At 36.9% G+C, this 144,179-nt stretch overlaps 1 protein-coding gene across 2 annotated transcripts; it reads left to right on the plus strand.

Annotated features, from left to right (window-relative positions):
* The first annotated feature begins 1,237 nt into the window (after positions 1-1,237).
* PLOD2 (procollagen-lysine,2-oxoglutarate 5-dioxygenase 2) lies at positions 1,238-99,045 on the plus strand. 2 transcript variants are annotated; one of them, XM_019716707.3, is made up of 20 exons: positions 1,238-1,502; positions 40,734-40,825; positions 43,593-43,729; positions 53,793-53,956; positions 57,684-57,796; positions 59,707-59,770; positions 60,983-61,080; positions 69,683-69,784; positions 73,202-73,327; positions 74,996-75,117; positions 76,083-76,187; positions 80,225-80,350; positions 82,646-82,787; positions 83,937-83,999; positions 84,979-85,092; positions 87,708-87,773; positions 88,863-88,967; positions 90,655-90,801; positions 90,911-91,036; positions 97,619-99,045. In XM_019716707.3, the coding sequence occupies exons 1-20, from the start codon at positions 1,394-1,396 to the stop codon at positions 97,772-97,774; spliced, it is 2,277 nt and encodes a 758-aa protein (XP_019572266.3). In that variant the 5' UTR covers positions 1,238-1,393; the 3' UTR covers positions 97,775-99,045. The 2 variants fall into 2 exon arrangements, with proteins under 2 accessions (XP_019572266.3, XP_019572265.3); XM_019716706.3 differs by lacking the exon at positions 83,937-83,999 and having other exon boundaries at positions 1,249-1,502.
* The last annotated feature ends 45,134 nt before the right edge of the window (positions 99,046-144,179 follow it).

Below are 144,179 nucleotides of genomic sequence, written 5' to 3' on the forward strand. Positions count from 1 at the left end.
CCTTCAAAACACAGTTAACAACTGGCTCAGTTCTGGGCACAGGAAATGATTCTTTGTCTAAAATGTCACATCCCAGGCAACATTTCTTTGCAGGTTTTTCCATCTGTTTTTAATGTGACCATTTAGTGCTCACCTTACCTAGATATCATGCTAATTTTAGACAAACTGTGACCATAATGGAACATATCTTTTTCAATAGTTTTCTGTTTTATCTTCAAAGGCTCTGAGTTGGAAAGGGTATTGGCTCAAATCAGGTTTTGTGTTTTTTTTTTTCCATTTTAGGAAGCTAGAGGTAGAAGATTACAGAATACCATCATACTGCCAATCTGATTATTTTTGTCCCCTAAAACAGCTCATGTCACGAAATACACGAGGCAACATTTTCACGCTTTTGCCTTAATTTGTGCTCATCCCAACAGATTAAACACTGGGGTAGCTAAAATGTGATGAGAAGTAACGCAGAAAAAAGAAATCTGCTTAGACATGAATCAAAACTGGAAGCAGCAGAGGGTGCGCCAAGGACGACATCTCGGAGTAATTTTCCATGTGGACTGAAGGACGGTCTTGTAAGGCACAGCCCCAGGTTACAAACGCTGGACTCCAATTCCGCAGGATTTACAAGCCATTACTGGAGAGAGTCAATGGCTCTCCTGGCACAGGAGGAGGAGGAAGAAATGTTCACTGGACAATAAAAACTTTCGGTTTACATAGTAAAATAAAAACAGCGCCTGTCTTTTACAGGGTGAAGAAACTTGACCCCTGAGTTTAATGGGGACAGGGGTGGGGGTCCATTTCCATGCTCAAGATTGCTGAGGATTTGCAGTCACTTTTGACAAGGGGTAGTATCCAAATCCAGAGAAGGGCAAAGTCTCACCCTTTGAGCCGAATGGAAAGAAAGCTTCTGGTGTGGGCAGCAGAGAGCGAAGTGCGGAGCACCGTCCGCCAGCCCGACTCCTGGCGGCTCCTCCCCGCTCTCCCAGGCCCACTCCCAAACTTAAGTACACGGTTCCCTGTTCCAGCCAGAAGCGCTGCGTGAGCCTCTACACGTAGCCGCAGACAGCTCCTTAAATGGGTCGGAGTTAAACAAACAATCCCAGACGTGGAGCAGAAGCCGAGCGGAGGCGACCGCACGGGCGCACGCAGCGGCGCGGCGGGTCAGCAGGCGGCCAATAGCCGGGGCGCGGCCCGCCCCGTCGCCTCCCCCTCGGGGAGTTTATAAATCGCTCGCGGCGCCTGACTCCCGCCGCAGGTCCGCTGTGCGCACTTGGCCCGCTCGCTCCCGCCCGCAATCGTCGGCCCGGGGCGGACCCGCCGTCCCACGCTCTCGCGAGAAGTTCGCCGCTGCAGGGCGGTTGGGGTGCCCGAGTCCTCTCCGGCCCTGGAGGGGCCGAAGATGGGGTGGTGCGCGGTGAAGCCGCAGCTCCTGCTGCTGGCCCTGGTCTTGCAGCCCTGGAATCCGTGCCTCGGTGCAGACTCCGAGAAGCCCTCCAGCATCCCCACAGGTGAGCACTCCCGCGCTCCTCCTCTGTCCCGTGGGGCTTGTCCCGGTGGAGAGTTCATTCATCTTTCAGCCCTTCTCGCGGGGTTTGCAAGGTGAGTAAGTGGGGGGCCCGTCTCTCCCCGGGACCGCAGAGGTGAGTGGAGACTTGACGCTCCCAGGCCCATCGAGGTGAGTGGGGGCCCCTCCTCCCCAGGACCGCCGCGGTCTTCTCCAGAGCTGCGCTCCGGCGGTGCTGGTCCCAGGGGAAGTGTGGGAGCACCCGCCCTCACGGGCTCTGGGAGCTCTCAGTAACCTGAGAGAGCAGGAATTTTTCTGCAGCACAAGTTGGGATTTCCTTTTGGTCTTTCAGGTCACTGGGCACCAACACTTTTCCTGCAACTAACTATAGTTTCTCCTTCTTTCCTGGAGTTGGCATGATTTGTCGGTGTTGGACCAGGCAGTACTCCCTCTGTGACCTAAACACGGGGCTCAGTGTACGTTCTGATTGATGGTGACACATTCCTTACAGCGCCCCAGGAAGCAGCCGGTAACACCTACTTTTTGCCAAAAACAACGCTGAAAACTTTGGTTGTTTTCAGTAAGGCTGCCTGGCTACTCCACACCTCCGGGCAGCAGCTTTCCTCCTTGGGGATTTATTTGGAGGGGGAAACTGTGGACACCCAGCTTCTCCCCTTAGTCACCCTTTCCCTAAGCCCGGGGCCGGTTCTTGTTTTCAGAAGCTGGAACTGCAGCGAATAGTCTAGTCAAGTTCATGTAAAACAAAACTTTTTACATTTAGCCACATTAAAGAGTCTCACCACATGTTTGTCTAAACATACTTTGCTGCTGTTTGTCGCCCATGAAGTTTCCTTGGAGTTTTCCACTTTGGTGCTTTAACTCTGTGCTCAATTCTATGAAATTAGATTGAAATTAGATCTTTCATTTACGTGTCCTGCTATCCTTTTTTTTTTTTTTTTTTAAATTAGGACCATTTTGGCACTTCCTTCCCCCCTTTTTTTGTACATAGGACACTTTTCTACTCGAATTTTGGTTAACAAAGACAGAAATTTCTATTTCAGATTTAGTTTCAGAAGTTGACATTTGGTGCAGCGCTCAGCTAATCCATATAGCAATAGTTTTGTCTTCACCCTCAGTGTTTCAGAAAACTTCAACAGGCTAAACTGCCCATCTTTCTACATTACTGCCAAACAGTACATGCTTTGTTAGCTTGAGAAACTTCGGTGTGCAGATGGATTTCTGTTAGTTACATGATGCTTTTCTTTCTCTCAGATATGTAATGGTTTTAAAATGGATTTCTGAACACTGTGTGGTTCCTTTAAATTGCACTGAATTTTTTCGTAACTTTGAAATTTTATTTTAGTGTAACACCTAGAAAATAGACAAGTAAACGCCTTCAGCAAACTTGGAAATGGAGACACTTAAAAGATATTTCCCAGAAAAATGACTTTCATTGTGAAACACCCAAGGAAACGTACTGAAAAATAAAATAACCACTAAGGCCTTTCCTATTTTTAGAGGGACTTCTTTAGCCTTTGTACACTTTATTTCACTTCATTACCAACTCCCCTTATTTTTTATAGAAGGCATTTCTTTGCTGTTGCCTTTAAGTTTACAGTCAAAATCATCTTCCTTTCCCACTCTGGCTTTTAAATTTCATGGAGTTGGACATTACAATTTTAATGGATTATAACATTCAGAGAAAGGGAATTTCAGATATGAATGTTTTCCTTGGAAAATGACCCCATAAAACCCACGGCTGAAATCTGAGGACTGGTTGCTTTTGGTGGGTAGGCATGATAAATTCACTTATCTCCTAAATGTAGGAAAATATTCATTTGTAAGAGGTAGAGCCAGTAGCGAGTTTGTGAACTTTTGTGTAGGTAGCTGTGGTAAGTAATATAGATGATACACTGCTTGATAACATGGCTAGAATCATGGACTATGTTCCGTTTTCTCCCTAAAATATTACAACTGAAAATTAATGAATTGAAAGCTTTTATTTATCTTTGTAAATATCAAGCAAACTTTAGAACTCTAAGTTGTCGTGCTTAATAGGAGGTCTGTAAGAAGAGTGCTTGTCATCTCTAACTCCTATATGTCCCAGCTAGCCATCAAGAGATAGATTAGACCGGAGTTTCTTGGTCCTATTGACATTTTGAGCCAGATAATCATTTATTGTGGGGGGCTGTCCTGTGCATTGTACGATGTTTAGCAGCACCCTGGACTCTGTCCACTAGATGCCAGGAGCAGACTCTCCTTCAGGTATGAGAATGAAAAATGTCTCAAAATGAAAGTTGGCCAAATGTCTCCTGAGGGGCTGAAAAACCACTGGATTAGAGACAAATCTATGTGTATTTGAGGCAATGTAGCATCACAGTGTTACTAGAATGATAATAGAAACTTTTTTTTTGAGAGCAAATATTTAGTGATATTGCTTTTTTCCACTGTAGTAGGAAATGTGCTAATTGAATCGCATTAATCAATTTTTGGAACACAGGTTTTCCTGGCTTTGATGCCGTGCGTTGACCAGAGTTGAGAACATTGCTTTTTGTGACTGAGTGTTCTGTTGTGTGCTGTTTTCATTCCTTTTTGGTTGCCATTTTGTTCTTATCATTGGAAAACATCTAAATAAGATTCTGGTTAAAAACAATCATTTTCTCCTAAAATCATTTATAGGAATTTTCCTTAAAATTATATCACCATGAGAGCTTTTGAGGCAAAACCTCCTAATGAGTGTCAAAAAATCAGGTTCGCACCCTGATTTATCTTTCTTACACTTTTCTAGATGAGACAAGGAGCGGAGTGGATGTATTCCTGCCAAGCATTTGCAACCAGGTCTCTAGACCTGGATTAGAATTGTTGTGTGTTTTCTAAGGCACCCAGACTACTTCATGATCTAAATTGGGCAGAACCAAGTTTTGGGCAAAAATGGAGGAAATGGTTTCAGATGTTTCTGTCAAGACCAGTATTTTTCAACCATGTTCATTTATAAACTCTTTAATTTACTCTGACGCATTCAAGAAGGAATGGAGAGGTTTGTCCCTATCTGCTGATGCAAACTGGCAATTTACGGAGTGAAGAGGGAAAAAGTAAGTTCCTGGAGAAACCTCTAGAAGAAAGAGAGAGAGGCTGTCCTCTGTGTACTTTCTGTGTCCTGGGCTCCAGCCACACACGACTCATTAACCTTAAACAAACTGTGCCTTATAGTTCATAGTGCAAAAACAGACATATGAAACAACTTTAGACAATGTGAGGCTAGGAAATAAAAATTAAGGTACCCTTTTCTACTCATCACACTGGCTAAAGCATTTTAAAATAAACTCTGATCATGCTAAACGTTGTAAGGATGAGAACTCTCAAACTGCTGATGAAAGAACAGCATTACTGGAGAGCAGTTTAGTAGAGTCTAGTGGCACTGAGAAGTCACATATCCTGCACTCCTAGATATGTACATGTGCAATGTAGTCGGCCCTCTGTATCTGTAGATTCCACATCACAGAATTAACCGACTGTGGATCAGAAACAGTACTTGTGATACACAGGTGGGAATCTATAGCTGCAGAGGGCCGACTGCATCTATTGTCCCATACCATTTTATATAAGGGATGTGAGCACCCACGGATTGGGGGATCTGGGGAGTCCTGGAACCAGTCCCCCATGGACACCGAGGGATGACTGTACTCTCAAATTTCTGTCTGCCTGTTCTTGAAAGTCTCTTCATTGTTTAATTCTGCCTCCTAGGAGTTTCTTACTGTCTTTTTTTCTTGGCTCTCTTTCCAACTTCTTAATGCAGTTGGTTTACTCAAATCATACTGGCTTTGTATGATAGATGTTTATGTTTCATAAATTATACATTTTTTGAACTAAGAATTGAGTCTTATTCATCCTTGTGCTCGTCACAGTACCTCCCTGTTTTTTTAACACACAGACAAGATTCTCAGTTTGTGTTTGATTTTGGCCCACTCAGGAAATTATGAAAAGTGCATGCAGTCAATGAGATTGCTAGCTGCTCCTTTCCCAGGATCTTAATTAAATTTACTGAGCTTCCTTGCTCTCCCCGCACGTGAGGTCATGCACTGCCATGACCTAGCAGATCAGGCAGGCCTTGTGTCTGAACTGTGCTTAGCAGCTCTTCTCCACACGGTGTATATTTTAGTCTACTGACCTTGCTCATTGCGGAATCACCTTCAGAAGTGTGTGCAGGTGGTGGGATACCATGATCCGCTTTTCAGATAGTGAAATGGAGATTTGGAATGGTTGTGTAACTTGCAGCAGATCACAGCTGGAGAGCAGCAGGAGAGGGGCGCGTGCCCGTTCCTCAGGCCGTGCTCATGACTTCCTTGACCTCTTCATTATCCTGTTGGATTTGGGGACCTATGGGAAAGAAATGGAGACTGGGAAAGAAATGAGAGACATAAAGAGGCAAGAGAGGAAGCACATACTTTGTAGGTTGACGTAGACAGAGAGGAAAAGTGTAGGTACACACCGAAGAAAAACTGGGCTGTCAGTGAGGGTGATAAAACTAGTTCACGGGCCCAGTCTCACGGGACAAATACAGCTGCCTGTTTTTCTATGGTTGGTGAGTTAATGATGGTTTTTACATTTTAAATGGTTGAAAAGTAGCTAAAGAAAAATAATACATTGTGACATGTGAAAATTATATGAAATTCAGTTTTCGGGGCCCATAAAATTTTATTGGCTCAACCACATTTATCCATTTACATATTGTCTGTGGTTGCTTTGGCGCTACAAGGCAGATTGAGCAGTTGCCACAGAGATTGTATGACCTTCAGAGTCTAAATTTTTTACTGTCTGGCCCTGTACAGAAAAACTTTGCCAACTCATGCCGGAGGAGATGACATTCCCACGTAAGCTGGGCTCATGCGGATCTGCTGCTCCACTGGAAAGAGCTGGTTTCTGGATAGTGGCAGCTGGCTCTGGGCGTTTGAGAGGGCTGTCATTCATTCATTCATTCATTCATTCATTCATTCATTCATTCATTCACAGCCTAAGGCATACAGCTGGATAGTTTAATTTACATACATTATGAAATGATGACCACATTAGATTCAGCTAACATCCACGTCCTCATATAGACACAACAAAAAGAAAAGAAAGAAAAAAGGAAAATAAAATCTTGTGATGAAAACTCTTAGCATTAACCCCTTACCAACTTTCCTGTGTATCATACAGCAGTATTAGTTGTCGTCATCCAGAGGACTTATTATCTGATAACTGGAGGTTCAAACCTTTGGAAGGGCCTGTTTTTCATTTTAGGCTTTTGAATTCAAACACAGAGCTTGTCTGTTACATCTTTTTAAATACGGTGCTTGGTGCTAACTAGGCTGTGTACTCCTGATCCAAAATGAATAAAACACTCTGATGCCTGGTTGGAAAGGAGATGCATATTTCTTCCTCAGAGCTTGTGTGTGTCCTAGAAATTTGGTCTAGAAGTTTGGCTATAAATTTGTGGTTTAGTTTCTGGGAGGAAATGATTAGCACATTTATCAATGAGTGTTTTTATTCTTCTTCAGCCATTGCTGTAAATTAGGCTAAGCTGAGAGCAACAGAATCTGCTACATCTGAACATCTTCTCCCTTTGAGCTGAGGGTTCATATTTCTGAAGAACTACTGTATTTATAATCAAAATTTTCAGTAGAAAGTAAAAAACATTTTAATTTCACTGTAATTCAAAGAATATACTTATTACTATAAATATACTACATAAAACTTTTAAACAAATGAGAGTTGGAGGACTGGGGCTCAATGGTTGGGAAAAGTGTAACAAATATGGTTGAGTTTCTAAAGTGGGCCAGACTTAAAATTAAATTTCATTTGTTCTATTGATTGTAATATTGCTTTTATTGTTTTGGGTGCATAAGACATCCTGATGTTTATTACATTAATTGCTCATCTGCTCATTTTTTTAGGGTTACCGTCTCAAAATTTTAAAAGGAATTTTCCTATTTATTTTCTTGTTACTTCTGATATGTTTTAAAGTTTCTTCCGAAGAGAAAGAGAGGATTTTCCTCTGGTTTAAATGGTGTGGTTCTCCTTTGTGTGGTGGACACCAACCATACGGTAAAGATTCTTAAGGCACGAAGGAACTTTGAAGCACAGGCAAGTTTTATTGTTCTCACCACCACCACCGGTCAGTCCCACACACAGAGTACTAAGCAGATATTGAATATGCATCATGCCACACAGCCTCACCCCCTGCAGGCACAGCGGCAAGTGGAAGACGCATGTGGAATCCTGGCGGTCATGGTTTCTGATTCTGGGACACAGTTCAGGAAAAGTCCCAGGAGCTGTACTTCTTAATTCCAGTGACAGGAGAGCCCCAGCACAGCCAGGGCCCCATCTGTGAGGCTGTCATTGACTAGCCTGTTTTGCTGGTTGGAAGCCACAACTTTTATGGGACCTTAGGGTGCTCATTACTTGTAGGTACAGCACACAGGGCTGAAAAGTAGAGGGAGCCAGTTACTTTTAGATATTTTAAAGGCATTCTCTTAACTGGTTCTTTAAACAGTTAACCATTTTCTTCTTGGTTTTAGCAGTATGCAGAACACCAGCAGCTATTTTAGCATCTCAAAAACAAAAACAAGCAAACAAACAAACAATCAAAATCAGCAAATAGGGAATTTAAATCATTTCTTAAAACGAAGAAGCTGGCTAACAGTTTGCAGGCAGTCTAAAATGACTTCCCTAATTCAGTAACCCGGGGAAGTCTTCCAGGGCTGGGAAGCCGAGGGCAAACTGGCTGTTTGATGGGATTTTCCAGTCGTGCCCACAGCGGCTCTGAGGCCACTTTCTTCAGAGGTCTCCCTCTGCTGCTCCAGCCTTGCTGGTTCTCTCCTGGCCCCCAGCTGGCACCACAGCTGACCAGAGTGCCCTGCTCCTCCAGACCCTCTGAAATGCCTGTCTGCCACGTCTAGGGAAGGACAATTCTCCTTTTCTTAGTTTAAACAGGGTTGGAATTTTTTAACACTGACTTTACTAGGTAACCACGGGCAAAACAAAAAACCCCAAACTGGAAAACTACCAAAGCAAAGAATGAACAGATTTACAGGGTAGAAAGAAACTCAGCATCCTTATTCTACTCTGACTTAGTGAGAGACCCATGTACCTGGCATCCTTGGAGGTCCATGGGTTTCTGTGTCGTTGGTCAGATTTTCTTTCTCCACTCTTCCATCCTACCGCTCATTTCTCAACACTTTATTTTACACAGACAGCTCTTTCTTTAGGGTTGGAGTCCATGCAGTCCATTGGTAGCTAAGTATCAATAGGTTTGAAATAACAAAAATAAATAAAAGCGTGTGTGTGTGTGTGTGTGTGTGTGTGTGTGTGTGTTTATATATATACAGAGGGAACCAAAAAATGTATATACATTTACGAAAGGAAACTTTAAAATTGTAATACTTAATATATACCAATAACGAAAGATGAATACAAGTCACATTTGACTTCTGCAATTACAAGAGGTGCTCAAAGTGGTTACCATCAGCGTCCAGATACTTCTGATTATGGTGAACTACTGCTTGAGCAACGTTGCCCAAAGTGTCCACTTGTATACATTTTTTGGCACCCGCAGTATATACGTATATATTGGTCTCTGCCTCTGGTTCCTGCTAATATTTGGTCTTTGACATTGGTTCCTGACACAGAGCTCCTAAAACCTTTGTAATTTTGTAATTTCTTAGGTGATGGGAGCATCTTTTGTTCTAATGAGACAACTCTTGGTAGACTCTTGGATGGGGGTGAGTTACTAGAAAGACCACGCCAAGATTAGACGCTTGCAGTTTCTGGCCCTACCCCTCATCTTCCAAAGAGGGAGCGAGATTAGGAAACAAGTTAATAATCATTCATGCCTACATGACGAAGCCTCTGTAAAAATCCTTGAGTATGGGGTTTGTAGAGCTTCTGGGTTGGTGAATACATTTATATGCCAGGAGGGTGACGTACCCAACTCCACAGGGACAGAAGCGCCTGCATTCAGGATCCTTCCAGACCTCAGCCTGTGTATCTCTTCATCTAGCTGGGCATTTGTACCTTTTAAAATGTTCTTTGTAATATATTTGCAATAGTGAGTAAACAGTTTTCCTGGGTTCAGTGAGCCTCTCCAGCCAATTACTGAACCTGACAGGGGGTCTTGGGAACATCTGATTTGTAACCAAGTCATTCAGAAGTTTTTGGCAACCTGGGGACCTACTCTTTGTGATTGGTATCTGAAGTGGTGGCAGTTTTGTGGGATGAGAACTTAATCTGTGGGGTCCATGCTAATTCTGGTTGAATTGGATTGAATTATAGGACATCTAACTGGTGTGGGAGAATCAGTTGGTGTGGGAAAAATACCCCACATCTGGTGTTAGAAGGAAGCTTTTCTTCATTTTTGCCTGTAAGTCTTTTTAGTATTGTTTTAATTCTTGGTTTTCAGTAATAATTTATATTTTCTTTTATGAATCTACATACTTTAATAAACCTACATTTCTTTAATTACCTAAACTTTAAAAATTCTCCCAGAAAATACATTTTCTCTAGACATAACTAATTATTCCTATTGTGTAATACACAATATTTCAAATTTAACTTAAGTGCAACAATATTTCAAGTTTAATTTAGTGACTGTTTACTGAATGACTAGTCTTTGTTCTGGGTTGCCTTATGAGGAGGAAAAATAGAAAAACAAAACAAGACAAACAAAAAGCACGTCAGGCTCAGTGCCTGCTCCACACTGAAGTTCTAAGATTCTTACAGGGAAAATAATACATCTGTAAAACCTTGCAAATCCAAGGAGCACTTAAGGTGAAGCAGCCTAAAGGGAAGAGCATAGACATATGGGCATCGGGAAACCTAGATCTGACTTCTAACCTTCCATTCACCCGCCTTGAGCCAGTTGCCCTGCCTCTCCCGACTTTCTTTGTAGTTGATGCTCTTATAACTCTGTTATTTGAGGTGTCTTGAATTCAGAGTGTCAGGATGTGTAGTAGAGACAAAATGCTGCAGGAATCAGAAAAGAGACCTCGAGTAAACTTACTATCAATACATTTGTTAGGCCAAAGGAAACAGTTACAAGGTTGTTTTATATTTTGTATATTCTAGTTGTTCTCTCAGGAGCTGGACTTGGACGGGCCTCTATATTATTTTCCCTAATTAACTTTTGATTTAGACGTAAGAAAGTAAGGCCAAAGATAACTAGAATTAAATTTGCATTTAAAAATATTCCAAGTGCTTTCATATGACAGGAGAAAACAGTCTGGTGTTTATATGAAGCTGTTTTCTGCCTTCTGAGAGGAATCATATACTCTTTAGTATATTTAAATATTGTCAGCTGTTTCAAAAAATAACTTTATATTTTTCTGTTTCAGTCCTGACTGTTTAAGTCATATTGGTTAATAAAAATGATGCTGGTTAACTCCTTAGGAGTTAAAAATATTTTTTTATATGAAATGTGCTATTTAAAAATTAGAGGCCCTCCTCCAAATTGTTCCTGAAGCAGTTATAAAACCAGAGATCTATTCTTTAGATGCATTCAATATCTTTAACATATGATTGCATTTAGTAAACTATGAACGTGGTAAATGAAAAGAAAATCAGTTTATGGGAGAAAAATCAGTATTAGTGTGCACATGTGTATGTGTATGTATAAGCATATGTGTTTCTAGCCATGGAGATTACTGCTAATCTTTAAGAATGGAACAGAAGTCTCTAACATTCCTTGTAATACTGGTTTGGTGGTGATGAACTCCTTGAGCTTTTCCTTGTCTGGGAAGCTCTTTATCTGTTCTTGGATTTAAATAATAGCCTTGCTGGGTAGAGTACCCTTGGTTGTAGGTCCGTCTTTTTCATCATGTTGCATATTTCATGCCAATCCCTTCTGGCCTGCAAAGTTTCTGTTGATAAATCAGCTGACAGTCTTATGGGTCTCCCTTACAAGTTACTAGTTGCCTTTCTCTTGCTGCTTTTAGAATTTTCTCTACCCCTTTAACCTTTGCCATTCTAATTATAATGTGTCTTGGTGGGCCTCTTTGAGTTCATCTTGTTTGGTATTCTGCACTTACTGGGCTTGTATGTGTATTCCCTTCACCAGGTTAGGAAAGTTTTCAGTCATTATTTCTTCAAAAGGTTCTCAATGCTTTGCTTTGTCTCTTCTCTTAGAGGAGGTACCCCTATGATGCGAAAGTTGGTACACTTGATGTTGCCCCAGAGGTCTCTTAAAGTAGCTTCATTTTTTTTTTTTAAATTCTTTTTTCATTTTGCTGTTCCTATTGGGTATTTTCTGCTATCTTATCTTCCAAATTGTTGATTCAATCCTCTGCTTCATCTACTCTGCCGGTGATTCCTTCTAGTACATTCTTCATTTCAGTTATTGTATTTTTCACTTCAGACTGGTTCTTTTTCATGCTTTCTCAGTCCTTTTTTATGCTTGCTATCTCTTTCTTGAAGTTCTTACTAAGTTCCTTGCGCGTACTTATAACCAGTGTTTTGAACTCTCTGGTAGGTTACTTGCCTCCATTTCGCTTAGTTCTTTTTCTGGAGTTTTCTCCTGCTATTTCATTTGGGATGTATTTCTTGTTTCCGCATTTTGGCTGCCTCTCTGTGTTTGTTTCTATGTATTAGGTAGATGGATATGTCTCCCCATCTTGGCCTGGTGGCCTTATGTAGTAGGTGCCCTGTGGGGCCCAGTGGCACAGTCTCCCTGGTCACCTGCTCTGGCTGCTCCGGGAGTGTCCTTTGTGTGTGTTGTGTGTTCCCTCCTGTTATATTTGAGCCTCGATTGCTATTGGAATGTCAGTGGGTGGGACTGACTCTCAGGCTGACTGGCTGTGGGGTTTGGCCACGTCTACAGCTTATGCGCTGCTGTATGAAGGCTTACCCCACAGAGCAGGATTCTCCCCAGTAGGCTCTGGTGCCTGTTGAGACCACCCTTTGGGTGTGCCACTTGTGGGGCTACTTGGGTGGTGCTCTGCTGTGGTCTGAAGCCAACCTCTAAGTATGGTGGTTCTGGGGCCTCTTGAGAGGGGCTCTGGTACAGGTCCAGGTCAGCCACTGTCTGTGACTGGCCTAGAACTACCTAGTAGGAGCTACAAAGTGATCCATGGTTGGTCACTGTCTGTGCTGAACCTGGAGGCGTGTGGGAGAGGCCACGCTGTAAGCCGAGGATGTCTGCCACCTGTACCCGGTCTGAGGTAGCTCTGCAAAAAATCAGGACACATGAAGGCCTGCTGCCAGCTCCTATAAGGTTCAGCTGCAGATAAAATCTTGTGTGGTATGGAGTTGGGTGTGGCAGAGGTCAGTGAGCTACCAGGGTGGAGCAGCATTGCTCACCAGACCAATTCAGATTCAGATTTAGCCATGGGCATGGGGGAGGGCTCAACACAGGAAAGATCGTTCCTGTCTTCTAGCTGCATTGGAAAAAGACCCCACATAGGGAAAATGGCAACTATCTTCCAGCCCTCTCTTGAAGCCACACACTCAGTCTGACCCTTCTCCCATATATGTCCAACGCCAGCCCCTCGCCCCCCCCACCTGTCACTGTCCTTTGCCTCAGCCCAGGGTGAGTGCCTGTGAGTGAGTCTGTGAAGGCCCTTTAAGAGGACATCTGTTTTCTCTGAAGCCTTCCATCCCACCTGAATGGTTGGAATCTCAACTGTTTTTCACAGCCCAATGTGGGGGCTTCCCTTCCCGGCAATAGTACTCTGGGCTGTGGAGCCTGGTGTGGGGGACTGGGGTCCCTGGATTCTCTGTGGGGAACGTCTGTGGCTGAGATATCCCTCTCAATTTTCATCTGCCACACAGAGGTTTGTTGCCAGCCTGTTTCGCATCTCAGCCCTCTTACCAGTCTCGACGTTGCTTCTTCTTTATATCCTTAGTTATAACTTCTGTTCAGCTAGACTTCGGATGGTTCTCCAGGTTGATTGTGCTATAATTTAGTTGTAATTTTGATGTGTTCCTGGGATGAGACAAGCACAGTGTTTATCCCACAACCTTGGATCTCTTCTAGTGAGGAATACAGCCTTAGAACCAGTTCTTGGAGGAGATGGTGGTACCCAATACTTTTTTGCTTTTCTTGGCATTTTTTTCATATTGTTGGCAGAGGGATTTTATGTAAATTGAAGGAAATGGTTCACATAAAACAATTGGAAGGGGAAAGAGGGTGACTTAATTTTCAAAGTGTATTCAGTGGTTACTTTTTCAAGTGAAAGATTACCAGAAATCACAGAACCATTCAGCCTGGGTGTTGTTTTTGGAGAATAATTGATTTACTGAATAAGCAAGTAAACATAGCATATGTGTCTCCTATAGAGTAAGTAAGGTTAAAGAAAAACCTGGTTTATTGAAATGATTAACTTTCGTATTATTATTTAATATACAGTAGTTGATATTTTTATGTCCCTCAAATGTGAGCATAGATTTTTTTTCCTCACAGGGTATAAAATCCTAAACAGCCAGGTCATTCTTCTCCATAGCAACTCATTGAATGGCGCCATTACACCAGCAGTACCACAGGGTTACAGTTTATGGCTGAGTAGATAGGTAAGATGTTCCAGGTTGAGGTAAAGATATACTAAGAAGCCTACTTCAAACCATACATGTAAACTTAAGAAATGATTACAATAGATAGTTATATCTCCTTTTCTACAACTGCATTTAAATTCTTGTAGATGGAAGGTATGAATTTTTCTTAATAAGTGTCAAAAAAGTCCACACTTGAATTACTTACAAACAGTATTTGAGTTGTAGAAAATCCTTTTGAAAATGAGTTTTATTCAGTATGAAGAGATGATGGAGTAGAAGACAAGTGGAGAAGGGGAGGTGGAATTGCTTGAAAGCATGTTAGAAAATTATAAAATGTGTGATTTGAATGGGTTCAGATGATTCAAACCAATCTGAACTAGAAGCCACTGCCCCAGATACTGGCAAAGCATTTTTTTGCTTGTGTAAAATTGGACGTGCCCTAAGCAGAAATATGGTTTGAATAGCTTCATGTTAGGCATTCATTTGACTGGATTATGCGAATTAATGGTACAGCATTTCATATTAACCGTAAGAAGCTGTATATCCCCGTCATCGTTGCCATACCATGACCCCAGCCTGCAGTCCAGTGTGCGTTGCCTCTGGCGGACAGGCACACTGAGGTAGTGGGCGGTAATGGATTTGTTTTCATCTGGTTGCGGGGATTAGCTGGTTGCCTTGGTAATCAGCAGAGGTTCCTAAATACAGACACTCTGAGTCTGTGATGCCAACCATGGATGTGTTCCATCACGGAAGAGGGCGTTTTACATCTCTTGGCATTTCTAAGTTGAAGTACAAGTCTATTGTGCTTTGAATTATCTGGAAAGCTGTGTTGGTCCTACTTTATTCCTGAATATATTACTAAGAATTTGAGGAAGATGCTGCTTTGCTTTTCAGACCTTTGGGCAACTGCAGAGACAGTACAGAAGAAAGTAGTTGCTTTTTAGATGTGTTCTGAGAGTGTTCTTTGTAAAGAAAGGGAGCTAGATACCTCTAACTATGAAGTAAAGGTATGTATGAGCTTGGCTGGCTTACTGGAATACATGACTTATTTTAAGTCCAGATGCTCGTAAACTGCTTGCATGTTAATTATGAAAAATGCCTCATGGGAGACAGTGTAGGGTAATGGTTAGGGGATCATGAGGATCAGACAGCCTGAATTTAAATCTCATCTCTGACACTTATTTGCTGATTGTCCTTGGAGAAAGTTACTTAACCTCTTTGAATCATAGTTTTTTTTTTTTATAATGGTAACTGACTCCTAGAGTTGATCTGGGAGTTAACTGTAATAATTCCAGTAAAAGGCTTAGCACAGGGTCTGCAAATAGAAATTGCTTAATAAGTGCTGTTAAGTATTGTTATTATTTTAAACAGTATACATCTAATTAGCATTATTCTAAAATGAAACCAAGAATATATGGAATTAAATCTTGTTTTTATTGATAATGGGGAGAGAAGTGTAGGCTGTCAATGAATTCTAGCAAATAAATTGGCCTTTCATGGCCCCCAATTTCGTATCTGTGAATTCAACCAGCCGCAGGTCGAAAATAGTATCTTCCATCTGCAGTTGGGAATTCATGGGTGTGGAGAGTGACTGTATGCATTATTCTACACCGTTTTATATAAAGTCTTGAGCATCCACGGATTTTGGTATCCTTGGGAATCCAGGAACTAGTCCCCTGCGGGTACTGAGGAATGTAGGGGAGTCAAAAGTTATATGTAGATTTTCGATTGGGTGGTGGTCGGCACTCCTACCCCCACGTTGTTCAAGGGTCAACTGTAATTGCTTCTTAAATAATTACCCTTGCCTCATTTTTCTCATACTAATCTTGTCTCGAGTCCAGCGGCTCCTACCCGTGGGTGATTTTGCCCTATTACAGGATATGTGTAGAGACATTTTTGATTGTCATGAGTGGTGGGTACTATTAGCATCCCGTTGGTGGAAGCCACGATGCTGCTAAAACATCCTACAATGCACAGCATGCCCCTCACAAGAAAGAATTATCTGGCCCCGAATGTCAGTAGAGCTGAAGTTGAGAAACTTTGCTCTAGTCTGACGACACATTTCAAATTTCACTGCCCCGTTCAGAAGCTTCTGTTGCCTTCCCTATTTCCAAATGTATTTATCATTATTTCCCAATTTTCAGTCTGTATGCATACTGGACTCCTCACTGTCCAGCCAAGATAACTGTGCTTTTACCTTTTTAAAGTCATATCTATTTTTTCAGTTCCCCCCCACTGTCAAAGTCTTATCATTTTTAAGGCCTCCATCTTGCCCATTCATTAAGCTGTTTTTGATGATTCCTTATCACGGTATTCTCCAAAAGTGATTTTTTTAGAACTGGAAACTCTCTTTAAAGATGATCGACAGAGGGTGTCTTAAAATGTATATGCATTTTTTGACACCCGCTTATTTTAATACTTCCCCTCATTACAGTCCCTGCTTCTTCAATCCAAGAAACTGAATCGATAGTCATGTTGTACATTACATCCCTAGTACTTATTTGTCTTATAACTGGAAGCTTGTACTTTAGACCATCTTCCTCCAATTCTCCCTCCCTCACCATCGAGCTCGGGTAACCACAAGTCTAATGTCTTTTTGATTTTTTTTTTTTTATTCCACATATAAGTGAGATCATACAGTATTTATTTTTCTCTGTCTGACGTATTTCACTTAGCATAATGCCTTCAAGGTCCATCCACATGATCTCAAATGGTAGGATTTCCTTGTTTTTCCAATGGCTGAATAATATTCTGTTGTGTGTGGTGTGTGTGTGTGTGTGTGTGTTACATATACAGAGGGTGTTTAAAAATAGTATACACATTTTAAGAAAGGAAAATACTGAATTAAAATTGTAATAGTATATACTGATAACAAAAGATGAATACAAGTCACGTTTGACTTCTGCAATTACAAGAGATGCTCAAAGTGGTTACCATCAGGGTAATTTTAATACAGTTGTTTTCCTTTCTTAAAATGTGTATACATTTTTTTTTGGCACCATCTGTATATATCATATATAGCAACTTTTTTATGCATTCATCTATCATGGATACTTGAGTAGTTTCCATGTCTTGGCTATTGTACATAATGCTGCTATGAAAATGGGGGTGCAGAGAGCTTTTAGAGTTAGTATTTTTGTTTCCTTTGGATATATTCCCAGAAGTGGAATTGCTGGATTATATGGTAATTCTGTTTTAATTTTTGAGGAGCCCCATACTGTTTCACATAGTGACTGTATTAATTTAATTTGATTTCCTAGCAATGATGAAACAAGGGTTTCATTTTCTCCATATCCTTGCCAGCATTTGCTATCTCTTGTCTTTTTCATCATGGACATTCTAGGAGGTGAGGAATGATATCTCATTGTGGTTTTAATTTGCATTTTCCTAATGACTAGTAATGTTGAGCATCTTTTTATGTTCCTGTTGGCCTTTTGTATATCTTCTTTGGAGAAATGTCTGTTCAGGCCCTTCCTCCTTCCTTCCCCTACCCTCCCTCCACTCTTCTCTTCCTCCCTACACAAAGTAGAAGGCTGGAACACTAATGTAGAGTCACCCCACATCTTTTGGACCATGCCTACAAAGAGAAACAGCCAAAAGTAGTGGGGAGAAGGCAGTCATGTCTTCCAGATCTTGTAGGAATTCATTTGAAAGAAGGCATAATTTTCATCTAGAAGCTTAGCTCAGAAGGAGTTGGGGAAATTCATAGCTTTAATATCTATTTTTTCCCATGACTTTATTCAGTAGTTGTTCTTGAAGCTTGACAAGTCTTCCAACAATTTTAGAATTTTAGGATACGTAAGACAGTAGGGAGGTGATTATGGGCTCGGCATTACATGACACATGATCTGCTTATTAACATGGGCTCTATTAGGTATGAAGTTCTAAGATCACTGAATGCTTTCTCAAGTTTCAAGAAGAACAACTACTGAAAAAAGTCATGAGGAAAATGCAATAAAACTACAAAATAGAAGCAACTAAGTAATAGGAATTTATCCCCTCTCCTCCTCCTTTTTTTTAGGCCAGTGGATCTTGTGTGGGGACAGTGTAGTACTGCTTACCTCTAATTACAATTTATAATGTTTGTTTGACTTTCAGCTACTTATTCTTTTTCTTAGTTTCTAGTGGTTTCATCTTATACAACATCCTATTAATTTTCAGTAACTACTTACCTGGCTCCAGGGGCTTTTAAGCATTCTGAAATTTTAGAAGGGCAAGAGATACGGAAACATTCTGGCTCATTTAGGAAGGAAGGATTTAATTTGACTCCACTTCTTATGTATTCATGAAAACACAAATACAAAGAAAACTTTGGATCATCATAACTATAATTCATAATTATAGATTTATTTTCAATGTTTTTTATTTGAAAGTTTGGTTTTCGTGTAATTTTTTTTTTTTTTTTTTTAAACTTTTGTAGTTTTTTTGCTCATAGCAGAAACTGTAAATAAGGTTGTGGCTGAAACTTGTGAGCACATCTATAGGGGAGTATTTTGCATTAAAATTAGAATGTTAGTCTTCCTCAAAATTATTTGGAGTTGAGACATGCAAATGTTGTTTCATTTGAATCTGGATTTATTTTGATGACATGTACCCAAAATAATATCACATGCCCAGTATGCAGTCAGTTTAGCCCTTTCTAATATTTTTCATCTGTAAATCATTCTGAATGCTCTAATAAGAAATTACAGATCTCTTGTAAAATGTAGAAGCACCAGTAAGAATCAGTTAAGAACTAGGATATAACAGACTTCATGAAGATTGTGTAACTTCATTTAAAAATTGTATTTTGGGCGGCCCGGTGGCTCAGGTGGTTGGAGCTCTGTGCTCCTAACTCCGAAGGCTGCTGGTTCGATTCCCACATGGGCCATTGGGCTCTCAACCACAAGGTTGCCAGTTCAATTCCTCGAGTCCCGCAAGGGATGGTGGGCTGCGCCCCCTGCAACTAAGATTGAACACGGCACCTTGAGCTGAGCTGCCGCTGAGCTCCCGGATGGCTCAGTTGGTTGGAGCGTGTCCTCTCAACCACAAGGTTGCCGGTTCGACTCCCGCAAGGGATGGTGGGCTGCGCCACCTGCTACTAGCAACTGCAACTGGACCTGGAGCTGAGCTGCGCCCTCCACAACTAGGACTGAAAGGACAGCAACTTGAAGCTGAGCGGCGCCCTCCACAACTAAGATTGAAAGGAAAACAACTTGACTTGGAAAAAAGTCCTGGAAGTAAACACTGTTCCCTAATAAAGTCCTGCACCCCTTCCCCAATAAATAAATAAATAAATAAATAAATAAATAAATAAATAAATAAATAAACGAAAACCTTTAAAAAAAAAAAAATTGTATTTTTGTTACAATGAAAATGTATGCTTATAACTCAAAATGAGGGCATTAAGAAGAATAAATTAAATTTGCCCGTGATTCCACTATCATTAGTAAATAATGTAAAATGTTGTGATAGTATTTTTTTATTTTTTTCCATTCATATAACTTCACATGTTTTCTTTATAAATACAGGATATATACACTTATTGATAAGCACATAGAGTTAATTTGTATTCTACCTTATGCATAAACACTGAAATTTTCAGTATCTTATAATGGCTTCAAATACTTCAAGTCATGAGTTGTAAGTAACATTTTAATATCTGTCCTGGGATTATACCATAATTTGTATAACTATTATCCTATTATTGGATATATAGTTTGCTATTTGTACTAACAAAGTAATATTGTAAGGATGGTCTTGAAAATGTATTTGGTTTCCATTTTTACAGGATAGGTCCAAGAAGCAATATTTAAATCAAAGGCTATGAACTCTTATTACTCTTGTTACATATTATCAAGTTGCTTTCCTGAAGGTTGCATGTATTATCATCTCCACCAGTAGGGTACTAAATGGTCTGTTGTATGGAATTCTCAGCAGCATTACTTTAAAAGAATCTCTTCCAGTTTTTAGAGGAAAATAAGGTTTGATTCTGTTTATCCTCTTTATTCCTTAACTTTGTAGTGATTTGTTTCTCTTGTTGCCAAAATAAAAGCATTTATTTTTTTTGTCACTGCTATTCTTTTGTGAGTTGTATATTCATATAAATGGAGCGTACATTCTAGTGGAGTGAGAGGGGACAATAAACAGATGTACTGGGTAGATGTAACTACTAAGAAGAAGAATAAAATGGGATTAGGGTAAGAGTTTGCAGGTCGAAGAGGCCGTTTTAGGTACTGTTTTCAGGGGAGGCTTTTCATACTGATGACATTTGAGCAGCGATTTGAAGGGAGGGGTTGTTGCTGGGAGAAGAGCGTTAGGGGCAGCAGCAGTCACAGGTGCTAACACCTGGAGCCCCGGATGTGCGTGATGTGTCCCAGGATGTTTCCCTGTATGCCTGCAGTAGGGACAGGGAGGGGCGGTGGGGAAAGGGGAGAGCAGAATGACGGACCAGATCTCTTGGAGACGATGGCACAGAACTGGAATTTGAGAACAAGAGAGAAGCCATTGGAATGTTCAGAGGCAAAAACAGAGAAGATCTGTGAATTGGAGTACGTTACCTCTTTGGAATGGAGGAGGTCTGGATTTCAGCCCCGTTCTTCCCTTTGGCTCCTTTGCTGGGTCGCTTCCAGTACAGCTGCTCAACTGTACATTGTAGCCCTCAACTGATAGAGTTACAGATGTGCCCTTGTGGTGGCAGTGTGGAGAATAGACTGAAGTGGGCAGGGATATGAAGGGAGGCCATTTCAGAAGTCCAGGGAGGACATGATGGTGCCCAGGTGTAGGCCAGTCACAGAAAGTGACCAGGTAAGATTGGATTCTGTGATGTGGATAGAATTTGCAGATGGATTGGATGGGGAATATGAGAGGAACAGAGGAGTTAACATTTTGCATGTTAAAAGTTTAAATTTGACTAAATTTGCCTCAGTTAGGCATATAGACTCTAGCTGCCATTTTTTATATTGTCATTCTTGTTTTGCCTGGATTGAAACTTCCTTGAGAGACTTTGGTCACTATTTTACAGTTACTTTAATAATTACTGCTATTAAAATGTAGTCTTTTTATGGGCCAGCCAGTTAGCTCACTTGGTTGGAGCATGGTGCTCTTAACAGGGTTGCGGGTTCGATCCCCACATGGGCTACTGTGAGCTGCGCCCTCTGCAACTAGATTGAAACAACTACTTGACTTGGAGCTGATGGGTCCTGGAAAAACACATTTAAAAAATTAAAATAAATAAATAAAATGTAGTCTTTTTTTTATGTCTATAATGTTGTTATTCAAGTGTTTATTCACTTGGTGCTGAAAAACAGGCCCCTGCAACAGAAATTTTGCAAGGGAAGTGCGAGTGTTAAACTTGAGGAAGAAAGCCAAAACAGCTGTTGTAATTCACTGAGCTATGTGTGGGGGAGAGAATACACTGAGAAGTGGTATAAAGTATTGGAACATAACAGAGCAGCTTGAAGCAGATTTTTAAGTTTACAGAAATTGTCATATAACCAAAACAAGGGAGACAGGAACAAGTTGGGGTGGGGGTGGGGAACCTGCACTCATGACTGTAAGACGAGGGCATCTGCCATGAGTGTGAGTCAGCCATGGTTTGTACCAGGCATCAGTCAATTTGATTTGACAGGAGGTCGGAATGTGTTGATGATGCCTTTCTCTTATGATCTGATGCAGTATATTAATTAAAAAGCTTTATTTTGAATTTAGCTTTTATTGTTTGTTACTTATTACGTTTAAAGGCAAGCACTGGGAGATTTATATGCCTGGAAAATACTCCCCTCTTCCCTGCTTTCCATTTAGTTTAATTGGAAAATTAATCTTGTAATATAAGGGGTTTAGGTTTTATAGTATTTCCATTGACCATCTTTGCATGTAAATTCAGCTACCCTGTAGTTGAAAAAAGGTTCCTGGCGATTCTTTTATGTGCCACTTGGTTTCCAGGAACAGATGGAGGAAGAAAAACTGGAAAAAGAGACTGAGAATGAATTGGCAAAGACAAGGACAAAATAGTAGAGAGAAACATTAGGAGGGTATAGCTTGATATAGCTGGACAGTGAATTGGGCACTAAATGTTTTGTTAATTGAATCAAACAAGGAAAATTGTTGGATTACATAGTTTTCTATTTACTGAAAAGATAAAATACTGTACACACATTGATTTAGGTGACGAAAATCTGTATAGAAAAATATTAGTTTTTTTAATAAAGGATATTAAATAACAGTAGATAATAACTTCAGTGGGGGCTTTTTTCGAGTTACTTTCAAAGGAATAAATATTTTCTTTATCTTTTTGAAAAGTAAGGAAGAAATTGTGTTAAATTGTAACTTGGTGATTGCTTTGTTGACAGAAACATTTGGTCGGTGGTACAGTAAGGGACATTGGAACCAATCCTCTAACCCCCTAGCTGGCATAGAGGGGCCGCTGAGACAGCAGTGTCACCGGATTGTATAGAGTTCCATCTCCTTATAAAAGCAGCACAATTCTTCACCTGAACTCATCTTTCCTGCAGGTCTCAGTTTTAGTGTGAATTCCTGACTTTTTCCCTAACCTTTCAATTTAAAACTTACTCTGTTAAAATTTCTCATCTCATTCTTGCTTTGAATACATTCTTAGTATTTATCACAATTTTCACTTGCACTTATTAATGCAATTATTTGCTTACTCTCTGCCACCCTCTCCCCCCCACACACACTATATTATTAGCCCATGAAGATAGTGATCAAGTCTTCCAAAAATATTTATTGAGTGCCTTTCTTCCTTCCAAAGATATTCATTGAATGCCTGCTATGTGTCAAGTAGGAGCTGAGGCTAACTCAGCTGCTGGAGTTTGCATTACCCTAAATTTTTACCATTGTATCTCTAACATGTCACACAGTACTTGGTTCACAGGGAAGGGTCAGTAAGTATTTATTAAGAAACGGAGAGGAAAGCCCCTGAGGCTTATTTTCTGGGTTCCAAGGTGGAGTGGAGGCAGGGTTTAAATCTGTAGCTCAGGAATATAAACTGCTCCTGAGGCTGGGGACTCCTTTCCGTTTTCATAGGCTGGATTTCCAGGTGCCCCTGCCTCTCTGGCACTCCCGTGGTGAACAAGTTTCTCTCTGACCACAGTGATCTGTCTCTCAAATGGGAAGTAAGAATAACCTCCAAATTCTGAATGATTCATTGGTCTGGCTGAGGTGGCTCCTGGGCATCAATATCTTTAGAAAGTTCTTTAGGTGTCTTGCAGGGTCCAACATTACTGTCCTAAAGAAAGAAGAGTGTGGAGTTTATGTCTAAAATCTCTTCAAATGCTAGTTGTTTTATTTTGGCAGAAGAACTTGTAGGTAGGGTGTGGGCATGTATGAGTGTGTATTTTTTCCCCAGAAGGAGTTTTGAATTTTTTCCATGCCATTCGAATAATTATCAAAGCAACACAATTTTTCCACCAAATACCATGGAAGCCCGAGATATTTTTTACTGCTTCAGCCTGAGAATGTTTTAGGGCAGCCTAACTTTTCTTTCAGTAAAAACTAGAACCTGCCTAATGTTACATCTTATTTTCTGAACTGCATCTGCGGAGTGTATGAAGTTTAAGTAAGATGCAAGATAAATCTCTCACAACTTCATTTAGTACTGATCATTTTATTATTGGTGAACATTGATGAAATACAGCAATTTTAAATTAAACGTTAACTTTGTACTTTTTGCCCATAATTAATCATAAACATCCAGTTGTTTCCTTATATTACTTATGATTAAAGATAAGAAAACCATTTATTGACTTTAATACACCGTATGAAAAAATGAGTTTCAACCTCTCAGTACATAATACACACATTATAAGGAGGCAGTAACTGGCGGTGCTATTGATAGGAGCAGGCGCACTGACACTCAGACATCAAAACGGGGACCAGGAAATTAAAAGTCAGAAACAGCATGTGAAAAATGTTCTTTCTGGGCCGCTTATGGGGATAAATAGCTCTGTAGAATTAGGTGTGTTTGGGGGAATTACTGTTATCACTGGAAAGTATAGTAAGAAATGATGATGAAATACCAGAAAGATATTTATTTGGCATCCTTTGCTTAACTATAGTATCTTACAGTATGATTTCCATTAAAAAGCTTTTAGAGAAAGATCAAAAGCTCCATGGTTTGACTGCAATGCTCAATGACTAAAAATGCTAACCGAAAGTAATTTGTGCATTTAAGATATCTTTTTTATTATTTTAAATCATACTGTGTATTTCGGAAAAACTATACATAAACAGTGTAGTTTAATCCATATTCTTTGAGGTATATACATATTTAACAATACACGAGTTTATGACATTATTGTGAGTTTTCTTATACTTTGAGAAATTTTGGAATTAAGAGCAAGTACGGAGTGTTGGAGAAGTCACCGATGCTAGGAAAATCCTGAGTGCTTACCTCTGCTTCTGGGTCACAGTGAAATCAGACTTCCCTGGGGAGTTCTCAACGGGTAATGCCAGGAACCCTTTCAGCAGTTGGGAATGTCTCCTTTTTTGACTCTGGAGTGTAGAGGCTTTTGAGGATTCCCCACAGCCTCTGGCCCCATGTGACACTGGCCGAGCTTTCCCACCAGGGTATCTGGTTCCTGTGACATAGGTTCCCTGACTGAGCTGCTGACTTGTCCAGATACATCCTGACCCCATACACAGAAGCATCCTGCCCCTGTGTGGAGATAAAGTGCTGAGATTAGATTGCATTAAAAGGGAAGCTATTTATAAATATCTGCTTTAAATATGTATCCTGTTTATATCTACTTAATGCCTTGCTATGTTTTTGTTCTTGAAGAATCAGTTGGGGAACACTTTCTCATGTTTTGCAGCAACATATTAATGGAATATGGTTTTACAAAAGACAGGGAAAGAAAGAGAGAAGGAGGGATAAACTTTTTCCCAGTGACCTTTCTCTAACAAAGTTCATTGCTAATAGCTGATATTTCTTTTCCCCAGTTGCTTTTCAGCATACACATTCCAATCTTGTAACACATTTCTTACTAATGACCTAAAATGATTGCGTTTATACAGGAATGTGCAACTATGGCTTGCTTATTCTACAAATAGATTTTTAAAAAAGAAAAAAAAAGCCTGCATGTTGATTTCTGCTAAAACCAGTGAAAATCTAAATACAGTATTATAAATCACAGAAAAGGTTTACATTGTGGGAAGGATGAGCTTGGTCATTATCCTGTTTTATGCATTATAACGAAACACTTAATACACATTTAGGTTGTTGATAGCTGGTGTCCATAACTCCTCCAGGAGCTAACAAACATCAACCAAGAGAAGTTATGCGGACTGTAAGTATCCCCTTCAGGACAGAGAATATGACATTTAGATTTCTTATCCTCCAGAAGGTCCCAGTAAATCCTTTTGATTTAAACAATTTCTTAGCATTTTACTTATGCAGCAGGCTGATCTTTTCCACTAGTCTTCTTAAATAATATGGAGTCCGACTTCACTCCTTTCTCTCAAACCCCACGTTTAATCTGTCAGACAGCCTTGTTTTATCTACCTTCATAACGACCCAAATGGATACCATTTACCTTCTTAATGCAGCGTCTTGGTCCATATTGCCATGACCTCTAGCCTAGATTATTGTTGTAGATAAACACTCTCTAGTCAGCCTTCATCATTTTACCCTTCACCTCTTTCAGTCGTAGCAGCCCAAGTAACCGTGTTAAACGTTAGTCAGATTATGGGACATAGAATTTGTATGGCAGCTATGAGCACAGCCTCTGGGGCCAGGCTATCTGGGTTCAAATCTAGGTTCTGACAGACTTACCATCTGTTTAATTTTGGGCAACGTAATTAAAGTTGGCATAGCTGTATAGTAACTGGATTAAATAAGTTAATAGTATCTACATGTTAGACATATTATTATTATTATTATATATATATATTTTTAGGTTGATTGAATTTTGCCAGTTTATTTTGAACAAAATGCAACTGAAATTTAGAGGTCTTTCAAACAGTATAAAACCAAATTGACAGAAACAAAGAAAGAAATAGTTCTGCTGAATTATTTTCCTTATACATATAATATTAGCTCATGAGAAAAAAACAAAAAACAGAAAACAAATGCTACGTTTTGGCTACTCTTCATATATATACAAATATTTTTTATTTTTTATTTTTTTAATTTATTGGGGTGACAATTGTTAGTAAAGTTACATAGATTTCAGGTGTACAATTCTGTATTACATCATCTATAAATCCCATTGTGTGTTCACCCACCCAGAGTCAGTTCTCCTTCCATCACCATATATTTGATCCCCCTTACCCTCATCTCCCACCCCCCACCCCCCTTACCCTCTGGACATATTATTATTAATAGTAGTATTTTAGCAACTATTATGTCATCCTTTCATTCAAACTTTTCTAATACCTTTGTGTTGCATTTGGAGTAAAAGCCAAAATCTTTACAATGACCTGCTAGGTGCTGTGCAATATATTCACTCTGACTTCTGAGCTTATCTCATTTGGTCTTGCCTTGTGTCTTCTGGCCATTGTGGTGCCTGTAGTATCCTCCCTTCTCTCCCCCACTGACATGTGAGGCCTGAACTGGGTTCAGTGAGATTTTTGTGTTTGTTGTTTCCTCTTATTGGAAAGCTTCCCCTCAGATATTTGCACTGCTAGCTCATGTCCTATGCTTCATGTGACCCTCTGGGTGAAATGTGGTTATGCCAGCCCACCCGGCTACACATTCACGATGCCCCGTACCCTTACCCCTTCCTCTTTAGCCTTTTAAGTTAGACGAAATATTTTGTTTGGTTTTGTCCACCTTTTTATGGCAGCGATTCATTTATTTTTTTGGTCTCTTTTATTCACTTTTGAATCTTCAGCTTCTAGAACAGTGTCTGGTACATAGTAGTGTTGACACAGTATTTTTTGAAGGAGTGCATGAAATCATGGCACCTTTAGAATGTTGGTTCTCTGCTCAAACCTCCTGTGGCATCCTCCACATAGAGCCCCATGTCTGTGGCCTTGACCTCCATAGTCTGCCCCATCTTGGCTCCCAGCTGTGTTCTCTCACTTTTAAATAATGATGTGCAATTAACCATCTCCTGTCATTCTGGATACTGAAAACTGTTATTTCACCCCATTTCTGACTTAGCTAAATCTTACCCCATCTTTGAGGCCCTCCTAAAATGTGTTCTTCTCTGGCACTACCCCACCTGCTCTTGATTTCTTTCTTCCTTGTTTAACTTCCTTGCTGGACTGTTATCTAGAATCAGAGATACGAGGTGTGTATATACATGGGCATACCCAGGATGTCATTATTACAGTGGGCTCTCTGTTCAGCATCATCAGCATCCTGCTGCTGATGCCTGGTGCCCACAAGTTATTCCTGAGCCTCTTCCAAGAGACACAAGTCAGGAGTTCTGGGGGGTGGTCCAGAAATTATGTTTTAAGCAGTCTTTGGGTATTTCCGATGCATGTTAGTGAACCACTGGACAAGGCTGTTGATGTGATGGACCAGACTGGGAGTGACTGGAGTAAATAAGGGTCCAGTTGGATCTTCAGTGCTCAGCAATCCCCAGGGATGGAAGGAAACTAAATGAGTGTAGAAAGGCCAGAGGTTGAAAGTTCCAAGAAGTAATAAGCAAACATTTCTCTGAAAACTATCAGCAACTGGGAAGTATGTCTCTTTAGTGCCTGAATGATAATAGATTGAAATCAAACACTTTAATAACTGTAATAAGCTGTTTAGGAGGACTTATTTTAATCACATATATGTGTTTACTATAGGATAGCAATGTCTTTGATTTCTTTCCCTGTTTTTGAACTTGAATAAAACTGTACTTAGAGCACTGTGAGAATATAAATGTATGTTCAGAAAGACCTTTGGCTCCCTGCTAAAATTGACCTGCCCTACACATTTTCATGGCTACAAAACTTAGAAAAGTCAACATATTCAGGGTTTTACATTGTTTTGCATGAAATAAGGTGCAAGGTCAATTGGGTAGACTTCCTTTGCGGCTGACCTTGAAGCCTGCTCAGCCCCATGCCCAGGTGCGTACTTACCCATACCATACTATCTATCGCCCCCTGGATCTGGGTGTGTTGTGCAGGGGTTCTGATGAACCATGACTGCTGTGTCTGAGGCTGTGCTGGGACAATGGCCAGCTCAGCGTCCTAAGGTTAATCAGACAGGGGCCCGACTTGTCTGTGACAATCATCCAGGTATGTCTTTTAACATATGACCTGGTTCGGAATTTGAAGAAGTTACTCTTCAAATCTGAGCGAAGACATAAGGGAGGCATTATACAGTAGGGAGCTTATTGGGTCAGACAGAGGTCATTACATCCCAGAGAAGTTTTTGTCATTGTGGCAGATGGGAGCACGTAGAGAACCTTCTATATAGGGCTTTATAGCCATCAAAATAGTGTTATAAAGCCAATTTTATTTAGAAAAAAAATTGTGGAACAGTATTATGTTTCTTTTAATTTCAGTGTTTTCAGAATTTGTATACTTTAAGACATATAAACTACCTTTTGGTTTATTCTGTGTTTGAATAAAAAGTCACAGGTTACCTTGTAATCATAGTTGAAATAAATAATATTTCTCATTAAAACATTAACATGTTAATTTGTCATAGCTTTTGGTAATTCAGAATGGAACCTGAGGCCTTCCTTGTTTGGAATAATATGGGATAAACCCTCAGCGGATTTAGCATTTCATTTATTCGGCATCAACTATATAAATAAAAGATAGAAATGTAAAAAGTAAAACTATAAAAATACTAGAAGAAATATGGAATAATATTTGTTTTTTATTGTAATAATTATTAATTGTTTCAGAAGAATGATTTCATAATTGCAGCATGTGGAAGGCCTTTCTAAAGTTAACACAAAACCTAGAAGAGGTAAGAGTTAATAGCTGATAAATACAATGTCGTTAGGACAGTGCCGATAGAAAAGAAATTCTGCCTGGCAAAAGTCATGCAGTCAAAACAAAGTCAAAAGATAAATTGTAAGTGGGGAGAAAATGTTTGACCCAGAAATTCTACTTGGAATTTATTCTGCCGATGCAATCTTACATGTAAAAAAATACTTATACATCATTATTAATTAATTGCAGGTTTATTTTTAAGTACAGCATTGGATTGGAGACAATGTAAATATCTGTTACTAGCGTGGTGCTTGATTAAATTATGGTTCATCCATATGATGGAATACTGTGCAGGTGGATTCTTTTTAAAAATATCTTGAAATATGTAAATTTTTTAAAAAAAAGATGCAAGATGGCTTGTAGAGTATGAGGTATTTGCTTGTATATGTATTAACATATCTCTTGAAGCATCCAAAGATGGAAGGGAGAAAGGGCTGTGAAAGAACATCACTTTCTACTTTATTACCTAGTCCAAAAATTAAGTTACAAAGAATAGCTGATGAAGGAAAAATCAGTCATTTGTATATATATTTTAAAATCTCTACCTTGGCACAGTGAATACTACAATGTTTCTTATATTTTCTGGAATATCCTCCAAAAAATAAGATATTTCTCTTACATAAAGATGAAAGTTTATGACAGTTTATAACCCAAAATGAATAATAAAGCTCAGTTTTTGGAGTCTTGTAGTATCTAAGAAATTATCTATAGTTGTACATATCAAATCACCTACATTTAATTTATATCCCCAAAATATATACTGCTTCAATTTTTTAGCAATTTCTTACATGGCAAATTCAACTTGTTGAACAGTGTGGAGAATTAGCAAGTTGTGGGTGAGGATTCTGAGTTGCCAAAATAGATGCCATAAAACTCATAGGACTGTGACGATGGGCTCCCGCTTGGATTAAATGTACTAATTTTATGCATGGTGGACGCAATAGAAAATGTCGTCTTTTAAAAAATATTATTAGAATGTGATTATGGCCCTGTGGAGTGAAATAAGCAAAAGTTTCACTTGAAGATGGTGAATGAAAGTTATGACTTCCTCCTCTTGTTTCCATTTCAGCCACACCACACTTTATCAGATCCACTTTTAATTTTGCATCCCAGATTCATTTATTTTCATTCCTTCAGGTTAGGCAGACTTCTTCAAAAAGAGTTTTCTATTATAGAGAAGTAGAGGCCATCTTGGTTTAGGCACCTCACCCTTCCAGCTTTCCCTTAGAGCATGGTTTGCTTCACTACACAGTTTATCTCAAGGTGGCCTCTTCCCTAGGGCAACTCTTCTTTCCATTTGTAAGTGAGTTAGCTGGAATATATTATCTCAGCTCCTGCTGTTTTTTTCTGGTTGTGAACTTTACTATTGATGCTCTTTGCTTATGAGTCTGGGACATATTTTTAGTGCCTTTGTAAAATATGGAATAAACAGCAATAGATCAAATTTGTTTGAACGGACTTTACAACCTCGGCACCAGATTTCTGGCAGACAATTCATAGTCTGCTAAAGCATTTGGCCAGCAGATGAGTTAAACAGTTCCATTCAAAGGAAGTTCTTGTTGCTCATACATCTTTCTATGTTGGAGGTTGCTGCAATCTTTTGAAACCTTGGAATTCAACAGTTAAAAGTCTATTGGGTCTGTGAAAGGGGTGGGTCCCTTTTACTTTGACATTAAAATTACATCCAAGGTATATATTTCATAACTTTTGAAGGGATTAAGTGCGCTCTCCAAGTCATAAATTTTGGAAAATGGTCCTATACACTTTGTATTAATATTTGTAAAGATGGGGAACTGCTTCTCTAAGTCAAATCCATTCATTCTGCCTTCTGTTAATTGTACTTTGTATTTGGTATGGTTGGAATGTTTGTACCATCCCCCCCCCCCCTTCATATGTTGAAATCCTAATCCCCAAAGGTGATAAGTAGTAGAAGGTGGGACCTTTGGGAAGTGCTTAAGTCATTGGTGAAGTCCTCACAAATCAAGTTAGTGCTCCAAAGAGACTGCAGTCCTTCCATCCTCCTCGTGAGGACACAGCCAGAAGGCACTTGCTATGAACCAGGAGGAGGCTCTCATCTGACCATGCTGGTGTCAGGACCTTGGACTTCCACCCCTCCGGAACTGTGAGAAACACATTTCTGTTTTTATAAGCTATGTGGTCTGTGGTATTTGGTTACAGCAGTCCAAATGGATCAAGACAGTATCAGTACAAAATCTGCCTCCTCTCCATTAATTCTCTCCCTCAGCTAGTTATCTCCTGTAAAATAATTTAGAGGCAATCTATTTTTTTGTCTTCAAGTATGAGGAGACGGGGAGGTGGTGAATCTTTTTTTTTGCAGGTAGAAAAACTCTCCATGCCTCAACTATTCAGTATATGAAATGATTGCCAGACCTCTAACCATGGTTCAGGTTTGTCAAAATTCTCCTTAGTGTAGCACAACAATGTCTCAATTTTCCACGCAATGTCTCAATTTTCCATGCATGGGCTGCACAGATTACAGTGGGGACCCTAATGTTAAGGTGACTTTTTTGTTTGTTTTGGTCAGCTGTCTCATGTATACACTTAGTTTTGAGCTTGTATTTGTATTTGAGTAAGACTCTTAGCACACTTTTTCCCCTTTCAGTTTTTTAAGATATGCTTTATGCTCCGCTTAGCATGATTCATTCTCGGTGTTTGAGTTTTACTTTCCCCTACTAAATTCCAGGAACAGTTTGTTGGAACTTAGTGTATAGTTTTTGGCTGCAATCCAGTCCTCACATTTTATCTCCATGATGTGGAGGACTAGGTCCCCTTTAATTTTCTTCTCATTGTCTATCAGTTTAGGTTGTGTCCCTAACATTTAGGTCATGGATAGTATATTGTGAGGGAGGGTGGGGTGTTAAAGAGAGTTATTGGAAGAGGGTTGTGAATACAGGTTTTTTTTTTTCCCCACAAATTGAATGGTTTGTATGTGTGTATTAAATGTTTTTCTAAAGTATATGGGTACTGTTGAGATATTAAAAATTATACCTCATCCTAGAAAAAATTGAGTCTCTTATTCTAAAATTTCAGTCTTAGCCTAACAATTGTCCAAGTTTTATTGACTGCAAATAAACTATTTTGGTTGTTTTTTGTGATATAATCATCTATTTGTATGTTATTCTACCTTTAAGCTTTTATAGCACTGTGAAAGCAACCAGCTGTTAGGAATTCTTGAGCATAATATTAGTAGCCGATAAGACCATATCCTCTATTTTGAGATTTGGATCTCTGGTATAATTCAATTTAACAAGCATAATTAAGCTTGGGACTTTTTGAAAGTTTTCTTTCTTTTCTTTGCCTTCCTCTCCTCCTGTCAAACCTTAATGACTCTGTTTACTATACATTTACTATGCAGACCAGTTTCAGTTGTTCTGTTTACCTGGGCCCAGTTTTGGCCCTGTGATTTGGAGAGGTTTTACATCTGTATTGGGATTCACTCTTGGGCCCAACTTAAATCTACATAACGTATGCAAAGTTGTACGAAGATAACCAGTTTAACTGCACCTTCCCCCACCCCAACAAACAAAGCCGAACTCAATAGAAAATTCCATTACCGGCTAAAGCAGTTTACATCCTGGTTAGAAAATGTAAAACTTCAGACAAACAAAGACTTGAAGCAATAGTTTCCAGCAGACTCTGCCCAGCTGACCCTCCTCTAATAAATCTTCCTTTTGTATTTCTACCTGACTCGCATAAACCGTGAGCAAGCAGCCACAATAGCCTTTTTGACTCTGTCTTGAAATTTGTCTATATATATATATATGTCTCTCTCTCTCTGATTATATAATCAGAAAACATGGGCACTCAAAACGACAGTCAGAAAACCTTAAAAAAAAAAGCCTCTTAATTTTAGCATGTGTACAACATTTTTTTATTTCAAAAAAGGTTTTAAAATGTGTATTATGATTTGAAGTATTTATGAGGGACAGAGTTGGTCTTAGTTCACTTTGACCTACTAGGTGCCTAAGGCCTCTGAAGGTCTTAATCTGGTCCTGCTTCACTTGATACCTGGTGTTGGTTGACATTCTGGTTCTGGAAGAGTTAGTCCTTAGCTTACTGCCCTTCTACCATTTGTCCCCTGGACCACTTTTCTTTCTGTCTTCTGTGTATAACTGGCAATACTCACCCTCTCTCGTCTTACTGTACATAGTGCTAGGGTGACTAACTCATCCTGGATTGCCCAGGATTTTCCAAATTTTAAAACTAAAAGCTCTGGGGCGGCCAGATGGCTCAGTTGGTTAGAGCTCGAGCTCTGAGCCAGTTCAATTCCCACATGGGCCAGTGAGCTGCACCCTCCACAACTAGATTGAAGACAATGAGCTGTCGCTGAGCTGCCGGAGGGGCGGCTGGATGGCTTAGTTGGTTAGAGTGCAAGCTCTCAATAACAAGGTTGTGGGTTCAGTTCCCGCATGGGATGGTGGGCTGCACCCCCTGCAACTAAAGATTGAAAACAGCGACTGGACTTGGAGCTGAGCTGCGCTCTGCACAACTAAATTGAAGGACAATGACATGGAGCTGATGAGCCCTGGAGAAACACACTGTTCCCCAATATTCCCCAATAAAATTTATAAAACAAGCAAAAAACCTAAAAGCCCTATCTGTGGCAATCTCAGTCCTGGACAGACTAGGATTGTTGGTCACCCTACATATTACCCGTCCCCCACTACAGCTTAGAACATCTAATTTGCTTTATGTCTATGAGTTTTCCACAGTGAACTGTGGAAGCTCACGCATCCATTTGAATGCTAACTCGTGTGAAGATTTCCCGATGTAACATTAGTGGTTGAAAGTTACTTTTTTTTCTAAGCATTTGCTCCCCCTTCTTTTCTACAAAAATGCTAAAGCATCCTCTGATATCTTTTTGACACTTCATTTTTAGGTTTTTTCCTTGTTGAAATTGTTGTGTGAGTTGTTCTTGAGGAATTTCTTTCAACAATTCCACAAAATAAAATTTGTAGACTCCATGGCTTCAGTTTATCATAGTGCTTGGATGATTTAGTACTTAAAAAAGTAACACAATTGTGCAGTAAGACCTAGGAAAACTGTGTTTTTAGTAGTTGGGAATCCTGAGTTCCAGTCCTAGGTTGGTTACCACCCAGTGGCAGGATCCTGGACAAGTCTTATTTTCCTTTAGGTCTTGGACTGCTCCTCTGTGAAAGAAGTGGGTTTGCTAGATTGTCCATGAGGCCACAATTTATGTTAAAATGACTCTCAGTCAGTGGAGGAACAGAGTATGATTGCCTTATGTATCAAATTCTTCTTTTCTGGAATCTATTTGGAGTCTTTTCTATATCTCTTTAGCCTGGCCTCTGAGCCCAAAACACAATATCCAGCCCTCTATGAGACCATAACCAATTAGTCCCATTGTGCCTCTTTCAGATGAAAACCTGCTGCATGTAGCTAGAAGCATAATGGGAAGGGTATTCTAAACACCATCCCCAGGTTCAGCCATTTACTAGAGGACTCAGAGGACTCAGCGTATTGTCACATTCATGGTTATGATTTACTGCAATGAAAGGATGCCAAGAAAATTCAGAGGGAAAAGGCACACGACATGGATCAAGTCCAGGGCCACCAGACTCAGCTTCTGACAGTCCTTTCTCAGTAGCGTCACAGGATTTGCTTAATTCCCCCAGTAACTAGTGACAAGAGATGTGAACTGTTACTTATCAGGAACACTTATTAGAGACTCAGTGCCCAAGGTTTTTATGGGGACTGGTCAAATAGGCAGCCTCTGTAGCAAAATGCCAGACTCCTAGAAGGAAGGCATGTGTTCATCATAAATACATTGCTTGCACAATTTAGGCACGGTGAGCCATTCTTATCAGGGAATGGTGGGAGCCCTCCCCAGATCCAGCTTTGTAGTTGCCAGCCAAGGACCAACCCTGCAAGCAGGCCTTTCTAAGGATCGAAGTCTCAGACTTGCTCAATTATCTCTTTTCTGCACGTATATCACGAGTAAAACTCAGTTTACTTCTAGCCTCTTGATTTCTCACCAAGTAAAGTCATGTGAAACACTGGAAAGAAATAGCTGTTGGGGAATAACTGACGTTCTTCTGGAGGCTTTGCCAGTAATTTGTTGGGTGACTTTGCCTAAGTTGCTTAACCTGTAGAAACCTGACCATCATCTATGAATTAGAGATAATAAACCTAACTACATAGGGATTTTATTGAGAACAAATCATTTTATACACAGGCATATATGAAACATAACATCTCTTGTCCCTGAATCCACTCATTCAGCAAATGTTTATCAAGAACTTCCTATATGATAAACACTGGGTGTATAGTGCTGAGCAAAAGATGTCCTGTCTTTCCGGAATTTATAGTTTTGTTGGGGAGAGAGATTTTAATCTCCAATAATAACCATGCAAATTCATATACAATTATAGTTTGTGATAAGTGCACTGAAAGAGGTAGAGGGTGCAGTGAAAATGTGTAATGAGTACTGACCTACACTTGGTAGGTTAGGGAAGGTCTCCCTGAGGAAATGGCACGTATGTGAGAATCTCAAATTTGAATAGGCAGTAACTGCTTCCAGAGGTCAAGAGGGACATTAGATAGTGGTCGTGTGTAGTCTCTTTTCTTCCGGTAGGAGAGAGCAGGCGTTGTTGGAAAAACAAGAAAGGGCCAGTGTGGTTGGAGCAGACAGCAAAGGGGAGAGAGGTAGTGGATGAGATTGGAAAGGACAGAGGTGATCAGGACGACATGGAGGTCCTAGAGCTCAGCTGCCATCCTAAGAGCAGTGGGGAGCCATTGAAGGGGGTTTAGTGGTGGGTGATCAGATCTGCTATCTAAGTGTTTTGAAAAGTCCGCTCTGGCTGCTTTGTAAAGTGTATTTAGGATGCTGTTGCAGACACCTGGGCTAATGATCGTAATTTGAGTTAGTGCTACGTATATAGCTTGCTTGGAGCTGGGAAGAAATATAAAGATTTGAGAAGGTATATCTAAGGTTACTTGCTAAATTACTTAAATGAACAGCTTCAAGTTGAACTGTTTTACATAGCTGTTTTTTCCCCCCATTAGTGGTATCATAAAATATTGAGAGTAGGAAGAGCTAACGTGTTTCCCCGAAAATAAGACCTAGCTGGACAATCAGCTCTCATGCGTCTTTTGGAGCAAAAATTAATATAAGACCCGGTCTTATTTTATCGTAATATAAGACCGGGTCTTATATAAGACCTGGTCATATAATATAATATAATTAATATAATATAATATAATATAATATAATATAATAATATAATATAATACTGGGTCTTATATTAATTTTTGCTCCAAAAGATGCATGAGAGCTGATTGTCCGGCTAGGTCTTATTTTTGGAGAAACACAGTACTATATCCTTGAGTGTTTAATTCTGGTAGAGAAAGAGATGGAGTTATAAAATGCTGAAATTTGCACAACTACCGTGTTTCCCCCAAAATAAGACCTACCGGGACAATCAGCTCCAATGCGTCTTTTGGAGCAAAACAATATAAGACCTGGTCTTATTTTACTATAAGCTGGGTATAATATAATATAATAATAACAAAAATGATAATAATAATATAATATAATATAATATAATATAATATAATATAATATAATATAATATAATATAATATATACCAGGTCTTATATTAAGTTTTGCTCCAAAAGACACATTACAGCTAATTGTCCGGCTAGTTCTTATTTTTTGGGAAACACAGTACAACCTACGTTATCCATACATCTGTTGAGTAGAAATAATAAGAAAGATACTATCTAATACATATGTAGACTTTAGTGTATTAGCCACTTTATAAACCTATTAGGTGCCATTATTGCACACATATTAACGATGAGAAACAGAGGAGACACAAAGGTTAAGTACCTGACCAATTTCTAACAAATCATAAGTGGTAGAGATGGGAACCCAAGTAGTTTGTCTTCAGATTTATACAGCCAACTACAGTGGCAAACTATGATGCTAGGACAAATCTGGCTCATGGCTGTCTTTGTACAAACAGCTAGAAAACTAGCTTTTACAGTTTTAAAGGGTTTAAAGAAGAAAGAACAAAAAGGGAGAATCGTGACAGAGATTGTATGTGGCCCACAAAGCCTAAAATATTTACAATTAGTCCTTTTACAGTAAAAGTTTGCTGGCCCTTGCGCTCTGCTAACCATGATAAGAAAACATGTTCCTCCAGTAAAAGTCGAGAGCTACTGATCTTTCCAGATAAAGGACGTGTCTGGTCATAAAGTGAGATAGTTGCCGAGTGAGAACAATGTACTCTGAGTTCCCATGGTAGAGTCATTTTTCTTGATATTTGTATATTTATAATTGAGGACTGGTTTGACTCTGTAGAGAAAGTTTCTTGGGAAGATAGGAGATTTATCCCTCAGTGGGATCAAACGCAGCTGGGCTAGTGCTGAGTTACTTAATGCAATGCATATCATTAGACAATGAATTTCAGATGGTTTTTATGTGCTGCTTTAGTGTTTGGAGACAGGATATGTTAGCAAAAACACTTTATGTTTTAAACTCATGGTTTGTTTTTGAAAAATAGGTCAGCACTAAATGTTGATAAATTTTGCTTTTATATAAATAACTATTTGGAGAAAAAAAATGAATCTTTTACAATGTGTTCCCCACCCCTCTCCCCCAACTGTAAGTGCATTCATAAGGGAGACATAGCATGTTTTGACCTTTCTAAATAAATTGAGTTGATTTTCGGAGAAATTCTGATATTCATCTGAATTTTTGTAGCAAGCTAAATATTTAGCCACTTCAGTATTTATTAAATCTTACTATACTGATAGGCATTTTGGGGGATTTTATAAAGATGATTTCAGGTTTCTTGTTTTTTTCTATGATGTGATTTTCATCAATAAATGGTTGTTCTGATGTATCACACTGATATATTACGTTTCTTGCTCATGCCAAGTGTGGTAACCTATTTTCTAATAGAGTCAGACAGTGGTGGTGTAGGTTATGTGTAGCCACACTGAGCTCCCTTTTGCCTTTGACACCTGTACAGACTGGTTTTGGTAGTGTTTGTTGGGTGCCTGTTATTTAAGCCCATTTTCCCTATGGTGGATAAGGTACTAATTATAGTTGTTTAAATTATCATTTTGTTTGGTTAGAAAATTTCTGCTTTCTGTTTTATCTTTCCTTTTACTTAGATGATTTAGACTGTTAAAAAATAGTTTTATATTGAATATTTTCCTGTCATTTTTCTGATCGGAAGGCTAAAGACTGTGCATAAAGTTGCACTCTCTTCTTTTTATTTGTAGGAATTTTCAAACATATACAAAAGGAATCCAGTTTTAACAGTCATCCCATATGGCCAGTCTTGTTTAATCTTTATCCCCCTTCTCTGTTGCCTTTCATCTAACTCCAAATAACTGAAACAAATCACAAACACTATCTCCTTTCATTGGGTGAATGCTTCAGTATCTGTCTCTAAATTATGATCTTTTAAAAAAATTCAATGTTATTAGCATGCTAGAAAATTAACAATAATTTCTTAATATCAACAAATATCCAATTAGAGTTCAGATTTCCCTAATTTTCTCATAAATACGTTTTTGCAATTAGTTTTTCAAATCAGGACTCAACTGAAGTCCATGATTTACCTTTGGTTGAATTGTCTCTTAATTCTGTTATATATACCATAACAGTTTCCCTTCCCTTTTTTCACATTTGCCATTGATTCTATAGTTCAATCAGCTTGTCTTTTTATTTTGAATAATTTCGTAGTGCAAATTTTAGTGACATCTAAAGTGTGTATCAAATTTAGGTTAAATTTTTAGAATACTTCATAAACGGTGAACAAGTCGAACAAGTTGGACTGCTGAATTGGTTGGTGAGGGCTTGTGAGGGGTACATGTCAGCACTTTCTTCTACTTTCCCCAAATAAGATTTATTTGTCATCACAGTAATGATACTGATTAGCAGGTGAGAGGAAACGTTTATATATAACGTTATTAAACATACCTTTATTTAACAATATTACTTATTATTTTTGTAATTAGCAATGATATTGAAACAACAGGGATCCTTATTTGGCATAAGATTGCCAGATGTAGACTACACGTTATTAGTTTTGCCTTCCGAGTCATTGGATTAGGTAACGTACCTGTCTACCCAAGGGTCTAGTCAACATTACGTTTCCTATTAAGGCTGAGGAAATCCTTGCTGTTAATTTTGTACTGGAAAACGGTGGGTGTAAAAGTCTATCCAGTCAAAATCTAAACTTGTAGCTAATTCTTCTGATTTATATGGAAAAAGTTAAGAAAGAAAGTTATCTTTAAAGAGTCATTTTATTACAGAGAAAAGAGACTTTAAAAAGCATGTTCTTCACTCTTATAAAATAAAATCTGGCACTCACTATTTCAAAATTGTTTGTGAATGGTAACATCAGATTTTCTTAATTGGTTAAGCACTGTTTGAAACATTACAATTTTTTTTTATAAAGAAGAATACTTAATTGAAAAAGTACTCTTAAAGTATATTTACTTAGGGCCTGACAACTTTATGAAAATGACTTATTTCTCCTTGAATATTTATTTCTCATAATGGTGAATATTATGTGAGAAATACCTCTTAACATATTTATCTTAATGAAAATGGTTTTTCCTTTTTTGGCTTGACTAATAAATGATTTTATTAATTTATGTGTATTGCACTTATGTTTTATGGTTTAAATTATTCAAAATTTGATGATTACTTTGAGTCATGAAACTGTTTTTAATTGATTCCTATAATACATTAATACTATTTTCAATGATTGTCTACAGCTTAGGGGATACTTAAGACCTGAGTTTTTTCTTATTGATAACAGACAAGTGAGAATCAAATGATATGGCCCAATGACAACGCTTAGAATGTCAAAAAGATTTTAGTTTTGTTTTCTTAGTCCACTCGTCCTCCAATAACCTCAGGTTGTTTTTTTTGTTTTGTTGTTGTTGTTATTTTTAACGTTTCAGCACCTTTGGCATTTGCTGATGCAGTTATTTCTTTTATGCGTTTTGCAATGTCTTTTCCTAATAAGCATTTTCTTTATTAGCTCCTATTGGTGTTTTGAAACGACCCCTTAAATCTATCTACTATGAAGAAGGAGTGTTATGTTGGATTGAAAATAATACAATATAAATACAATAATACAATATAAACACAATAATACAATATAAAGTGGTGACTAAAAGCACTAGGGCAGTGCTAATTTTGGTTCCTTTTATTCTTTAAAGAAAAAAACAAAACACTGAAGGTGATGTAAATGTTGCGTTTACAGACTTTTCATGTACAAAAAATCATTAATAGGAGGAAAAAGTTAAGATTCTGTTTCTAAATATTTACTCCCAATTCATTGTAATTTATTTTTAAAAATTAACATTAGTCTGATGATTAGATGTTTTCTTTTTGTGCATGTTAGTGTTTTGAGTAATATAATGTGCTTCCAGACCTCAGTGATGAGTGTAACAAATGATTTCTAGGTAACAATGAAGCTGGTTGATTAGATAATATCTATGAGAGTCTGTTTTTACAGATGAAAACTTTGTGTATTTTATGGAAGTGTTCCTCTAAGTGTTGAAATTCTCTGTAGAGGGCATGCTTTTCCTAAAATATTAATGTACTTTCTTACCATTATTTGATGGTTGATCATTTGACAGTAATGTAACCAATCTGAGTTGCCTGTGTTTTCAATGGCTCTTTGTTTAACCATATGTAGATTAACAACCAGAACATTCCCATGGGTTTAATGAGGTCTCTGATCACTAGAGTGAGTTGTAAAGTGGGAGCATTTAACTTCTTGGTAAACCACCTTATGTTATTTCTTTCTGTCTTTGCAGATAAATTATTAGTCATCACTGTAGCAACAAAAGAAAGTGATGGATTTCATCGATTTATGCAGTCAGCCAAATACTTCAATTATACTGTGAAGGTACGGCATGCCATTTAATTCATGGAGATATTAAATTATGTGCCTAAAATACATCTTTTATAACAACCACCATAACAACAGCTAATCTGTAATCCACAGAAGGAAGATGAAATTTGGTTACACAATTGCTATTAATTTATATACACTTGATTGTTTTAAAGATACATTTGCCCTTATTAATTCTGCCATACAGACAATAATTTCTTAATGCGTGATAATGCTTTGTATTAACTTGTTTATAAAATAGAAGAAAAATGTTTATGTACTTTTACATTTATATTTCTTTTTGGGGGATTATGGATAAACAGAGCATAACTAAGATTTGATAGTATTCTTTTTCACTTAGAAGAATTCTTTCCTGTAATATGTTTGTGTGCCATAGTGTGTTTCTTTCTTTGCAGAGAATTGGAAATATGGCTAAAAAGGATGCCTTTTCTGTCTCATTATGGAGAGTTGCTTTTCCTGTTTTTTTGTTTATGTTAGAGGGATTTGGGAACATTAAAAAATATAAAAAGGTTTTAGAAGACTTTTCTCCAGGGGAATAGCTCATTGATAAATGATCAGAGGAAATGAGAAATTTGGTAGAACTAATAAACTGAGCTGTGAAAGGCATTTTTTAAAAATTATTTATTTTTTAATAGAAATGAGGGTCTGTTAGCCATGTCTTTTCCACACGTAAGAGGAGAATGGGGAGGAATCCCAGATAGGAAAACAAACAAACAAATTTGCAGATTTACAAAAAATAAAAAAGTAAGAAGAAAAGGGACGGGGGTTGCTTTGCCTAGGGAAAAACTGAGCTGTTCCAATATGTAATGTCAAAAGAAAGAAGGTAGTATTTACTGCCATTAGATGACTAGGTTCAGATGTTAATGTAGAACAGTTATTAAAGAAGCTAAATTTTTTTTGCTGGAAAAGAGATCGAGTGTTAACAGCTAGATGTTTAATGAAGGATAAATTAAAAATATGTTAGAAGTTTCTTAGGATCGTAGTATGCACTGATGGAAGGCACAATCGAAGTAACAGAAAAATCAGGGTAAAGTAATGATGAAATCCAACAAAAGGAATTGTTAGGGTTCAGCCTCGGGAGAGCGTGGAATGTTTTTTTGGTGCAAGGCACCATGTTAGGAACTTGATATAAGCTATGCTGTAAGGTAGATACTAGTTTGTTTATGGGTGAGGAAAACTTGCCCCAGGGTATGGAGCTATAAAGTGCCCCTTCTTGGACCCCAGTCCTGTTTGACAGGAGTTTTTGATCCTCCTGCTGTCTTCCCATCATGAAATGCAGTGGCTGCCCAGGTGCAGACTGTCCACCAGCATCATTGTGGTCTGGAAAATAGAAGTAAAGATTCTCAGGTCCCACCTCAGACCTACTGAGTCACAGAAGCTGGCAGCAGGATGCAGCGGTCTGTGTTTTCACAAGCCCTCCATGGGATCAGATGCAAACTCAGGTTTGACACACTGATTTAGTGGAACAAAACTACACATGGAGCGTAGCATAGTGCACGGTACAGCGAGGGTCTCAGATGCGGCTAGACGCGGTATCATGTGGTATCGGGGAAGTCTAGAAGGCTTGTGGAATGAAGTGTGATAAAACTCAGGACCAGAGGAGGCCACCTTTTAGGGCAAAAATGAATCCATGTACTAGGCTAGCCCCGATAGGAATCCAGACACACAGTAGTTTGAGCTTTCTTGGTTACGGTTTTCCTCCAACCTTCGGTATAGGTAGTGAGGAAGTGGTACCTAGAGAGCTGAGGCTGGGTGCCCACTGGGCTTTGCCAACCAGGTTTATATTGGGCTTGATGTTAAGTAAAATTGGAACTAATAATATTATTTTATCCTTTTATTTTGTGTTTATTTTAAATTTTATTCCCCCTTAATTTCACAAATGTCCTACCATGTTTCCCCAAAAATAAGACCTCACCGGAAAATAAGCCCTGGCATGATTTTTAAGGAGGACATCCACTGAACATAAGCCGTAATGTGTCTTTTGGAGCAAACCTTAATATAAGACTTGGTCTTATTTTCGGGGAAACACGGTAGTATATATACCGTGATTTTGGGAACTCCTGGCTTTGTTTTGATGAAACAAAGATGAAAGGCATGTGTTAGGGCAAGGGGGCTACTTCCTGCTCCCTCACAGCCAGGTGTGTCAACGCGCACATTTGGGAGCCAGCTGCGGAGGCCAAGGCCAATGTGACAAGCATGGCTCCAAGTCCCCTGCTTAGTTGTGCTTAGCCAGTGTCTCACACTGATGAATCACTGTTAAGCTTTTGAGGGTGATGGATGAGGTAAAGAAGATGATATTTGACTTGACGTCCTCCGTGTTTCCCTGAATGACCGACCCATTTTGGTCCAGTGGGAAAATTTCTTAAGGGCTGGTCAGGAGTCACTGAGCTCCCAGAGCTTTCAGAGTTCATCATACAGATTTCCTGCCAGATTGAAAAGTGTGATGGAAACTTTCTTCATTTTCTTTTAATCTGAACAAGTAGAAATAAAATATGAAAAATACTTTTTGCCCCCCCCCCCCCATTATACTCTACTTTTGAAATGGTAAAATGAGAAATGCCATTTCATAGGGTGGATAACACTGAAGAATTATGACCTGACCTAGGGATCAAGTTGTTTTCTTTCCAGTACCATGATCTAGTGAAACGTTTACAGAGTGGTTACTATGTAATACTATGTGAATTGCTGATGACTTCCAGTTTTTGTGATACTGTCATCATTTGAATTTTGTTCAGGGATGAAATGTTGATTTCATTTATAGGTCCTTGGTCAAGGAGAAGAGTGGAGAGGTGGTGATGGAATTAATAGTATTGGAGGGGGCCAAAAAGTCAGATTAATGAAAGAAGTTATGGAACAGTATGCCAGTCAAGAGGATCTGGTTGTCTTGTTTACTGAATGGTAAGAGAAATAACCTGTGGATTTTTCAGTTTCTATTAAATTATTTTTTAAGAGTTGAAATCCATATGTGCAGATTGTATATTCAATCATTTTATTCACAAGGAATCATTGTTTTAAAAAGTAAATTTTATTTATAATTATAAAACCATGGTCTGTCATAGGTATGTAATATGATCAAATTTCATGAGTTGCCAGAAACACCAGTGAGAAAACAAACTAACGTTTTTGTGAAATTCATGTTTTAATATTGATTTAGAGATGGAGTGAAGATCAGGATGAGTTTTTCTATTGAGGAGAGTAACTCACGGGATTCTGGTCCACCAGGAGGAAATAGATCATGTAAAGTTATCAGTGAGAAGGAAGAAAGCATGTGTTTATTAAGAAAAACCTTTCCAATGTGTAAATCTCTTTGTTTACTACTTTACTTTACTCCTACTTAATTTTGAGTGTCCACTGTCTTTCTTTACCTTCTTCTTATGTGTTTTTAATAATGTCAAGTTGTCATGAATCGTTTGTTGTTGGCACCTTCTTCCATTTTTCTCTACCATTTTTTATCTTTATGGTTTGGTCATTGATTGCTCATTTGAAATACCCTTGCATTTTCCCCTCTAACTTAGGAAAGTTTATTTATATCTCTCCCTCAATATGAAAATCCCAAATCATAAATTATTCTAGATGAAGTAAGACTAATGCTTTTTATGCAATGGTGTAAATAACAAAGTGAGAAATTTTGAAATGAAAATAGATAGAATGAATTCCTCGTGTCATCAACACTTAAAAGTTTTGAAAGGATCCATGTACCTGCCTCTTTAGAATTTCTCTAGTGTCTCCTAGGGAAAGAAAATTAAGTTCTGCTTATAGTTATTTATTCTTGAAACATGATATGTGGTATAGCTGGTATTAACTTGTGTATCGGGAATTTTTCTACAGAATCTATTATTCGTGTATTCTTGGAAAAAAAGTAGGAGGTTATAACTGTTTGGATGAGATATTGACTATGTTTTGGTTTAAAATTACTGTGGATTTCAAACAACTATTTTGGTCATCTTGAACTTGCCACATGTATATTTTGATTTTGACCTTGAGGCAGAGTCTCCTTGTAAAATTTACCACATATAAGCCAGTAACGGTTTTAGATTTTCAAGCCTCTTTTTGTATTTTAGGAAGAACTCGTTTTGCTCTACCTTAACTCTCCTATCCCATTCCCTCTCCTGCCACCCTCATCTAAGAGTTAGCCTTGGAAGAAACTGGTTTAATAATGAGCCAGTTTGTTTCTAATGAGGAAAGAGACTCTGTGACATATCTGAAGACTGACTGAAATTGCATTTGTTTATTTAGTTGATACTTTAAGACCCAGCTTGATAAAAAAGATTACAATAAAAATTTTTTTTAATTAAATTTTTTTTAATTGGGGAATATTGGGGAACAGTGTGTTTTTCCAGGACCCATCAGCTCCAAGTCAAGTCGTTTTTTTTTTTGTTTTTTTTTCAATCTCATTGTGGAGGGCGTAGCTCAGCTCCAGGTCAAGTTGTTTTCAATCTAGTTGTGGAGGGCACAGCTCACTGGCCCATGTGGTAATCGAAGCAGTGACGTTGGTATTATGAGCGATGCACTCTAACCACTGAGCCAACTGGCCGCCTGACAGGAACATTTTAATGGAAGGCATGTGTGTGCCTGGTGCTATTAGTGTTTGGAATATATCAGTGAACCAAACAGAAAAAAATTCTGACATCTTCCTCTGAGAGAACAGCCAGCTAACTGAAAACATGCAGGTGCATCTCAGCCAAGCCATTGTCTAAGAAGAATCATTAACATTTTCTTCATCATCACTTACCTAGTGTGTCTTGGAATAACCTACGGATGATGAAAAAGTGAACAAGGAAAAGAGGGATGGAAAATTGGTGCCACGTTAGAGCTTTTTCCCCCTCTTATTTATTTTTTTAAGCAACACCTTTAAAAAAATTATTGTATACAGAGTGATCAATGCAATTGATGATTATGGAGAAATGAATTAGGCTGTTTGTAAATTGTTTGAAATAGGATACCCATTCTATAACAAAATTGCCAGTCTCCTAACTACACTTACATCTGGTGGAGGCTAGAATTCAGAATGTATTAATTTTAATAAACAAATTCCTATTACTTACATGATTTATTTTAAAGGACAATTCAACTATAATCATTAGCTTTTTGGAAGCATGGGTCACTACTATATGAAAAAAATACAAAGATTTATATACTTAAAGGTTTATTCCTACAAACTTATATCTGTGCTGAGTACAGTAAAATATAAACCAGCAGAGTTCAGATCCTAAAATAATCATGTGATGGAATCCTTTTGGCTATCAGATAAATGCCTAATAAAAACTTTGGTTATTTGTTTTATTCTTTTTCTTTTAGACATAAGAAAATTCTTCAAAAGAAAAGTAGTTAGAAATAAAGTTGGTGCAACTATTTGAGTGTGAATTTGAACTGAGCAGACCTTTATATTTTTTGGTGGCATTAAATATTAACGCCATTAATCAGAATGCTGATATGCTCCATTTTGAACGACTCCCAGTATATGAAATATTTGAAAGACGTACTCGGTGGTGGTTATTGGCCTCACTAAAAGGAGGATTTCCTGTATGAGAATTTCTACCCAAGGATTTATTTAGATTATTTATAGAAACTCCTGATTCATTTAAATATTTGTTTAAAGGTGATTAACTGTATGACTTTGAAGTAAGGTAAAGGAATTGACTTTGTAATGTATAGGCTCTTGCTAACTAACGATAACAGTAAGGAAAACAACTTAAAAGACTGGAATGGTAGTCAATGTTATAATACAAAAGTAAATGTAGAATTAAAATGAATATAAAATAAAGCCATTATTATAGCAGTTTTCTAGGTGGCTCTGGTCTGGGAGATTGATCCAAAGTAAATAAACACTGGTTGAAAATTGAGGGGTAATCTTAGTCACACAAATCTTTGCTATTAGCCTATATGCCTTATCACCTTGATCGTATATTGCTAGCTTCTGATCACTATTTCAATTATAATTTCTTATATATTTCAGACAGCGAAGCGAGAGGCTGTACCTAATTTGCATATCATTAGGGTAAATAGCAAAGAATCAGTAAATATTAGGTAATAGTAAATTGCATCAAAAGAGGGAGAAACATCTTTCAAGAGGGAGAAATAAGGTGGATGCTTTGAAACTTTTTAAAGATTGTTTTCTTATTTCATTTGGAGCAATAGAATAACTACTAAAGGCAGGAAAACATCCAGATTTTCTAAATCTCAAAGATTGAGATTATTAAAACATTGAATTTAGATTAGAAACTATGAAAATGATGCTATTGGTTCTAATCTGTCATATGTCAGCCAATGTTTGTTTCTTTTGGCTGCTAATTATTATTTTGTGGAAAAAGTGAGATCAGTGAGCAGATTTTTCACTTTACATTCAAGATACAAGTCTGGAGCAGAAACTGTGATCCAGACATTAAACGTACCACTATAGAAAAAGAGACAAACACATATCATACCCTCAGGGAATTCTCATATTATACTAATTCTGCAACCAAATTGAAGAAATCTAATTTGGAAGAAAAAATGTGTCTTTCAAAAACTTGAATGTTGACATAATCTCCTTAGAATCATGTTTTTCAGAAAATTGTGAGAGATTGCTTTATTGGAACAATTTGCTAATTGTGGAAATATTTTTATGATTTTGTTACTGTCATAGGTATACTTATGACAATTATAGAGGTAACCAAATCCTGTCTTATTTTTTTTCTAGGAAATTAACATTTTATGACTCATAATTCAGGTAACATACCCAGTATACCTGAATTTTATATTGTCTTACATAGTTTATATAGGACACAGAGTAAAAATTTTCTGAAAGCAAAGCTTTTCAAGTATGGTGGCTCTAATTTTAACAAACTATGGCAGATTTATTTGATGGACTCCTCCATCCTGGAAGTGATGACAATTTAAGTGTGCAGACACAAAGAACGTAGTCATTAGCGATAGACAACATTTCATTATATGAGGATGAAGGAAAGCCAAAACACATCAAAGTTCTCAGTTTCTATACTGCTTTTTTCTTTTTTCCTTTTTTTTTTTGAAGGAAAGATTGAGTCATTAGCTGTCACTTAAATATATCGCACTGCCTTCTGGCTTATCCAGAATAGTGAAATACCTTTAGAAATTATATAGGAAATAAGTGACTTTTATTTTTTCAAATTGTTCAAATGTTGTTGTTAATATTTACTGAGTATATTAGTTGGAATGTTGGAATGAGGAAGAAACAGATTATATGCAAAAGAAGCATTGTGTGTTTATGTATATCTATATTGGTATATGTTACTCTTGTATGACATTAATTTGCCTGTTTTATGTGTGTAGGTATGTGTGTGTATACATATACATGTATACATATACATGTATATGTATATATATATTTTTTTGTTTTGTTTTGTTTTTGTTTTTGTTTTTCCAAAACCAGATTATTTACTCCTTGAATTTTGTTTGTTTGAGTAAACATGTACTAAATATCTGTTAAGTGCAAAATATGGTGCTAGCTGCTGAGGCCAGATGGAGGGCTGACTGATGGGGGTACAGAAACCTTGCTCTCTGGATACAGTTTTCTATCATAGATTTCTATAGGCTGTATTTGGCATTGTCTAGCTATGTAATAAATTCTAGGGATTAAAAATAACGTGTTTTTTTTATTCATTGACTCAGTGAATAGTTGTGCACCAAATATGTGTCAGATTTTAAAGTACTAATGTTGTAGATATTAAATTTAACTCTCGTTTTAAAACTAAAGGGAGATTTTCATTAGTTAAACATTTGTTTTTAATTTTTATTTACTTATTTTTGTTGGGGAACTGTGTGTTTTTCTAGGACCCAACAGCTCCATGTCGTCTTTTTTTTTTTTCAATCTAGTGGTAGGGGGCACAGCTTAGCTCCCAGTCAAGTCACTGTTTTCAGTCTAGTTGTGGAGGGTGCAGCTCACTGGTCCAAGTGGGAATCGAACTAGCGACCCTGGTATTATAGGCACTGCACTCTAACCACTTAGCAAACCGGCCACCCCAAGTTAACCATTTATTAACTGTTTATTTAAAAAATAATGAGACTGATCCAGAAACAGCCAGTGATGATGATTCATGGCCCCACAGGTAGCTAGCCGTGTGAGCATTTTGATGTCTTCCCACGATTCTCTCCGTAGCTGCCCTCTCAGCAGATGTCACTCCAGCCGTAGGCCACTCTCAAAAAATAGTCTGGAGAAAATAACCCTCCATCTAGGCCTTTCCTCACTGACTCCTACCTCTACCCAGCCCCAGTAAGAGTTCGCTGTTCAGGAAACAAAATTATATTCCATTTGAAGGAAAATCCTCCCAGGAATATTTCATTTTTAATGTAAGTACCTACTTTATACAAGCTAATTCCTTCCCCTTCCTCCAAAATTCCTCCAATAAATTGTAATCATTTTCACTGTGATTTTATCGCAGTTTATTCTGCAAGTTCAACTGGGTGGACATTTTCAACTGTTTTTTCTTTAGGAGGGAGCATTTAGGGGAGGTTCCATAGTATTGGTTTATGGTATTAATTAGCTATGGAAATATGTACATGTATTTAAGGTGAAGATATGATTAAAGGTATGTTGATACTTGTGTGCTTCAATTTCATCAGACTTTAGCTTTTAAACAGTAGCCTCTAATAATTTGGATAATTATAGCTTTGGGCTTAAATTTATAGCGTTGATGATGAAGAAAGTGTTAGATTGGGGAGGAACAAATAAAAAGGATTAGGGAACACTTGTTGCCTCTTTTTGGATACCCAGTAGCTTTTGCTTCTTGTGGAGACTTGGGATGATTCATTCATTCTTTATTCATTCATTTGTTCAACCAGTATTTATTGACCATCTTCCAAGTACAAAGTAGAGGAATACACACATGAATGGAGACATGGATCTGGCGTCTGAAAGAAGAACACGCAGTTTGGTACAAGACAGTCACTACCAGTATGATGAGAAGCAGAAAATAAAATGTTCCATGAAAGGGGAGAGGAAAAGAGCTGTGGGAGTTAAGAGGAAGGAAACAATCTTTTCCATTTATAGTAATGAAGTGGAGATTTGAAGAGGAGGTGACATTGAAATGGGCCTTGCTGGGGAATAGTTTGGACCTGACTGGGAAATGCCATGCCAAGCAGAGGAAACACCATGAGTAAAGACATGGATGACATCAAAAAATTTAGTTTGGCTTCAGAACAGGCTATTTAATGGAAAGTTATTAATGTCAGGCTGAGTCATTCAGACTATTTATTTTATAGGCCAGGGTAGGTAAACTGTTGTGCAGCTCACTGCCTGGTTTGTGTGTAGTTTTATAGGGACACAGCCATGCCCATTTGTTTATGTAATGCCTATGGCTGCTTTTGCACCACGACAACAGGGCTGAGTCATTGAGACAGAGACCAGGTGGCTCTCAAAGCTTAAATATTTCTGTAAAAGGCTAGATAGTAAATATTTGTTAACTCCTGCTTTAGACCATATTTGAGAACCATTGATCTGGTCTGCACAAAATGGTTTTCAGGAGAGGGTCAGTCTTCATTTGAAGTGGAGAGGGGATGAGTAATATGGAGGCTTGTAGGGTTTTTGCATTAATCTAGTCCACTGTCTTCTAGTGGGAGTGGAGAGGAATCGAATGCTAAATAGACTAAGTAAAAAATTTGATGAGTGAAGGTAGGAGGTAAGGTCGAATGAAAGATTTTCAGTTTGGGTGACGGTGTGGTTGACGGTGCCTCAGAAACGGGGAACACAGAGGACAAATGGTGATAGGAGTTTCATTTATGTCTTAGGAGACAGAACACTGACAAAAGTGGTCCAGGAATCAATATGACCTCATAAGGTGAAACCTTATGGTTTTGGCAGGACCCAGGAAAATTTATCACAGTAAACCATGGAACGGTTTATTTTCATTATTTAAATGGACTGAATTCCTATGAGAGTTATTTTTGTGAACTTTTTACATTAAAAAAACAAACGAAACTTGACTATATGGGGTTTTGTGTCCAAAGGAATTTTAAGTCGAAATGCTTTGTTTCCTTTTGAAAAGTTTTAAGTCGGTTCAAAGAGATTTTCTAAAATAGTTACCCGCAAACACAGAAATAACACGTGCCACTGGAATAAAATGGGAATGTTTCAGCAACCTTACATTTTTTAAGAAATCAAATTCTCATTTGAATTATGTGAAGATAATTATTGCCTTCACAATTTGCTTTGAAATAATTGTGTTCTGTTATAAAGGTAATGCATGCTTATGAAATACTAAATTATAAAAGTAAAAGTTGCCACAACTCCTCTTTTTTAAGCTATTGACTTCTGTTAATAGTTTGAGGTACACTATGCAGATATTGTATCCTTTGATAGGGTTTTAAAGACAGAAAACATTTACTTTCCAAATGTGCATTCATGACTTTGAATACGTGATGCTACCTGCAAAATTTCTGAGTCACTTTGGCCCAAGTCTCCAGTCATATGATTCTGACATAGTAGGTGCCTTTCCATCTCCAGACAAGACATTGGGGTTAGTTACTCTGCAACTTGTCTGGCAGCCTCAGATTCAGAAGGTGTGGTTTGTTTGCCTTGCTTCTCATTCTCAGTTACCCATAAAACTGGTCTTATTCATATAAAAAAAAAATTATAACAACTAATCGTATTCAGGAAAATATCCTTGTTAGAAAAGAGGATTATTTTAGGAGGCAGAATTTGAAAGTTATCATACTGAGGAAATCAGCCGCACTTATTTATAAGAAAAACAGAAACTTGATATATTTATATAAATTATTTTGTGACATCAGATTAATTCAGTTTTTTTTTAAATATAAACAGGCAGGGAAAAGTTGGTTTTAGTCAGATCAAATTTATTCTGTTTTAAAACTTATCTTAAAACATGTGTATCTGGCTGAAAATAAAATTATTTTAAACTACAGATTGGTGTAAACATAAAGGGGACTTTTTCTCTTGCCTCTCCCCCTTACTTCAGTCTCTTCTAGTAACAATAATATTAATTTTTGTTAACTTTATTAATTGTTTTAGTGTACCATGTATTGTTATTAATTTTTATTTTTATTTACAATAACTTGATGAGCTATAGATGCTACTTTCTCCTCCATTTTATACATAAAGAAACTGAAGCATAAAGACTTTAAGTAACTAAGTTGTCTAAGATTACTTAGATGGCAAGTGGCAGAGCTGGGGTTAGAAACCCAACTGGCATATTTCACGTGGTATGCCCTGAGTCATTTTATGATTTTGTTATTAATAACATTAACAGTTTCTTGCCTATTGACGCTGGAATAAAGGAAAAACTATGTACCAAAATATGTATAATTTTGAATTATTAGTTTTCTTTAATTGAAATAAAAATAGATGATAGCATTTAAATCCTCTAGGACAATTTAAAAGGAAAAGAAATAGTCTTTCTCCAATCCCGACCCTATTTTTACTATTTACGACAAAATTAGGTAGGCATAATTTAGTTGCACATTAACAACATTTGAATCTTCATTTGTTCGTTTGTTTTTTCTCAAGATTCAGAAGTAGACTATATGGTGAGGGTATATATGTCAATTGTGTTTTACTTGTAAGGTCTGTTTCACCAAAAAGGAGAAAGGGAGACAGAGAGGAAGCAGAGGGCAGACCAAAGCACAGGACCTGGAGATGACAGACTGTCCACTCACATTTCATTGGACAGACTTTGTCATGTGGCCATATCTAGCTTCGCAGTAGTCTTTGGCAGGATGGACATGTGCTCATTTAACACGGGAGATTCTGTTATGAAAATAAAGGCATGGGAATATATATGGGTTGCGGGAGGGGACAGTTAGCATCTCTGCCACAAGTGTAAACTTACACTGTTCTTGCTAAAGTAATTAAACAATTTCACTGGGTTCCTGCTTTTATAGAGATGAACAATAGTATATTTTATTTTGATAAAATAATTCATATAGGGAAAGTTAGTAAATGTTGCCTGATGCATTACTACTGTCCTAGCGTATGTAATAAGCCCCTCGAGAGCAGGTCTGGCTGAGAAAGTCAGGTGGCGCAGCCTCCGTACTCTTCTGTCCAGGTGGCGCAGCAGTGCTTCCCAACTTCTGACTGGAGGAAGACCTGGTGCTGGTTGCAGGAGCATTGGTGTGCTCTTACTGTTTCTTACCTGGGATGTTAAGTCATTAAATCATCGTTTTTGGAATCCTATGGTCTTGAAGTGTTCTGATATAATAAATAATAATAATAATGATGATGATGATGCAAAAGACTCTGTGGTTGTAGCAAGAATAGAGAACACATTGCAGAGTGGAAACACATGCTATTAGGTAGTGGCTTTTATATTTCACATTTTGTTAAGTCATTGTGTTCTGTGAATAGACTATGAGGAATAAAGTCTCCGAAAAACTATAGACATTAAATCATGGTGTCAATTTTTACATTTTTTTTTTTTTCAAATTTATTGAGCTTTTAAAAGATGTGCTTATCTGTACACTTTATTTTAGGATTACAGGCTAACTAGTGATTAAAATATAAATTTAATATATAAATAGTGATGACATTTAGTAGTTGGACACTTTTTTTCAAGATAAGGAAATTTTCAGAAATAATGGATGGGTACGAATTAAACTAAACATTAGGCAGTTACAGTGGTAGCTTCTGTAAATGATTGTATCTATATTAAGTTAGATAGCAAGTTACTGACTTTTTAACATTTAACATTTAATACTGTGTTAGAATTTTGATTTTGGAGAATAAGTGATTATTAAAAAAATATTAAGACTAATACTAAAGAAAGCTGTCTTGTATTTGGATCTCATTTGCCAATGTAATGCAAACACTAATAATTTAATACAATCCATATAATTTAAGCTGAGGGAAAATTGTTTGGTATAGTCTATAGATAGTTGGTATTAATCTTGTGTTGGATTGTAAATTCTGATTTTTATTAGAAACTGTTTCTTGGTTTCTGTGCCTAAATTCTGAGAAGTGTATTTGAAAACTTGTTTCCCCCTTACTAAACAGCTTTGATGTCATATTTGCTGGTGGTCCAGAGGAAGTTCTAAAAAAGTTCCAAAAGTCAAACCACAAAGTGGTCTTTGCAGCAGATGGAATTCTGTGGCCAGATAAAAGACTAGCCGACAAGTATCCTGTTGTGCACATTGGGAAACGCTACCTGAATTCAGGAGGTAAGATCTTGGCAGAAAGTGTAGTGTAAGTCATAGTAGGTTATAAATATTGATGAAACAACCTGTTTTCTTTGAAATATGTAACTATAGACACGAAGTTTTAAATAACCATTATCTTATTACTATAGAAAAATTATATCGGTTTAAAATCCACAGTGTATTTTATAGTTGACAAAGCCTTTTCCCACATATCATATGATGTTCCTAACAACACTTTTATTCTTTTATTATTTCCAAATTATAAGAGAAAACCCATGTTCCTCTAATTTAAGTGACTTTTCCTAAAGACATTCAGTTGTTAACGGAAAAACAACGTGGATCTGGGTCTTCTGATTATAGTGTCATTGAGAATTTTCTGGCTGTAGGACAATGCGTTTAGTAAATTCTCTTACTTAGAAGAAAGTGCAAGCTACAATCATATAGCTTTAAAAAATAACCATTATTTAATTTTATCTGTATTTTAAATATATTGTAGTAAATGAGTGATTTGTCTTGAAATCACTACTCAAAAAGATTCAACATTGAGTGTCTGGATATACTTAAAATGCTGCATTAGCTATGCCACCATGAATTAAAGGAACAAATTATCACATTTCCCACCCTCCTTTCAAAAACTAAACTAAAATTTGACTTTGGACAGTATGACTACAAAATGTTTTCCTTAGACTACAGTTAAATGTATATCCAGAAACTATAACTAAATAAGACAGGGGACATGTTAGAGAAAGTTGGCTCTTTGCCAACTTGGAAATTGCAAGCCACATTGGGAGAACAGATTTTTAGGGGTGATTTACATATCTATATCTGTATCTATATCCATGTCTATGTACATATACCTGTACCTATACCTATACCTATACCTGTATCTATCTAACTGTTGCTATTCAGTCTAGTTTAAATAAGTGCTGCTTGAGATAGTATATGTCTGAATTCCAGGCTTTGCTAGGCCACTTACAGAAATGAAACCTTTAGCAAGTAATTTGCTTTCTCTGAGATACCTCAATTTCAGCTCTATTCATCTGTACTTTTTATTTCAGTAACCCATTCTTACAGTTGTACCTTGGAATGTTTTCAGCCCATATAAATATTATACTTCTAAAACCTTAAATTCCAGTTTATGCTGTTTAGTTTCAGCTCACTTTTTCTCTCCATCTCAATACAACTACAGTTCATGGTTTTGGGGATCTCTTGACCATTTTCTTTTCTCCGAATCTATTGAGACCTTTGGATTTTACTTTTGTATTCAAGTCAGAACCTAGGGTTTGCCTATTGGTCACTCTGTCCTCATGGTCTTAGCAGTCTTTCTCTCTTAGATTTCTAGCTCATGCACTGACAAAGCCTCTCCCTAAGAGGACTTCCCACTTTTGACTTCTCCATCTGAATGCTTGAATTGTATAAATTGGTGCTGTTTCTACCTCCAAACCTCTAAACTGTCAGGTCCTCAGTATGGTTACCTTTTAACTTTCCTAAGTCCTACGTAGTTTAAAACCATTTAGCTATGGAACTCTGGGATGCTTTATTTTATATTTATTAATTTTTCCAAACATAATATACATAGTGAATATCATATGTAAATTCATCTAGATAGTGATATATCTACATAGGAATTTAATTACATATAGATGCACAGTACTGTGGAAACAGCAAAAAACTGCCAAGTGAATACCTTTGTAAGCAAGTTTAATTAAGGAAAAGGTGTTTTTAAGTGGGAAAGAGGTCATACAAGGACATCAAAACATATTCCTTATGCTTTCTGTCATCAAAATAATTAAAGAGATAGTAGAAAATCTAAATACATTCGATAAAAGTTTATGTAATTTCATGAATGATATATTGAAAGCTATTTAAGGCACATGAGTTTCATTTCTAGGTATATCATTTCATTTAAAAAATACCATGGAGTGTGAACGTATTTCCTTCTGAGGAAAATTTCAGAATATTAGAAATTTTATTAGTTTGAAATAATATGGCAGTTGAATAGAAAATATAAATCATAAAATATATATATATATATCATATACTATGAAAATGAATGTACAGTTGACCCTACAACAATGCAGGATTAAGGGCACTGGACCACCCCCCATCGCCCAGTCAAAAATTCACATAGAACTTTTGACTCCCCCAAAACATAGTAGTCCCTTGGTATCCGAGGGGAATTGGTTCCAGGACTCCCGACAGATAATAAAATCTGCAGATGCTCAAGTGCCTTGTATAAAATGGCATAAAAGAATGTATACAGTTGGCCCTACACATTCATGGATTCCCAGCTTTGGATGGAAAATACTGTTTTTGATCTGCAGCTGGCTGAATCCAAGGATAGGAAATCCAGGAATATGCAGGCTGTCTGCATATTTATTGAAAAAAATCCACATCTAAGTAGATCCAAGTAGTTCAAACCCGTGTTGTTCAAGGGTCAACTGTAATTCCTTGTAAGTTTTTAAGGAAGTTTGGGACTTATGAAAAAGATAAGGTTACATAATTTCTGAAAACCAGTAATATAAACCATTGAAAATGTCATGGTCTGCTTGCATATATTTTTCATCACAGAAGAATAGTTTTGGGATTAAAAATTGCATTATTTTTCAGTGTTTTTGGATTTTTTTATTTTTATTTAGTAAAAATAACAAAAATGAGTAACCAGTGATTGGTTTAGCCATGTTTTTATTTTGTTTTGTTTTCACTAGGTAAAAAATATTTCTGGACCTATTTCTTTTAATTCTTTTATTCTTAAGAGGCAATTTTAATTTTGAGGGTAAAAAATTAGGTTTCCTTTCAATTCTCAGGAGTAAAATCGGTCCCTTTTAAAAAGTATTGCATGTCAATGAAACATTGCAGCTTGGCAGCATTTCTGAAACTCAGAGGAAGACTCAAACGAGGGAAAAGTGATCCTGTTGTCTGTCTTTTACAGACAACTGTTATTGGCGAGTTTAATGCTTATGCTCCAAGGCCAAGGGGAACGATCCAATTTTAGACTTCCTTTCTCCAGACTATGACACACGAAACCCAGCCGGAGAATGGTTTAGCAAGTACAGTAATGACTAGTTCAAGTAAAGAAAAACATCCCCAAATGTCCTAGGTACAAAATTTCTTTGGGATATTTGCAGTCAGTGACAATTCCAACATTCCTTTGATTGCGTTAGCATCTCTGGCACTGACATTAAAACTACCGTAATAGAGATTTTCTTATTTCAGAAACAGAGAATCCTCTATAAAGGATCCAAGAAGAGCATTTTAGAAGGCTAGAAAGAAAATCTGTCTTATTCTGTTCCTTTCCTAAACTCTTTTTCCCTTAGGAGCCTTGGAAAACATTAGTTCCCCCTCTTGTATTGATTAATTTTGGGACTGTGTTTATTCAAAAAGAGTCTGTGATTTGTAACTGGTAGTAAAACTCAATTCTATTATAATTTATATATAAAACAAAGGACTGTCAATAATTCATATTCTCTCATGATGAGCTGTGAAGTTCCAGCCCAAGGATTACACCTAATGGCTTTATAACTGTGTAAGAGGACAAAGGAATTAATATACCATGTTTCCCCCAAAATAAAACCTAACCAGAAAATAAGCCCTAGCATGCTTTTTCAGGGTGACATCCCCTGAACATAAGCCCTAATGCATCTTTTGGAGCAAAACTTAATATAAAACCCTGTCTTATTTTCAGGGAAACACGGGAGAGGTGAGTTTTGATCTTTGAATACTAAATTCTTTCTCTGTTGTATTGCAGGATTTATTGGTTATGCGCCATATGTCAATCGTATGGTTCAACAGTGGCATCTACAGGATAATGATGATGATCAGCTCTTTTATACTAAAATTTACATCGATCCACTGAAGAGGGTATGTAATGGCTCCCATTTTCAATATAACCTCCTTGTCCAAGATGGCTACTGGAGCTCCAGCCATTGCATCCACATACTGGACAGTTAACAGGCAGAATAGTAAATAAGTGCCCAGCTCAGTTTTGTCAGCTCTCTTTCTCGCAAAATACTTTCTTGTACTTTTCTTTGTCCGGAATGTATTTACGTGGCTACACAAAATATGCAAAGGAAATTTTGTCCTTTATTTCAAGCATATTTATAGAACTCAGAAATCTGAGTTCTGTAATTAAGGGGGGTATTGTTGGGGACAGTAGCAGTCTTCCATAGTCTCTAGAGAAAACATTCCTGAGATTGAGTTAAATGGAACTTTGGAGAAAAATAAAACCAAAGTTCTCTAATTTGAGAATATTTTTAATATATTTACCTAATATAAGTTAATGTTTCATAAATTTACTATATAGAACCGATACAGTTCTAAAATTTACTGCATTGTGTATTTGTGGGTGCTGTCATTAGGAAACAAGTTCTTTTTAAAGTACATTTTACAGTGAGCTTGCAACTATAACTGTTTTTGTTTCTTAGATAAATACTTCAGTCATCTAAATATTTTCATTAGACACTTAATACTTAAGAAACTTTATTCTTCAAATGTTTATTTTTCTTCATCTTTGTTTTTTACTTTCCCTCTTGTGAGCCTGGCATGGCGAGCCTGAGGACTTGGTGTCTCGCCTGGAGGAGAAGCGTCTGATGCTTATCTTTTCTTACTGTGATTCAGCTGTGGAAGGGCTTTGAGTCTTCTTTAGTCTTTGTTCTAGGGCTTTTAGTCTTTGCACTAGGATGCTCCCTGTGAAATCTCACTGCTAGGTTTGTGATATTTTAAGTTGTATAAATCCTGTTTAAGTTTCTCTCTAAGCATAACGTTTTACCTGGTTAGCATGTGTCTTAGCCTGCTTGGATTGCCACAACAAAATACCAGAGACTGGGTGGCTTAAACGACAGAAATTTATTTTCTTACAGTTCTGGAGTCTAGAAGTCTGAGATCAGGTTGCCAGTATGGTCAGTTTCTGGTGAGAGCACTCTTCCTGGCTTGGAGATGGCTGCCTTTTTGTTGTGTCATCACATGGTGGGGATGGGGGTGGAGAGAGAGGGAGAGAGAGCTCCCTGGTATTTTTTCTTATGAGGGCAACTATCCCATTACCTGAATTTAACCTTCATTGCCTTCCAGTAGCCCCAATTACAAATACCATCACACTGGGAGTTAGGGATTCAACATATGAAGTTTGAGGGACACAAACATTTAATCCATAATGGTATGAAAAGACAAGTTTAGAGATATCATTGTGACAGAGCAATGGAGCTGAAAAACTGGTGCATTGAGAATCCTAAGGTTTGTCAAGCAGATTAGTCTTTATGATCAGGTCAACTAATTACCAACCTATTAATAGCAGTCCTGCAGTTATGCTGGAATAATAACCCCCAGCCTCAACAGTTTAACCGAGCAGAGGTTTACTTCTCTGGTGGCATGTCCATTATAGGTCAGCAGGGCTTTCTACTTGTTGTAGCCCATTGGGGATCCTGGCTGATGGAGCAGCCATCTCACTTCTTGCTGGTTCCTGTGCCAGAGAGAAGGCGCACACATTGCCGGAGATTCATTTTACCTCTGCTAACGATTCAATGGTCAAACTTAGTCAGAACTTGGAGAGTGGAAATATTTGGATATTTCCAAATGAACAGTATGGATACTTTCCCATACCCTATATCCTCCAATTTAATCAACTGTGAAATTAAATCTTTCTGTCTTTCTGAAGAATGTTAATGGAATAATTTACAGACAGGATCTTTAAATTCCCCAAGAGAACAAAGTATACTAATATGTATTGTTTACTGTTTTTGTTCTCATGTTCAATACTATCTCTTTTCTTGTTTTAGGAAGCTATTAACATCACGTTGGATCACAGATGCAAAATTTTCCAGGCCTTAAATGGAGCTGTAGGTATGCTTCCTAAATACTGGATTGCTCATGTATACAAATGGACACCTGTCTTTTCAACTGTCTGTCCTTTGTTATATCCATTTTGGGGCTAAGGTTATTGGAACTTTTGAAAAATATTGGATTTGAGCTTAGCTTGATATAGTTAAATATATTCAGTTAAAATCATTTCCTAAGACCAGTGCAAAAAAAATAAGTCTCTGGCTGGTGGTAACTTGGAATTTAGTATCTCACCATCTGGGGACTGTAGATGTATTTTTAAATTAATTGCACCTTATGATTATACATTTTTCATTATAAGTTCTCTGTATTGTGAATCGCTGAGAAACGTAGAATATCAGAGTGTTTTAACCGAGCAGAAAGGTGCTGGTAACTACGTATGTACACTGTGGAATGTGTGTTTGTGGCATGAGTTTGCGTGAACGTGTGTGTGCCTGTGTGCATTTTCCTAAATAGACATGTATCTTGATAAAATACATTAATACATTAAAGTTAATCAATACATTAAGAATCAAAATACATGAATTCATTAATGCATTACACTTTCAAAATTAAAAATACACTGCAATTCAATACAGTTCTTCAAGGCAGTTCATACAGTAACAGGATTCTCAGAATTGACAGCGTTTAGTTTGGAGTACTCAGGAAATGTGAAAACAAAAAAACAACAAACAAAACAGTTTCTGCTTCCAGCTGACTTGGGTGTTTGTTCCTGGACTTTGCGTTAGGCCTGATTTTCAAGAACAGGAAATAGTATCAGTGGTGGCCAATTGTAGAAATCTTGCTTATTATGCCTGGCAGTGTTCTATTTGCCATACATATATTGTAATTATCCTCATAATATCCTTAAAAGGCAGGCAGGGATCCCATTTTACAAATGAATACATCGAGACAATAATCTGACTTGTCTAGGATCACTTCACTATCAAGAGGCAGAGGCAGGATTGCAGATGGCTTCCTTCTGCCAGACACACCTCGGCGGCTTAGTATCTGTATCTGTGTAGTGTTGTCCTTCGTTTCAGTTTCTGCTGTCTGGGAGTACACAAAGTGTCTAAAAGGGTTGTAGCACATAGAGTAGCACACATGAGAAATTCCTAACAAGACAGATCAATCGATGTATGCATATATATATATATATATATATATATATATATATATATATGAATGCACACTCACATTTTAAATTACTAAAATCTGTTTTTTCCTTTAACTCAGATGAAGTTGTTTTGAAATTTGAAAATGGCAAAGCCAGAGCCAAGAATGTGTTTTATGAAACATTACCGGTGGCAATTAATGGAAATGGGCCCACCAAGGTAAGTCACAGTGACCTTTGCCTATTTTCTTATTTCTTGGAGATAGTCTATTGTATAACATGTAGAATATCTTCTTTTTTAAAAATGTCTTTAAGCAACTTTATCTTGGTGCCAACAATTGACTGGCTTCATCTCTTACACAGTATGTTTGGTTTCGTTAGGATTAATCAAACTGATGATTTTTCCTCAGCAGAGTGAAGACCATTTATTCTATTTGTAACACATTTCACTTTAGTGTTTAATAATAACAGCTGACTTGAGACTAAGCCACATTTTCTTTGTATAGGGCAGGGGTGTTCAAACTGCGGCCCGCGGGCCAACTGTGGCCCGCGATCCATTGTTAATTGGCTCACAGCAAATTCCAAAAATATATTTAGTTTACTTAAATAAACCAGGTGAGGCAATACGTACTTCACCTTGAGTGAGTGGCCTGGCTGTTTGTGTATTTTACCGCATATGGCCCTTGGTGAAAAACGTTGAAAAAAGTTTGGACACCCCTGGTATAGGGTATCCTCTCTGAATAGGAATTTTTGAGGTCATTAAGGGATCATTTGTTTCACCTGAGTCATCATTTTCTAAATTAACAGCTCAACTCAGATTGAAGTGTAACTATATGGCCAGAAAGCTTCCTCTTGCACTTATTTTCTGCCTGGGTTATAATTGACAAACATAATTTGACTAATGAAATTTTGGATGCTTTTCAAATACATATATTTGAGCTTGCTGAAACTATTAATTGACTTCAGATTTATAGATAAGTTTTTAAAGTTTGTACTGCTGGTATCCAATTAAAATGGAACATGAAATATACTTGTGTATGTATATGTGTGTGTGTGTGTGTGTGTGTGTGTGTGTGTGTGTGTGTGTGTGTATCTATATACCCTGTGGGGACAGAGTCCCAGAGAGCAGTTTCCAGGCTCTCAAACCTCACATGGAAAGGTGCTGGCTCGGGTAGTAGATGGCCGTTAGCTGTGACTAGTTGGCCATCAGGTGTTACTGGTTAGCCATTGGCCACTGATATAACTACCGTGGCTACATTGGTGGGTTGGTTGGCAGAGAAGCAGGACAGCGGATTGTGCATTGTGTGGAGCCTGCTACCTGTATCTCCAACCCAGCCTCCAGCGAGACTATAGTGGTATGAACCCCCCATCCATGACTCCGTAGGTGTTCCTTTTTGGCTTCGAAATATCCTGCATTCTTATGTGGGGAGCGTGAGCTGAGACCCTGCATCTCTCTCTCTCTCTCTCTCTCTCTCTCTCTCTCTCTCTCACACACACGCACGCGAGGTTCACAATTAAATTTGTGAACTCATCCCTCATTGCTGAATATCACCACTGTCACCTTCAGAGTACTCCGCTTGGGAAGTTATGCACTGATACCAGCCCCTAGTCTACCCTTCAAAGCAATTTGGAACTCTTTTTCTGGAATGGCCATCAGAGCTGTCATCGTATTACCCTTCATATCCTGAATGTCATCAAAATGTCTTCCTTTCAATATTTTTTTTTCCTTTGGGTAAAGAAAGAAGTCATTGGGGGCCAGATCAGGTGAGTAGGGAGGGTGTTCCAATACAGTTATTTGTTTACTGGCTAAAAACTCCCTCCCAGACAGTGCCGTGTGAGCTGGTGCATTGTCGTGATGCAAGAGCCATGAATTGTTGGCAAAAAATTCAGGTCGTCTAACATTTTCACACAGCCTTTTCAGCACTTCCAAATAGTAAAGTTGGTTGACTCTTTGTCCAGCTGGTACAAATTCATAATGAATAATCCCTCTGATATCAAAAAAGGTTAGCAACATCGTTGCAACAAGTTCGTGAACTTAATTGTCAGAGCATGTGTGTGTGTGTGTACGTGTGTACCCATATGCTTAAAACAATGTTCTGAGATGTTGAGTTGGCTGGTTTACTCATAAGTATCTAGAAAAGAGATTAACAGATAGATTTGCATTGTGGGAAGAGAAGATGGGGAGATGTGGTCTGTTATGCCAGAGAAGTGAGTAATCTGAATTCCAATAAAGGCATATGCATGGGGGGAAGTTCAAGGGAAAACCCACACTGGCAGCTTCTCCAAAATCAAAATGGAAGAAGTACATCTCCCTTCTCTCGTAGTTGTCTTTCCACCTTGCTTCTCATCCCTTTCCAGTCCTCCTACAAAGCAGTCTTCCCATGTGCTCTCCTTTCTCTATCTTGTATCAGTTTTCCCAGTTCTGTTCTCTCCTTCTCATCAGCATTTTAAAGACCCCCCAAGTCTTTTCCATCTCTAAAGAAAACAAACTGAGCCAACACAAACTAAAACGTGGTCCTTAAACCACACAGCCTGCCAGCTGCCTGTCTGTTTTCTCTCTCTTCACAGCCATACTCTTTAGAGACAACTCACTGCCACCGTTATTTCCATCCTACTGCACCAGGAGGAAATGCTCCTCACGGTCTGTTGTGACATCCTGTTGAATAGTAAACACTCGTCAGCCCTCATTTTACTTCACCCAAAGATAACTTTTGATAATGTTGATCCTATTTGGTCCTACTTGAAATACTCTTTCCCTTTGTTTCCATGATTCTCTACTGGTTTATCTACTAGTTTTCTGGTTTTTCCTCTTCAGTCTCTTTCTTTTTTTAAAATATGCATTAAAAAATGTTAACACTTTGTGGGGGGGGGGGGCGGGTTGGAGGTCAAGGGGGTGATCCTCTTCCTGTACTGTTTTAGCTAAGTATCCAGAAGAGGAGGTATCTCTTCTACACACATTCTTGGGTAATTTGCTTCATTCCTGGGAACATCAGCAAATCCTCTCTTAATCTGGTGATTTTGAAATCCTTGCTCAAACTCCTCTACTTTCCTGAGCTCCAGGTCTGAATATCCAGTTGGTAGATTTACTGTGTGTCAGGTAAGACCAGAGCTCAAGACCTTCAGCTCTGCCTCTTCTTCCATCCGGTTGGTTAACCAGAACCTGGGTCTTATCTTGGCTCTCGTTGCTTCCCATTCCCAGTCCAAGAGCTATCCTAACTGCTGTGTAGGGTGGTTTATCTAACTTGCTCAGTGCCAGTAGCAACTTCCTTAGGTCAGGCCACCTGTAGCCTCCCACCAGAAGCAATCACCCACCAGTAGCCTGGAACTAGAGTATTCTGCTGAAGCAGAAACTCAGTCACGTTACTCACCTGTGTAATGCCCTCCGTGGATATATTATAGGTACGAAGTTCCAAATTCTCAACTTGTCTTATAAGGCTCTTTTTACATTTTGTTCCTGCTTTAGTGGTCACCCGTCTACCATCCCATCTGCTCCCCAATTCCTGACACTACAAATATATACACACACCTTTCTCATACTCACTCATTCTCTTCCTCAGCTCTTGCCATTATGAAGTACTTCATAATATCTTGAACTTTGTCCATCACAGTACATACCACACACTGGAAAGGGATACGATTTACCTAGTTTTTGGTCTTTCTTACTTACTGGGTCTTTAGCCTAGGAATTACAGAAATCATACCTATCCTGTTCACTTTTTGTTTCCCCAGGGTCCAAATGTGTAGGCTATATTAGCCTTTCAATACATGGAATTTGAATGTTAGAGTGTAAACAATGTAATGATCTAGCATTATTCTTGGGAGTGGTAAGATGGATTTTTTTTCTGACAGGACAAAAAAGTCATAAAATTGCTGTGGGTTACCATAGCTGTCCCTAGGCAAGTTTAATAAATGGACAGATTTTGTCTGTGATGCTCTTTACAGTGTGTGTGTGTGTGTGTGTGTGTGTGTGTGTGTGTGTGTGTTTGTAGTTTCTCTTTCAGCAGTCTGACACCTTGGTGTCCACTGGGCAGGCAAGGGCTTGTAAAAGCAGGCATCTCCTATAACTAAATAGTATGCTGTTCCTTTTTGGTAATATAATATTTTAATCAAATTTAAATGTCGTTAAAGAGGGAGCTTGGTCCTGACAATTTAGCTCTTTGTGGGTTAGAGCCTGATGTTCAGTGATTTTAATGTGACCACCAGTTCCTTCTGAATTCCCAGGATAATCTGATTGGAGTTTTACAAAGTGACTAAAGGACATCTCACAAGAAAAGGAGACTGGGGAGCCCGGTTAGCTCAGCTGGTTAGAGTGCGGTCCTCTTAACAAGGTTGCCATTTCGATCCCCACATGGGCCACTGTGAGCTATGTCCTCCACAACTAGATTGACACAACTAGTTAAGTTGGAGCTGATGGGTCCTGGAAAAACACACTTAAATAAATAAAAGTTAAAAAAAAAAAAAAGAAGTACTAGTACTTAATCATATAGAAAGACGTGTGTGTACTAAGAAATTTTAAATCTTCTAGGAAACATTCTCAGCTTGGGCTACCACTGTTTGTGGCATTTTAAGCAGTATGATGATCCTGTATTTTCTCTGACATGATCTTATCTGGTCTATCTTCCTATGATTTTATTTGGCAACAAAAAATAAAGGTTTTTTGAAATTATAAAGTTATATTTGATATAAATAAATAAATAAATAAATAAATAAATAAATTTCAAACAACATACACAAAAAAGAAGCACTTTACAGCTTCTCTTTGGCATATGTGAATTGCTGGCATCATGACTCTTGCACTTGGGGGCCAGTATTAAATAAAATAACCTTACTTGAACACAAGCATTGTGATACTGTGGCAGTTGATGGGATAATTGAGAAGGCCACTAAATGACTAACTACTAAGTACCAAACGGGTCAGGAATGTATACAGTGTGGATACCTGGACAAAGGAATGGTTATGTCCTGAGTGGGACAACTCGAGATTTCATTATGCTACTCAGAACGATGTGCAATTTATTTATTTTTTTCTTTTTATTAGCTTCAGGTGTATAAAACAATGTAATAGACATTTATACTCCTCACAAAGTGATAACCCCTCTCCTAGTCTACTACCCCTCTGCCATCGTATATAGCTGTTACAATTCCATTGACTCTATTCCAGATGCTGTACTTTACATCCTATGCCTATATATTTAATTATAGTTGACATTCAGTATTATTCTACATCGGCTTCAGGTGTACAGCACAATTTAAAATGTATGAATTGTTTATTTCTGGAATTTTCCATGTAATATTTTCGGATTGAGGTTGACCATGTGTAACTGAAACCTGAGAGTTAAACCACGGGTAAGAGAGAACTGCTATATACATATAATCTGTAAGTGATAAATTTTTCTACTGTGTTTATAGACCGAAGTATATAAAAATGAGTTTATTTCTCAATTACTTTCTCTAAATTTCATGCTATTATTAAGAAGAACAATTTTAAAAATATTTTTAAAAAATCACCTACAATCCCAATACCCTCCCCTATTTTCATTCAGTTTTATGTCCTTTCAGTATATATACATGTTTATGCACATTCATGTTTTTCGTTTGTTTTCATAATGGCTTATACATAATTTTGTTTTTTAATTAGCGTTTTATTTGAAATATATTTCTGTATTCTACATAATTATTTTCATATTTGTCTAGATAAAATCTAATGTAAATCACTTTTTAGATAGAAACTACAATTTCTGGTTTGAAGCTTTACTTTTTATTCTTCTTTCTTTTTTTTTTTTTTTTAAGGAGAGCAGGACTTTATTGGGGAACAGTGTGTACTTCCAGGACTTTTTTTTTTTTCCCCCAAGTCAAGTTGTTGTCCTTTCAATTTTAGTTGTGAAGGGTGCCGTTCAGCTTCAAGTTGTTGTCCTTTCTTAGTTGTGGAGGGCGCAGCTCAGCCCCAGGTCCAGTTGTCATTGCTGGTTGCAGGGGGCACAGCCCACTCCCTTGCGGGAGTTGAACCGGCAACCTTGTAGTTGAGAGCCCACTGGCCCATGTGGGAATTGAACTGGCAGCCTTCGGAGTTAGGAGAATGGAGCTCCAACCACCTGAGCCACCAGGCCAGCCCTACTTTTTATTCTTGAAGCTCGTTTATTCTTAGTAGTACATCATAAGATGCTTTTTTTTAATAGAATTTTTATGAGTTTATTTGAGCCAAAATGACAAGGTATGCCAGATCTCACATGCTCCTAAGATGCTTATTTTAATACCCGACCTTTGTTTTAAATATTAGATAATATGCTTATTAAGGTAATCTTTATGAAAGTGGTGGTATTTTTATACGAACAGAAGTTTAGCAGAACAAGAGCAAAATGCCTAATTTGCATATGAAAACAATTATTTCTGAAACTAATTTGATTTGTACTAAAAATAGGGATCTTAATTTTTTTGCATTAAAATCACAATGCTTGGGTCACTTTGACCTTGAATAATTAGATGACTTGGAAAAAAATAATGTGGTTGGAAAAGTTTCTCTTCTGATGAAATGACATCATAATTGGAAACATTTTGATATTGTGAAAGAAGGATCAGGAAAGTACTCCCACCTAGTAGCTGGAGACCGCCCAGAGCAGCCTAAATACATAAGCAGTTTTCTGCACTTTCCAAGGCTGCCAGCATAAATGTCTGCAGTTTCTAATGAAGAAAACAGGTGTAAATGGAGGCTCCGAGTGGTGGATAACCTCTGCCTATGTGGTGAGAAATCCAAAAGAGGGAGGTTTCCAGTGATGGTTTTAAAAATAATTATCTATGAAAATAAATTGAGGTAAAGAGTAGAAAGTAGAAAAGTTATAATGCCTTTTATGCTCTAACTTTTTAAAAATATTGATCATTTTCATATTCACATTGGGATTCCAGTAGACTGATCAATCATTCGTGAAATAAATATTTAAGTTTTTATGAGATGAGAAAAGTACCAGTGCTTATATATAAATGAGAATTTTATATATGGCCAACAATTTGAGGGATTTTTCTTCCTTAAAAAAATTATTTCCCAGGATATTTTAGACAAAACACTATATGTTTCCACTAGTCTTAAAAAAAAAAAAATCTCTTGGAAAAAATGCTAAAGGATCTATTTTCACGTGAATCACTTTGTTTTCTTCCTTCAAAACCATAATTTTGTAGAGAACATGAATGATTAAATTAATATTTGTATTTGTAATTTGACAACAGTAAAAGTTTTTGTTTTTATTATAGAGGCACGTTAAAGTGGCCACATGGACTCTTGAAATGCTGTTAATTAATGCCATAACTATGTATTTTCTGCCATGTAATTTGCTTCCTGAATTATCATGTAGTTCAAAAGAAATGTGAATGAATTAGTTGTTGTCCATGTCTTCTGTATGCTATACAGATTGTAACCATGTCTGCAATATCTATATGACACAAAGATTTTTCCCATTGCAACTAATACTGTACTTGTTTCAACAGCAGTTTTCAGTTTCAGTACAATAGAAATATTTGGATGAAATCTCAAATGTTTGGAGGAATTTGGTGAAATGGTACTGGACTAATTACCTAAATTATTCTACGCCTTTTAGATCTTTTTTAGAGTCTTAGGAAGCTAGAGAAAGTCACTTGGCGCTTCTTTATATTTTGACCAACATATTTAATGGCTAGGCATCTTTGTCTTTTGAGTTCATCTCAGCTTGCCAATGAAAAGTTAATGATTATATAAGCATAATGAGGATTTTTAGGTGCTTCTTTTTAAAAGCAGCATAAAGTCACAGGTAAAGCTAGTTTGCTACAGCTTCACTGTTTTGAGGCGAAATAATTAGTTTGTTAAAAAATAAATTAATTAATTAAAAAAAAAAACTACAAATGTTAGTACCACTACAGGTACTAACGTTGTAGTAGAAACTGTAGTAACTTTTTTTTTTAGGTAAGTCGGCAGAATTTTCCGTAAGTTGTTTAAATCTAGGGTTATTCAAGATTTGTTTGAGGGCCAAGAACCTGTCTCAGTGTATTTATCTCTTTCCTCCATCCATCTTCCCTCATGCTCTCTCTCATCCAAAGCCCTCACAAGGACACAGATATTACAGGTAAAATGAATGGCAGTAGATGCTTAGGGAGAGAGGGATATGAGGCATAAAGGAGATCCTCTGAGACACCTGACATGTAGGTGGGAGAGCGATACTGCACTTCAGTTTATTGTGGCTAGGATGTGTGGGGTGGCTGTTAGTAGGAGCTGGTTCTAGATCTGATTCAATCTGCAAGCTTTCTTTTCTTGAAATCAGTGCCTCTGAATCACTGCCCAGAAGCCTAGTTTATAGTAGGTAGCATAGTTTAGTGCCTTTTGATAATAAAGTTTATAGTACTTGATTTGTGTGGGGATGTTTTGCAAGAGGTCACATTGCAACTACCCCCCACTCAGTAGGAGTCTGTGCTGAGCCTTTAAACATACTTATTACTAAGTTACTATTCACATGACTGATCTTATTTGTGTTGTTTTGCTGATAAATCTCATTAACCCAATTAAAACTGTTTCATTGTTTGACATATTTTTCTAATTGTGTCTTTTCTGGTATTATTCCTTATATATTGAAATGAGATAACCTTTATGACTTAGAATGCATTTTTTTTTTCGTCATTTTGAAACAAAGTTTGACCTGCTTTGTGATACATAGTCGGGAGAAAACGTTGTTCAGTGTGTACCTCTAAGTGATAAGTATTAGTAGAATTAGTAAAGAAAGGTACCCAGTTACATGTTTATGGAATGAAAGTACATTGAGAAGAGAGGATTACCTTTGTTAATACAGTTTTCCTTCTTTTACTAGGTTCTCCTGAATTACTTTGGAAACTATGTGCCTAATGCATGGACACAGGAGAATGGCTGCACTCTGTGTGAACTGGATACAATAGACTTGTCTGCAGTAAATGTAAGTGGAATTGACTGTGTGTGAAATGTAGTAATAAAAAGGACATTGTCATGAAATACAGTGATTTGTGAAAAGAAAGGAGGCCCATTATTTTACAGTTTTGATAATAGGGTTGATAGTGGAGTTATAAAGCTAAAATATGATGATTCAGAAAATTGCTAGATTTGTGTATTTCTGAACTATTTTTGAAAGCAAAGTCAGCTGATAATCGTCCCCAATAAAACTGGCTTGGTTGTTAATATGTAATAGCTTGCTATGATTGGGTGTTCTGCTAACTTGCTAAAAGCATTGAGGAAAAAATGGTTACAATGTTTCAGCGTTTTTATTGACTAATTTTATCTATGCTTGATTTTCAAATTTGATCTAAAAAATAATGTTATATAACTAAGAATTGTTCTATGTATTTAATATGAGTAACTCATTTAAACTTCGTAAAATCTCTTGAGTAGATTGTACTATTGACTGAGTTTTAGGATAAGAAAACTGAAGTATATAAAGGTTAAGTAACTTGCTTAAAGGCATGTAGTTTTCTTGTGTTAGAGGTGGGATTTGAAATTAGGCACTCTGGCTCTAGACCCTATATTCAGATCACTGTGCATTTTTGCCTGGACGTCATGTACATATTATATACCAGGAACAGTGCCGTATATACATGTATTTATGTATATCTGGGGGTGCCAAAAATGTATACATATGTGGCTTATATTCATCTTTTGCTATTGGAATATATTGAGTTTTACAATTTTAATACAGTTTTTTCCTTTCTTAAAATGTGTATACATTTTTGGGCACCCTCTGTGTGTGTGTGTGTGTGTGTGTGTATATATATACACACACACACACACATCATAGAGAATTATAGCTATAGTTTATACTTTGAGGGCAAATAAGCAATCAGAACTATTAATTATTTATTTATAAAACATTTTTATGAATCCTTCTATCAATAACCAGAGCAGTTTTAGGGTATCCTATAGTAAGAATTTTCTTCCAAAAAATTGCTCTTGTGACTTGGAAGACTATTATGTGTATGGATTCTAGGGATGATTTTTGTCATTGAAGGCTGATTCCTTCCTTCATTAACCATAAGTTCATCGAGTGTCTACAGAATGCCAGATCAGTAGAACTAATATAGACAAAAATAAAATTCCCAGTAATATAGTTCTGGTAACCCCTAGACCCATGCAAATACAAAATACTCCCAGTGTAAAACACTCCATCTGCTGAATTAAATATTTTCTCTCCTTATCACTGTCTGAAAGGAGGTTAAAGAGTAACTCATGCACATTTAGGAGCTTTTTAAGTAGAGCCCTATTTTACTTGAAAATAAGACTTTTTAGCCAGTCTCTCCAATATCAAACTGAATGTTTTCTGTCTGGAAAGAATGCCAGAATATTTCTGAATGAAGCTGCATCATGACGATGTTTAAAAAAGCGTCCTGATCATTTTTGCAGATAGTACAGACAGTAGTGTTGTCCTCTGGAGGGAAAGTTAGTACTTTCTATCTGTTGGGTTTCATTTACATAAACTGTCTGGTGCAAAGATAGAAAAATATTTATATTAAAATTTCTTATCTTTTTTTACATATAGGAGTACATGACTTGATTCTTAAGCTACTTTGTCTTATTACTTGTTAAAATATACTAGAAAGGAAAACCATTCTATTATGCAAAATAGATTTCTTAGTGTTTAATATATGTAGTTATTATGCAATAGATATAAAAATTAAAATTATATGGGTAGTTCAAATCTCAGGCTTTCCATATTCTAAGATGTGGGCCATAGGCAAGTTTCTTTATGTGTAAAAATAATAGTCGCTATCTCAGAGGGCTGGTAGTAGGGTTAAATTAAAATTTACATATACATATATAAAATGATATTTTATATGTATAAATTCTGTACATAGAGGGTGCCAAAAAATGTGGACACATTTTAAGCAAGGAAAAAACTGTATTAAAATTGTAATACTTAATATATACCGATAACAAAAGATGAATACAAGTCATGTATATACACTTCTTTGCACCTGCAGTATATGAAGTGTAAGCCTTCAATAAATGCTAACCGTTGTACTGTTATCATTGGTCTATAAAAATGATCTTAGATTGATAATGGAGGTGTAGTACTTTGAAGCCCAGCTTTTTACCTACAAATTTATGTGTTCTGGGTTGCTTAACCCTAGGTTGCGTAAATCCCATTTTCCTCTCATGCAAATTCGGTCTAATAAGTAACTTTTAAGGTTATTATGAAATTTAAATGAAATGCATTATCTCATTTGATAAGGGAGAGTTGTGACCCGTTTTTTATTTATTTCCTCTAGGAGTTGAGAACTCCTAGAAGGTATTTTGTCTTTAGTTATTTGTGTTTGTTTATTCATTTAATAATATTTGGATGAATGAATGTATTGATAAAGAAGTACAACAGTGTATGGGTGTACTTCAGTGCAAACGAATATTAAGTTATAATCCAGATAACAAATCAACAGGTTAGGTACCATGTGTGAAAAGATGGGGAGAGGTAGCTAGTTCAGCATTTAACATATATGTTTTTAAAAAATATTTAATCTGTAAATTCAGGCTTTAAAAGATGGTTTTAAAAAGGCATTATAAAGAAGTGGTTCATATAGTTTGGGTAATAACACTATTAAATGGTCGTTTACTTATGTTTCTGACTTCCTCTACCATTTGTAAGTCTCCAAGCCAAGAACTTTCACTCCTTTATCTAAATGTTATTTATCACAAGGACTGACGCCTAACATGCATATTTCAGAAGTTGTCATACAGTGAATGAAAATAAAGTATCCCCTAAAACATATCCAAAGAGCATTTAAGAAAAAATATAAAAATAGATACAAGATAAAATGTATTAGTGAAAGAAAATAACTTTCCTACATATATAATAGGAGCAAATAAAGTGCTATGAGTAAAATTAGTTTAAAAGATATATTCAAGGTTAGAGATAAAGGTTCAAGTCTTCCATGGTTGTTCTATTTGAGCTACAAATTAACTACTGAAATTTCAAGCCATGGAAACAAAGAGAGAAACACAACATTCTGGTTTCCTAGATCAAGCTGTCAAAATAAATTCAGAATTGAAGGAAGTTTCTTTAAGGACTACCATGAAAGAAGCACTGAATAGCAGAGTAGGCAACAGCCTTCATTAAATCCATATAATAAATATGGTAATGAGTTTCTTCTTCAAACCTAAGTCATAATGCCAAGATGCTATTGAGTAAAATCACTCTGATGGGGTCCACAAAAATGTATTTCAAGTGTTAGAGAATTGCTATTCAAATTTAGCAAATTACATTGAATTGATATTCTGGTTTTCTTGGTGTTATTTTGAGCAAGACTTGAATAGAGTTTAAAGTAAATCCACACTCATGATAAATTTTTCTTATGTTTGCCATAAAACAAAGGTCTATCCAAAGGTAACAATGGGTGTTTTTATTGAGCAACCAACCCCTTTCCTATCTCGATTTCTGGACATATTGTTGACACTGGATTACCCTAAAGAAGCACTTAAAGTCTTTATTCATAACAAAGTAAGTATTTGAGAAATGAATATTTTATGTGAAAAGTATTTTTTGTTTTCTTTGGAACTATTTCTTATTATTTATTTATGTCAAAAAAAAATCCACTGGGGTAAATTAAGTAAGGGGTTTTTGGACAAATTACTGCCCTGCATTTTTAGGATCACAGGATTTTACGGTCCGAAATTAGTATCATAATATTGGGATGAGCTGTGCATGAAACTGCCAATTTTTGTAGATCAAAAAGTTTGAATATTAGCTATTTCCTGTGGCTCAACTTAAAATGTATTGCAGAGATGTCAAAGAGCCTTATATTCTTTTGCCTTTGGGTTAGTTCTGGTACGTTCTTTTATAGAACCTGTCATTAAATTGTTTACAGCTTATGGTAATACTATAATATTGAACTTAAAATAGCTTCCAGCTAGTATTATTTTGATTAATAACACAATGGCATGCTTTTCCCCCAAAGGGTTTGATTTTAGCATTTCCTTCAGAACTATTCAGAGCCTTCCAAAAAGCTCCCATATGCAATCCAAACCTAAAGACACGTTTTTTATCAGTATTTTTCCATTATTTGTCTCTTTCTTGTTAAAATTATTGGTATTTAACATCATTTAGAAAAACTTAATAGCTATGAAGTATGCTGTCTTCTCTCTTATGTCCTAATATTTTTTGTTTACCACTCTTCTTTCTTCCTAAGGTACATGTCAGCTAATCATTTGCCTTTTCCTGAGAATATTTTAAATTTACAGAAAACCATCTAAAATAAGTTTAGAAGGGCAAATCATTGAGCATTTGCTTTGTAAAATGTGTTGTAATGTATGTACTTATGTTAAAGTGTTTTGTTTTTATGTATTATGTCTTTTTCATTTATTCTTTTCCTCCTTTTGTAGTACCTAAAACTCCTTGATGGCAGGAGTTTTTATCTTTTTTATTTCAAATTAACTCTGTAACTTTTATGTGATAAGTAGTTTTAACACACTGTGAAAAGCTTTCAAAAATAGTTAATGAGACTTGATACACAAAAAGCTCCAAAATGCTCAAATGATGGAGACAGATAATCTTACCAAGTTTTAGCACAGTTGAATAACACTAATTTGATGACTTTTATGTTGATGATTTTCCCATCAATAAAATACTGTTAAACACTCTTTTAGTAAAAACACAATTTTATATGTGACCATTACTTTTCTCTCTGGCTTCACAGAATATTGTAATATTTATTTTATAAAATAATTATTTATAACTTAGATTAATATTTGTTAGTTTTAATTGACATTTTTAATGGATATTTTACAGCACATGTCTAAGATTCTCAGGCCATAAGCCACCCTCACCCCATTTAGAAACATTTTATAGCACCCAGGATTTAAATATTTATGCAAAGATTGTCTAGGAGTAGATTTGAACAATCTTCTTTTTCAAAAATATCGATATGTATCTATTTTACATTTTTCATGTGACATTTAGATGATATTTAAATATAACATGTTTAATTTTGTTATCATTTTGTCTGTAATTGAGTGAATATGTGAGTTGTGGAATTCAGAACTTTGAATGTGAACCCATCCCTTCATATGAGATACTTCAGTCATTTTGTCTTATTTTCTCACTAATTTTCCTTTTTTTCTCCCTTTTTTTTTCTCTCACTTATTTTCCATTTCTTTAAATATGTTGCAGGAAGTTTATCATGAAAAGGACATCAAGGTATTTTTTGATAAAGCTAAGCATGAAATCAGTACTATAAAAATAGTAGGACCAGAAGAAAATCTAAGTCAAGCCGAAGCCAGAAACATGGGAATGTATGTTTTAATAAATTTAAATTTAACTATTTCTTTTAAAGAAATTTTAAAAAACAAACAACTTTTCTTAAAAATTAATACCCTTCACTTGGATATCTCCACTGTATGTGTTTGCGTGTGTGTCTGTGTATGCTTGTGAGCACCTTCTCTTAGACACTGTGTGTGGATGTATGTACATGTAAAGGGACATGGAAGCTATTTACAGTTTTCTTTTAATGCCAGGAGTTCACACATTTAATCACACTATTAATTGAACTTCAGATCAAGATTTTTAAAAAATACCCAGACGAATAATATGACTCATGTAAGCAGTGGTAAATGTTAACTGTTTGAAATTTGTGTGTGGTAAAAATGGGTATTTTAGATTGAGGGGAAAAGGGGTAACTACTGTCTAGTTACTTACTGATCTAGAAAATTATGTAATACTCAGAAGAAATATTTTAGGTCCCTTTTTGGCCCCTTTAATACTTCAGACAGTTTAGTTATACAATTCCGGTAATGGTAAAAACTGTCTTGTATTCAGTAAATGTTAATTGAATATGCCAGGCAGTGGGTTAAGAGTGGCTGATAAAAAGGTGATTAAATCATGGTGACTTCTCATCAGGAGATGCTCTTGTGCTGTGAAAGCTCGGGGTCCAGCATGATGAATACTGCCTGGTGTGTGTGAGGAAAAGGATAGGTGGGTAACAGGCCTCAGAAAAACCAAACAGATATTTTTAGTAATAGTTCCATAACTTATTCATGGGAGAATCCTTGGGTCCACATTCAAAACTTACTTTCTCTAATTATCTGTACAATTTTAACAAGCTTTCCTGCCTGGTGTCCTGTTCGACAGTTGCTTAGAAACAAATGTGGTGTGGATATACACAGAAGCCTTATTTTACATGTAAGCTTTATGTTAATATTTTTCAACAGCAAATATTAATTTTTATCTAATTCTTATTTCGTCTCTTTTTCAATGTCAGGGATTTTTGCCGTCAGGATAAAAACTGTGATTATTACTTCAGTATGGATGCAGATGTTGTCTTGACAAATCCAAAGACTTTAAAAATTTTGATTGAACAAAACAGGTACTATATGAAATTCAGTGTCAATTTATTTTTGAAATGATTTCATTTTCTTCGTCTGTGTGGACACACTATAGTGACTTACCTCTGGGAGGGACAGATGAGGAGGAGCAAATTGGGGGAGCTCACACTGAGTTACTTTCTACACCTATAAACTTTCATCTCTAATTAATTAGTTTTCTTTAAAATGAGTCACATAGAAAACAACCTCGTGAAAATTAGAAGTATTTACTGTTAGTTACAATCAGAAGTACTATGTTTGTCAGTTACCATATTTTGCCATGTATAATGCACACCCATGTTTTTGGCCCAAACTTTCAGGGAAAACTTTTGTTTTAATTTTGTAATTCAAATTTGCATTTGTTTACCTTTAGGTACTTATTTTTTATATTATAAAGGAATTTTAGCATTTATTTTTTAACAGATTATGGTACAAGAAATTTTATGTTACAACTAATTATAAAACACAAGAACAGGTACAAGGTACAAGAAATTTTATGTACCAGTAACACATTTACAATATTTATGCATCATAGAAGGCCAAGAACTCTTGTTGCAAGTTCATTATAAGTTTTATAAAACTGATGATCATATTCCAGGGTATTATTTTGCATACAGATATCATTATTGATTTCTAGAGATACACTTTTAACTCATAAGCATAAATACAAAATTAAAAACATTTATATAGATATGGAATTAGTACTACCCATGTATAATGTGCATCCTTATTTTTCCCTCATAAATTTGGGCAAAAAAGCACACAGTATACACAGCAAAATACAGTATTTTTGGCCTATTTTTATATTTAAAGCTAGGTGAAATTGTATCTGATACTAGTAAAATTTGGAATTGTTTTTTCTCTGTAGGTATTTTTAAAATAGAATTTCATAAAATTTTTACCTAAAAAGTTACTGCAAACAGAGTTATACTGTGTTTCCCCGAAAATAAGACCTAGGCAGATAATCAGCTCTAATGTGTCTTTTGGAGCAAAAATTATCATAAGACCCAGTCTTATTTTACTGTAAGACTGGGTATAATATAATATAATACCGGATTTTATATAATATAAGACCAGGTCCTATTTTACTATAAGACTGGGTCTTATAATAATATAATATAATGTAATGTAATGTAATGTAATGTAATGTAATGTAATGTAATGTAATATAATCATATAACATAATATAATACCAGGTCTTATATTAATTTTTGCTCCAAAAGACACATTAGAGCTGATTTTCTGGCTAGGTCTTATTTTCAGGGATATATGGTAGTTCTTAGAAGTTGAAAGGCATTTCAGAGGTACAAATTATTTCACCGCCAGAGCTGTGGTTTTATTTAGTACTCAACTAATTAGCACTGGGTGCACCTGGTTTCAGTTAACTGAATTGAAATTGGACGAAGACACCATCTATACCAGCGTATAATGACATTAAATCTTCACTTACTAATCCTACTGCTACTACTAATAGTAGCATTAGTAATACTAATAGCTCACCTTTAATGAGTGCTTATTAAGTTCCAGGTAGTATTCTAAGCATATTAAATATATTAACACAATTGTTTCTCATGACAGAGTGGTTAGCAGTGAGATGTTAGAATTACTGTTTTTGTTCTGCTAAGTAAAATATATGAGAAATCTATTATGCTCTACTAACCTACCAAATATATACATATATATACATGTATATATATATGTATATATATATATATATATATACATATATATACATATATATGTATATATATGTAATATTGTCAATTTGACAATTCAGTTACTACTTCAAAATCTAAGACCTCTCAGTATTAATCTATATGCAGCTCCACTATATAACTATCAGTAGACACATATCTAAGATAACTATCTATAAATTGCAGGTACTTTTTCAAAACATATGAATAAGGATTTAATCATTAGGCAAGGAAAATCATATGGGATAGAGTTGGAATTTGTAATTCTTTTTTTTAAAGTAATAATTTTACTCAGTCTATACATGAACAAAGTTTCACAAAAATCAAACAATAGAAAGGTCCATAGAGGAATAGCAGTGTCTTGCCCTGCAAATCCCTCTCGTCAGACACAGCCACTTTCAATTCTTTTAGCTCGTTCTTCTGGTATTTACTGCTATATTTATGTCCCTTATGGAATTCGTAATTCTTAAAACCTACTGGAATTCAGTAATAATTTCTTGAATTTCCTCTTAATTTGATTTAAATTCAATATTATGTAATGTACATATGCTTCTAATAATATTTAGATGTTTTTATTGTATGACACTTTGGTTTATGTACTTAATAATTTTTTTGTAGTGAACTATTTAATGAATTTATACTATGTATTTAATATATATCCCCCTTAATATCTATCTAATGTTTTAAGTCTTGTAAAATGTAAAATTTCCCTCATAAGTAATTCAACTACCATTTGGAGCTTTTGCCTCTTGAAAAGCCCGCAAAACTTAGGTGTTTCTCCAATACCATAAATTTCTCTTAATTATCAAAGGAGCAGGTTCATATGACACACTTCTGTATCCAGGCTTGTAGTTTCCATAAAGAATTTACCAATGGTATATTCCATAAAGACTATATCAAGACTGTTGCAAGATTTAGGGGAGTCGACTGAAGTTTAGAGGGGCAGGCAATGGGTCACATCTTCCGGTATGTGGCTTTCCAGCATCTCATCAGGTCTTTCCCCTCTCCTCTGCCTGTCTCCGCTATTTATTGCTTTGCTCTAAATTTCACTCCTTCACTTATTTAGTGGAATTCAGCTGTTATCCTTGTATTTCCATACTCAGAAACATTGAGGCACAAAAAAGATGGATTTTGATTCCCACCATTTCTTTGCCCATCTCTCTCTCTTTGAGAGGCAACTGGGATTATAAATTACAAGATTTTTTTTTTCTGTTAAATATTTGATCTTGTCAGTTATCAACATTGAATTACCATTTCTCATGTTAATGTAATATACATTCTAATTTATGTTATCATATCTATATGTGTTTTTAAACAAAGCAAAATATAAGTTTCTGGTTAACATTTCATTTTAATAGGAACCGGGAAAAATAAATCAAAATTATTATTTTGCGTGTTGTGTATTTCCAGACTGTTTCACTTTTCTGTAGGTAAGAGAAAGGGCACGCTTGGTCTTCACAAGATGGGCATGTTGTGGAATAGATTTTTTGTGAAGAATAGTTGGTCCATAAATTTCATCTTGGAGGAGTTTTTTTGAGCTTTTCTTAAATTGTGAGATACCACTACAGTGCACTTCATTTTAGAAGTAATTCTAGAGAAACTTCATATTTTGTTACCTTATTTGGGAAACATTGACACATCATAAATTAGATTTTCCTAAGAAGAAATCTGACATGTTTTAAATCTGTAGTACATGCTTGTCTCAAAGGGACTACTTTCCTGGTAGGTAGGTAGGTAGAGTGCTAGGGCAGTTATCCTTTATTTTGTTATCTAAAATAGTTGAAGAACCAGAAAAATGGTAAGTGTTACCAGGGCTAGCACAACCCATTTTAAAAAGTTGTTAAAAAAAATAAATGGAGACATACTTTAAAATAATTCAGAGATTAACTTTAGGAAAACTGGCCTCTTTACAAATATTTCAGGCCATCATCATTCATTTTTTTATTCAACAAATATTTATGGGTTATGTCTTACTAAGAACAATGAAAATATTTGATTTCATATAGTATCATTTTTGACATACTCAAAGTAAATGATTACAGTAGTTTCACTTTTTAGATAAAAGTAAGGGATTTTTAAAAGTCATTTTTTTATACCTTCCTTCACATTTTCAGTTATTTTTCTTGTTGCTCTTTTTAAGAAATATTGAAAATCAGCAGTGTACTTATTTAAGAAAAAGTGTTGGGAAGAAGTTTCTCTATTTTACTTTTAGTTTTTTTCGACTAACTACGTGTGCATTAAATGAACTTGATTGTTTTATGTGTTGTGCTAAGCCCAAAACACATAATTCTGTGGTAATTTAAAAATAAATAATTAGCTGGATTTTTCTCTCTCTCACTCTTTAGAAAGATCATTGCTCCTCTTGTAACTCGTCACGGAAAGCTGTGGTCCAACTTTTGGGGAGCACTGAGTCCTGATGGGTACTATGCTCGATCGGAAGATTATGTGGATATTGTTCAAGGGAATAGAGTGTAAGTTACTTAATTTAACCTTTTAATGTAAAATATCGTCATCTAAAAATGTCTTGTTAATGTTATTTGATTTTTTTTTTTTAGTATATATCTTTTTCCTTTATGTTTAATGGAAATTTGAAAACCTGGGGACCACTTGGGGATCCTGAAATACAGTATAAACTAATATTTTTTAAAAAGTCTTTTTAAGTTCTAAATCTTCAAAGGAACAAACTCACTGTTGTGGGAAATACTAACAGACAACTTATGGTTACCATGGGCAGCCATCTTAGGTTGTTGGAAGGGTAATGTTCTTTAGTTAAAAGTTTAGAAGGGGAATTTAGCTTAGCTCATGTATTTAGTGGCCAGGATGAAGGCTGTTTTGATACTTTTAAATCTTATAAATAGCAACAAAAACAGCACTAAGCATCAAAATCTTCCAAAATTCCTATTGCAAGAGTTTTCTGTGTAAACTAGCTAATATTCTGCTTTGATGATCAATTTCTTTACCAATATCTGATTTTAGTTTCTAGTTTGAAACAAATGTACTTGTTACAAAGTGTGTACATGATTGATATTTATTTCAAAGTTGATATTTTTAAACTGAAAACCAATCACAGTTGAAATAGTATTTTTTTTTGCTAAGGTAATATTAGGGAAGAATGTCACCCTGTATTTTTTATACAGACAATACACCAGAGGGACTGAGACGTTAAGTGCTTTCCCTAGTTTCTCACATCCATCAGCCCAATTAAAAAGAGAAAATATTTTTTTGCGACTAAGAATATGTGCCCTTAAATTTAGGGAAAAAAATCACACACTTCTTGTTGAACAATTGAATAGTAGAAAGATGTTTTGTTTATGAAAATAGTAAAGTGTGTGAAAATAATGTCAGTTTGAGTGATCTAAATATGATAAAGGCTTTTCTTAGCTGCAATTGAGAAGCATGATAGCTGAGAAAACACTATTAAGATCTTAATCCATTGTTTCTAAGTACATATATGTCTCTGGGAGGGTTTGTATAGACCGTATGCCTGATGTTGTCTGTGGGTATAGCAGAAATAAGGGCTCACAGAAGTAGAATAGAGATTTTATGTTTCATTTAAGTTATTGTAAGCACTGGTGATTTTCTGTCCAACCTCCTGTCAGTGTCTAAAGTGTAAGGAAAACACTAAGGTAGAGGTTTTTGATCTAGTTAATGTAAGAATACACTTCATGTACAAAAGTGGCATGAAGAATTGACATCTTATGACACGTGCGTGTGTGGTTTCCTTCGAAATTGAAACACTGCACACTCTGCCAGTGATTAATTTCTGAATTCAGATGGCACAATGTGTATTTTTTATGACCATTTATTTTGAGGCTCATCTAGTAAGACAAAATGATATCATATACCTTTTAATATCTAACTACATTTCCTTGGTTAAGATCTTTCTGTTCTCTAAAAGCAACAGACATATTCCTTCCAGTGAAACCTTTCTTACACTGTTCTTAGGAAGTGAGTCATGTTCAGAGTGAGGAGACCTATCTGTGGGGAAGAATGAAGGATAAAATAATGTGCCTCCCAACACTCGTGTTCTCCTAGCTATATTTCTTCTTTTCTTACTTTTTCTACAAAAATTTGAGATGGCTTAATGAATTTCAAAAGAATATATTTTAGTAGAATTTTAAGCTATATATTTCAGTGGTGTGCTGGTAAATGTCTTAACAACTGTTTCTTGGGGTTGGGAGATGCCCAGATTTGTAGTGTTTGCCAATTTCTGGGGTATAAGTACTTCTACAATGGCTGATTTCAAGCTTCTAGTGTGAAGTCACTGAGGGTAGCCTTAGGAAGTGAGGCTACAAGTCAACTCTGGGGAGCCAGTGTAAGCTGGCTCTAGCAAACCACCGGTTGTATGTGATTATTTTTGCTATCAAACTACTTAATTTTAAATAGAAACACCTATGCAACAGAATAATATACTGTAGCTGTAACAACTGAGTGGTGACAGCCAAAATGCCAAACAGGATCAACCGTAAAATAAAGCTTATCTAGGGAGATAGTGATTGATCTCATAAAATGTAGATCATACCAAATAATCTCATGTATACTTATATATTGCTATATAAATTACATATACTTGTATATATTATATAAATAAAATGTGGATATATATGTCAAATATTATATGTATTTGCATTTGCATGTAATTTGATTCAATAATTTATATACATAAAATTTAAAAACATACAAGGCACTTATTTTTAAAACATAAAAATAAAACTTTAAATATTTTCTATTTGTGGTATTTTGGAATGTCTTCTCTTTACTTTCAGAGGGATATGGAATGTCCCATACATGGCTAATGTGTACTTAATTAAAGGAAAGACACTCCGATCAGAGATGAATGAAAGGAACTATTTTGTTCGAGATAAACTGGATCCTGATATGGCTCTTTGCCGAAATGCTAGAGAAATGGTAGGGCATACAGTGATGGCTTGCATGATGTTATGATAAGATGGCTTGCTTTCCCAGTGGATGTGTCGTTATCTTTTGATGCTTCTTTTCTTTCTAATTGGTAAATACTAGCCAATTTTTTTGGTTCTGTGTCAAAAAATTGGGAACAATTATGAAGAGTAATTTGTGAATATTTGCCTATGGAAATATTTGAAAAATGTTAGGTCGGTGCTTAGCCTAACTCATAAGCAACAGTGGGATTTCAATAATAAACATGAATTTTTTACAAATCAGCTTTTCATTTTAAAGAATTCATCTTTACATCCATTTGCAATTGTATAATGAAAACTTGACCGAATTAAAATTAGTTAGATAAAGCCTGGGTGACATGATCACCCAGGCTTTTAAGAACACATTTTTGTTCTTAAAATCAGTGTTTGAATTTTCTCTATCATTATTAACTCCACACTTTAAAAAAGCAGATTCCTTACCACTAAACTGGGAGAAGGATTGAGATATGTAGTATGTTTAATCTATGTGAAAAATTAATGATACATTGCTATTTAATAAATAAGCTTTCATTATACAACTTAAGGACTGTAGAAAATAATTTGTTTTTCAAAATGTATAAATATGTTAACATATTTATATGTTGTTTCTGTTTTATAAAAGATTGGATTATTTTATGTAAGCAAATGTAATTTTGGGAAAAATCAGAAAAGTTGGCAAGTATTTTTTTTTATTCGTTTATTAAGGCATGTGTTGTTTGAATATGTTTGTTTTTCCTACAAACCTGTGTGCATTGTTATATCGAATACCCTCAGTACCTGTAAGTGTAATTTGTGCTCACGTTTGGCTAATTTGACTCAACAGCACATCCTGGAATGGCCGCTCTTACACGTTTCCTCCTTTGTCTTAATTTTGTGTCTAATGAAAGTTTTACTAAGGAATGAGCTTGGGTTTATGTTTGACCGGAAAACAAAAACAAAAACAAAAACGGCTGGAGTTGTTTCTTTGTTTGCGCTATAAGCTTTGCTTGTTCTGCATGTTGTTTATGAAGGATATTTCAGAATGTCAGCTTTTCATAAGGGCTGCTATTTTTATTTACCTAAGAATACCTGAGAAAGTGGGTGTGCAGGTCAACTTACCCAATACTTCTCTTCATTTTAGACTTTACAAAGGGAAAAAGACTCCCCTACTCCGGAAACATTCCAAATGCTCAGCCCCCCAAAGGTGTTATTTTTATTTATTTTTATTTATTTTTGTTTATTTAATTAGTACTTGATATGGTATATTGCCTGGCAATAAAGTTTCTTTAAGAGTCTTCTTTCTATTTAGCTTGGTAAACTGTTGGTATTCATTGGTTCTGAATCTGCATATGTGCCTGTAAGTTTTGTGTATTGGGGGTGGGCATTGTGTGATATTCAACTCTTATTCTTTGGACTGATTGACACTTATGGTTGACAGATGAGAAAGTAAAACCCAAATCCCTTTCACTATTTTTTGTTTTTTAAGGGAGAGAAGAGGTAGGAGTAAATATAAAGTGCGTCTTAGTAAGACTGAGATGTGGGCACTCTTCATTAATTTTTTATTATTATTAATAACGAACTCTTTTACCCTTAAAACAGGTACAAAAAGAAACAACCTTACTTTAGAGGTGTTTGCCACATTTATTTGGTTTGGGACAAGGATATGAGACTGATATTCTTTAGCATGAGTAATTTCTGTGTTTAGTTTTTAAACATTACTGCAATAAAAGAATAAAATAGATTGACAAAGTAATATTGACATTTGAATTCTTGTTTAAAAATGTGATGTCTTTTTTGAAATGGAAAGAAGCCAAAAGAGGTACAATTCATTGCACTTTGGTGTCTCAAAAATATTTCTGCTTTCAAACAGGAATTTTTTTCTCGATGTCTACATCTAGGATCAATGAGAAAGGGACAAAAACAGTCCATTCTTCCTCTTCCTTTCTTCAGTTGAGTGTCAGTGCTATCAATTAGTTTTGTGTGTGGTGTCTGAATTCATAATTAATCAAAATTTTATTTCTTTCATTTTCAGTTATGCATGTTTTATATGAAATATAAAAATGTTTGTTTATAAGGAAACTATAAAAGTTGAAATTAATATTTCATATATTTTTCCGTTGGTTAAATATATTTTCTTTTACTTTCTCCCAAGATTGTTAATGCTATTATTTTTTGGCATATAGGGCGTATTTATGTACATTTCTAATAGACATGAATTTGGAAGACTATTATCAACTGCTAATTACAATACTTCCCATTATAACAATGACCTCTGGCAGATTTTTGAAAATCCTGTGGTATGTATTTCATACTTAGCTTCATTTATAACTTATTTTCCTATAACTCCAAATGGATGTAAATAAATTGGGTTAATAATATGGAAATATAATAAGAGGCTTTACCATTTTTTTAAAAACTGCATCACTTTTAAAAAGATACAATTGTATTTCATGTCCTGTAAAGTAGATCTAAACTTGACCAATAACTTTTTTTTAAATTAAGATATTATATTAGGTTTGGGGAAGGGAATTTCCCCCAGTATTTCTATTTATATATTCAAAAGTAGCATCAAATTTTTAATCACAATTTCAGAAAACATGTTTATTGGTAACTCACATATGACCATATTACATTTTAATTTTCAGGAAGAATATTTAAGAAATTACTTTGGGAAAATACCTTTTATTTTATCATTTTGTTTATTTTTTATAACAATTTTGTCAATGTATACTAAAAATAGCCAGTCAGAATTGCAGAGTAAGTGGATTTAGCATGTACAGAATGTCTTAAGTTAAAGAAACAATTTCCTTTAAAAGTGTAAAATTATTTCATTTCTTACTGATTTTAATCATACAGGAGTTGACTGCTTTTTTGTCTTATTGGGGCTTGTTCTCTTAATCAAGTGGGCACATTTATTTAAGGGACAATACTCTCTTGAATAATCATCTGTGTAATACTACTACTTATGGTTTTCCCCTTGCCAAGAGTATAAGTTTTAAATTACAATGACTTAATCCACTTAATCAGAATTTTCTTTTATTTTGTAGAATTAGTTGACATCCAGGAATAGTAAATTTAATGGTCTCTGAATACTCTGTTAAACAGAATATCTTTTGACATTTTTGTATTTTAAAAGTACTTTCATTCCATTTAATTGCATGTCTTTATCTTTCAAGGGAATAGAACTGAAAAGAGCCTTTTTTAATGGTGAGGGTGGAATACATATTTTACTTTAGCAATGAATCTCTCGTTATTTTGAAAGGTAGAATTATTTGATTTCTTGCATAAAATTAGCTTCCTGAAAAAATATTCCAAATTATATGCTGAATTGTAGATGTTTGTGTAAGAATTGAAATCTTTGGAGAGTATGTAGTAAAAACATCAGAAGTAAGTTGTAACTTTCTTTCCATGGCTTTGTTTTGTTGTTTGAAAATTAGCCTCATGAGGAATATCCCATAGCAGAATATTTAATGGTTGTCCCATTATCAGAACTTTTAAGAAATTCGTAAGGTCACAAATATTTCAAATATTTGTTCAATATTTGAAAGACGGTCTAAAAAGGAAAAATTAATATTAATGAATTACTGTAAAATCTTAGGAAATTTTTTCTTTTACTTCAAAAAAATCAATGATGCTACATAGGAAAAAATACTTAAGATATTCTGAGGAGTTATGGATGATTATTTACTTCTAATTTTCCTCACATTTTGGACTCAGAAAACCAGTCAATATTAGAGGGACTAATGAGATAGTATAGGAATTTGATGCTTATTATTATATACTATGTATAAGCAAAATTTATTAAAGATTTGAAGATAGCTTTGGTTCTCCATATCAAAAATATCTGAGCTACATATAAGCAGAGATACGCAAAACAAGAATGGCCTATAAGTTATCATGGGCCCCTCTGAAATCTGGACTCAAAAGATGTATTTCAGACAAATGTTTTTTGGAACATATTTTAACTGGAATTATTTTGAGTCCATACCATAGTTCTTCTCCGCTGGCTCCCTATAATTGTACTTGGTAAAGAGAAAATTAAGAATTTTGTTAAAGTCTAAATACATTTAAGATCTTTTTGGATACTAAACCACTCCATATTTTAACATTAGGTTGGTGCAAAAGTAATTGCGATTTTTGCAATTTTTTTTTTTTAGCCTTTTAAACTGCAATTACTTTTGCACCAACCTAATATATATCCTCTAAATATTGGATTTTTTGAAGAAAACACTTGACCCAGGAAAAGGATTCCTTAGCTGATGTTGACAAAAATTGAGGTATCTTAGTGTGAGGTTTGTGTGTCAGAGAATGGTCAAAGAGATGATCAGGTTCATGAATTAGCATCAAGAGGACCTATTTTTGTTTTACTATATAATCCTATACCTTAATTTCAGTAACTAAATGAAGTGTTAGTAACTCTATGGTCATTCTTTGATAAGTATTAAAAATTGAAGTGAAAGCAGAAATTTTAAATACATTTTAAAAATTGAAACTATTTTAGAGTAATTGATTTTAGTATGAGACTCAAGCTGATTTAATTTGCTAATTAATATTTACTAATATTTGTCGATAAGATTTTGTTATTGTTCAGTATTTCCCCTGTGTATATGCACAGGATATAGCATACAAATCTAATCACTATAAGATTACTCAAGTTTTAAAATCCTGAAGTGTAAAACTTAATAAATAAAAATGTCATGTTTCACAGAAAGATATGAGCATACACAGAATGAGGCAAAGATTAAAAAGCATAAATTGTGTTTCTGAGAATTCCTATTTTGTCCATGACACATAGTCATTTATAAGTTGTTTGAGCAATTACTAAAATGCATATACTTTCATTTTTTAAGTAAAGTATTTGTAAAGAAGCATTTGCTTTAATCTATGCAATTGATTTTTTTCTTTTTGGTAGGACTGGAAAGAAAAGTATATAAACCGTGATTATTCAAAGATTTTCACTGAAAATATAGTTGAACAGGTTTGTATTGATAATTACTATGATATGTAGAGCATTTTCGCTGTATTTTCCAGAAAGGAATATTATCACTGCAATACTGCTTTAGCAGGGGATGTTATAAAAGTAGAGAACTTATCCTTTAGGCCAAATTCATATGGCTTAATTACCAGTTTTACAGCCTTAAAGGTCATACAGTTGTAAAAATGTAGAACATGGAGATTAACAATAATTTTAAGCTCATACATTTTTTTAAAAGAATGCTCCCAAATGTCAGAGCTTTCTCAACCAGTAAAAATAAGGAACCATTGGCAGATGTCTGGTGCAGGTCTCTTTCAGTGAAAGGTTACCTTTGAAGGAAACTGGGCTCCAAGAATCTCTTCTCAGAGAGGTCTTTTTAAAAACAAACTCTATTTTAGATTAGTGTTCCAAACTATTGCTAACACCTTATTTCAGAAAATGTCAGGCGTCTTTGATTCTGAGATACTCCGTTATTTTGTGTACTGGGAGAAAGAAAAAAAAGACTTCCAATTAAACTACGCCACAATGTTTTCTAGTCATTTTGAAGTTTTTTATTTTGTGTATATTGAAAGACTTGTTTTAGACTTGGTAGGGTCTAGATATTATACGTTCTAGAGGACTATATACAGAATAACATCAATTCTATGGCAACTCAGTGTAAATCATTTTAAGACATATCAGAAAGCAGTCTGTTCAGAAAGTATACCAACTAAATGTGTGTATGCATACGCACACACAGATACACACACGCACATGATGAGGACAGGATGAAAGTCACCAAGTGTGCACTGTGGCATTACAACTACATCACAGTGACTGCTTGGCTGACCACTTGAAGACTCATCTTGATTTCACTGATAAAATGTAAAAAAAAAATAAAACTGTTAGAAAATGTTGAAATCCCACAGAAAACTAGTACTGTTAACTAGTACTGTTTGTAATAGTAATGTCAATAATGTTAGATGAACTTCTTAAAAAGGACATCTAAGTGAGATGAAAATTGAATATTCTGTCCTATTACTTTTGAAGCGCTAGCTATTAATTATAAGTCATAACATGTTATTCTCTTCATGGTGATGCCATGTTTTATAGCCTTGTCCCGATGTCTTCTGGTTCCCCATATTTTCTGAAAAAGCCTGTGATGAATTGGTGGAAGAAATGGAGCATTATGGCCAGTGGTCTGGAGGGAAACATCATGTAAGTTGTAATTTCACACAGAAAACTAACATGTATATGTGGGGCAGGAGGAGGGGTAGATATTTAGAGAATTCCGAGTGGAGTTGTTCTTTCTGTCATGTCTCTGAATCCTAGACCTAAATGAATGGGTAGCCATTCAAGGCCGTAGGGAGAACCCTGTTTTTACTCTAATTCTGCCACTAACTAATTAGTGTTTAACATTTAATTTGTTTGAGCCATAGCTTCTCATTTATGCATGTCATTACCGCTGGGTGGTCCCTAAGGGTCGGTGTCCACAAGCCAGAAATGGTAAGGTAACACACACACACACACACACACACACACACACACACGCATACACACACATGTCGTTATTGTGTGATGTTGCTCTCCTTCAGGGCCACTTTTTATTGTCTGCATTTTTACAGTGAGCTATAATGAAAATACTAAGACGAAGTTTATCTGGTTGAATGTCAAAGCAATTTTTTTTACATAAATATAGGAAGAAGGAATATGTTTTAATGCCGTTAGTGTAATTCCATTTTGCATCTACGTTCAGTGTCAAAGACGTGATAGGAAGTCTCACTGTCCTTGGTTCAATGTGTTTCTTTTCCTCTGAGAACCTACAGATGCCAGCTCCTTAACAATACCAAAAAATGTAAGTGGAATCCTCTGGAATATTACTGCATCTGCTTAATTACATACCCCAGCTAGTTAGCTGATCAGGGAGACAGAAGTCCAAAGTATGATGGAGAACTTGAAGTCAGCAGGTTGCAGGCAGGGTAATGAAAAGCTGCCATGGAAGGAAGGCCCTTCAGGTGCCACAAAGTAGAAGTGAAGACCGGAGCTGGGAAAGCTTGTTTCAGTGGCAGGTAATCCAAAGGGCAGATAAGCGGAATCTGTGCTCACCAACAGCTAGGACTGTCTGAAGTGTCACTGTAAAAAAAACTCGGTTTTTAGGCGGCTTTGGAAATCAATTTTACTTATTTTATAGTCAGACCTCACATATACATTTGTAAAAAATAGTATAAATGGAGTCATTTAAAATGGAGTTGGAACTGCCATCCCAAAGGAACTGCCTTGAACATCATACTCCTCAAATCACTGGAATTTTAAAACACGGCAAGGTAACCTTTGGACTGGGCCTAACGGCAGCATTGTATCCCAAACTGTGTGCAAAGATAACAAAGACAGCAGATGTTACGACTACCTAGAATGAAAATTAAAAACATCGTTTAGAATGGGCATCACTGTTAGCTTTTCTGCACCTGTAGAAATGCCTTCCTTCTATTGATGTCATTGTTCCCCTTCCCTTTCTCATAAATACCCTCACTTGTGTCTCCTAATCTGAACACTGTTTGATTTTTCAGCTGAGTCAGTGCTTTCTGAATAGCGATTCTTCTGGCTCTCAAATAAACACTTGTTGCCTCTTATTAATCCTTTGGCCTTTTGTTTTTTAGGTTAACATTAAATCAGTAGGAAAGCAGTCTACGACTCTGCAGCACTTTGCTTCGTTATTGACACATTTGCAAAGCCATGTCACCTCACTTATTTTGATAGTTTTGCAATTAAAGCAGATGGTACACCATTATTAAACAACAGTTCATTTGTTTTTTCTATCATCTTGTGGTTAAAAAAAATTCCAAGATAGCATAAATGTGAATTGCATGTGGACAACACCTTATGATGTCATTAATGATGTTTCTAGGATAGCCGAATATCTGGTGGTTATGAAAATGTCCCAACTGATGATATCCACATGAAGCAAATTGACCTGGAGAATGTATGGCTTCATTTTATCCGGGAGTTCATTGCACCAGTGACACTAAAAGTCTTTGCAGGCTATTATACAAAGGTAGTTATCCTCCTGTTCCTCCTGCATACTGCCAACTGGTTTTTATGCAAATAAGCTATTTTATGTTTTTATTGATAAGAAAATCCATTGGTCTACTTTGCTTTTCTAGGGGTTTGCACTATTGAATTTTGTGGTAAAATACTCCCCTGATCGACAGCGCTCCCTTCGCCCTCATCATGATGCTTCTACCTTTACCATCAACATTGCGCTCAATAATGTGGGGGAGGATTTCCAGGTAATTACGGGTTTTATTTTTTACTGTTTTATTATTATTTTTTTTAATTTATTGGGGTGACAATTGTTAGTGAAATTACATAGATTTCGTGTGTACAATTCTGTATTACATCATCTATAAATCCCATTGTGTGTTCACCAACCAGAGTCAGTTCTCCTTCCTTCACCATATATTTGATCCCCCTTTACCCTCATCTCCCACCCCACCCCCCTTACACTCTGGTAACCACTAAACTATTTGTGTCTATGAGTTTTTGTTTCTCATTTGTTTGTCTTATTCTTTTGTTGTTTTTGGTTTATATACCACATATCAGTGAAATCGTATGGTTCTTTGCTTTTTCTGTCTGACTTATTTCATTTAGCATCATACTCTCAAGATCCATCCATGTTGTCACAAATGTTCCTATATCATCTTTTCTTACCGCAGAATAGTATTCCATTGTGTATATATACTACAATTTCTTTATCCATTCATCTATCGAAGGACATTTTGGTTGTTTCCATGTCTTGGATCCCGTAAACAAAGATGGAATGAACATTGGAGCACACATGTCTTTATGTATAAATGTTTTCAGATTTTTTGGGTAGATACCCAGGAGAGGGATTGCTGGGTCATATGGTAATTCTATTTGTAATTTTTTGAGGAACCTCCACACTGCCTTCCATAACAGCTGCACCAGTCTGCATTCCCACCAACAGTGTATGAGGGTTCCTTTTTCTCCACAGCCTCTCCAACACTTGTTACTATTTGTGTTGTTGATGATAGCCATTCTGACTATGGTGAGGTGACATCTCATTTTGGTTTTTATTTGCATTTCTCTGATGATTAGTGATGTTGAGCATTTTTTCATATATCTATTTGCCATTTGTATGTCCTCTTTGGAAAAACGTCTCTCCAGGTCCTCTGCCCATTTTTCAATTGGGTTGTTTGCTTTTGTGTTGTTGAGTGGCATGAGTTCCTTGTATCTTTTGGATATTAGCCCCTTATTGGAGGCATTGTTTGCAAAAATCTCCCATTCACTTGGTTGCCTCTTTATTTTGTCAATGGTTTCTTTTGCTGTGCAGAAGCTTTTAAGTTTCATATAGTCCCATTCATTTATTTTAGCTTTTACTTCCCTTGCCTTTGCAGTCAAATTCATAAAATGCTCTTTGAACCCAAGGTCCATAAGTTTAGTACTTATGTTTTCTTCTATGCAGTTTATTGTGTCAGGTCTTATGCTTAAGTCTTTGATCCACTTTGAATTAATTTTGGTACATGGTGACAGATAGCAGTCCAGTTTCATTCTTTTGCACGTGACTATCCAATTCTCCCAGCACCATTTATTGAAGAGGCTGTCTTTCCTCCCTTGTATGTTTTTAGCTTCTTTTTCAAAAATTATCTGTCCATATTTATGTGGTTTTATTTCTGGGATCTCAATTCTATTCCATTGGTCTATGTGTCTGTTTTTCTGCCAATACCATGCTGTTTCGATTATTGTAGCCCTGTAGTACAAGCCAAAGTCAGGAAGTGTGATACCTCCATTATTGTTCTTTTTTCTCGATTGCTTTGGCTATTCAGTGTGTTTTGTGATTCCAAACAAATCTGATGACTTTTTGTTCTATTTCTTTAAAGTATGCCATTGGGATTTTGATGAGGCTGTATTAAATCTGTATATTGCTTTGGGTAATATGGCCATTTTAACGATGTTGATTCTTCCAATCCATGAGCACGGAATGTCTTTCCATTTCTTTGTGTCTTCTTCAATTTCTTTCAAAAAAGTCTTATAGTTTTCAGCATATAGGTCCTTCACATCCTTGGTTAAGTTCATTCCTAGATATTTTATTCTTTTTGCTGTAATTGCAAAAGGAATTGTTTTTTGTATTTCTTTTTCTGAGATTTCATTGTTAGTATATAGGAAAGCAATGGACTTTTATACATTGATTTTGTAGCCGGTAACTTGACTGTATTCGTTGATGGTTTCTAATTACTTTTTGGTGGAGTCTTTAGGGTTTTCTATATATAGCATCATGTCATCTGCAAAGAGTGATAATTTAACTTCTTCATTCCCAATTTGGATGCATTTTATTTCTTTCTCTTGCCTGATTGCTCTGGCAAGGACTTGCAACAGTATGTTGAAAAGCAGAGGTGATAGGGGACAGCCCTGTCGTGTTCCTGAATGTAGAGCAAAGGGCTTCAGTTTTTCACCATTAATTATTAGATTAGCTGAGGGCTTGTCATATGTGGCATTTATTATGTTAAGGTATTTTCCTTCTATACCTATTTTATTTAGTGTTTTAATCATAAATGGATGTTGTATCTTGTCAAATGCTTTTTCTGCATCAATTGATATAATCATATGATTTTTGTCCTTTATTTTGTTTATGTGATGTATCACATTGATGGATTTGCGGATGTTGAACCATCCTTGTGCCACGGGGATGAACCCCACTTGGTCATGATGAATAATCTTTTTAGTGCATTGTTGTATTTTATTTGCTAGAATTTTGTTTAGGATTTTTGCATCTGTATTCATCAGAGATATTGGTCTGTAGTTCTCTTTGTTTGTGCTGTCCTTACCAGATTTTTATATCAGGGTAATGTTGGCCTCATAAAATGAGTTAGGGAGTACTGTCTCTGCTTCAATTATCTGGAAGAGTTTGAGCAGGATTGGTATTAGATTCTCTTTAAAGGTTTGGTAGAATTCACTAGTGAAGCCATCTGGTCCCGGACTTTGGTTTTGGGAAGGTTTTGAATTGACTGATTCAATTTCGTTACTGGTGATTGGTCTGTGTAGATTTTCCAGGTCTTCATGGTTCAGCCTTGGAAGGCTATATGTTTCTAAGAACTTGTCCATTTCTTCTAGGTTATTGAATTTGGTGGCATATAGTCCTTCATAGTATTCTTGGATGATCCTTTGTATTTCTGTGGCGTCCGTGATAACTTCCCCTTTTTCATTTATGATTTTGTTAATTAGTGTCCTCTCTGTTTTTATCTTAGTGAGTCCAGCCAAGGATTTGTCAATTTTGTTAATCTTTTCAAAGAACAAGCTCTTTGTCACATTAATTTTTTCTATTGTCTTTTTGTTCTCTATTTCATTTAGTTCTTCTCTGATTTTTATTATTTCCTTTCTTCTGCTGACCTTGGGTTTCACTTGTTCTTCTTTTTCTAGTTCTTTAAGGTGTAACATGAGGTTATTTATTTGGGAGTTTTCTTGTTTCTTGAGATAGGCCTGTAATGAGATAAATTTCCCTCTTAGGAGGCATTTTCATTGTCCTTTGTTTCTATGTATATTTGGATCTTTCCTCTAATTTCCTCTTTGACCCAAAAGTTCTTTAAAAGTATGTTGCTTAATCTCCATGTATTTGTGTTTTTTTCCTGCTTTCTTTTTGCAGTTGATGTCCAATTTCAAAGCCTTGTGATCAGAGAATATGCTTGGTATGATTTCAATCTTCTTAAATTTGCTGAGGCTGATTTTATGTCCCAATATATGGTTTATCCTTGAGAATGTTCAATGTACACTAGAAAAGAATGTATAGTCTGATGTTTTGGGATGAAGTGCTCTACATATGTCAATTATGTCCATTTCATCTAATGTGTCATTTAGGGCTGCTATTTCGTTATTTTTTTTTCTGTTTGGATGATCTATCCATAGCTGTCAATGATGTATTTAAGTCCCCTAGTATAATTGTGTTTTGGTCAATTTCTCCCTTTAGTTTTGTTAGTAGTTGCTTGGTATATTTCGGTGCTCCCTGATTGGGGACATAAATATTGATGACTGTTATGTCTTCTTGTTGTATAGTCCCCTTTACCATTATGAAATGTCCATCTCTTACTCTTGTTATCTTTTTCACCCTGAAGTCTGTTTCATCTCATATCATTATGGCTACACCTGATTTTTTCTGGGTACCATTTGCTTGGAGTGTGACTTTCCACCCTTTCACTTTGAGTCCATTCTTGTCCTTGTAGCTGAGATGTGTCTCTTGGAGACAGCATATGGTTGGGTTTAGTTTTTTGATCCAATCTGCTACTCTGTGCCTTTTTATTGGTGAGTTCAGTCCATTTACATTTAGGGTGATTATTGATATGTGAGGATTTCCTGTCATTCTATCTTTAGTTTTCTGGTAAAGCTATGTCTCCATGGTTTCTTTGCCTTTTTGTTGTTTTTTATCATTTCTGTGTGATGGTATTCTATGATGTTTCCCTCTGTTTCTTGATTTATTACAGTATATATTTCAGTTCTGGATTTTTTTTGAGTGGTTACCCTTAAGTTTATGTAAAAGAAAGTTTGCTATTTAGAGTATTCCATTTTCTTCTGCACGCTTACTTTCTCCATTCCCATATTCCGGTTCAGGACTTCACTCTCCCCCTTTTTATGTTTTGGTTGCCACCAATTGTCCCTGTTGATGGTGGTCGAATAGCCTCCTTTAGTATTTCTTGTAGTGCATGTCATGTATTAGAAAATTCCCTCAGCTTCTGTATGTCTGGAAAGGTCTTTATTCCTCCTTCGTATCTAAAGGATATCTTTGCTGGATATATTATTCTTGGCTCATAATTCCTCTCTTTCAATAGTTTGAATATTTGTTTCCACTCCCTCCTGGCTTGTAGAGTTTCTGCTGAAAAATCTGATGATAATCTAATGGGCTTTCCTTTGTAGGTTACCGTCTTCTTTTCCCTGGCTGCCTTGAGGATTCTTTCTTTGTCGTTGATTTTAGACAGCTTCAATACAATGTGCCTTGGAGAAGGCCTGTTGGCATTGAGGTAATTAGGTGTTCTAGTTGCTTCTTGGATTCAGGGTCCAGTTCTGTCCACAGGTTTGGGAAGGTCTCATCAACAATTTGTTTGACTATATTCTCTGTTCCCTTCTCTCTTTCTTCTCCTTCTGGTATGCCCATTATTCTTATATTGCTCTTTCTGATGGAATCAGTAAGTTCTTGTAGAGTTCTTTCATTTCTTTTAAGTCTCAAGTCTTTTTCTTCTTCCATCCGTGTAATTTCCAAGTTTCTATCTTCGATGTCACTGATTTTTTCCTCCATCTAGTCAACTCTACTACTTAAACTGGTTATTTCCTTCTTAATTTCTTCTATTGAGTTCTTAATCTCCGGAAATTCTATTTGGTTCTTTTTTAAAATTTCAATCTCTTTCGTAAAATGCTCATGTTGTTCTTTGACTGTGTTTCTGAGTTCATTAAACTGCCTTTCTGTGTTTTCTTGCATCTCGTTGAGTTTTTTCAGAACTGCAATCTTGAATTCTCTGTCATTTAAGTCACATGTTTCCATATCTTTAAGTTCCTTTTCTGGAGCCTTTTCCCTTTCTTTCTGAGCTGTCTTCTTGCCTTGGTTATTCATGGCAATTACTGATTTATTATTTCTCTTCCTAGACATCTGCAGGAGTGGCTTCTGCAACAGGTTGATAGGAAGGGGTCTTTCTTTTGTTTTCCATTGCTTGTTGGTAGATTGTTTTATTTTTTTCTCCGACTGCAGCCTTTTTTTCTCTCTCACACTGTAGTGTTATGTTTTCTGTGCAGTATTCCAGTTTCTCACACAATGGGGGGATTCCTGTGACCCAGTTCGCCTGGGTCAGAGGGCGCAGTATCCGTGTGGGTATGTGGAAAGCTTTTGAAGTTCCAAAGCTCTTCCTGCACCAGATTCATTGCCCGTATGTTTCAGGAGTTCTGTTTACTCCTGCAGGGATCCACCCAGATAGGTGGGGCCAGGGGCGGAGTGAGTTGTGAGTGGTGGCCCAGAGCAATGGCAGCGACCACCACCACAGCGGGTCCTGCTTCCACAGCTCCCTCCCCTTTGCCAGAACTAGTTGGGCTGCGAATCTGTGTCTGCGATCCACATTTCTCAGAACAGCAAATATTCTGTTCTTTTGATCTGACACTGCTACTGTTTCGCTTCTAGCACCGGGCAGGTGCAGGCGGGTCGAGCTCTGGGAGGGTAGGGAGGGGGTGGCTACTCTCAGTGCCTAAAGCTTCCGTTCTCTGCTTGGCAGTGAGGGCTTAAACCAGCATTTTCAGCCTTCTTCCCTCAGTCTTTTCTCCGAGGTCTCTGCCATGAACGTTGGGTTCAGCCGTATTATATGCTGCCCCCTCAGCCCTGTGGGAAGCGGAGCCCTAGCAGTCCGAGTTCTTCCCTCTTCCGCAGCTGCGGTAGTTCCGGGAAGCAGGGAGCTCGGAGCACTGAGCTGGGTCTGAGTCCTGCGCCCGCGCGGCTCCGTCTCCGTACTTCTCCCTTCCTTCCTCCCTGCTCGCATTATTCACCCACCTTTAGGTGAATTCAGTAGTGGGCCTCTTCGTCTTAGCTGTCTGCTGTGCAGGGAGTCCTTTGTGGAGTTATGGTTGTTCGATTAGTTGTAAATTCCAGGGGAGCTTTACAGAGGCTCATTTCACGCCGCCATTTTGATGATGTCACACCCTAGTTTTTACATTTTCAAAAGAAATATGTCATTACAAAAAGACCTTTACTCTTTGTATTTTGTTGTTGTTTTTTGTTTTTTTTGTTTTTTTTTTAAGATTCTGCTTATATGGCATACTTTGAATTTTGCCACTGATATATATTAAACATAGTGGCCTGATACATTTATTTGTTCCATCTCTTTTAGGGAGGTGGCTGCAAATTTCTAAGGTACAATTGCTCTATTGAATCACCAAGGAAAGGCTGGAGCTTCATGCATCCAGGAAGACTCACGCATTTGCATGAAGGACTTCCTGTTAAAAATGGAACAAGATACATTGCGGTGTCATTTATAGATCCCTAAGTTATTTACTTTTCATTGAATTGACGGTTTTTTGTGTTTTTTTTTTGAATGACTGACTGGTATGAACATGTCTTCGAAGTTGTGCTTGAGAAGATGAGAGGAATATTTAAATAACTTCAACAGAACAACTTCACTTCGGGCCAAACAGATGAAAAACTTCATAAAAAATTGTTTGATAGTTCCTAATGTCTGCTCTGAGCCTTAAAACACAGATTGAAGAAGAAAAGAAAGAAAAAAAAGAGTAAAAGCGAGTATTTATTTCTATACCTTATTGTCTCTGAGAATAATGACAATTTTCTGAATTTGTGTTTCAGTTCATAAAATATTCAGGTACAAATGTACAAGTGACCAATGAGACTAATAATATTTTCTTATTTAACGAAAACCTGGGAAGACTTATTTATCAACATGTAGATAAAATGGATATAAATGAAAATTGGCAATTTTTGAAATGTTGGAAAACTGGAATTCTAACTGAATTGTGTGCAACTAATTGTGCACTTTTTTTGACTACCTATGCAGGTATCTTTTACAGTAGTTCCTGATGGAATCTAAAGAATAATATTACACAATGTTTTTCCTTAAGAATCTTAGTACAAAATATGAGTGTATGTCCAGTTGAAAACATTTTTTTTTTCAGATTGATAGACAAAATGTTTTTTACATTTATATTAGAAGTCAAGTGCTTTGTTCCTTCACATAAATTTTCCAAGGTAGATTATAGCAAGTAGATATTAGATTTAGAAAACCTTCACACCTTCCCATTTCTTGTTGACTTAAATCACCAAGTGTCCTTAAGTCCAAAAGGTTGTTGTTTTTCTTTCATTCTAGGAAATAATGAGGAAATGTTTTTCTTTGAGATTAGTAGTAGCATTTTATGATTTTTTAAAAAAAATTTTAAGTACTTGAATTTTATACCAGGAAAATAAAGTTGGTGAGCCTTTCTTCTTCCCTTTTGCCCTGTGTTTACCTCTTTATTCTCTTTTTGGGAGGGTTTTTCACTTTTTTATCTTCCCGGTATAGTCTCCATTTTATCATTCTTACTCTTCTTATTACCTTCCCTTTATTCAACTTTAAAATAATTTCCTAACAAAAAATTTTATGACTTGATTTTTCACCATTTCTCTGAGTGAGGTTTAAGTATCCTTATTGTAGCTACTGTTTTTAATTTAAAGGTTAAACTTGAAAAAATTTCTAAGTCATGGTGCCAAAATTCAGTTTTCTAACACCATGTGTTAGAAAATTATGAAAAATAAAATAATGTAAAACAAGTTCTGTTGTTTTCTTTATTATTGGTGAATTGCCTTTAGAAGAATATTATGATGGAGAAACCTGAAATATCAGGATATAATAACCTATGATTTTTAAATTTTGCTTGATATATTTACTGATATCATAATTTAATGAAAACTCTTGAATTATAAATTGAATTGTAACATTTTTAATCTCAACGTGACTAAGGATTTGATCTAACTTCTTTTACAAGTTAGAAAATAGATACACATATATATTTATTATTTTATTCATTTTTGTATTATTATATTCAACATATATTTATTTGTACAGTGGTGTTTTCCAGGTTCCTATTGTAGGCCGGGAACTGTTCCAGGCACTGAGGATGTGGTGATGAACAATGTGTTATAATTACTGGGAGATGGACTTAGGAAGTTGGTCTTACTTTTCTTCTCTTCTTTGGTGGCACTTAATGCCCAGAGTAAATCCCTAATATCTGTCCGCTTGGTTGAGGAGACATTTTAGTAATGATTTGTGATTTATATTACTGTACCTCAGGGATGGTATTCCAAATATGTAACAAAATAGTATTGTGGCTGCTTGCTTGCGGGTTGTGAAAGCATTCATGAGGCAGGTAGAAATGCAGAAGGAAGATTGATTGATTGATTGATTGATTGATTGATTGATTGATTATTGGTTTCAGGTGTACAAAACAATGTAATAGACATTTATACCCCTCATAAATTGATAACCTCCCCTCCCCCAATCCACTATCCCTCTGACATCGTATATGGCTGTTACAGTTCCACTGACTCTATGACTCTATTCCTTATGCCGTACTCCACATCCTGTGACTATATATATATATATGTATATATCTATATGTATATATACATATAGATACATACATATGTATATATACACACACATATATGTATATATACACACGTGTATATATATATATATAAACACGTGTGTGTGCATATATATATATATATATATATATATATATATATATATAATTGACATTCATTATTATTCAGCTTCAGGTGTATAGTGCAGTGGTCAGGCATCTACAGCATCCCTGAAGTGGTCTTCCTAATAAGACAATGTCCATCAAATTCCCTACAAAATCTTTACAACATTATTGATTATATTCCCTAAACTGTCTTTCATATCCTGGTGGCAATTTTGTGGTTACTGATGGTGATTTCTAATCCCCTTACTTTCTCCCTCATCCCCACCCCCCTCTCATCTAGCAACCCTGATTTGTTTCTGATTAGTTTGTTCATTTATTCTATTCTTTAGATTCCACATATAGGTGAGATTATATGGTATTTGTCTTTTTCCATCTGACTGATTTCACTTAGCAAAATGTTCTCTAGGTCTATCCATATCGTTGCAAATGGTAAGATTTCATTCTTCCTTATGGCGAAGTAGTACTCCATTGTATAAATTACCACAGTTTCTTGATCCAGTCATCTACCTATGGGTATTTCGTTTTTTCCCCATGTCTTAGCTATTGTGAATAGTGCTCCAATAAACATAGGGGTATAAATGTTTTGAATTAGTGTTTTGTATTTCTCTGGATAGATGCCTACGAGTGGAATTTCTGGGTCATAAGGTAAAGGAAGATTCATTAAAGTAAGAGGACAGTCAGCTGGGCACAGTCTGCTGGAGATTACTGCCCCTAATCTTTGTTTTGAGTCTTTGTTCCATCGCAAGTTATATATTTTCTAACCAGGATGTAAATTGCTTCAGCATATAGTGGAATTTTCTGTTGAGTTTGGTTTTGTCTGATGGAGTTGGGGAAGGTGCAGTTCAACTGGTTATTGTGACCTTTGCATATGTTATATACATTTAAGTTGGAGCCAGGAGTGGATCCCACACAGATGCCCTTCGGGCAAGCACTGGGCCAAAGTAAACAGAACTATTGAAACTGGTATGCATAGTAAATAGATAGTAAACAGAATCATTAAGGTTTGGCAGGAGCAGAAGGAAGCAAAGAACAGAAAAAATTTTCGAAAAGTCCCAAGCTAAATTACACTTGTTAAATCGAATTATAACAAAGGTTCAAATCTCAAAATAGAAGATACAGTGCCACCGTTACAATCCCCGTCTTTTCAACTGGTATGCCTTGGATGCCAAACAATCAGAACAAACTCTGGAGTTCTACCAGTGCAAAGCCAGCTTGTGGTACACTTCAGCGGAAAGACATCTACAGATCCTAAGTGTTCAGTTGTGGTATACATGGGTAGTGACCTATAGTAACTATTTTAATCTCATGACATGTTTCCAGAAATTGGATCAAGGCAGTTAATGGAGCACATTTTTTATTTTCCCTTTCCTCCCAGATTTCATGAAATTAGATATGTACCTTTTAAAACAACAATTCGTAATTATAAGGGAAAGTGTGAGAAATTCCCACAAATAGATCAGAAAATCTGAAAGATGGAAAACAGGCAGCTTGAAACATACTCAGCTCTTGCAACCACCAATCTGTTCTGTTTCTGTGAATTCGTTATTTTTAGATTCTAAATATACGTGAGATCATACAGTATTTGTCTTTCTCTGACTTACTTCATTTAGTGTATGTAACTCCCCCAAGGCTCATCCATGTTGTCACAAATGGCAGTATTTCCTTCTTTTCTATGGTTGAATAATGTTCCATTATATATACATATAATAACTTCTTTATCCATTCATCCTTCAGACGCATAGGTTGTCTCCATTTGGTTATTGTAAATAATGCTGTAATGAACATAGAGGTGCAGATAGCTTTTTGAGATAGTGGTTTTCTTTCCTTCAGATATATACCCAGAAGTGGAATTGCTAGATAATATCGTTGCTATTTTTAATTTTTTGAGGAACCAAAATCTTTTTCTATGGAAATAATTTGCATATTGTTTAACTTAAAAACAGTAGAAAAGGGAGACTTTCCATCACTAATTTAATTTGCTTAAATAAAGGATATCAACGTCAATAGTAACCACTTATGTTTGCCTGTGTGTGTGTGCCTGCATGTGCATGTGTGTATACATCCATAACCAAAGGGTTTAAATGTTCATCATGGTGGCATTTTTTTCTAATTCTTAATGTGCATAGAAATCAACATGAATATTTTCCTAATATGGACACTTTAGTAGTAGTCTGGTATATTAATTTTCTCCATTCTGCTTCATTTTTGAAAAACACTAGTAATTTGCCTGTATTGGTAATTTACCTAAGAGATTAAATACCTCTGTATAGAACTGAGGAACGCATCCTAATGACAGACTCTCTTCATATATTTCTTCACTCCTGTTTTTTCGTCTGTACCTCTTAATCTTGCTGCTTGCTAAGCCCTAAAGCCCATCTTGTATTATATTTTGGGGACCTGACATTCATTTGGAATATGGAGTGTTCTATTTAACAGCTCTCTTCAAGGTGCAGGAAAACCAAATGAAGTTTTTAGTCACAGTTGAGACAGTCTCAGTGAATACCTCTCTTTGACTAGATGTTGACTATTTTGGAAAAATAAAGTCTTGAGACTTTATGAAAGTAGCCTTTGTCAAACAAGGCTGTTTACTTGTCTTTTAGAATAGCAACACTTATTTAGAGTAACAGACTTCTTTTAGAATAACTCTTTGTTAAGAAAAAAACATTGGGGATTAAAAAAAGGGGCAATGTATAAAGCTCTTTAATGAAAGCAATGAATTTTAGATTAAATTTGAAGAGAAATACACTAAAAAATAATGAAAAGGATAGAAAACTGCATGTAGATGTGCTTTAAAAACGCGTAGTACTATGTAGCTAAATTATTCTAATAAAAGGAATTAGAAAAATTGGAAAGGTGAATATGCATCCTAGGGATTTGTGGACTTTATAAATCTTAAATCTTCCTGAGTGTTTTTATATTTTAAAGATTAACTTTAAATTATATTTTAAATCTATCAAAATAGATTAGAAAACATTCCTTTGGCAAAGTAGGTTCTTTGCTGATTTTTGAGGTGGTGGTGTTTTGTTTTGATAAATCAAGTAACAATGATTATTTTGATATGTTATTTTGTCTTTACTGAAAAATTGACTAAGAAATCTGAATATGTTCTTTTGAAAGTTAGACAGGATTTTTGCCTATTTAATATAAAACACAAATAATCAACTTAAAGGATAGTTTTAATAAATGAAATGGAAAAGATCATGTACGCACTAAATAATCATCCTCACCCCAAAGGAGATATTAGATTAAAAAATAAATTTGAGGGATGGAGAAGGAGACAAAAATTTCATGTAGATTTGTAATGAGTAATGAACTTCTCTGTCTGTGCTTAATTACAAAAGAATTTTAAAGGATATTTTTCTTGACATGGACTTAATTTCAGTAAATTTTCCTTTAGGAATGTATTATGAAATGGTAGAACGTATCCTTAAGGAAATCACATGGTCTACTCAGGAGAATTTTACATTTGACAAAGCTCAATAACTTCCAAGTGAAAAATAGACAAATTAAAACATACTTTTCTTCTTCTGAGCATTAATGGTTAGATAATTGATTAATTGAAAAAAAAGTGTGTATTCGGAAAATGATGTTACTTTGTTTTATTAAATTATTTTCATCTGTATTTACATAGTTTATGTATTATAAATCTTGCCAAACTGTGACATCACAGCCCCACCTTGTGGTTAATGTAGACAACTAAGAGAGTTTAAATTTTAAGCAAAAAGCAAGAGCTTTAAATTTTTAAAAAATAGTTATGCTCTCAAAAGTTTTCTTAAAGGCTAATATAAATAAAAATGATCAGATTGGATGATTTTTTTTCAAGAATTCCTTTTTTATTTTTACAGTATAATAGAATATTTTGAAAGGCGGAATTGGGACGTCTTTTTCTGCAATAAGGGATAGCTAGCATACATATTTCCAATTAATACTGATGAAGTAATTTGTCTACTGTTCTTTATATACCTCATAAACTTCTAGTTCGTGTTCACTAGGGAATATGGGCCTGGACTAATAAAATTATTGTAGAAGTGTTCAGACTTAATTCCAACTGATATAGTAATTGGTTTTGAATAGACAGGATAACTTGTATTAGAACAGTACCAGAGAATGCAATTGTAAAAACAAATAACATTTTAAAACATTTCTTTGTGGCAGGGAAAGGTAAATCACAATAATTTTTTCCTTCATAATTCGCACAGAGCTAGTAAGTACAGCAATGAGGTCGGCATTCCCGTGGTAGAAAAAAATGAGTGATTTAAACAAACCATGAAATTAATAATCTCTGTATGGCTTTTTGAAGAATAACAAAATTCACTCCTGCTGAAGTTGCTGAAGGGAGGTGTCCTAAGGTAGTTCTAATTTATGCCAGCTCTCGCATATTGACAATGCACCTTCCTGACCTTTTTCACCTTTGGTCACCTTGCACCCTTGCTACTTGAATGAATTCAGCTGTTTCTCATCGAACTCTAGAGTGACGTAATTGATTTTCATATTGTCCCAAGACAGCTTCCCTATTGATCATCTCTGAGCTAAGAGGAGAGAAAATTTAAAAAAAGTTTGTATTATTGACACCTAAATGATTTGACACCTGTGATAGCAAGTCTCCAAAGATAGTCAGTTCTCCTCAATGAACCATGCCTCCCAGGACTCAAACATTTGTATAGTTCCCTCCCATGTTGAATCCTCATGGGCCTTCTTTAACCAACAGTTTGCAGTATAAGTGACTCTGCAGTTTCCAAATTGGGTCATGAGAGACCTTGTGGCTTTGATCTATTAGAACGTTCATTGTTAGCGCACTGTAAAAATCCGGGTGCCGTTCTGTGGAAAGCCCGTGCCACATGATGAGGCCATGCCATGTACAAGCGCTCTGACTAACAGCTGAATTTGAGCTCCTGTATCATTTGGCACCATGTGACTGAATTATTTGGACATTGAGCCCATGGACTCTCCAGATGACTATTGTCCCCATAGTTGACTTCTGCCAGCAACCACATGTGAGTCCGCAAGGGAGAACCACCCAGCTGAGCCCAGTCAACCCACAGAGCTATAAGAGACAACATTGTGTTAAGTCACTAAGTTCTGAGTAGTTTGTTACCTTGCAACAGAGAACTGAAACAGGGATGGTTGTTTAAACTGCCTATCTAATCAAGCCTGCTTTTCTGAGCATTTAGCTTACTGGATTGTTTATTTATCTTTCATTTCCCTCAATAAGACCATAAGCTCCTTGAGGGAAGGGGCTGTGCTTATTCAGTCTTTTCAGTTTTAGAACCTAGCATGCACAGCCTGGCACATAGTAGGCACTCATGTGTGAATGAGTAACTGGGAGTTGGTTTTATATCTGATATTTTGTTGTATCTGAATTAAAATGATCCCTGTAGGGAATAGGACTTTTGAATTTAACAGACAAAAAATAAAAATAAATCAACGTGTGAGGTGAAGACTTGCAAAAGATTGTGCAGTTTATTCCTGAATAAAGGGATATGTAGGTGGCCGTGTGTTTTCTAGAGTAATGTACTAAGTTATTATAAAAAGAAACTGTTATACTCAGCATTCTGGGCTGAAGGGCTGAGACAAGGAGTGGTCAGTTTGTAAGTAACCTGCTTATGTTTATTAGACTTTCAATAAGTGTTTTGAATTGAATGAATTTGGTTTTGCACATTTTAAAACAGTTTTTAGTAAAATGCTTTAAGCATGTCAATATACTGACTAAAAAGTCTGTATTTTATCATCCCACCTTAAACTAAAAAATAGTTCTAAAATATAAACATGTGAAAACAGTGGCTTTTCAAGGGCCAAAGAGAGTGTGGCCTTGATCTGTATTTTCACTGGAACTGTCATCACCATTTCTACAGATTGCCCACTCATTGGGTGTGGCTTGTTGAATTTAACCAAACACCTTTTGGACATCTATTTAGTATGGTCCTAGAAATGTGATAAATGGTGAAATTACTTATAATTTCAAAAGTATAGACCTATATGACTCTGTTCAAAAAATGAATTGTTTAGGAGAGCTGTAATAAGTGATGTCAGGAAAAAAAATAACAACTTAGAAACTTCTTGTCTGCCTGTAAGAGTTTCAATAACACAGACTTGAGAAGCAGAATTTTAATGTAAATTTACAGATATTATTAACTGTTTAAAATTGGTAAAGGATTTGACAGATCTGAGATATTTAAAAGGTAACAAAGAGTGAATTCAAGTGTGTAAAGTAATAAAGAATCGGGAGAGAGCAATGAGATTCAGAAGTTATAATCAGTATAATTATTTTTCAAAATAAGAATGTGAAAAATGGACATAAATCCACATTTAACTTGCCATTGATTAGAGCGGTTACATCTACTAATTTGGGACTTTTGTCTTAGCGTTAAGATTTAAGATTATTCTATTATTTTTGGAAACCATGTTGTGTGCACTGTTTTTCAAACAGTTTTATCCTTCAACAGAATTTCTTGCAAATATTTAGTCCAATATTATACTATTTTTTTAAGGTCTAAACTAAGGACAGAACAAGAAGTACAGAATATGTTCTTGTTTGGGTGACATGATTAATTGGTATCCGCTCTCCAATGCTTGTAGCCCAGAATCTAAATCTTCAATGATGGTTAACTTTTGTGACAGTTGTGTGTACTTTTCCCTGAATACCCATGTGCTTCCCAGATTTCCCACCCAGTCCTCGTTAGGTGTGGTTATGTGACTACTTTTTTCCTGTGGCCTAAGAGAAGTGATGTGGATCATTCAAGCATTTAAGACATAAGGCCATGCATTTGAGAGCCCATTGTAGCAACTATTGAAATATGCATATTAAAATACTTTGGTCCTACGTCCCTATATGCAGGGAGTTTCCATTAAGAGGAGCCAGGCCCACAACAGATGTGTGTGGGAAAGAAATAAAGCTTCAATGTTAAGCCACTGAGGTTTCAAAGTTTGCATGATAGCTATTTTTATCTAATACAACAATCACATGTGTGACAAAGAAATACATATTTAATTTGGAAGGGTAGATTTAGGTATGTATTGATTTTAAAGTAATAAAAACCTAGACTTATTGTAGAGTTTGATGATTTAATTTGTATCATTTAACAATAGAATCTCAGAATTGGAAGTGGTTTTAAAAGCTGGGTAATCCAATCTCTGTCCTACTCCACCCTGAACAAATCCCTTTCAAGCTTCCCTGGTTGATGATTCCGATTGTACCTGCAAACTTCATTAGTGAATGCTTATTAGGTGTCTATTACATGCTCACCATTGTACCTGAAATTCTAGACATGATGACATCATCCTTCATTACAATCCAGTGGTTGGTGATTCACTGAATCTTGACCCAGAGACTACAAAGCTTTTTCTGAACTGTGCCAAAATCTGTCTTTTGTAATTTCCACTTAAAGTTTATATTTGTACATTTTGGAATAATATAATAAAGTAATGTCTTTTAATATGGGCTTATCTTTCAAATACTTAACAGCAGTAATCATAACCATGCCCCCTACCCCCCATGCCCCACCCTATTATCTTTTCCACACTTAAAATATCAGATTCTTCACTAGTCCTTGTACAACCACATTTGGAGGCTCCGCTGTGCTGAGCATAACTTGCTGATTTCACAAAGTGTTAATATCACTTCGGGCACTCTCCTTTACACTCGGTATGATTTGTCAGTATGTCAGTGGACATGTGTCATTATGTCCGTGGTGGCAGTCAGATCGAAATTCAATATGCTAGGTAAGTTTAAATGGCATAGAAACCAAGTAAAGGGTACTCATATTTTGGGTTTTTGTTAATACAAGTTAATATCAAATTGCTTTTGGTGGAGAGTGGACAATGGTATTATACTGCTGACAATTTACAATCAGGTAAAATTTGGTTTTCCTTCACATTGGAAGTTGTTGATTTCACTTTATAGTACCTTCTTGTTTTCACTGAGCCATGTATAGAATGCTAGTAAATTAGTTTTAAATTATAGGTTTAGCTTGTTGCAATCTTTGTGAAAGGTAACTCTCTCTCAATTTTGTCATTCTCCTCCTGACTCATGTCACCCAAAATGATGAGCAAGCCTTCAACAACTGCATCTTAGTAATTTACAAAACGCTTTAGAAAGTCCAACCCAAATTGGAATGGCCTACCATACTCTGTGTAGAACTTTTTAATCAGAGTGCTGATTATGGCTACAATTTTCTTAATGTATTTTTTTTTTTTAATTTTTAACAAATAATGTACGTATTTGGAGTTAAAATAAGTGTAGAATCCTGAAATTTTAGAGAGTTCTTTCCTTGCACATTAAGTACTTCAGTTGTTCTCAGCCTGGGCCTCCTTTTAGAATCACCTGGGAATTTAAGAAAGCATTTAATGGTGTGCCCTCCCTCCCCTCCCCCCGCCAAATACACCTATTAAATTCCATTTTCTGGGAGTGAAGCCAGGCCATGAGTTATCTTTAAAAGCTCCCTAAATGCTTCTAATATGCAGCAAAGCTGGGAAGATATGACTTAGCTCAACCCCGGAAGGTGACAAAGATTGTTTGCTTGGCCAAACTTTAGTCAGGTTCCCGAAGCACCTTCTAGACCCATCTGTGGGCAGTTTAACAGGAACACCCTTGATATCTGGTGGTGGTCATCATACCCCACTATTCCCCAGGTGATGTCTGAGCACCCTGGCCTACCTTCAGCAAGAATCCTCTTAGGTCTGTTTAACTAGAATCTCCCCTTTCTCCAAATGTTTTCTCTTAGTAATTTTTCATACCCCCACCCCCACCCTGCTGCTTGGCTATACATTCCCACTGGCCCATGCTATATTCCAAGTTGAGCCCACTCTGTCCCCACACTGCAAAACCCCATTGCAGTGGTCCCTATACCTATTGCAATGGTCCCGAATAGTCTGCCTTACCGTGCTTTAACAAGTGCCATTGCATAATTTTTTTTCTTTAACAAAGATAAGTGATTATTTTTTTATCACCACCATACTTCTATATTTAGTTTACTACATGAGAATTTTCAGAATAATTCATGGAACCACGTTAAATGAAAAAAAAAAAAAAAAAGTCTGATCAATAATGGCAATCTAAGTGAAATCAAGTAACATTTTTATATTGAAAGACAAAACTAAGTTCTTCTGGGTGTATACTACATGCAGAGACTGACCAGAGCCACAGTGGTCGTGTTAGACTCAGTGTGATCACACAAAGAAGACACAGGATTATAGCTGGCCTTGGCTCCAGCCAACAGCCTGAATTTCCCATCAGGTGTTTCTTCTGCTTTAGCTCCCCAAACACTGGGACACAGTTTTGAAATTTCATGAAGTTTCAAGATGTTCTCTCCTATCGTTTGTCCAATAAAAAAGAAAAGCTCTTACAGTCCAAGCTCCTCCCATGTCCATGACCGATGATTTGGCCTCTGCTTGGGCATTTTGCAGATGGCTCGTCTGTGGTTGGAAAGCTCTTATTATCAGAATGCTTCTCCTTACATCCAGCTGATTGATAACAGTTGCCCTCCTAACTTCTTCCCGTTGCTTCTAGTTCTGCTTTTTGGAGGAACACAGTCTAAATTGAATGCCTTTTCTGTGTTTTAGCAATGCAAATGGGTTGTAGTTTTTCTAAGTCTGGTCTCCAAAATAATAATTTCAGGTGTCATGCAGGGTCTCTGGTCCCGCTCCCCACATAAGAATGCAGGACATAGTGAGGCCAAAAAGGAACACCCACGGAGCCATAGGCAGGGGAGTCATACCACACTAGTCTCGCTGGCGGCTGGGTTGGAGACACAGGAAGCAGGAGCCACACTTTCCGCAACCTGCCGTCCACTTCTCTCTGCAAACGAACCTCACTTGCTAACTGCAATCCCCCTTGCTAGCTCAGCCACCGTCTTCTTGCTAGCCTGCATTTTCTGCTAGCGTAGCCACAGCAGTTATATTAGTGGCCAATGGCTCACTGGTTACAGCTGACGGCCAACTAGCCACAGCTGATAGCCATCCAATCACAGTTGATGGCCATTTACTACCAGAGCCAGCACCTTTCCATGTGAAGCCGAGAGCCTGGAAACTGCACTCCTGGCTCTGTCCCCACATCAGGTGTTCACAACCATCCCATCACTCTGTCCTCTGTGACTCCCTGCTTCTGTTTCCTTTGTCAGGGACTAGAGACTAGTTTGTGCTTTACAAAGATACCAGTTAGCTTTTGCCACAGAAAGGACTACATAACAAACCACTCCCAAGCATAGTGCCTTAAAATAACATTAATTTAATCTCATGGATCTGTGATTTGCCTGGGCTCAGCTGAGTGAGATTTTCTCTGCTGCAAATCTCGCATCTCCCTCACAGGCCTAGTGGGCTCACCCACATGTTTTCCTCATGGCAATGAGGAGTGTCATTAGAAGAGGACAGGTGGAAATGTGGAAGGGTCTAGGTTTGGAGCTGGCACATTGTCACTTTCCCCTTATACTTTTGCCCAAGCCAGTGATGTAGCTGAATCCTGAGGGATGGAGAAATATGGTTGGAAACTTTAGGAGGAGAAACTGCAAAGTCACATGGCAGAGAATGTTAAAAGAGGAAGGACTGTTAAAAGATATAAAGCATTATATAAGTACATTAAAATTCTGATTCCAATTTTTAAAATTCATTAATGTATTACCAAAGTACTATTATGACATATGCCAGTAAGATGCTGTTTCATTTATTAAATCATTTCTTTTAACAAATATTTGAGGGCCCAGTACAAGAGCATCTATCTTCTGATTTATCACATAAAAGACATAAAATCTTGCCCAACTCTTTTAAGGTTACTTATTTATTTATTTGACTTTTCTGTTTTTGATGTACAGCTCTATAAGTTTTAATATATGTATAAATTCCTATAAGCACCACCATAATCAGAATATAGAACAACAGCATCACACCAAACACTTCCTTTTTGTTGCCTCTTTTGTGGTTAAAACCTCCCCCTACTACTGACTGTGGATACTAACTAATCCCTTCTGCCATATAGTTTTGCCTTTTCTAGATTATCGATGTAACGCAGGGACTCAGCTCCTGCTCCCTGCACAAGAACGTAGGATATGGTGAGGCCAAGAAGGAACAACAACGGAGCCTCAGACAGGGGAGTCATACCACTATATTCTCGCTGGTGGCTGGGCAAGACACGAAAGCAAACATCCGCCAGTACCCCAACGAGGGGTCTTCCTGCACCCCCATCTCGCTGGCGGCTGGTGAAACAGGAAGTAGGATCAACACGATCTGTAATCCACAATCCGCTTCGCCACTGCACTTGCTAGCTGCAATCCGCACTTGCTAGCTTAGCCATGGCAGTTATATCAGTGGCCAATGGCTAATTGGTTACAACTCATGGCCAACCAGTCACAGCTGATGGCCATCTACTACCTGAGCCAGCACTTTTCCATGTGAGGTTGAGAGCCTGGAAACTACTCTCTGGGACTCCATCCCTACAGTCGAATAAATGGATTCATATGGCATGTAACCTTTGGAGACTGGCTTCTTTCTCTCAACATAAGGCCTTTGGGATTCATCAGTGCTGTTCCAATGTCAGTATACTTTTCAAAGTCTTTGTGTGGGCACAGAGCCCCAGAGAGCAGTTTCCAGGCTCTCGGCCTCACGTGGAAAGGTGCTGGCTCGGGTAGTAGATGGCCATCAGCTGTGACTGGTTGGTCATCAGCTGTAACCAGTTAGCTAATTGGCCACTGATATAACTGCTGTGGCTATGTTGGTTGGTTGGTTGGTTGGCAGGCAGAGAAGTGGACGGCGTATTGTGGATCATGTGGATCCTGCTTCCAGTGTCTCACCTGGCCACCAGTGAGACGGGGGTGCAGGAAGACCCCTTGTTGGGGTACTGGCGGATGTTTGCTCCCTGTGTCTCCAAACCAGCCACCAATGAGAATATAGTGGTATGACTCCCCTATCTATGGCTCCATGGGTGTTCCTTTTTAGTTTCACCATATCCTGCGTTCTTATGTGGGGAGCGGGAGCTGAGTCCCTGCATGACACTTTGCAATGTTACTCAGCTCTCTGCTGCATGTGTGCCACCCAGGGGTCCAGTCTGAGGCTTGGTGGTTGCCTAACTCACACTTCTGTTCTCAGAGCTTTTGGTGTTGTCGACATAAGAAACATCCAAACCCGTAGAGAAGTTTAATGAGTTTATTTGAGCCAAACTGATAATTGCCGGGAACCAAAATCAGAACAGATTGAGAAAATGCTCTGGAGAATGGCAGTTTTGCAGCTTATTTTATACATTAGAATCAAAGGAGGAGACGTATGGAGAATTACATGAAATCCACTGGTGGTAGATTAAAGGGGTGTCGTGCGGGAGCCCCTGCTCGCTGCATAATTTGTCATGCGGGAGACCCGGCGGGGTCTCTGGTCCCGCTCCCCCCATAAGAACGCAGGATATGGTGAGGTCAAAAAGGAACACCCACGGAGCCATAGGTAGGGGAGTCATACCACTATATTCTCTCTGGCGGCACTATACTCTCACTGGAGGCTGGATCCACACTGTCTGCAAACCGCCATCCACGCTTGCCAGCCCAGCCAACATCTCCTTGCTAGCCCCCATTCTTCTCTTTCTTCTTTCTGCTAGCATAGCCACAGCAGTTATATTAGTGGCCAATGGCTCACTGGTTACAGCTGACGGCCAACTAGCCACAGCTGATGGCCGTGCAATCACAGTTGATGGCCATTTACTACCTGAGCCAGGCACCTGTCTATGTGAGGCCGAGAGCCTGGAAACTGCCTTTTGGGGTTCTGTCCCCACAAGGGGCGAGAGAAAGCAAAGCAGGGAGCTCTTTGGGAATGGATAAAAAATAAAATGGAGAGACACATACTTCTTTTACATAGGTGGGTACAGGATAGTTAATAATTAACATTTACAGCACATAGAGGTAGTATTAGGGAAACAAGAGAATAATGAAGGGTTCTGTGGTCTCATGCTCTGGTGTGGCGGGTTGTGCCCTGAAGGGTCCAAAAAAAGGGATGACTCTGACAGTCCAAGGGCACTGTCATGCGGGGGACCCTGCTCGCTGTGCCATTTGTCGTGCAGGGAGGCCTGCGGGGTCTCTGCACCCGCTCCCCACATAACGCAGGATATGGTGAGGCCAAAAAGGAACACCCACGGAGCCATAGGTAGGGGAGTCATACCACTATATTCTCTCTGGCGGCACTATACTCTCACTGGAGGCTGGATCCACACTGTCCGCAAACCACCATCCACACTTGCCAGCCCAGCCACCATCTTCTTGCTAGCCCCCATTCTTTTCTCTCCTCTCTCCCTCTCTCTGCTAGCGTAGCCACAGCAGTTATATTGTGGCCTAATGGCTCACTGGTTACAGCTGACGGCCAACTAGCCACAGCTGATGGCCATGCAATCACAGTTGGCCATTTACTACCTGAGCCAGCACCTGTCTATGTGAGGCCGAGAGCCTGGAAACTACTTTCTGGGGCTCTGCCCCCACAGGCACGTTATCTTAGATGCAAAAAGATAACAGACAGGCTCACTTAAGGTAAATATTGACCTTCGTCAAGGAAGCTACAGGCCAAGGATGTGATTACCAGCCATGGCCCGCTTTTAGTTAGGAATTTTTATGTTCAGACCATCCTATGTGGTTAATTTCAGTCTCTGAGTTTGTAGGGCCTGCTATATGGTCTCCCCTGAGCTTGTTAGATTTAGTATGTGGCCCCTTATTTGTCCACAGTGTGCTGTTAGGCTCAGATCCACTGCTCAGCTCAGGGGTGAGCTAAACATAAAATGTTTTAAGGTCCCTTTCTTGAGCCCTGTCTTCTCCACACTCTCCCCCATGCTGTCTGGCACCCAGCATCCCTCCTTTCTGGTCCTCAGCTAGTCTCCTCACCCTGCATGCATGCCCTGAGCCTGCAAGCAGCAGGAGGATAGAGAGAAAAAAATGGAGACTTTCCTCCATGGTCTTTGGATCACACATTTTCTCTGGTCAGAGAGAAGGATTCTCCTCCCTTCGGTGCCCACCTGGCTGCCACCACCACCACAGGAGCCACGAGGTTGCAGCTTCAGGAGTGGGGCTTGCTGGAGGCACAGCTGAGTGAGAGAACAGTCCAGGGAATTTCCCCCACTGTCTCCTAAAGGCTCCACTTCCCAGTCCAAAGACAATACATACATACATACATACATACATACATACATACATACATACATACATGGGACTATCTCTTGGTGCTCTTTTTGTCCATTCCTGGTACACTGTTCTAGGATTCATGCAGACTCAAAGAAGAGTTGATATGTGGAAAAGGAAGAAATCAAGGCAAGTTTCCACTGATTGCCAGTACTTTGTGTCCTGGTTTTCTTTCCCAAGCCACCTGCTACCCTTTGCTTAGAGCTCTGGTTATCGCTACTCCATGCGTCCTGTGAAGAGCCTTTTGTTGCTTTAAATGGAGATACAGAGTGCAGCTGCTCAGTTCATCCTCCCTGGAACTGGAACTATCATTTAAGTTTTATAAACTTAGTTACTTCCTCTTCAGAGTGGGTGACTAATACTTGTCCTTTCAAATTCCTAACAAATAAAATGAAGCGGCATATTTGAGAGTGTTTTGTAAGCTGTAAAGGACCTTACGGTTGTGACAATAGCGCTATATTCACATTTGAATACTTACACATAAGTTAAAAAACAATTTTTCCCATTTCAACTGTATCATTCTTGGTAATTCCCCAAATATACACTGCCATGTTAATAAGTATTCAAGTGTCTGAAAAGTTGAGAACTCTGTGTTAGACAAAGCTAAGCAGGTTTCCCTATGGCAGGACTTGTTGAAGCCTCTTCTAGGTTAGCATTTTAAACTCCCAAGAGATAACTGAACAAATTTAGGGACTTGTGTGTCAGCAGTTTTCTTTGCTATGGGTCTTTAAAAGAAACAAACAAACAAACAAACACAGAGCTATATATTAATAAGCACACTCTAGAAAATGCTTTTGTGTGGTTTTAACATGAATAAGAATTTTGTAGGCTGTGACAGAACATCTATTCCCCCTTTTTAGAGACATGACTATGGCCACACATGTGTGAGACTGATGATAGTAAAGAGAAAGCAAACATGTTTATGTTTAGAGCATATAAATAAAAGTAAACATGTTTATGTTTTTGTGTGAAACTGCGCATAACAAAATTGAGTGATAAACACATTCACCTAAGATGTAAACAACTTGTTTTGCAAACCTCAATCCAACATACATAATACATTTTATATGCTCTATACACTAGTGTACTACCATGAAAATCCAGGCTGTGTACTTGTACTGTTTCTAACACTAGAGATTAAAGCCCAGGTCTTTAGAAAAGTGTTATATGAATCCTGATATATTTTCACCTCCTGATATATTTTCACCTCCTGCTTCTTTCGGTTAATAAATAATTTTGTTTTTACAAACATAACCTAATAAGTTGAATGTATGTAACATCATTTTTCTTGTTGCATTCCTAATTGTTTCCTATCTTTAATGGTCAGAATTGGACATCATTCAAAACCAATTCTCTCTTCCACTTTATATTTTTGTGTAAATAACTTTAAAGTTTATATAAACAACAAGTGCCAGCAAAATTTATATTTATTAAAAGAGAAAATGGCAATATAAATTTAGACAAAAAGGAATTTGACATCTTGAAGATCAACTATGGATGGTAACTTATAAATACCAGTTTACAACCTCAACCTCATTATAAAAAGAAATAATTTTAGAAACGTGTCATTGAATTGCCAATCTATTGATCTGTACTTATACACGTACTTTAAAAGGTACTAGTAAGTAGAGGAATTTTCATTCACAAAAGTCCTGAACTTTGATCAAGAATCAATTTGTTTTTAAAAAAGGTGATAATTATGCATTGTATCACATTATAATCCAGTTTAATTATGGCCCAGTTCACCACCACCTCTCCCTGGAGAAATTCATCAGTCGCATATGGTTGCAGTCTGCCACGCAGACAGCCCTAAGGTTTTCCATACATGCGTTCTGAGAGCATAGACTACCATTACTTGCAAGTTTACAAGCCTGGGTTAAATGAAAAATAGAGAGCAGTAATTCGAGTTTACCACAGTATCAGCAAAGTCACATTTGGGGTCACGTCTGGATATATCCAGCATCTGACCGACATCTGGCTTACATTACTGAGAAATCAACTGTACTCTTTAAAGAATAACATTTTATGGACAGTATCTCAAGGCACTCTGCAAACACTCCAGCTTACTTTTATTTAAACAATTTACATAGTTCATCTGTTTTTTTGTGTGTTTTTTTTTAAAGCAGGGGCCAACACTTTTCTGAAAGGCTGTGTTACAAAACCTAATATACTCCATATGGTGCAGTGGACTTTCATTTCTAGATAGTAAGTTTTAGCGCCTTATTTGTTTCTTCACCAGGTATCAGGATGTCAAGTTATGGGCAAGTGTGAACTTTGCCTGCCTACAATGCATTCTAAATTCTCATCTCTTTCTCCTATCAAGGCTGGAAAGTGGAAATATTCAATTTCTCAGCCTTCCCTGAGTGGGACACCACATTAACACTAAACTACTGGCTCCTGTCTGAACAGTTTATATTTTGGAGAAAAATGAAGTTTTAAAAGATTGTGGAGACACCCTGGATTCCAGTAAAATTGTACTTCTATGTATTATGAAAGAAAATACGTGGGGTTTTAGACTCTCAGTATTTTTTCAATGTATTTTATTTTATTTTTAAAAATATTTTTAGTAAATATAGATGACATATGTACATTATATTAGTTTTAGGTGTACACCATAGTTATTCAACATTTACATACCTAAAGAAGTGATCACCATGATAAGTCCAGCAACCATCTGACACCGTACCACGCTATCACAATATTGTTGACTATATTCCCCGTGCTGTACATTACATCCGCATGACTTATTTGTTTTATACCTGGAGGTTTGAACCTCTTATTGCCCTTCACCTTTTCCCCCCTTTTAAAATTTTTCAATTACATTTGACATTCACTATTTTACATTAATTTCAGATATACAGCATAATGGTTAGACATTTATATAAATCAAGAGTGATCTGCCTCACTAGTCCAGTACCCACCTGGCACTATACATAGTTATTACCATATCATTGATTATATTCACTATGCTTTACTTTACATCCCTATGCTTACTTTGTAACCACCAATTTGTACTTCTTACTCCCTTTGCCTTTTTCATCCTGCCCCCCAACTTCATCCCATCTATCGCCCCAACAAATCTAGTACCCTTATGACACCATACATAGTTATTACAATATTATTGACTGTACTCCTTATGCTATAACCTACATTCCCTCCATAATTACTGTGTAACAACTAGTTGGTAGTTCTTAATCCCTTTCCGTTTTTCATTCACCCAACCCCCCTCCCGTTTGGCAACCATCAAAATGTTCTCTGTATCTATGAGTTTGTCTCTGGTTTGTTTGTTTGTTTATCTGTTCTTTAGATTCCACATATAAGCAAAATCACATTGCATCTGTCTTCCTCTGTCTGACACTCCACTCAGCACAATTCCCACCAGGTCCATCCATGCTGCCACAGATGACAAGAACCCATTCCCTTCCATGGCAGAACAATATTTCATTGTACATATTATATATATGTAGCACCTCCTCTGTATTTATTCATCCATCGACGGACACCCAAGCTGCCTGCACATCTTGGTCAATGTAGACAAAGCTGCAATGAACATATTCATACACATGTCCCCTTGAAGCAGTGTTTTGGATTTCTTTGGATAAATATCCAGAAGTGGGATTACTGGGTCCTTCTTTGTCTTTTGTTACAGCTTTTGTTTTAAAGTCTATTTGTCTGCTATAAGTATTGCTATTCCTTTTTTTTCCTTCCATTTTCAGAAAATATCTTTTTCCATCTCTTTCTGTCTGTATGTGTCTTTTAATCTGAAGTGAGTCTCTTGTAGGCAGCATATGTAAGGGTCTTTTTTTCTTATTCATTCAGCCCTACTATTCTTTTGAGTGGAACATTTAATCCATTAACATTGAAAGTAATTATTGACACATATGTAGCTATTGGCATTTTATTATTTATAATTTTGTTTTTTTTCATCCATCTTAAAAAAGTCCCGTTAACATTCCTTGTAATACTGGTTTGGCAGTGATGAATTCCTTTAGGTTTTTCTTGTCAGGTAAGCTCTTTATCTGGCCTTAAATGTTAAATGATAGCTTTGCTGGGTAGAGTACCCTTGGTTGTAGGTCCTTGCTTTTCATCACTTTGAATATTTTGTGCCAATTTTTTTCTGGCCTGCAAAGTTTCTGTTGAGAAATCAGCTGACAGTCTGATGAGAGCTCCCTTAATATTAACTGGTTGTCTTTCTCTTGCAGCTTTTAGGATTCTCTCTTTGTCTTTAGACTTTGCCATTCTAATTATAATGTGTTCTGGTGTGGACCTGTTTGGGTTCATCTTGTTTAGGACTCTGTGCTTCTTGGACTTGCATGTATATTTCCTTCACCAGGTTAGGAAAGTTTTCAGTCATTATTTCTTCAAAAGGTTCTCAATCTCTTGCTTTCTCTCTTCTCCTTCTAGTACCCCAATATGCGAATTTTGTTACACTTGATGTTGTCCCAGGGGTCTCTTAAATTATCCTCATTTTCTGGATTCTTTTTTCTTTTTGCTGTTCTAATTGGGAGTTTTCTGCTACCTTGTCTTCCAAATCTCTGATCTGATCCTCTGCTCCATCTAGTCGGCTGGTGATTCCTTTTAGTGCATTCTTCATTTCAGTTATTGTATTATTCACTCTTGAGTGGTGTTTTTTTATGGTTTCTATGTCCTTTTTTATGCATGGCATCTCCTTGTTGAAGTTCTCACTAAGTTCCTTGAACATCCTTATAACCATTTTTTGAACTCTGTCTCTGGTAGGTTGCCTGCCTCCATTTTGTTTAGTTCTTTTTCTGGAGTTTTCTACTATTCTTTCATTTGGGATGTATTTTGTTATTTCCTTATTTTGGCTGCCTCTATGCTTGTTTCCATTATTAGGTAAATCTGTTATGTCCCCGAGTCTTGCCCTGGTGGTCTTATGTAGTAGGTGCCCTGTGGAGCCCAGTGGCACATCTCTCAGGTCACCTGCACTGGGTCCCTTGTATGGGTTGTGAGCCCGCCTGTTATAGTTGAGCCTTGGTTGCTATTGGCACATCAATAGGTTGGATCGACCCCCAGGCTGATTGACTGTGGGGTTTGGCCACAGCTTACAGGCTACTGTGCAGGAGTCTTACCCCACTGAGTGGGAGTCACCTGAGTGGGTTCTGGGGCTGTTGAGACTGCCGTTGGGGTATGCTGCCTGTGGAACTTTTTGGGTGGTGCTCTGCTCTGGTGAAGCCAACCTCCAAGTATGTTGTTTCTGGGCTTCTTGCAAGGGCCTCTGGTGCAGGCCCAGGTCACCCACTGCCTGAAACTGGCCAGTGACCACCTGGAAAGAGCTGCAGAGTGATCTGTGGTTGTTCACTGACTGTGCTAACCCTGGACACGTGTGAGAGAGGCCATGCTATGAACCAAGTGTGTCTGCTCCAAAAATGCCAGGACATGCTGAGCCCTCTGCCACCTGCCAGCTCCCTTAAAGTTCAGCCACTGATAAAGCCTCATGGGGTATGCAAGTTGGGTGAGGTAGTGTCTCAGGGAGTCACTATAGTGGGAAGAGTGCTGTTCACTGGGTTAATGTAAATTCTTGTGAACTTGAAGCTACTCAGCAAAATTCTAAGAGAACACTGAGCATTCACTGCCCACTTGGGCTCTTTCAGACTCTGATAGCTTTCCAAGAAATAGTGAAATAGTAGGGCTGGCTGCTCTTGGAGGAAGAGCCTCTGGCATTGGGGGAGTTGGGTGGGGTGGGGTGGGGGTTCCAGTGAGTCAGTTGAGTGAAACTTTGGAGCTCACCAGACCAATCAGATTCAGATTTGGCCTTAAGTGTAGGGGATGGGTTCAACACAGGAAAGATGGTGCCTACCTGCCAGCTGCAAGGGAGAAGGACCCCACACAGGGAAAATGCCAACTCTTCTCCAGTCCTTGTCCCAAAGCCACACAGCACAGTCTGCCCCCATGTATGTCTCTGACACCCCTCTGCTGGATCGCAAGGTGAGTGCTTGGGAGTGAGTCTGTGAGTGGGCTCTTTAAGAGGACGTCTGTGTTTCCTCCAGCCTTCTGTCCCACACAGACAGTTGGAATCCCCACTGTTTTTCATAGCCAGATGTTGTGGGGGCTCATCTTTCTAGCACCAGTACTTTGGGCTGGGGAGGCCAGTAGCTGGGGAGGCCAGTAAGGGGCTGGGGTCCCTCGCTTTTTTTGGGGGGGATCTTTGCTGCTAATATCCCTTCTGTTTCTCTACTGCCACATGGAGATTTGAGGTTAGCCAGTTCTGCATGTGGCTTTTTCTACAAGTCTCGATGTGGCTTTTTCTTTATGTTCTTAATTATAAAACTTCTGTTCAGCCAGAATTTAGATGGTCCTCCAGGTTGATTTTTCTATAATTTAGTTGTAATTTTAATTTGTTCATTTATGGAAGCAGGCACAGTGTTTATCTTCTCTGCCATCTTGGATCTCCCTCTAGACTCTCAGCATTAAAGTAAGCAAGAAAAGTTTGTATTTTCTTTGGATAGTCAATATAGCAATATAGATATAACATTACAAATCCACTTTATATCTGTTTTTAAAATCTTATATAGTTTTAATTTGAAACTGTTGTTGAAAAGGTAATCATCTGTGATGTGAGACACAAACTGTTTCAGAAAGTGCCTGCATCAGAAAGCAGCCTGTTAGCAGTTGCAGGGTGTGAAATTCACTCTTCAGGGCAGCAGATGAAAAGTGCTATTGTACTCCAATGTTAGTTTATTTCAGAAGCCTCCTAAGAAATGAGAGGCTGGTGGAGACTATGCCCTTTTTGAAAACAGCAGCAAACTCTCAAGGAAATCTCTAATTTGGTGCTATAGACTGAATATTTGTGTGTCCCTAAAATTCATATGTTGAAACCTAACCCCTAATGTGATGGTGTTAAGAGCTGAGGCTTTTGGAAGATGATTAGGTCATGAAGATGGAGGCCTTGTGAATGGGATTAGTACTCTTATAAGGGGCTAAAGAGACCATAGTTCCACTCTTCCACCATGTGAGGACACAAAAAAAATATGGCCATCTTATGAACCAGGAAGCAGGCTCTCACCAAACACTGAATCTGCTGGCACTCTGATTTTGGACTTCACAGCCTCCAGAACTCTAAGAAATAAATGTTTGTTTTTTATAAGCCAGGTGGTCAATAATATTTTGTTATAACAGCCCAAATGATCTAAGATAATGGTGGACCTTTACCTTACGAGATTTTTACATAGAAGTCACTGAGTGATCCTCTATGTCTTCTGTCAACTTCTGCCAATTGGCAAGGGAAGGATGGGGAGCTGAGGACTAGAAATACAGTTGACCATTAAACAACAAAAGTATTAGAAGCACCAACCACCACTCAGTTAAAAATCCATGTATAACTTCTGGCTTCCCCCAAAACTTAACTAGTCAGCGCTACGTGGAAAAGGCAATATATCGGCCGCCCTAGAATTGATGGGCTTTTTTGTACATCAAGTAGGGGGAAGAAAGAGGTAAGTTCTTTTTTTTTTTTTTTTAAATTAAAGTTTATTGGGGTGACAATTGTTAGTAAAGTTACATAGATTTCAAGTGTACAATTCTATATCTCATCATCTATAAATCCCATTGTGTGTTCACCACCCAGAGTCAGTTCTCCTTCCATCCCCATATATTTGATCCCCCTTATCCTCACCTACCACCCCCTCCCCCCATTCCCCTCTGGTAATCACTAAACTATTGTCTGTGTCTATGAGTTTTGTTTCTCATTTGTTTGTCTTGTTCTTTTGTTGTTTTTGATTTATATACTACATATCAGTGAAATCATATGGTTCTCTGCTTTTTCTGTCTGACTTATTTCGCTTCGCATTATAATCTCAAGATCCATCCATGTTGTCACAGATAGTCCTATTTCATCTTTTCTTACCACCGAATAGTATTCCATTGTGTATATATACTACAACTTCTTTATCCATTCATCTATCGAAGGACATTTTGGTTGTGTCCATGTCTTGGCTCCCGTAAATAAAGCTGCAATGAACATTGGAGCACACGTGTCTTTATGTATAAATGTTTTCAGATTTTTTGGGTAGATACCCAGGAGAGGGATTGCTGGGTCATATGGTAATTCTATTTGTAATTGTTTGAGGAACCTCCACACTGCCTTCCATAACGGCTGCACCAGTCTGCATTCCCATCAACAGTGTATGAGGGTTCCTTTTTCTCCACAGCCTCTCCAACACTTGTTACTATTTGTCTTGCTGATGATAGCCATTCTGACTGGGGTGAGGTGATATCTCATTGTGGTTTTTATTTGCATTTCTCTGATGATTAGTGATGTTGAGCATTTTTTCATGTCTATTTGCCATTTGTATGTCCTCTTTGGAGAAATGTCTCTTCAGGTCCTCTGCCCCTTTTTCAATTGGGTTGTTTGTTTTTTTGTTGTTGTTGAGTTTCATGAGTTCCTTGTATCTTTTGGATATTAGCCCCTTATCGGAGGCACTGTTTGCAAAAATCTTCTCCCATTCAGTTGGTTGCCTCTTTATTTTGTCGATGGTTTCTTTTGCTGTGCAGAAGCCTTTAAGTTTGATATAGTCACATTCATTTATTTTAGCTTTTACTTCCCTTGCCTTTGAAGGCAGATTTATAAAATGCTCTTTGAACCCAAGGTCCATAAGTTTAGTACTTATGTTTTCTTCTATGCAGTTTATTGTTTCAGGTCTTATGCTTAAGTCTTTAACCCATTTTGAATTGGTTTTGGTACATGGTGACAGATAGCAGTCCAGTTTCATTCTTTTGCACGTGGCTTTCCAATTCTCCCGGCACCATTTATTGAAGAGGCTGTCTTTTCTCCATTGTATGTTTTTTGCTTCTTTGTCAAAAATTATCTGTCCATATTTATGTGGTTTTATTTCTGGGTTCTCAGTTCTATCTATTGGTCTACGTGTCTGTTTTTCTGCCAATACCATGCTGTTTTGATTACTGTTGCCCTGTAGTATAAACTAAAGTCAGGGAGTGTGATACCTCCAGCGTTGTTCTTTATAAGTTCTTTTCTAATAATTTACATTAGCCATAGAAAAGGGGGGCAGGATAAGTGAAGTGGGGACATTTCTATGATAGGTGCAGTCTGTAAGGAAGAAATATTTACTACCTTTGAATGGTTACAGGCAAGAGTCCTGAAAGTCCATGCATGTGTAGGGTGTGATGGCCTATCTAGTGATCTGCTAGATGTTGATCTCTTGCATGTTGATTCAAAGCTCCAACATACTTGTACATTCAGGAATGTGAGCAGTCTTTTATCAGCTGGCCTCCAGCTATTAACAGGCTAACTGTTCTCTTTCTGTCACTCTCCAGTGCTATAATTTAATTTAGAACATCTCAGAATTTCTTTCTTGTCATTTTTAAATGTAAAATTTGTGCAGTTTGGATATTTGCATATTCCCACATAATCTGCACCTACCAAGATATAAAACATTTTCATCACCTTAGAAACTCTTCCTAATCAATCACTGAATACTACTAACACTGAATACTATTCTATCGTATGAACACACCACAGCTTATGGAAATTTGATTACTTTCAGTTTTTGGCTACTATGAATAAGGCTGCTATAAATATTCTTGATATATATATATATATATATATATATATATATATATATATATATATTCAGACAATTGAGATCTGAACTTTCCACCGTGCACTTACATTGGCAGCACTGTACAAACAGCTCGGTAAGGTGTCATAACCTTAGTGTATCAGTGTCTCACAGCTGTTTTCATGTTGACGTGTGGCGGTGTATTGCTGAGTGGAGGTCATTATTGTTTCGTGTTTTTGTGTGCCATCATGAGAATGTCTGAGCTTGAAGTAGAGTAATGAACAAACATTAAATTTCTTATTAAACTTGGCAAGAGTGAAAGTGAAGTCAGGGACATGTTAGTCCAAGCTTATGGGGATAAATGCCATGCAGAAAATGGCAGTGTACAAATGGAATAAAAGTTTTTTTCTGAGGGGAGAGAATGCATCACTAATGAAGAGAGGTCAGGGAAGTCAGTAATGAGCAGACCTGATGAAAACATTACAAAAATTTGTTGAATTGTGCGTCAAAATTGTTGGCTGACTGTGAGAAGCATAGCAGACCAAGTAAACATCGATAGAAAAACAGTTAGGAAAATCTTAACTGAAAATCTTGGCATGAGAATAGTGTGTGCAAAAATGGTCCCAAAGGTGCTCTTGCATCATGACAATGCAGCAGCTCCCACAGCACTGTCTGTGAGGGAGTTTTTAGCCAGTAAACAATAACTGTATTGGAACATGCTTCCTACTCTCTGGGCCTGGCCCCATGTGACTTCTTTCTTTACCCAAAGATAAAGGAAATGTTGAAAGGAAGACAGTTTGATGACATTCAGGACATCAAGGGTAATATGACAACAGCTCTGAAGACCATTCCAGAAAAAGAGTTCCAAAATTGCTTTGAAGGGTGGACTAGGCACTGGAGTCAGTGCATAGCTTCCCAAGGGGAGTGCTTTGAAGGTGACCATAGTGATATTCAGCAATGAGGCATATAGCAGTTTTTCTAGGATGAGTTTGTGAACTTAATTTATGCCTTGTATATATAATTTATTTTTCCTTGGGTTAATACTTAGGGATGAAATTTCTGGATCATAGAATAAGTATATATTCAATTTTATAAGAAATTGACAGACCAATTTTCAAACTAATTTAACCAGTGTATGAACATTCTAGTTGTTTCACATCCTTGTTGACATTTGGTAGTGTCAGTCTTTTTGATATTAGCCATTCTAATGGGTATATAATGATCTCTCTTTGTGACTTGAATTTGTACTTCCCCAGTGACTTAAAGGTGTTGAACATCTTTTCATGTGTTCACTGGCCATTTAAATTTTTTCTTTGTGAAGTTCCTGTGTAAGTCTTCTGCCCAATTTTAATTTAGATCATTTTTCTTCCTATTGTTGACCTGTTAGAGTTGATTATATGTATACTAATATTTGCTCTCAGACCATGACTTTCTTACTCAATTTTTTAATAGTATCTTTTAGTGAGCAGGAATTTAAAATTTTGATGAAGTCCATTGTATTCATTTTTAATAGTTTAATAGTTGGTAGTTAAAAGTAGTTTATTTTTAATAGTTTAGGCTAGTTAATGCTAGATCCTGTCTAGGAAATTTTTGCCTACCCCAAGTTTATTAAGATATTCTCTTATGCTTTTTTCTAGAAACTGTAATTTTAGTTTTTGCATTTATGACTATGATCCATCTCATTCTAACTTTTTTGTATGGTGTGAAGTATAAAATGAGGCTTATTTTATTCCTCAGGATAATATTGATTGTTTTCTTTTCCTTTTCCTTTTTAAAAAATTCTTATTGGGGAATAGTGTGTTTTTCCAGGACCCATCAGCTCCAAGTTAAGTCATTGTTTTCAGTCTAGTTGTGGAGGGTGCAGCTCACTGGCCCATGTGGGAATTGAACTGGCGACCTTGGTGTTATGAGCACTGCGCTCTAACCAACTGAGCCAACTGGCAGCCCCAGCTTGTTTTCTTTTCTAAACTACTGGTTTTTTAGAAGGAGAACTCATGGATTGTCGGCAACCTTTGCCTAACATAACGCTAATTAGATCACTTATAGAAAGGGGCCCATAGGAGAGTACATAACTATCCTAGAGGCACAGCAGCCACTCAGCACCATCCAATCAGTGCACTGCCAGAAAGCAGGCCCAGTGCTGCTCAGTATTATAATTTTGTTATTTTTAAAGAAGTGTGACGGGCCAGCCGCCACAAGTCAATAGGTTCCCGAATGGGGGAGTGGGAATGAATAAAAGACACTCTCACATATGATGGCGATCACGGACTTCAGTGATCCTGAAGACACTAAGTTTATTTTACTGCTCCCATATAAGCAGTTTGAGCACGTGCAAGTATGTATTAACATAACAAATGTAAATTCTTTAACTTTCACATAGAGGATACAACATTCACAGAAACTCTCACAAGTAATTATCTTATCAATTGCCCTGATAGGCATCAGCCTTCTGTGTCCGGGAACTGGCCGCTCCCACCAAATTCCTCAGCAGCTTACAAGCTCAAGCTCCCGCCAGGTGCAGGCAGAGACAATTGCCTCAGGGGGAGGAAACAGGTAGCATAAACCGAGCCATTCTGTAAAGCTCAGAGTTTCCTGTAACCATGGCTCCCCACAAAGAAGCAGAAATCCAAATATAGGTAAATTTTTTTCATTATTTATTTGTTGATAATTAATTTTCCTTTCTCACTCTGTAGGCCAACATTGAATGAATTCAGTCTGGATTTGCGGGCAGTGTGCAAACTCCTACGTAAACTTTATGACTGCTTACTGAAGGCAATTGCCATAAAGCAGAAACGATTAGGCTGTTGTAAGGTGGACTCTGCAAACAGCCCATTAAGTATCTTGTAGACACCACAAGGCCAGAGACATCTCGACTTTGGCTAGATAAAATTTGTCAAGGAAACAATTCCCCAACTGGTTCAGTGTAAAAGAATTGTTTTGTCTTGTTGATACTGTTCCAGAAGTCATATTGTCTGAGTGAACATTTCATTCCTTAGTCACGTTGTTTCTTATTAAATAAATGAAATCATAGACTCATTGGTTGTGACTCAGAAATCACTTGAAATACCTGAGACCCTTTTCACATCATGAAACTAGAAATTCATTTATACATTCATTAATCAAACATCAATTACTTATTAACTGCCAACCACAGGAATTTAGCAGTTAAAAAGCAAAACAACAACAACAATAAAACACACAGGTCCCCATCCTCAGATGGTTTCATGTCAGGGTGTGATTATGCCAGAAAAACTGTATCTACTCTGATTAATATATTGAAACAAGTACTCCACATCTCCACTTAGCTCTCTAGTGGGCATCTCAAACTTACCACATCTGAAACTGAATTCTTACTGCCCTCTTCCTAAATCCAGCCCTCCATGGTCTTCAACCATCTCAATATAATGGCAACTCCGCTAGTTGCTCAGACAATGACCATGCTGCTATCCTTGACACCTCTTTCTCTCACATCTGTGTCCAATACGTCTGCAAATGATTTGGACTTCACCTACAAAATATGTTCCAAAAACTTCCATTTACTACTGCCTCCAATAATACCTAGTAGTCTAAACTGCTATCATCTCTTGCCAACATGATGGACTGCAATAGCCTTCCAAATCATCTCTGTTTTCCCCACCTTTGTCTTTTGTCATCTTTTTTTCAACCATCAGTCAGAGTGATCCTTCTAAATCAGGTCACATCACCCCTCTGTTGAAAACTCTCCACACCTTCCATTCCAGGTAAAATAAAACGTGAAGTATACGTGAGGGCCATCAGTGCTTGTCTATTGTGCCATCCACCCCTCATTACTACAACTCTGTCTTCACGCTTATTGCTCTCTCCCTTACTGCTTTGTCGGCTCTAGCCTTCCTTGTCCCTTCCTTGTCCTGGATTATACCCAGATCACTCCTATCTTAGTGTCTTTGTGTGTATTTGAGTTCTGCTGCATGGAATCCTCTTCTTAAGAAATCCACGTGACTTGCTGTCTCGTTTTCATGTTTCTGCCACCCATTGAATTATCCGAGAAACCTTCCCTGATTACCACAAACAATAAATTTCTTCTCGCTCTAATCACATTCTATCCTGTTATCCTGCTTCATTTATTTTCATGGCTCTTATCACTCTTGGACTTGTATTTATCTGTGAATTTAATAGCCACCATTGAAATATAACCCACAAGAATGGGAACTTGTTTGTTTTGTTCAATGCCATACTGAAACATCTAGAATAGCCCTTGGCATATCATGGCCACTCAATACATCTCTGTTGAATAAATAAATGTGTAAGTGCATTACAGTACTATGAATCCTAAGATAGGGGAAGACTAGTACGCTACTGAAGCACATAAGGAATGCCAAGAGAAGCTTTCAAGGAAGTGATATCTGAGTTCTGAAGAATGATTAATTAGACAATTAAGATCAGGAGGAGGGAGTGAATGAAGTGAAATGGAGAAAGAGTCCAACGGAAGCTGAAAGCTGGGTAAGGGCTGTCACGTCAGCCGTGTAAACCATATAGGTCTTAGACTTTACCTTAAGAACAACGGGGAAGTATTGAAGTGTTTTAGTAGATGAGCATGGTCAACATTACAGTTTTTAAAGGTCAATTCATTTTTAAAGAAATAAATTAGTTGTAGGGGGTTTTAAAAAATGGAGAAGCAAATCCCAGTTAACAACAATCCAGGAAATATATGGTGCCCTTCAGTGAGAGTAAGAAGAAAATTTGCCAGATTATAGGCAAATGAGAATGCTGAATAAAACAGAAATGCATAATTGATTGGAGACACAGGGAAGAATGAGAGAGAAGAGCCAACAGAATGAGATTTCTACCTTAGTAAATTGGGTAGATGGCCGTTCTACTGGGATAAAAACATATTTGTGTTCAGGGGAAGATGATGAGCTCATTTGGATATGTTGACATTGAGGTGCCCTTAAGGCTGTTGGATGTCTCAGCCTAAGTTCAGGAGAGGAGCTTTGCCTAAAAAGAGATGGATGTGGGGATCTGCTGTATAAAGGTGGTATTTACCACCATGGAGTTAGGTGAGACCTCCCCTTCCTTAGGAAGATTGTTAGAACACAAGGGAAATCATGGATTCAGGGCTAATGACAGAAGCCAAGAATTCTGGAGAGTGTAGGGGGAATAAGTTTCTCACTGATGGAGCAACTGAGAGGAGGGCACCATATTTATAGTGACCCTTGGAAGTTTTTTCCCTCCCACAGAGACTGACCTCAGGACACTCACTAGGAAAGCAACACAGAAAAAAAAGACTTCACTAGAGAACTGTGATAAAAGGTATTCAGAATCTTGAAATACATTCACATATCATTCCTTTTATAATAATGACATTTCTGGAAATGAATTTGATCATTAGAAAGTTGTGTCTTTACTAATTTTGGTAGAGAAAAACAATTCAAACCCAAATTACTTTGACCTTCATTTTCCTCTTTAATTTTCATAGTAAATACTACACATATGCCTTCCCCTCCCCAAAATGCTTGTTTTGTCTACTAAAGCTATCAATAACAACAGACAACTCTGAAGACTGGGTTTAAAAAAATAAAAAAAAAACAAAACATATGAACCACGTTTAATTAAAATTCTGTTTGTTGAAAGCACGTGAAAGAATTTTCTATTTATGTATAGCTCCGTACTGCTTTTATCAAAATCTCCAAGTCTTTGAAGGAGACACTGATGGAATTACTATATCAACTCCAAGAGGAAAACAGTGCTCTGTCTTCCAGAGATCGCTGTCTTTTCCAGTGTTATAAAATATCACCCTCCCAAACTCTCTCATGCATTTAAATAGTAAACATCTTTGGCAGAAAAAGCAGACATAATAGAAATATTTAGAATTCACAGTAGTCAAGATTCTTAAAATAATCATGATGGTGTAAGTATCTCTAGAAATCCACCAATCCAAGTACTATGTAGGAACCAATCTTAAAAAAAACAAAAAACAAACAAACAAAAAAAACCAGACAGTGGTGCTGGGTGATTGTAAGAGTGAAGTTTTGATATTGATGGGGCTATAAGTTGTAGATGCTTATTTTGCATAATTCTTTTTCAAATACTGTCTTAAAACTTTTTTCCTGTGTGTGATTGAAGGTATATTGAAGGATCTTTTTGCTAAAAAATAACTTTGGACCTGTCTTTATAATTAAATAAAATAATGTCACTCCTTAATAGTATTAACTTCTGATTTATTCTGGGCATATGGCATCTTTTATCACCTTTCTGTCCCCTTAACCTTTTATAATTTTCATTTTATGCTTCTGACAGCTCAGAACTTCGTTTCTTTCAGGGAATCTTTGAGCCCAGTCACCTGAGCAAGTTAAGTCAGAGTACTTAAAAAAAGATATTTGTTAAATCCTTACTTCTCAAGAATCTTTTATATCAAGCTCAGTAACAATCTTGGAAATGATTAATAGAAAGAAAAGAATTTGATGACAAAATACGAAGTCCGGCGTGGAGTGAAGATTTTAGCTGCAGTGACTCCAACTCTTAGAACCTCCATAAAACATGAATATTTAGCCTTCTTTTCCATTTTGCTTCCCAGATTGAGAGAACTTTACTTGATAAACCAGAACAATGTTGTCTGTGGAGCTGGAGTTTCTCTGGAAACTTTTCAACCAAGCTGCTAAGGGGAGGGAAGCACACCAGCAAGTTTACTGCCAAAGTAAGAACCCCTGTGTTATTTTGTAAAAATATCTGAATCTGCACAAGCCAGGGAAGCACTGAGCTGGAAAAGAGGAAAAGAGCAGCTTTATTCATCTTTGCCCAAACTTGGAAGCAACCAAGATGCTCTTCAGTAAAGTGATGGATAAATAAACTGGTCTATCCAGACAATGGGATATTATTCAGGGTTTAAAGAAATGAGCTATCAAGCCATGAAAAGAAATGGAGGAAACTTAATGCATATTACTTAGTGGGGGAAGGCAGCCTGAAAAGGTTTCATAGTATATGATTCCAACAATATTGTATTCTGGAAAAAGCAAAACTATGGATATAGTAAAAGTTAAGTGGTTGCCAGGAGTTGGAGGTGGGAAGGATGAATAGGCAGAGCATAGAGGACTTTTAGGGTAGTGAAAATGCCCTGTCTGTCTATAATGATATGTCATTATATGAGTTCTGACAATTACATTTGCAAACTCATCCTAGAAAAAGTGCTACATACCTCATTGCTGAATATCACTATGGTCACCTTTGAAGTACTCCCTTTGGGAAGCTCTACACCTACACCAAGTGCGTAGTCTACCCTTCAAAGCAATTTTGGAACTCTTTTTTCTGGAATGGTCATTAGAGTGCTTGTCATATTAACCTCGATGGCCTGAATGTCACCAAAATGTCTTCCTTTCAATATTTCCTTTATCTCCTAGTAAAGAAAGAAGTCACTGGGGGCCAGATCAGGTGAGTAGGGAGGATGTTTTAATATAGTTATTTGCCTACTGGCTAAAAACTCCCTCACAGACAGTGCCATGTGAGCTGGTGCATTGTCGTGATACAAGAGCCATGAATTGTTGGCGAAAAGTTCAGGTTATCTAACATTTTCACGCAGCTTTTTCAGCACTTCCAAATAGTAAACTTGGTTAACTGTCCAGTTGGTACAAATTCATAACGAACAATCCCTCTCATATCAAAAAAGTTAGCAACATCGTTACAATAAGTTTGTGAACTTAATTGTCAGAACTCGTACATTTGTCCAGCCCATAGAATGGACAACACCGAGAGTGAACCTTAATGTAAACTATGGACTCTGTAGGATAATGATGTTAATGTAAGTTTTTCAGTTGTAATGAAAGTACCACTGTGGTGGGGATGTTGATAGTGGGGGATGTTATGCATATGTAGGGATAGGAGTACATGGGAATTCTCTCTGTGCTTTCCTCTTAGCTTCTGCTCAGTTTTGCCATGAATCTAAAACTGCTCTAAAATATAATGTTTGTTAATTTGAAAAAAATGTTGGAGGGTTGGAATTAATAAGCCATTTGACACATTGGAAATAACATGCCCTTTGGAATCAGACAGTATTGGAATCCATGTATGCATGTGTGGGGGCAGGGGATGCATGGGAAATCTCTGTTCCTTCTGTTCAGTTTTGCAGTGAACCTAATACTGCTCTAAAAAAATAAAATCTAGTAAAGTTGCCGACTACAAAATCAACGTACAAAAGTCCATTGCATTCCTATATACTAACAATGAAATCTCAGAAAAAGAAAAAAAAAATCCTTTTGCAGTTGCAGCAAAAATAATAAAATACCTAGGAATAAACTTAACTAAGGATGTGAAAGACCTATATGATGAAAACTATAAGACATTTTTAAAACAAATTGAAGAAGACACAAAGAAATGGAAAGACATTCCGTGCTCATGGATTGGAAGAATCAACATAGTTAAAATGACCATATTACCCAAAGCAATATACAGATTTAATGCAATCCCCATCAAAATCCCAATGGCATTTTTTAAAGAAATAGAACAAAAAAATCATCAGATTTGTTTGGAACCACAAAAGACCCCGAATAGCCAAAGCAATCTTAAGAAAAAAGAACAATGCTGGAGGTATCACACTCCCTCATTTTTGCTTGTACTACAGGGCAGCAATAATCAAAACAGCATGGTATTGGCAGAAAAACAGACACATAGACCAATGGAATAGAATTGAGAACCCAGAAATAAAACCACATATATATGGACAGATAATTTTTGACAAAGAAGCAAAAAACATACAATGGAGAAAAGACAGCCTCTTCAATAAATGGTGCTGGGAGAATTGGATAGCCAGGTGCAAAAGAATGAAACTGGACTGCTATCTGTCACCATGTACCAAAATCAATTCAAAATGGGTTTAAGACTTAAGCGTAAGACCTGAAACAATAAACTGCATAGAAGAAAACATGGGTACTAAACTTATGGACCTTGGGTTCAAAGAGCATTTTATAAATCTGACTCCAAAGGCAAGGGAAGTAAAAGCTAAAATAAATGAATGTGACTATATCAAACTTAAAGGCTTCTGCACAGCAAAAGAAACCATCAACAAAATAAAGAGGCAACCAACTGAATGGGAGAAGATTTTTGCAAACAGTGCCTCCGACAAGGGGCTAGTATCCAGAATATACAAGGAACTCATGCAACTCAACAACAAAAAACACACAACCCAATTGAAAAATGGGCAGAGGACCTGAAGAGACATTTCTCCAAAGAGAACATACAAATGACAAATAGACATATGAAAAAATGCTCAACATCACTAATCATCAGAGAAATGCAAATAAAAACCACAATGAGATATCACATCACCCCAGTTAGAATGACTATTATCAACAAGACAAATAGTAACAAGTGTTGGAGAGGCTGTGGAGAAAAAGGAACCCTCATACACTGTTGGTGGTAATGCAGACTTGTGTAGCTGTTATGGAAGGCAATGTGGAGGTTCCTCAAAAAATTACAAATAGAATTATCATATGACCCAGCAATCCCTCTCCTGGGTATCTATCCAAAAATTCTGAAAACATTTATACATAAAGACACGTGTGCTCCAATATACATTGCAGCTTTCTTTATGGTGGCCAAGACATGGAAACAACCAAAATGTCCTTCGATAAATGAATGGATAAAGAAGTTGTGGTATATATACACAATGGAATACTATTCAGTGGTAAGAAAAGATGAAATAGGACCATTTGTGACAACATGGATGTATCTTGAGATTATTATGCTAAGCGAAATAAGTCAGACAGAAAAAGCAGAGAACCATATGATTTCACTGATATGTGGTATATAAATCAAAAACAACAAGAGAACAAGACAAACAAAGAGAAACAAAAACTCATAGACACAACCAATAGTTTAGTGTTTACCAGAGAGGAAGGGGGAAAGGGGGTGGTAGATGTGGGTAAAGGGGATCAAATATATGGTGATGGAAGGAGAACTGACTCTGGGTGGTGAACCCACAATGGGATTTATAGATGATGTAATACAGAATTGACACCTGAAATCTATGTAACTTTACTAACCATTGTCACCACAATAAACTTTAATTAAAAAAATAAATAAAATAAAATCTGTTTTTTTTAAATTAAAGTTTATTGGCGTGACAATTGTTAGTAAAGTTACATAGATTTCAAGTGTACTATTCTGTATTACATCATCTATATATCACATTGTGTGTTCACCACCCAGAGTCAGTTCTCCTTCCATCATCATATGTTTGATCCCGTTTACCCTCTTCTATCATCCCCCTGCCACCTTACCTCTGGTAACAACTAAACTATTGTCTGTGTCTGTGAGTTTTTGTTTCTTTGTTTGTTTGTATTGCAGTTTTGTTGTTTTCAGTTTTGTATCTCACATATCAGTAAAATCATATGGTTCTCAAAAAAAATTATTTTAATGTGAAAAATAAAAGACAAATTTCTACCTAAAAATCTGTTAAAAATAAATAAATACAAACAAAACTAGGTTATTTTATGTATAAATCTGTGTTTCCAGTTTCTCATGAGAAATTAGAAGATGTGGCAACGCAGAGCCGGGTCCTCACACGGCAAAGGAGCTGGAACCAAGAAGCGCTTCCTGGCTGTTTCCATGGGCATATGCTGTCCTGCCTGCCACAGTACCCACTGGGCCGCCTTCACACACTCATGTCTCTGACCTCAGCAGCCCTTTGGTTTGTGACCTAAGGGACTTTGGGCTTGTGATCTCTCTGAAGCTTTCCTTTCATCTCAAAAAGTCTGTAATTCTTAATGGGCAAACCAAGTATTACATCGTATTTACATTGCCATTTCAGCAGCCTGGCAACTAAGCTGGAAAATCTTAGTACGAGATCAGCCTTAACTAACATAACCAGAAATTTTTTCTTTTCCAGATTTTCTTTGTAGGTGGCTGACTTTCGATGCCATGTATCTTTCCACATCTTCCTTTGAAGGCACTGAGTTTCTTTTTAACCATCATATCCTTATAACTAGATGTTACACTAAAAAAACAAACAAAAACAACAACAAAAAAACCAGCTCAAACAAACAAAAAAAAACCAAACAAAACTCCCTCCTGCCCTCTGTTAGAACTGATTCTTTTTTTTTTTAACTCAAATGATGCAACTTTAAAACCCACAATCCGTTAGCTTGAAACTTTACCCAATTCCAGCGCAGATAACTCGTAAAGATGATCTGCTAATTCTTAGTGAAATAATAAAGATCAATAGGCTTTTTCCTTATTCCCCATTTCCCATTTACTCCTCTACTGTGTCGTCACTCAGTTTTCATCCGAATACGTACTTCTCTCCTTCCTTTTCTTTCTCTTCTTTCCTCTTATCCCCGCTAATGTCTCCCCTATCTCCACACCTTTTCTTCCTCCTAAGCCCTGTCTGCCTCTCCCTTCTAATTTCCCTAAGTGACAGACAGAGAACAAGAAAACAAGGGGACAAGGCCTGTTTCCAAATAGTTTTGCATTAAGTTCAAAACCTCAGGAATATTTAACATTTTAGTTTAATTTAATTTAATTGTTTTTCCCAGGCAAAGCAGCCTGCCACATTATGTATCTAATTAAAATGGGAGTTGTAGGAAGTACTATTGAAGAGGGGAGGTTTTCTGCTAACCTTTCTCAAATACACCTTATGGAAGGAATCTGTGTGGTCCTGACGTAAAGTTTGTCTCTGGAGGGCGGATTAATATTTAGGGCCATAAATCTTGTGGGAACGTTTTTGGAAAATGTGTTCTGGGGCTCAAACCCTTTAACTGGCTCTTCTTTGTTTCTGAATGGTGATAACTTTGAAGCATTGTAGAAATTGTAGATTTCCCCTTCTGAGATAAATGACTACTTTCAGTGTTTCTCTTTATTATTACACAGCCGTTACCTTGTGATATCTGGCTGTCCTCAAATCTCCCTCCCCTTTACCATTCAGTCCTTTGCTGATCTTTGAAATAGATGTGTCTTCTGCAAAGCTACCAGGACCTGAATTTTACTATTATTTCAAATTTACTGCCTTGTTTCCCTCCCTGGCAATGTGCTCTCTTCCTCAGTAAAATTGTTGATTACATTTGGTGAAGCCTTATTATTGTTCTGACATCAATAGTTGTTTTTAATAACAAATTTACATTAAAATTGATTAATTTTCTGATAAGGTTTGGAGTTTCTTCGTAAAAGCCAGCTCTTCCAAGAATTTATAAGACTGTTCTCTAATACTCATTTTCTTTTGAATAAACCCGATTCTCATTTTATTCTGTTATGTATGCTGTAACTGATTAACTTTCTACTGGGGAAAGTCAGTTCTGAAATTCACAGTCTGACCCTTACCAGGCCCCACTCTGCTCAAGTCTTCTAGCATTTCATTAGGGAGACTCAGTTTAACAGGCTGTTCCAGAACACCTTCCAGACCAGCTCGACGAGTTTTCCAGCAGCTCGTGTAAATTGTTCCATGCCGAAAAGAATGGATCAACTAAATTAATCACTTTAACATCTGGCACTACTTAAAGGCAAAGAGGCCTATTGATTTGGGTGTTATGAACAAAGAAGGGAGTGTCATCAACTAGGATCTTATTGTCTTTATCCCAGCCTAGGGTAATTTTAGGGTGAGGGCATTCCACCCTACAGATAAGTGTGTTTTTTGCAGGTGCTGATAGCCGCTCCCCCTTGCATGGTTTAGGGACGTGTGGTTACCTTTCCTGTCTCAAAGAGACAGCAGAGTAGATTTGGATCTCTGGGCAGCCTCTAATCAGAGGCGATGTAATTCCATCTATAGCGACTCATGTCTGTGACTCAGAACCAGGCCTTCCATGGTGCTGTCACATGACTTATCCATCAAAAAAAGACAGACTTTTCACAGGCCTCCCTCATTCAAGCAGAAGATGTGATTTTTCATTGCCTCATTTCTTGATAACGTGCAAGTCCAATTATATTGGCTCATAGCTTTACCTCATAGAGGGAGGCATGTTTAATAAATCTTACTACGTCTCCTAACCAGTACAAAGATATCTGATTTTTTTTGAGAGAAAAATATGCATGAATAATTTTAATAATTTAGAAAAGCGATATCGTGGAGCAGTAAGAGCTCAGACTCTGTAACCAGACACATTTGATTTGAATATTGGCTTCATATTTGCTTTTAATATGAATACACCTAGTTGTTACACGTGTAATAAGAAACCTATTCTTTGTAGGCCTCAGTTTCTCAAATTGTAAAATGTGCATAACAATGCATTCATGTTTAATAGGTTTGCTACAGTGATAAATGTGTCAATTAATGTGAAGGACTTAAAAACATTTCCTTAGCCTTACTTAAAACTTAACTCTCATTTCTCAAACCACTTTATAGTTTGGCTTACACTCCCTTTCTGTTTTCTTAGATGGAGTCCTTTCAGACGATGACTATTACCCACTAGTATTTTGAATGTATCTGTGGTGATTGCTGCTGCTGGTAACATGCTGATTCTCTTTTGCCTCAGAAGATTTGCCTGGCTCCTTCCTGTATTTGGAGCATAATGAAATATTTGGAATATTTACCTTCCTTATCTTTGCTTGTAGCTATTGTTTGACTACCTAAACATGCTGGATGTCGAAAAGCTATATATGACAAATAGTATGTTTGGGGCCAATATGATTAGAGCCTGTTAAGCCCCCCAAAAAGGCCTTGTAGAGTGAATGGCTGGAGCTCTGTATCCTGACACACCAAGAACCCACAGAAAAAAGATACGATTTCCAGAAAAGACTTCTGAGGACACTTTGCTCTGGAGGTGAAGGTCTTGGACTTATTTCTCCAGCTTCTCTTACAAATGACTGCCCCTACTGTTTTTTAATACAGACTTTTATGGTGATTAGAAGGGATAAAACTGCGAGGGAATTGAAATTATATTCAGTTATGGATGTGGGTTTTTATAACAAAGCCTCAGTGAAAGTGTGTATTCTTGTGACTTGGGCTTGAGATGATGAATTTGCTCCTTATTCTCGTTAACTTTCTCAAAATTTCCCAAATTGAATGATCTCTCTGTTCTCTACTCTGAAAACCCCAGGGAAGCCATACCACTGAGTGCAATAGCAGTGCCTGTAATAAGGTACTATATTTAATAAAATGAAATTAAATGATACATGTAAAAATGCATGCCAGCCTCTAAAGCCTAAGATGAAAATTATGGCTACTGCTAATTAATTAGCCAATCTTTGTAATCTCTGTACCAATTTGTGTGCTAAGTAAGGGATAGGAATGATAGTACTATTTTGCAGATGAGGAAACTGAGGCTCATAGAGGTTAAAACAAGTTATCCTAAATTTACCTGTAATTATTTTGCAATGATTCATGCATTTTGTATGAAAATGACTGCTTTAGGGCCTGCTTTTCACCATTATCTGTACATCCATAAAACATTTGAATACTGTAATTCAAGATTAATATAAATTAATGAGTTAACATTACTTGACTTAATCAATATCAAATCATTAATTGATATTAATTGCATTAATTCATATTAATTCAATATTAATTTCAATAAATGATAGTGAATCCAATGGCTTTTTATTTTTAAGAACTCTTCCCAATCCCTCCCATTCTCTTTTTGCTTAGTCCCATACTGTGACTCACTGGTTGTTTCTATCCTGCCCAACTGCTTTACTTTTACTTACACAAGCTCATTCCAAAGGTCCTGGCGAATCCCTGGCAGAATCCCTGGCCTTGTTTCTCTCTGGCAGAGTGTAAAACTGACAAGGACTTTATACTTCTCGTAATTAAGGGGAAGTTTCCCTTACTTTTAAGCTCATCATATATCTCCCAGAAATCTACCAGGTTTTGTAAATTTTTAACTTAGATACTTGGTGCCCAGTAAGCAAAATCACTTTGGAATGTCCCTGTAACTATTGTTTAGACTCAGCAAAATAACTGACTGACCCGCGATGATGTTGCTCCGCTTTCTGTACCGATTGCCCACCCACAGGACCACAGGATAGTCTGAAGGTGGGAACTCTCATCAGGGAAGAATTGATCCATGGGGAGAGGAGTTCAAATGTGATAGGGTCATGTTCGGGATGCTGAGAGTCGTTGTATGTGCTGCTATCCAGAATTCTGAGAGCTGACTGCTTATTTTAAAACCTGGGCCTTAGGAGTGTAATTTTCCTGTTTCTTTTTTTAAAAATCCAAAATGCCATATTATGGCTTTTAGTCCATAGGAGGGCAATATTTAGCTGCAGGAAAATCCTTCCTTTTTTTTATTTTTTTTTTCAAAAGAACATACAGAACTGATTAATTCAAAAATTAATGAATTGAAACAAATTAACTAATTTAAATATACTACAAGACGACAGTGATTTAATAGTATCCCCATGTCGAATACCAACTGGCTTCATGTTTGTCATAGTGGTAGTTAATTCGTAAGTTGATATAAATTATCCCTGTGGCTCAAAGCCAAACCATGCCTGTCCCTTTGGAGAAGGCTGTGCTCTCCTTTGTGTGGCTTTCTTTATTTTAAACGTTGGAATGCTTACATTCTTTTATATTTTTATGCATGGCTCTGCTTATAGAGATAAGAATTCTCACAGTTCACACTTCTCATCTGCTGTGACATTTCTCTGGGTCAGAATTTGAGGTTGCCTTTAAATGCCATCCTAAGGCTCTCAAAGTAACCACATTTACTGTTTAAAGTGAGTTATAAAGAACAAAACAAAATAACATGTGAGCCAAATTTTAAGATATAAAATTTGGTCATGTATCAAGTTATTTTCATGAAAGGAGTCATGTACCAATACAGCACACTGTCATTTCAAGCCATATTGAAAGCAAGTCTATTTTGAGTTTTTAAAGCAAGCATTGTAAATAGAATTTAAATACAATTATGTGTTTGTGTGGGAAAGCAACAAATGTTGCATTGCTGTGGAGCCTTATCTGACTCTGCTAGATTGGAAAAGCAATTTCTCTGCCTCTGAACCTCTGCATGTCCCATTTACCAGAGCATAGTGATACGGGTCTGCCTGCAGCCGCTCTGTGGCAGGCTCTGGCTGCAGGAACACGGTGCATCTGTGGTTTAGTTCCTGAGTTGAGGGAAACAATAGAAGCAACAAACTGCTGGATCCGTAATAACAGCCATCATTTATTACATGCTTGCTATACATCGAACACTGTTATTTAAATACTGTTACCTTATTTAACCCTCACAGCAATGCTGTACATTCTGTTAGGAACATTTATCAGATGGGGGAACTGAGCTGCAGAGTGAGTAAATAACTTGTTCAAGATCACAAAGCTTCTTGCTCCTCGTCACCACTTCCAGGTTAAAAGAAGAGGGGATCAGAGACTAGGAGAGATAATGCCTTGTAGTGTTTCAGAGTAAAGTGGAAGAATGTGTGACTATTAGGAAATATTTTAAATATTCCCATGGGGTCTTTTGTTTTGTGTGGTGCTTCTGGATAGATGTGGGTGGATGGGAATGGGCAAGGGTGCCAATGAGGAACATTACATACACTTCACTCTTTCCATCTACGTGCATGGCTTAACATTTATGATGGCAGATTTTTGTTCTTTTTATATTGTAATAATATGACAAAAGGATTATAAACTCCTGGAGGGTGGCAATTACATCTTTCAATTCTCTGTATCTTCCATTACTCATAATCCAATAGCATAGCTATGGTAGATTTGGGAAAATAAATAATTGACCCCCACCTCCAATTATGCAGGGCTAAAAGGCAGCTTTCCATGACTTCAAATGCAGAAATTACTGACATGCAATCTTTAGCCATAGTTTTGATTTGAGTAATATCTTTGGGGAATTTATTCTTATTTACAACCAGGAAGAGTAGTTTGGGTCCGAACTACTATCTGGATGATTCACTTCAAACTTACCTGAGAAAGTGGATTTTAGATAACGGTCAGTAGATGTGTTTTCTTTTTTGTTATTTACTTTAAAAAAAGACCTCTGACTTCCCATTCTGAACTTTAGAAATGATAATTTGAATCCCATACAATTTTCTAAATGGACCTGTTGACATATACATAGAGAGCTGTATTTGACTGTTTTTAATTTAACATTTCTTATCTAGAACAAAGTGGCACTATATAATTCCTGTAAAACGAGTCAAACATTGAATCACCTTAGGTAGGTGATCTTATGAGATTTAGAGCTCTACATAAACCAGTATTTTTCAAGAAACAGACATCAAGGGGTGAATTGTTTAGCATAGCAAAGAAACCCTTCACAAGGGGGAGAGCATTGGTGCATCTTTGGGGTGTGTGTGCGTGTGTGTACGTGCACGCATGAAAATGGAAAGGAAAATAAATGTAGAATAAAACACAAAGTAACAGGTATAGATTTTATAGAAAGAGGATAAGTAAAGAGAAAAAAATTCTGGGACTAATCAGGGAAGGCAAAGGGAAGGAGGGCTGGATAGATTAAAGCAATTTGCACAGTAATCTCCCCTTTCCTGTTCATGCTTGGCCCGTTAATAAAGGTTCTAATTAAATATGTACGGCAGTAGGGCCCACAGATGATTTCAATGATGGCTGTTGTGTGACAATACAGTGGAGCTGGCGCTGTCATTGGGCTGGCCCTGCATCACACTGGGATATGTTTGCACATCTTATCCCGTCCCACCCAGCAATGGGCACCCAGACCTCCCTGGAAACCTCCCATCCTCAGGTTTCTCCCCAGGACTTAGAGAAATATGGAAAAAAGAACCAAAATTCAAAAAAAGGAAACAGAGGGAGGTAGGAAGGGAAAGTGGAGAGAGAGTGGGAAAGAAAGGAAAAGAAGGCCAAGGGAAAAGTAAAGGAAAGACAGTGAGAATATCATTTTCAGGTTTTAGATTGAAATTTGATTTTGGATATATGGAAACAACTATGGATTTAAAGATATGTATAAAATCCTAACCTCATAACATAAAATATTTTCCATTCCTGACCTCCACACTGTATATGTGTTTATATAAATCAGTTAATAACAACCCAAGTGGAGTCCTTTCCATCATTCAACTTATTCCCAAAGGTAGGGACTACAGCTCATTCCTCTAATTAGAAATCAGTAAATTTCTTGTTCAAATTTGAATAAATCCAGGACCACTCAAAACTGAAAGGGTCAGCTCACATGAAGAGGTGAGAGTAACAAACACTTTTATCTTTTCAAGCTTTACTAATTTTATTAAGAACTCAGGATTTCAGTGAATTTTCAAGCCTAGTTGAAACAACTCCCAGTGTCATTGTGAACACCAGAGAATTTCCCCAGAGTGAAGGCTCACATCTTGTCTTCACGAGGGAAGCCTTCCGTGATTGATACAGTTGCTCTGAGGTAGCTGGTCAGGAAAAATCTGTGGGAAGTTCTTCAGGTTGTGAAGACCCGATTCTTGGCTCAGCTATCTCACAAATAAAAGATAAAGACATTTTTAAGTGGCTACCATCTTTTTTACATTTAATTAAAATTTTTATTTCAGAATAGTTTTAGATTTCCTGAAAAGTTTCAAAGATAGGACACATATTTTCCATATACTCGTATATACCACACCGCTTCCCCTTTTGTTAATATAGTACCATTGCAGATTGGTCAAAGGTAAGGAACCAATATTGATATATTATTGTTAACTAAACTCCATACTTTATTTGGATTGTATTAGTTTTCTTTTAATGTTCTTTCTTGGTTCCCGGAGTCCATCCAGAATACCTGCTTACATTTAGTCCTCAGGCCTCCATAGGTTCCTCTGGGCTGTGGCAGTTTCTCAAACTTTCCTTGTTTTTTTCATGACCTTGACAGTTTTGTAAGGTACTGCTCGGGTATTTTGTAGAATGTTCCTCAGTTTGGGTTGGTCTGATGTTTTTCTCAGGTTCAGTGGGTCATGGTTTTTTGGAAGACTACATAGATGACGTGCCATTCTCAGCAATGTATATCAAGGGTACATGTTATCATTGTGATGTTACCTTGATCACTTGGAAAAGGGAGTGTTTGCCAGGTTTCTCCACTGTAAAGTGACCTGTTTGCCGAACTCCCCATTTCATACTGTACTATTTGGAAACAAATCACTAAGCATAACCCACAATTAAAGGGTGAAGAGTTAAGCTTCACCTCCTTGAGGGGGGAATATCTACATCATTTATTTGGAATTCTATAAGAGAGACTTGTCTTGTATTCCTGATTCATTCATTCATTCATTCATCCATCCATTCATTCATTCATTCACTCATTTATTTTTCACTATGAGTTCATGGATATTTATTTTATAGTTTGAATTATAATGAAACAATATGTTATTTTTGCTGCTCCAATTGTTCCAACTTTGGGCATTTGGAACTCTTTTAATTGGCTCTTATGACCTTTTTACGTCTCACTGCCATTGTTTTGTCTTTTGTGTACTTCTTTACTTTCTGGCACTTTGAGATGCTGCAGGTTCATCTTACCACAGTCCTACAATCAGTCATTTCTTTAAGGAGAAATTGGAGAATGGTATTAGAAACCAAGATCTGGGCAAGGACGTCAAATCATTTTTTTGAAGTTACTTTTTACTTGTATTTAGCTGGTTATTTTCTATTGAACATTGTTGGAGAAATGGTTCCTCATTCCACCTCCAAAAGGAGGGTGAGACACACCTGCATATTGGGTGTTTATGTCTGTGCTTCCTTTTTGTTTTTTTTTCACAATATGTCAGCTAGACATATTGGATGTTTTCCGGTATCTTTGCTTCTGTTACCATCTTGAAAATAGCTAGAAAGTAATGTTATTATCTCCTCTCTTGAGGACATTAAGAGTAATTTCTATGGATTCCAGGTTAATTTTATTGAAAATTTCTTCAGAACAAGTTAATTACTATCACTTTTTTTGTCAGTAAATAAATTCTAGCATTTGCCAGAGACCATAGAACAGGGATTCCTTTTAGAAGCCAAATAATAAACTGTGTGACTAGTCTTATTAGGATACATTTTAACCCCTTATTTAGCAAGGGAAGTGGTAGGTAGAAAATGTCATTGTGTTGATGTAGACAGTACCTGAGACAGAACAGTACCAATAAAAGTACATTGTAATAACTTAAAAAAAATCCTGTCTCATCCATGATCTTAATTTCTCATAACATAGATGTGCTGATGTTCATCTCATTTATATATTTGGATAAAGAATAATATTGGAATTATTATGAACAATTATGTAGGAGTTCTTTAAACTACTACTGAACCCTAAATTTTGTAGCAAGCACCTCCCCCATCCCCACTCATAGCACCTACCAGTCAGGATAGGCCAACCCCATGGTTCTCCAGGTGCGGTCCCTGGAGCAGCAGCAGCAGCAGCATACGGGAAATGGTTAGAAATGCAGCCAATGTTTAAACAAAGCCTTCTGATACACATTGAAGTTTGGAAAACAATGGACTCCAGGTTATGCCTCAACTCCAAACTTAGGGCTTAAAATACTAAAGCTGACTCAAACTACACGCTTCTGCTGTGGGGATGAGGGAACTCTGATCTTTATTCATAGGCAGTCAGGAAGGTAGAGTCCTCTTTACATGTGTTTCTGTAGCAACAACAGCAGGGATGTGAAACACACACTGACTCTTAAACCCTCTTCTGGGAAGTGACACTGCTCCTACCCCT

This window comes from Rhinolophus sinicus, chromosome 17 (genome assembly GCF_057876585.1).
Source record: "Rhinolophus sinicus isolate RSI-liver-muscle chromosome 17, RSI-T2T, whole genome shotgun sequence".
Classification (NCBI taxonomy): Eukaryota; Metazoa; Chordata; class Mammalia; order Chiroptera; family Rhinolophidae; genus Rhinolophus; species Rhinolophus sinicus.

Bases quoted from the DNA above. Each gene is read 5' to 3' on its own strand.
- PLOD2 (XM_019716707.3), top strand. From the start codon at position 1,394: ATGGGGTGGTGCGCGGTGAAGCCGCAGCTCCTGCTGCTGGCCCTGGTC. The intron at 61,081-69,682 runs GTAAGTCACAGT...TTCTTTTACTAG, and splicing joins ATGGAAATGGGCCCACCAAG to GTTCTCCTGAATTACTTTGG. The intron at 91,037-97,618 runs GTAATTACGGGT...CATCTCTTTTAG, and splicing joins ATGTGGGGGAGGATTTCCAG to GGAGGTGGCTGCAAATTTCT.